General features: G+C 40.6%; 1 protein-coding gene across 3 annotated transcripts; it reads right to left on the bottom strand.

Annotated features, from left to right (window-relative positions):
- Positions 1-31,954: 31,954 nt before the first annotated feature.
- LOC126175651 (histone-lysine N-methyltransferase NSD3) lies at positions 31,955-139,686 on the bottom strand. 3 transcript variants are annotated; one of them, XM_049922545.1, is made up of 19 exons: positions 139,669-139,686; positions 138,076-138,768; positions 131,624-131,766; positions 118,720-118,826; positions 118,498-118,639; positions 103,042-103,250; positions 97,991-99,075; positions 97,202-97,432; positions 96,987-97,118; positions 92,100-92,256; positions 91,829-91,979; positions 71,243-71,377; positions 71,019-71,164; positions 69,527-69,678; positions 69,144-69,300; positions 68,585-68,801; positions 47,011-47,182; positions 38,032-38,186; positions 31,955-34,454 (listed from the first exon to the last, which is right to left on the bottom strand). In XM_049922545.1, exons 2-19 carry the CDS (start codon positions 138,722-138,724, stop codon positions 32,883-32,885), a joined length of 5,712 nt encoding a protein of 1,903 aa, XP_049778502.1. In that variant the 5' UTR covers positions 138,725-138,768; positions 139,669-139,686; the 3' UTR covers positions 31,955-32,882. The 3 variants fall into 3 exon arrangements, with proteins under 3 accessions (XP_049778502.1, XP_049778500.1, XP_049778501.1); XM_049922543.1 differs by lacking the exon at positions 139,669-139,686 and adding an exon at positions 139,088-139,466; XM_049922544.1 differs by lacking the exon at positions 139,669-139,686 and adding an exon at positions 139,262-139,466.
- Positions 139,687-144,179: the final 4,493 nt, after the last annotated feature.

Below are 144,179 nucleotides of genomic sequence, written 5' to 3'. Positions count from 1 at the left end.
AGTGAGAATTGTAGAAACGTTGAGAAGTTCACTGATTTTGTAGTTAATGTAAAATGTTTCGTATCAGATTTTGTGAAGAAGGAACTTTATTTTGAATACAATTTTCAAACTGAAGCATTTGGTCTTAGGACGTCCCCTTATCAGTACCTCATCCTCTTCCATGTCATATTTATTTGAGCCCAATGAGTATTTATTTATTTATTTTAAAGAAATCATTTTTCAATCAGTCACAAAAATATTAATGTGACAGAATCAGAAAAGTATTAAAGTTTATAACAGCTTCAATGCAGGCATCATTGCACAGTGCTGAGCCAACATCCAGTATTTTCACTGAACATTTTCATTTTCAAGGTTATTCATTTTATAACCAATCTACTGGTATTATTTGTATGAAGCTATTTGACGGCCGGAACTGCACTTCGCTGTGCCAAGATTGAATATTTTCTGTGCCTACTGTGGAGAGAACAGGATACTGAGATTAGATCCGTTGCGATTCTAGAGCTAATGAAAACTTATTTCATTGTTTATTTGCATAGGGAATTTTATCAGTTTATTGCACAGGGCCATAGAACTCAGTGCTCACAAGATTGGGTAAATTTCAGAGGGATTGATTTCATTACGCAGATTAAGTCATTTGCTCAACAACACATCAAACAGTAAATTTTTATGCCACTAACATTACGCATTTCATATTCATTAACAAACAAAAACACAAAACTTTTATAAAGAATGCAAAAACTTTTATAAATAATATTACAACCCGGGAGTTATTGGCAGTCAAGCCAGCCATCATTGGATTGGGCTGTAAAGGGCCAGTGGGACTGCATTGTTCAGAGGTGTTTGTACATTGTTGGTATGGGTGTGCTGCATAAGGTCCAGTCTGGTTTTAAGTGGTTCACAACCAGAGTAGTAGACTTACCATGGAGCAATATGTCAAGAGTGTTAGTGATTTATCTGATGACTATGAGGGCCAGAGTAAGGTGGCTGTAGTATGGGGCAGATACTGTCATTCTGGAGCATGATGTAGCTTAAGTCTGCTAGTGCATTGTAGATGAAGAATTTTGGAGAACTGTGCTGTGCTGCTGTGGAATCAATATCCTGAACGGAAGAGAATAGTTTGTTAAATAGGACTGATTCTTCTACTGCTGTTCTTGGCCAGTTGTTTTAAAAGAGAACTGACAGCCAAAACATGATATCCAGGTGTCATCAAATGCTCTTTCTGTTGTCTCTATTGCAATGTCATTGAGGGGAATGGCTTCCATCCAATGCATCATGTGGTTGATGATGGCGAGCATTTAACAATAGCTTTCAGACTTGGGAAGAGGCCCTTCCTGGTTGAGGTGAGCATGTTGAACTTGACCTTTCAGAGTCTAGAAACAATTGAGAGGTGACTGAGTGACTACCCAATTTGCTACACTTGCAAGCCACACTTTTACATGTCCAGTCTCAGCAATCCTTTTTGATGTTAGGCCATACAAACAGGTCTGTGATTAGATGTGTCGACAAGTTTATTATGGAGTGTGACAAGACTGGCATTGGTCAAATATGATCTTCCTCACTGATGTCAGCATGAGAGGCTGAAGTCAATTTCGTGAAACATCACACAATACTTGGTTAGTGGATCCATGGATGGGACAATGTTCTATGCCTAAGCAGTTTGTACAATCTTGAAGGAGGTCCATAATTTAGTGGTCTTGTGACCACATCTCTGGTAATTTGTCGTAGTCAGTATGTACGGAGAGAGCGTTTACTCTTGATAACTAGTCTACGATGACATTGTCCGCTTCGTGGCAATTTTTTTTTTTTTTTTTTTGTGGTTTTAGGGCGCACAACTTCAATGGTCATTAGCGCCCTGACTACTCTAAAAATGCACCGCGAGGCACAAGTTGACAACAACAACTAAAAGGGAAAACACAATAAAAGACAGACGGACAGGCAGAGGATTAAAAAACATCATCAAATGTCCTTAGCGAGGTTTGTCAAATTGATAAAACAAAGAACACGAGCAGCTGCTCGTGGGTCATCCGCTAAAATGGCATCGAAAGTATTAGGCAGGTTAAGATCGAGGCGCAGTGTGGTAAGATCTGGACAGGACATTAAAATGTGCCTAACCGTCAGCAAGTGCCCACATGGGCAGAACGGCGCCGGCGCAGCCGTCAGCAGATGGCGATGGCTGAACCGGCAGTGTCCAATTCTTAACCTTGCTAAAACGACCTCCTCCCGCCGAGAAGGGCGTGAGGAGGACGTCCAAGCCACGGGAAGAGGTTTTAAGGCCCGAAGCTTGTTGTCGGTAAGTGCAGCCCAATCGGCATGCCACAGCGACACGACGCGCCGACAAATGACCCTGCTAAAATCGGACGAAGGGACACAACAAGAAGCTGTCCGAGGCTGGAGGACCGCAGCCTTGGCCGCGGCATCTGCAGCTTCGTTCCCAGGGATACCGACATGGCCAGGAACCCACATAAAGCTAACCGGCGTACTGACGTCCACCAGCTGCTGGAGAGAGCGTTGGATCCAGTGTACGAAAGGGTGAACCGGGTACGGATCACTGAGGCTCTGGATGGCGCTCAGGGAATCTGAGCATATGACATAAGCAGAATGTCGGTGGCGGCAAATGTAAAGAACAGCCTGGTAGAGGGCAAAGAGCTCAGCTGTGAAGACCGAACAATGGCCATGGAGCCGGTATTGGAAACTTTGTGCCCCGACAATAAAGGAACACCCGACCCCGTCATTGGTCTTAGAGCCATCTGTATAAATGAAAGTCATGTTGATGAACTTCGAACGAAGTTCCAAAAAACGGGAGTGGTAGATCGAACCGGGGGTGACCTCTTTTGGGAGCGAGCTGAGGTCGAGGTGAACGCGGACCTGAGCCTGGAGCCAAGGTGGCGTGCGGCTCTCGCCCACTCGAAAGGTTGCAGGGAGTGAAAAATTAAGGTGTTGAAGGAGGCGACGAAAGCGAACTCCAGGGGGTAGCAAGGCAGAGACATACAACCCGTATTGAAGGTCAAGAGAGTCGTCAAAAAAGGAACGATAAGACGGATGGTCGGGCATTGACAGTAGCCGACAGGCATACCGACAAAGCAGTATATCGCGCCGGTAGGTGAGTGGCAATTCGCCAGCGTCAGCATGAAGACTCTCTACGGGACTGGTATAAAATGCTCCGATCGCAAGTCGTAAACCCCGATGTTGTATGGAGTTGAGGCGGCGTAAGATGGTTGGCCGTGCAGAGGAGTATACGAAGCTCCCATAATCCAGCTTGGAGCGGACGATCGACCGATATAGACGAAGTAGGACGGTTCGATCCGCTCCCCACGACATACCACTGAGAACACGGAGGACATTTAAAGAACGGGTACAACGGGCGGCCAAATATGACACATGTGGAGACCAGCTAAGTTTCCTGTCAAAGGTAAGGCCTAAAAATTTGGTTGTCTCCACGACTGGGAGAGCAACGGGACCGAGTCGTAAGGACGGTGGGAGAAACTCGTTGTAGCGCCAGAAGTTAATACAGACCGTCTTCTCGGCAGAAAAACGGAAGCCATTGGCGACACTCCAGGAGTAAAGACGGTCAAGAGAACGCTGAAGACAGCGCTCCAGGACACGTGTACACTGCGCGCTGCAATAGATGGTAAAATCGTCCACGAAAAGGGAGCCTGATACATCAGCTGGGAGGCAATCCATTATTGGATTGATCACGATGGCGAAGAGAGCGACGCTCAAAACTGAGCCCTGTGGCACCCCATTCTCCTGGCGAAAGGTGTCGGACAGAACAGAACCCACACGTACCCTGAACTGTCGATCCAATAAAAAGGAACAAATAAAAAGAGGGAGGCGACCGCGAAAGCCCCATGTATGCATGGTGCGGAGAATGCCCGCCCTCCAACAGGTGTCGTAAGCCTTCTCCAAATCAAAGAACACAGCCGCGGTCGGGCGCTTCCGCAAGAAGTTATTCATAATGAAGGTCGACAAGGTAACCAGATGGTCAACAGCAGAGCGGCGCCTTCGAAATCCACATTGTACATTGGTAAGTAGGCGTCGAGACTCGAGCAGCCAAACCAATCGAGAGTTAACCATTCGCTCCATCACTTTACAGACACAGCTGGTAAGCGAGATAGGTCGATAACTGGAAGGCAAGTGCTTGTCCTTCCCCGGCTTAGGAATCGGGACAACAATAGACTCGCGCCAGCATGCGGGAACATGTCCCTCAATCCAGATGCGATTGTATGTACGAAGAAGAAAACCTTTACCCGCAGGAGAAAGGTTCTTCAACATCTGAATATGAGTAGAATCAGGCCCTGGAGCGGAGGACCGTGATCGGCCAAGTGCGGTTTCGAGTTCCCGCATGGTGAATGGTGCATTATAACTTTCACAATTCGAGGAGCGGAAGTCAGGTGGCCTAGCCTCCTCTGCCTGTTTGCGGGGGAGGAAGGCAGGGTGGTAATGAGCGGAGCTCGAAACCTCTGCGAAAAAGCGGCCGAAGGCATTGGAGACAGCCTCAGGGGCCACAAGGACTTCATTCGCGACCTTCAAGCCAGAAACTGGGGAGTGGACCTTAGTGCCAGATAGCCGGCGCAGGCTACCCCAGACAACAGAAGAAGGAGTAAAACTGTTGAAGGTGCTTGTGAAAGCAGCCCAGCTGGCTTTCTTGCTTTCTTTAATAATACGACGACACTGAGCACGTAATCGTTTATAATTAATACAATTCGCCACTGTAGGGTGGCGTTTAAAGGTGCGTAAAGCACGTCGACGAGCACGTAAAGCGTCTCTACATGCTGCGGTCCACCAGGGGACCGGTACGCGACGTGGAGAAGAAGTAGGGTGAGGGATGGAATATTCAGCAGCAGCGAGAATGACTTCCGTGAGGTGTGCGACCTGACGATCGCAGCTTGTGAAGGTTTGATCCTGAAAGGTCGCCCTGGAAGAGAAGAGCCCCCAGTCTGCCTTGGAGATGGTCCAACTAGAGGAGCACGGAGAGGGAGTATGCTGCAGGAGATGGATAACACACGGGAAGTGGTCGCTCGAATATGTATCAGCAAGTGCATACCACTCAAACCGGCGTGCAAGTTGGGGAGTACAGATAGAGAGGTCTAAATGGGAATAGGTATGAGATGTGTCCGAAAGAAAAGTAGGGGCGCCAGTATTGAGGCAGACAAGATTGAGCTGGTTGAAAAGGTCAGCTAACAAGGAGCCCCTCGGGCAGGATGCTGGAGAGCCCCAAAGGGGATGGTGGGCATTGAAGTCTCCAGTTAACAAAAATGGTGCAGGTAGCTGAGCAATAAGTTGCATCATGTCTGCCCTGGTAACGGCAGATGACGATGGAGTGTAAACGGTACAAAAGGAAAACGTAAAGGTGGGGAGAGTAATGCGGATGGCAACTGCCTGCAGGCCGGTGTGCAACGTGATGGGATCGTAGTAAATATCATCCCGGACCAGCAACATAACCCCTCCATGAGCTGGGATACCTACCACAGGGGGTAGGTCAAAACGCACAGAGGTGTAGTGTGCCAAGGCAATTTGATCGCATGGGCGTAGCTTCGTTTCCTGGAGGGCTACGACGAGCGGACGATGCAAGCGGAGCAGCAACTTCAAGTCCTCTCGGTTGGAGCGAATGCTGCGAATATTCCAGTTAATAAGTGCCATTGTAAGAAAAGGAAGATGAGAGAAGGGGTCACCTCGAAGGCCGCTTAGGGCCTGGCTTCGAGCGAGCACTGCCGCCGCTATCAGTAGGCGGACAGTCATCGTCCATGGGGTCTATAGGGTCATCGGCCATCTCGGGAGGATGGCCGGGAGGGGGAGCTTCCTCCGCCGGTGAACGGCCAGATGTTCGGCTACCAGCGGTGCGGCCAGGCGAAACGGATGACGGCCTGGGGCGGCAACCGCTGGGTGGCGCAGGAGAAGAAAGGCGCCGTGGCGGAGAAGGAGAACTGTGCTTCCTATGCGCCTTTTTAGAAGGACGTTTGGTGGAAGTACCGGTCGAAGGCTGGGAGGTCGAGGGACGGAGGAAGTCTGCACGGGATGGTTCCTTCTTGAAGGCCCGTGCATCTGACTTCGTGGTCTTCGACTTAGCAGAAGCTGAGGAAGTGGCTGGTGTCTGTGGGGTGATGGGAGGAAGAGGAGACGTCGACCGCGCGATCTTAGCACTGGCCGAACGGACGACCGTGGTGCTGAAGGTCAGATCGCATGTCTGGGTTGCTACCTCCCGGGTAGTCCGAGGAGAGGCGAGGACAGTACTGTATTTCCCCGCTGGGAGCAGCGTGGGCTTCCTACTAGCCAATAGCTTGCGAGCAGCCGAGGTGGACACTTTCTCTTTGACACGAATTTCTTGGATACAGCGTTCTTCCTTATAGACAGGACAGTCGCGGGAGGATGCGGCATGGTCACCCTGACAGTTCACACAACGAGGAGACGGAGGTGGACAGTCACCCTCATGGGCATCCCTGCCACAAGTGACACATTTAGCCGCATTGGAGCAAGACTGTCGAGTGTGATTGAAACGCTGACACTGGTAGCAGCGCGTAGGTGTCGGGACATAGGGGCGAACAGAAATAACCTCGTAGCCCGCCTTGATGCGCGATGGCAGCTTAACACTATCGAAGGTCAAGAAAAGTGTCCGGGTCGGTACAAGGTTATTGTTGACCTTTTTCATGACCCTATGGACAGCCGTCACGCCCTGCTCAGCGAGGAAAGATTGAAGCTCCTCGTCAGTCAATCCGTCGAGGGAGCTACTATAGACTACACCACGAGACGAATTCAAAGTTCGGTGGGCCTCCACCCGGACAGGGAACGTGTACAAGAGTGTGGCCCGAAGCAGTTTTTGTGCTTGAAAGGCATTCTCAGTTTCTAGTAATAAGGTACCGTTACGCAACCTGGTACAAGATTTGACAGATCCGGCTATGGCATCTACGCCCTTCTGAATGACGAAAGGGTTGACAGAGGAAAAATCCTTTCCGTCCTCAGATCGAGAAACTACGAGGAACTGTGGGGCAGGCGGTAGTACTTTTGTCACTGTTGGCTGGTCACGTTTCCGTTTTTGGGTCGAAGTCGAAAGCGATGGAGTAGAATCCATTGCGGAGGAATCCCCCATGATTGCCAGCGTCTCCGATGGCGCGCTCCTTCCTTGTGGGGACCCTCTCAGAGGGCACTCCCGCCTTAGGTGAATGTTTACACCTCAGGTCACACCTCCCGAGAAACAGACGGAGGGACCAATCGGCATGGTCAGAAGGTATCAGCTCAGGCAATCACCCCTCCCCGGGCCTGGCCTTTACCAGGGGGTACGCACGTGCCTTACATGTCTACCCAGGGCGGGGACTTACGCGTTACCCCGTCACCAGCTACGCGTGCGAACGCGTGGGTCGGCCTTCAGACACGCACAGGGAGGAAGGAAGAAGAGGAAAAAGAAGAGAGAGAGGGAGAAAGAGGACAGACTGTCTCAAACGCCGAGGCGGAGACCAGAGAAGGCAAGGAGAAGAAGGCAATGAGGAAGCAAGGAGAAGAAGGCAATGAGAAGGCAAGGAGAAAAAGGCAATGAGAAGGCAAGGAGAAGTCAAGGGAAAGAGTAAGGAAGACAGTGAGGTGGAGAAGAGCAAAGAAAGGAACCAACAAAAGGAAGGAAGAAACGAGAAGTGAAAAACCAAAAAGACCACGATTATAGGTCGTGAAACCGTCCGTCTCCGGACGCAGGCGCTAACTACCCCCGTGAGGGGGATGGACTCCTTTTAGTCGCCTCTTACGACAGGCAGGAATACCTCGGGCCTATTCTAATCCCCGGACCCGCAGGGGGATTCGTGGCAATGTTCAACATCAGTTATTAATTATGCTATGTAGTGTACGTGATGAACTCTTTCAGACTAGGCTGCCAAAGGTCAGTTGTCTGTGTAAATGATGAAGGATCTGTCCACATCATCATCAGACTGGCAGACTGCCTAACATTCTGCCAATAGTTCAATAGTTCACGATCGTAAGTGAACCACTTGTGTTGAGAATATTCATTAGTTTACAAGAAGAAGGAGAAAAAGAAGAAAAAGAGTGAAGTGGCTGTTGTACCTCTGCTACTTCTTGTGACAGAACTACTCTGATGCTAAGTCACTCACATCCAACGTAATTGTCAATTGGGCATTAGGTAGGGGATGCACTCAAGTCATGGCCATTTGGGAGACAGTCTTTAATTTTGTCAAAGGTGTGTTGCATTCCACTCACTCTCAGGAGTGCCAGTCATGTTCTTGTCAGCTAGAACTCCTGTGAACAATGCCTCAATGGCAGCAGCATTAGGGAGGTGCCAACAACAGATGTTAATCACGCTGATAAAATGGCATAGTTCATGGAAATTTTGCAGTCAAGGTAGTTGTTTAATGAACTTGGTTTGTTGTGGTGCAGGGTGGGTACCAGTAGCATTGATCAGGTGGTTGAGGAATACTACTTTGGGCTGACACTTTTTGTCATTGATGATGATGATGATGATGATGATGATGATGATGATGATGATCACTGCCTGTACAAGTCCCCGATCTTTTCAGTTCCAACCTCACCACTTCCCAGATGATGATGAGGACAACACAAACACCCAGTCCCCGGGTGGAGAAAATCCCCCAACCTGGTCGTTAATAATAATGGATCTGTCAGTAAGCACATGAAGAACTTGCTTGAGATGCAGCTCATGTTCTTCCCATGATGGGGAGAAAATTAGAATGTAGTTCACATACACAGTCAAAAAGGAGCTTGAACAAGATACTATGCATAAATCATTTCGAGGTTTGTGCTGCATTTTTGAGTCCATAATAGCATGTATAGAAATTTATATAAACCAAAGGGCATTATTTGGCCATATTTTGAATGTCCTCTCCACTCATCAGTATCTACAGGTATGTCTTTCTGCAATGTAAGATGCTGAAAACTGAGATGCCCATGAGGTAGTGGGTGAAGTCTTGAATGTCTGTGATTGGGTGGCAACCAATGCCTGCGCAACCATTGAGGGGGCCTGTAGTCTCAACATGACCTAACACTACCATCTTCCTTTGGTACTAATTTGATAGGGGAAATGCATAAACTACCAGAAGTTACATATTCAAGCTTGTAATAGTTCATCAATGGCCATTTTGGCCACGCGGAACTTATCTGGCTCTAACCGTCATGGACTGTGGCAAACAGCAGGGCCTGGGGTAGTGGTAATTGTAACACTGAGTCAACGTGGAAGGAATCTGAACGGGATGCACATTACTAACTTGGGTTGTATGTGGAGGCAGCGTCATTATGCATGTTGTGATGGGAGGTATCTCTGATGTATAGCATTCTGGCCAAGTTGCTGTGTTGGAGTCGATGGGAGCAGATGGATGAGAGTGTGGCACCAGAGTAGAGACCAGGTGGCAATATGTGGTAGTGCGTTCATCCTACACTGCATTATTGGCTAATCATATGGTTTCGTTTTCAGCCCTAGGCATAACGATTAACTTTGCGCTGAAGTAATACTGTCACAGTGGTTGCAGTTGGGCCAGTGATTTGACAAAGTCGTGCAGGTATTGTTGACATTCATCGCGCAAGATGTGATACTGTGTGCCAGAGAGAGAGAGAGGGGGGGGGGGGGGGGAGGGGGGGGGGGAGGGAGAATAAGCCCACCATTGATTTTGCAATGTGTTGTGTGTAAATCTGGCAGTGGGCACAAGTGTCAAGAGGAAGTCAGCCCTGAGCATTGGTTCAGACATCTGATCTTCTATGACAAATTTATGGTACAAGAAGTGGACCCTTAGATGGAAATAAAGAAATCATTTGCCTTGTGGATCGGCCATGTGTTGCTTGTCACTCGCAGATCACGCTTTGCTTTTGCGTAATCACGTGGTGGCCAGCAGTTGGGTGCCACATTGCCAAACTGTATATGGAACCTACAGAGCCGTCTCCTTACAGGAATCAGTCCATTAGGCATGGTTGCCAGCTCTGTGTGTGTGTGTGTGTGTGTGTGTGTGTGTGTGTGTGTGTGTGTACGGACGTTTTTTGTGGCACTAACTCCTTGTCTTGCATCGGCTTAGGTCTTTCACTCATTGGTCAAATTCTTCTCTTGATAGTTGTTTCATGTCTCACATATCATCATCATCATCATCATCATCATCTACTGCTGCTTCTTCATTTTTCATACCACATTCTTCATATTCATTTCCTTTGTAATAATTATTGCCTAACATGTTCTAACATCACTAGAAAAACTTATTGGTACCTATACCACCTCTGTGAAATTCTCACCTAATCTACGATACTTACTGACTAATCACTGTTTTCCTGAGAATAATGAACTGGCCTTATATGAACTGAACGGTAATAAACTTCGATGATAATTTGGTACTCAGTTCAATGACTGTTTTGATGTGAAAGAAGTGTTCAAAAATGCAGGCGAGTTTGTAAATGAGATGAGTGTTAAATGTGAGTTTAACTTGGATATATGATAAGTAATTGAAACCCTCAGCTGCTGACAGGTGTTGTTGATATACCTCGATGGCGTCAGCTGAAAATGTGAGCCCTGACCGGGACTCGAACCCAGGATCTCCTGCTTACATGGCAGATGCTCTATCCATCTGAGCCACTGAGGACACAGATGAATAGTGTGACTGCATGGACTTATCCCTTGCACACCTCCGGTGAGACCCACATTCCCAACTGTCCACAATCTACATACGTAGATGTAAGCAGGAGATCCCGGGTTAGAGTCCCAGTCGGGGCACACATTTACAGCTGTCCCCATCAAGGTATATCAACACCATCTGACAGCAGCTGATGGTTTCAGTTAATCATCATTTCCTCTAGAGAAGCTGCCCAGTCATCAATAGTATCTGTTCTTTCGAGAACAGTTACTATCTTCATACATATAGTTAAAGGCTACCCAGCCATTGACCTTCGTCTGTGCGAATGCGCACAGGTTGCCCGAACTCTTAGGGGAATCGTCACGTTAGTGTGCACAAGTAATGAGGGGATGGGCAAATATCTATTAGGTACATTACGTATGTAGATTGTGGACAGTTGGGAATGTGGTTCTCACAGGAGGCGTGCAAGGGATAAGTTCCTGCAGTCACACTATTCATCTGTGTCCTCGGTGGCTCGGATGGATAGAGCGTCTGCCAGTCGGGGCACACATTTTCAGCTATCCCCATCGAGGTATATCAATAACACCTGTCGGCAGCTGAGGGTTTCAATTAATTGTCATTTATTCTAGAAAAGCTGCACGGTCATCAATAGTATCTGTTCTTTCGAGAACAGTTACTATCTTCATATAAACTTGAATATGTCAGCAAGACAAACTTTTAGAAAAATTTGCACTAATATTACCATTAGTTGTGCTGCTTACAGTGTGGGGTAGTGGTTAGCATCACTAGCTCGTGTGCTGAAAGCATCTAATGGAGCCCTCCCAATCCAGACAAAATAAGAGCAATCATAGACTTTTTGGTCTCCTTGGCACATTCATGAAGTGAGAAGTTCTCAGAATGTGCTCGTACTACCAGTGACTGACAAAGGAATTCTGTACCAAGGCATGTCCCTTACGAGAAGTACTGCAAAAAGACATCAAATTTTCCCGAAACAAAGTGCAAGAAAGATCTTTTCTTGTACTGAAGGAGGCACTAACATCATCTCCAGTCCTAGCACTGGATGACAAGAATGGCGAGCGAGAACTTCACACTAATACTAGCAGTTATGGAATAGATGCAGTTCTAGTATCAACTCAGGAAGGTTCTGCAAAGGTGCTGGGGTTCAGATGAGGCCCCGGAGTGGGAGGAATACCAAATACAAAAGCTGTTGACATACAGTGAACGGGTGACGTGCAACTCAACACAGGTCACTAGCCTAGTGATGGCGATGAGGAAGAGTTTGACACTTGGAACAAAGCTCTGTGGGACTCTATTCTCTTGGACTCGTGTAGAGCTAAGTGGAGCACCAACTCTAACCCGGAATTTCATAGAGAGCCATGAAAGCCCCAATCACAGAGGGTAAATAAAATGTGATACCACCAAGCAGTGTGTCGTATGGCTTATGTAGGCCAAAAGACTGCAATGAAGTGTTGGCGTTTAGAAAAAGCCTGTCTGATTGCTGAGTCCAACCGGACCTGACGGTGGTTGTGGATTGTCGCCTCTTGGAAATCACATAGTGACATTGGGTTTTTGCCTAGCTGAAGGATTGGGACAGAAATACTACAATATCTCATCATTGTGAAGAGAAGACACCTTCGAACCAAATATAGTTGATGGGCAGATGTAGTCTTTCAGGAACATTTAGGTGTTGGCTCATCTGATTATGAAATGCATCATATCATCCCTGGGGCAACATGATGAGACAAAGCAAGAGCCTCAAGCAGTTCCCAGTCAGTGTAGGTTCATTATATGATTCGTCTTCATGAGGGTAAACACAGGGAGACGTCTTCAAACTGTCATTTCTGAAGAAGTAATGTAGCTGGCTAAGAAGAGTATCATGATGATTTTGCAAAGCAGATCATAAGGTGTTCAGCAAGAGCTGACATATTGTTACAAAGACCACCCTGAAGAACAAGATCCTGAACAGTTGTCGATCCTTGGCAGCCCAGAACTCTGCTCACCCTGGGACGAAGAGGCATACGTTCCCTAGGAGGAGACATAGCACCCACGGCAGACCACCTTACTTTGCTTAATTAGATAGTGAGCCTTAGCACAAAGTCACTTAAAGGTGATGAGGTTGGTCTGCAAAGGATGTTTCTTGAAATAATGAAAGAGTCTTTGACAATCCTGAACAGCTATTGCAGTGTCTTTGGTTGACCCTGGCACCAGGGGACAGTGAAGGGGACCTGTAGCAAGGAAATAGCTGTTCCAGCAGGTGTGGTTGATCGTGCTGGAGACACCTTGCACAACCTTGTTGATGCAATCTGACAGAGGGGTGAAAGTAACAGCAGAGATGCCAGTTGGCTCTTCGAAGCACTTACTGTGGCAGTCATTCTGTCTGATGATCGCAAGAAAGTAACAGGATCAATTATCACCCAAAAATGGTCACTGTCACATAGATCATCATGTAGCGACCAATACTGTGAGGCCATGAGACGGGAGAAGATATCGTTAGCTGAAAAGGTGCCGTGGGTGGCAGGTGAGTAGGAATACTGTCATAGAGGAAAGAAGATTATAGTTGGTAAAAAGCTTGAAGAGATACTCCTCCCATAGGGGATGTACAGACCCATACAGATTACCTCTAAAGGCCACCACAGTTCCGACAGAATGCACGACAACCATGAAGTGTTGGGGAATGGTTATCAGTGAACTGGGTTCCTTGTAGAGTAATGCATATTGCAAAGGAGGAGGAAACAAGGCAGTGTAGTTCCAGCAGGTGACTGTAATATCCATTACAGTTCCACTAATTGATCACATTACGGGTTTCCACATTAGATGTGAAGCAGCCAAGAGGATTGGTCATGCCCCCAGGAAAACTGCCTGTCAGCAATGGGAGTGAAACCACATCAAGTATTGTTGGTTCAGAATTCAATGGCTTGGTGGAATTTGGGACCTCCAGGTTAATCAGTGTATCCTTGTCCCAATTCTCCTCCTCTAAAGCCTTTGGTGGCTAAGATTCTTGCCAGGGCCTATCCACAGTGAGCCAGGTGACAGATGAAGACCAGGCAGCCCTGAGACCCACAGGTTATGGTTCCTTCAACTATTGGCTGTCGTCAGGCTTCTGATCTTTAGGTTTCCGGGGAGAGGGGTCCTGAGTGAGCCTAGCATACACTGGAGGAGGAAGCTGCTCCTCCACCTGGGAGTGGGAAGTGTTTCCTGAAGACAGTGCTGTGGGAACCACCTGTGAGGGGGCAGTGGGAGAACTGGTTTGGCAAAGTTGAGGTAATAGATGTGATGGCTGTTTTAACTTCCACGTAAGTGGTTGTCATACTCATTAACAGAGTATAGGCAGTCAGTAGATTTATATTCGTATATTTTCTTCTTTCTTTAAGACTGGGAAAAGTGGTTTACATATAGGGTGGTGTTCCACGCAATTGACATAACTACCTTTGTGGTCTGACATGACTATTCACAGTTACAACATTTTGGGGTCTATTGTGCAGCCTGATGACATACGACCAGAGCACATACATTGGAAGCACCTCATGGGCAGTCGGATATGAGGTTTCATATCACATGTGCACTACGATTAACTTTTTCTGTGAGGACATTCCCTTCAAAGGCTAAGTTACAGGAGGCTGTATCTATTCCATTATATTTGAGATCTTTTTCGAAATATCAGTTAAAATTTATGCCTTGCCACTCCATATTATCCTGTAGCTCCACTTATGTTTGAAGTGTGAGTTTGGAATGAGATTCCTTGGATTATATTCAAAGTCGTGTGTTGGACATTCGCATGTCTGAAAAACTATAGATTGTGCAGCAGGCCTTGATTGACAGTGATCCATTGGGTTTTTCCTCATGACTCAACTTTTCCAAATTTATCTTCCAACACGTTCCATGAAAAATAATGGCTTTGTCGCATGAAAGTTTGTGTGTCAGTTTGAATACATACTAAATACTGGATAAATTGTTTTGCTCCTGGACATGTGGCTTGTCTCTCTTCCCAAGGGGTGACACTGGTAGGGGTTAGCAGGAGGGTTTAACTGTCCACACTGATGTTTCGATTCCCTGTCTTCAGATACAGCCAGATCAGAATGGCCATTGTTCTGGTGTAACTTAATAAGTTTCATGTGCAACATGTTTGCCCTGATGCCACTTATCCAATCAAGGGCTCTCCCCACAGGCACCACCACACTACAGCAAAGGCCATCTGGTACAATAGCTGCTGCTGGGAGTCATGATGCTCCAGGACGACAGGCATCTACTACTCAGCATACATGAGGAGCTAGCAGCTCAGGCGTCAGCAGCGTGATCCCGCGTTGTCAGCTCGACTGCAAGGGTATGTAATGACCTCAACACAATGGTTACTGCGTTGTCTTTGAAGTGCAAAGAAGAGGGTACGCAGGTATTGAGTACACAATCTTTCAACACTGCATACAGTAGTCACTATTATAATTTTTCTCCTCAGTCGATCCACACTACAGAACAATTTGGAAGGTGGGGGTCAAACACAGAAGTTGACCACATATTACTTCCACCGAAAGGTGGGGAATAAAAGAATATTCTAAGAAAGGGAGGCAGAACCTAGGGAATAGCCTTGTTGACATAGAAGACTGCAGTCATGGTAAAGGGAGCAAGAGAAGGAAGGATGGTCAGAGATGAGAGACTGCAACACTGGAACTGAAGTAGATGCTTCAGTAGCTTGGGGCCCTTGCTCACCATGCACATACTTGCAAAAGTATCATGGGCCCCCAGAATGGTCAATGGATAACAGTCTGCACTACCTTACTAAACCTGTACCGACTGTCAAAGCTAAAGAAATTACGAACTTCCTTGTAGATGACATCATAATGAAGTTCTGAGCAACCCGAGTTAAGATCTCTGACCATGGAACTATCTCCCAGATTAGAGTAATTACAGAGGTAAATTCACATTCCGATATCACCCTAGGATGATAACTGTGTACCATCCACAGATGAATGGCCTCATAGAACGCTTCAATAAGATGATGGCAGATATGATCTCAATGTACCCTGATGTCAAACAGAGAGATCTAGATACAATACTGTCCACCATGACATTCAGATACAATCCAGTAAAGCAAGACATGGTCGTGAGGCTGAAATCTACATGTGTATCTACATACATATTCTGCAAGACACTGCTGAGTAGGTGGTGGAGGGTACCCTGTACCACTACTGGTTATTTCCTTCCCTGTTCCACTCGTAAAAATAATGAGGGAAAAATGACAATCTATAAGCCTCATGGAAGAATCCTGGAGATACTAGAAGGTATCAGATAGATTATATAATGGTAAGACAGAGATTTAGGAACCAGATTTTAAATTGTAAGACATTTCTGGGGACAGATGTGGACTCTGACCACAATCTATTGGTTATGAACTGTAGATTAAAACTGAAGAAACTGCAAAAAGGTGGGAATTTAAGGAAATAGGACTTGGATAAACTGACTAAACCAGAGGTTGTACAGTTTTTCAGGGAGAGCATAAGGGAACAATTGACAGGAATGGGGGAAAGAAATACAGTAGAAGAAGAATGGGTAGCTCTGAGGGATGAAATAGTGAAGGGAGCAGAGGATCAAGTAGGTAAAAAGATGAGGGCTAGTAGAAATCCTTGGGTAACAGAAGAAATATTGAATTTAATTGATGAAAGGAGAAAATATAAAAACACAGTAAATGAAGCAGGCAAAAAGGAATACAAACGTCTCAAAAATGAGATCGACAGGAAGTGCAAAATGGCTAAGCAGAGATGGCTAGAGGACAAATGTAAGGCTTATCTCACTAGGGGTAAGGAAAAACACCATACAGGAAAATTAAAGAGACCTTTGGAGAAAAGAGAGCCACTTGTATAAAAATCAAGAGCTCAGATGGAAACCCAGTTCTAAGCAAAGAAGGGAAAGCAGAAAGGTGGAAGGAGTATATAGAGGGTCTATACAAGGGCGATGTACTTGAGGACAATATTATGGAAATGGAAGAGGATGTAGATGAAGATGAAATGCGTGAAGAGTTTGACAGAGCACTGAAAGACCTGAGTCGAAACAAAGCAGGTGTTGACAGATGTGAAAATTACCGAACTATCAGATTAAAAAGTCACAGCTGCAAAATACTAACGGGAATTCTTTACAGATGAATGGAAAAACTGGTAGAAGCCGACCTCGGGGAAGATCAGTTTGGATTCTGCAGAAATATTGGAACACGTGAGGCAAAACTGACTCTACGGCTTCTCTTAGAAAATAGATTGATGAAAGGCAAACCTACATTTCTAGCATTTGTAGACTTAGAGAAAGCTTTTGACAATGTTGACTGGAATACTCTCTTTCAAATTCTTAAGGTGGCAGGGGTAAAATACAGGGAGCAAAAAGCTATTTACAATTTGTACAGAAACCAGATGGCAGTTATAATAGTCGAGGGGCATGAAAGGGAAGCAGCGGTTGGGAAGGGAATGAGACAGGGTTGTAGCCTGTCCCCGATGTTATTCAATCTGTATATTGAGCAAGCAGTAAAGGAAACAAAAGAAAAATTCGGAGTAGGTATTAAAGTCCACAGAGAAGAAATAAAAATGTTGAGGTTCGCTGATGACAGTGTAATTCTGTCAGAAACAGCAAAGGTCTTGAAAAAGCTGTTGAATGGAATGGACAGTGTCTTGAAAGGAGGATATAAGATGAACATCAACAAAAGCAAAACGAGGATAATGGAATGTAGTCAAATTAAGTCGGGTGATGCTGAGGGAATTAGATTAGGAAATGAGACACTTAAAGTGGTAAGGAGTTTTGCTATTTAGGGAGCAAAATAACTGATGATGGTCGAAGTAGAGAGGATATAAAATGTAGACTGGCAATAGCAAGGAAAGTGTTTCTGAAGAAGAGAAATTTTTTAACATCGAGTATAGATTTAAGTGGCAGGAAGTCGTTTCTGAAAGTATTTGTATGGAGTGTAGCCATGTATGGAAGTGAAACATGGACCATAAATAGTTTGGACAAGAAGAGAATAGAAGCTTTTGAAATGTGGTGCTACAGAAGAATGCTGAAGATTAGATTGGTAGATCACACAACTAATGAGGAGGTATTGAATAGAATTGGGGAGGAGTTCGTGGCACAACTTGACAAGAAGAAGGGACCGGTTGGTAGGACATGTTCTGAGGCATCAAGGGATCACAAATTTAGCATTGGAGGGTAAAAATCATAGAGGGAGACCAAGAGATGAATACACTAAGCAGATTCAGAAGGATGTAGGTTACAGTAAGTACGGGGAGATGAAGAAGCTTGCACAGAACAGAGTAGCATGGAGAGTGGCATCAAACCATTCTCAGGACTGAAGACAACAACAACAACATAAGCCTCTGTAAAGGCCCTAATTTCCCCTCCTTTTACCTTTGTGGTCCTTATTGAGGTGTACATTGGCAGTAGTATAATATTTCTCTCTAATGCCGGTTCTCTATATTTCCGCAATAGTGCTTTGCAAAAGGAGCACCTTCTTCCCTCCATGGATTCCCATATGAGTTTATGAAGCATCTCCATCACCATGATCAGAGAAGCAAGGCACATGTGTCATAGGCACCCAGGAGGACAGTGCACCATAGGAAATGAAATGCAGCCTGGGAGACATGGTATGGATTTTTACACCTATGCGGAAAGTTGAACTATCAGAACAGTTACCAGAATCCTACTTTGGGCCATATCGTATCGATTATTACTTGTTGAACTTCATGTATGAAGTTAAGGATTACGACCCTTCATCAAGAAAACAAAAGCACAGAGATTTTGTCCGTGTCATCTGTATGAAGCCTACAAAGGGAGGTTCAAGGAAACTCAGGACCTATTCAACAGCTGCAAAGCTTTGACTGGAGGGGCTATCTTAGATACGAGGTGTGACAAAGTAATGCGACTGATTTTCTTTTCGAGATGTGGCAACCCTGCAGGCTTGCGTAGGCACAATATCTTTGTGCCTTGGTCTATAAGCTGCTTCTAGTCCAAGCAGCACATTGATGCAACTACTCAGCAGTGAGTTATGCTGTAATAAGTTAACACGTGTTTCTGTCTTTTGTCACAGAAATGGAACCGCATAATATTGTGCAACAGTATGCCATTTCTGTTTGCGTTAAATTGGGTGAAAACGCAACGACAACTTACGGTAAGCTTCAGAAAGCTTTTGGAGAGGAGGTTATGTCAAGAACTCAAGTTTTTCGTTGGCATAAAATGTTTAGTGAAGGCAGAACGAATGTTGAAGATGAAGACCGCAGTGGACGACCATCAACCTCACGGACGGATGTCAACTTGGCCAGGGTGCGTGAACTTGTACGATCTGATCGAAGATTATCCATGAAAATTATTGCAGAAGAACTGAGAAATGGTTTGTCTATAATAACTGAAGATCTTGGTACGAGAAAGATTTGTGCAAAAATGGTCCCCAAAAATCTCACATGGTAAAATGTGGCAGCCGATCTATTAGATCAAATGGAAATCAATCCAGAATTGTTGAGCTGTGTGATCACTGGTGATGAAAGTTGTTTTTTTTTTTAGTACAATCCAGAGACAAAACGCCAAAGTTCACAATGGTGCTCAAAGGGATCACCCAGACCAAAAAAACTCGAATGTCAAAGTCAAAAGTGTAATGTATGGTTGTGTGCTTCTTAGAATCCGAGGGAATTGTTCATAAAGAGTGGGTGCCTCCTGGACAAACAGTTAACCAATATTCCTACAAAGAAATTTTAGAAAGACTTCATAAAAGAACTCTTCATGTCCGTGCCAACATTGCTGATAATTTGATTCTGCATCATGATAATGCGCCATCCCATACTGCTCTGTCAGTACAGCAATTTTTAACCTCAAAACAAATTTCAGTACCACCACAGCCACCTTATTCACCAGATATTGCTCCGTGCGAATTTCTTCTATCTCCAAGAGTCAAAACGGCGGTCAAGAGACACCATTTTCAAACAACACAAGATGTCCAAAATGCTATGACGAGGGCCTTTGAGAATATTACAGAAGATGAGTTCCAGAAATGTTACCATCAATGGCAGAAGTGCTGGGAAAAGTGTGTGCAATCAGAAGGGAACTACTTTCAAGGAGACAACACTGAACTTGACTAAAACAGTAAGCAACATTTTTTTTTTTCACATCAGTCTTATTACTTTGTCACACCTCGTACTCATCACAGTGAAGAGGATATGACAACATGATCAGAATGTGAGGATCCCGCCAGCACTTGCTACACAGAGTACCTCTGACGAGATCTTAACCCAAGATGCTGCAATTGGCTGCAATGAGAATTTTTGAAACAATAGGTCGCTCTTTCTCCAAGAGAGGAAGCAATACCATGAACTGCAATGCATGCAGTGTGGCGTAGAGGGGTCATTTCATGCCAATTCAAACAATTTGAGAAAATGTTCCAGCTGATAGTCTCAGATTTGGCTGAAATTTAGCACACCAATGCTCCCAAGTGTGGAACACTCATGTACAAAATTTTAAGTTCCCCTGCCAATTAGTTCCAGAATTATGGCTTGTGAAAGAAGGTGGCGTGACCTGGAAATTGTAACCCGCATCTGGCAATCTATCTTCAGACCCAACTTCAGGTCTTAATAACTTTGGAACTATTCCGCACAGTCCAGTGAAATTTTTACAACCCAGTAACATCCACTTAGAGAACACACACCATGAATCAAAACACCAACAACATATTGCTGAGGGAAAATAAAAAATTCCAAAATGTGATTAAAAAATGTAATATGTTAAAAGGTATATATTGTTGGTGCCCTCTATGCCAAATATAATTCACTCAAAAAGGGTATAAATTTTTGTGGTAAGCTTAATGTGGCCTAAACACACACAGAACTCATCTTGCCCACATCAGTCACACAAACAGAGTTATATGCACACAAAAATTTGAAAAATTACCTGAAAAACATGGATTTTCTAAATGTGGTAGCACAAAAGGGACAAGTGATATCCAAGCTAAATTTAAAACACTGCATAAGTAGACCATAATATAATATGTGGCAAAATTTCAACCTTTTATTGCAAGGCATTTGTGTACAATAAAAGTTGACAGAGATGTATTTGGTTAAGTTTCTTTTAACACGATTTAGCAAGTAAAAGTGATGATGCAGACAGCTTGTTTCAGATAAAGCTGCAGCAATTGTTGGGAACCATTAGGCAACAGAAAATTAAACAATGGTAGTTTTCAGGGACAGAATGAGTCATTCTTAGGCAGGAACAACAAAGGAAACAAGCAACGATAACAGGTTACTCATGTTTTTAAGATTCTAGTTCAGTCTGGTCAGTACTGTTGTGGAAAGTCAGCATGGAGGGCAGAAGAGTGTACTAGTGGTGCTTTTGTTCAAATAAGTTGCAGTATTGGTAGAGCACAAGCATCTGAATATCATAAAACAACATATGGAAAAATAATGTGGCATTCGCTTTGTACTGTATGATCTGGATGAATCGGACCAAGATTTGTTGCTATGGAGATCCGGGATACACCCTGTGGGCACAGGAAGTACAGTTCCAGGAAACTTTAGCGTTTGTTATCATCAAATGAAAGTGTTTCTAGATAAGTATTCCTTCCTACAAAGAAGTTGTTTTGATCCATTTCGGATTCATAAGAAGACAGTGAAGTGTAGCCTCAGAGAAATTGATATAAAATCAGTATTGAAAGTGAATCAGTGCATGGGACTTAATATGAAACCAGAACAAAAGTTACGTTACACTGCTAAAAAATGAAGAATATTCTGATAATTTACATGACAGTGACAAAGAGTATCAGCCACCTACAACCACAGCGGATGAGCAATTAAATACTTCAGTGACTGTTCTTGGTTTATCTCCCATGAAGACACGCAAAGTTGGGAAAAGAGACAGGCCCAGCTATGGTAGAAGAAAACTACAAGAAGCTCAAATGGAATTAAAACAGAAAATGGTGGAAGAGGAAGAACTATCTGCTCCAAAGGAACAGAAATCATGCCAAAAATGCTTTGATTTGGACAAAATTGTGCACGATTTGAAAGAAAAATGTGCCATATCCACACGCCAGAAAAAAGTAGCTATTCTCACCCTTGCAACTTCCAGCTGGTCTATTGACTACACTGCAAAGGAATTCAATGTTTCTACATATATGGTAAAGGATGCTAGCAACCCAAGGAGTGCTTCCACAACTTCAGCAAGCTCAGGGTAAGCAATTGAGTTCAGAAATAAACGTACTAGTGTCAGAGTTTTATGAAAATAATGACTACAGCTGAATAATGCCTGGAAAAAGACTATGTATCGGTGAAAATGGGAAATGTATGTGTACAGATGTAAGAAAGACTGTTGCTATGCAACATATCAGAACTATATGTAGAATTCAAGGAAAAGTATCCCAATACCAAATCTTTTTTCAATTTTCGGCCAAAATGGGTTGTGCCTGTTAAGTACAAGGGGCACACACAATGTTTGTGTATGTGAGACCCATCAAAATGCTAAGCTGATGTTTGCTGCTATAAAGGATTCTGGTCTGGATTACAAAGGTGCAATGAAGCTGTTAGTGTGTGACATCAGTTCCTACCAGTGCATGATACACAGGTGTGAAAAGTGTCCTGGTGAGGCGTAGCGCCGTATAACGATCCTGACTTGGAGGCGGTTAAGTGGGAGATGTGTCTCAGAGCTGGATAGTGACAGATGGTGACGCGAGACTGGACACGCACATAGTTTATGTATCAGCTGATAGAGGACAGTATTGGATAGGGGACTGAATTAGTTTCGATTGTGTCCACTAGAGTGCACTAAAGTAATAGAATGTCTTTCATAAACTGTTCTAGCATTTTCATTAAGTGTTATTATGTCTTTTTGTGTATGTAAAATGTTATAAATGTGTTTTAGCAGTATGAATGATGCGTGAGTGTGGTTTAAGGTTAATATGAAGATAATTGTTTAACGAGTTATGTAGTAGGATTTAGTGTGGGAACATTTCGAAGAAGTATGGATGTGAACAAAGGGGATTTTTGTAGAATAGATTTGTACGAGTAAAGTAAGTTTATGGTAAAGGAAGAGTTAATTCAGGTATAAATAACCATAGTAAATAACTTTATGCATAAACAAAACTTCAGCATAATAGATAATTACGTCGGTAAAAAGTGCAGTCGTTAGGTTTACTATTTTGCGACTGGTTATTGATGAAAAGCACGGACTGACGTGGGAGAATGTTTTGCTATTGGCTTTTGAGTAAACTGACCAATGGTAACGCAATATTCTTCACGCACATTTCTCTGCTAGTAGAGAAGACTTAAAAGAGTATTCTAGAGAAGGGTGGGAGACTAGCCATGAAACAGTTCGGACGTGTGTAGTAGTAGTTGCCCAATCTAGCACTGCTTCATACATCAAAAGTGTGGTAAAGTGACGGCATAATTATTCCGATGGGTGTGTAAAAATTTCGGAATTTTTAAGTGAATTTTGTGACGAGGGAACACATATATTCTGCGTGGCATATTGAGCAGGTCGGTGGCTAAAAACTGTGACTGCATTTGGTACCGACAGACTTAATATTTGGTGAGCATTATCAATCAAAAACAATCAGTATTTTTGTAGCTATTACGTTTTCGGGAAATGCAACACCATAAACTTGCTGACGTGAGTGAAAGGGATTGTGAGTGACTGTGTTAAGACTAGCACGGGCTTGGCAGTGATACTTGTTCACCTAAAGTTTCAGAATATATTAATTAAGGACAAAATTTCCAACCTTTCATTTCGTGTGAAAACTTTCTCCCAAAACGTAGATTAGTGACTTTAATTGCAGCCTGTTCACGTCGAAGTACAGTAGGTTTCGTTCGGCTTCCCTACTGATGATCTGCTGAGACAATGTTCACAGGTAGGTGCAGGTACGTTGTAAAGGGACAGAAGGAACTGCGCCACCACACTGGCAAGGCAAATCTTGCAGAACACATGAATAACAAACTGTCTGGTGAACTCCATATGGATGACAATGAACTTATTTCTTATAAACAATGGACACACATGGATCGCACAAGTCTTGAAACCAAGCAAAGTACAGTGGAAGATTTTGTTGAAATGTGTTGTCAAAAAACGGACAAACTAACCACCCACAGCTTCACAGCAACAGCACAATGGGCTTATCTCCAGTTTTGGAAGGATAATTTGAAACGAGATGAAATTGTAGTAATACTAGACTTTACTGAAAATTATGCATTTATAGTTCTAGATGCCATCCAAGGATATCATTGGAACAACAGTCAAGCAACTCTCCAGCCATCTGTGATTTACTATAGAGGTGAATCAGGTGATGTGTCTGTCATGAACCTGTGCGTTTTTAGTGACTGTTTAATTCATGATGCCATTGCAGTTCATGCCCACATTTGCACTGTCATGGCATATGTGAAAAACAAGCTGCCTCACATACATTTTGCAAAACACTTCAGTGATGGGGCAGTTAGTCAGTACAAAAACTGTAAAAATCTCAAAAATTTATGCATGTATTAACATCATTTTCAGATTCACGCAGAATGGAATTTTTTCGCAACAAGTCATGGTAAAAATGTATTGGTGCAACCATTAAGTGCATGGCATCACGAGCTAGTCTGCAGCACCCTACAGAAGGTCACATTCTAACACCTCTTGAATTATTTACCTGGGTACAGAAAAATATCTCTGGCATACAATCATTCTATGTTTTGAAAGATGAGGTGAAATCAGTCGAAGAGTTGCTAAAAAGCAGACTAGAACACATTAAAACTGTTGCTGGCACAAGGAGCCATCATCACTTCTCTCCAGCAGACACTGACAATGTGCAGATGAGCAGACCGTCCGGTTATAAATATAGGTTCATACACAACATATGTCTTCACAGTGTGTCTGACTCAGGATTCAGAAGCAAAAGCAGCAACATTCAACCAGGTTGCTATATTATTGCTGTTTATGATGACAAATGGTACTTTGGATGTGTTGCAGAGTGCTGTGAATCAGAAGGTGATGTATTTGTAAACTTCATGACATCAGCAGGACCAGCAAGATCATTTCATTGGCCACGTTTGGCAGACAGATGTTGGATTCCTTTTGAATGCATTCTTATGACAGTTCCAGTTCCTACCACAGTGTCAGGAAGACAGTACAATTTGCCACTCAATGTACAGAGTACAGCAGCTAAAGTGTGGGAGAACTTCTGTTCGAAGCACAATCGAATGGTTTTTAGCAGTTAAGGTGCAGTAAACATTAATGATAGGTTGTGTTAATCTGTCTATATGTTGTTGCTTAGTGATTAAACAGTTGTGGGATAGGATAAGAAGAGGCAGAACAGCTTACGATATGTTTTTACAAAATTGTGATGTGGAACAATGGCCACATCACCAAATACATCTGTAAACTTCCATTGTACACAAATGTCTTGCAATAACACGCTAAAATTTTGAGATGTATATCATTATGGTCTACTTAGGCAGTGTGTGAAATTAGGCTTGGATACCACTTGTCCCTTTTGTGCTACCACACTTCGAAAATCCATGTTTTTTCAGGTAATTTTTCAAATTTTTGTATTTTCGTGTGCATATAACTCAGTTTTTGTGACTGATATGGGCATGACGAGCTCTGTGTGTGTTTAGGCCACATTAAGCTTCCCACAAAAAATTTATACCCTTTTTGAGTGAATTATATTTGGCATAGAGGGCACCAACAATAAGTACCTTTTAACATATTACATTTTTTAATCACATTTTGGAATTTATTACTCTCCCTCAGAAATACGTTGTTGGTGTTTTGATTCATGGAGTGTGTTCTCTAAATGGATGTTACTGGGTTGTAAAAATTTCACTGGACTGTGTGGAATAATTCCAAAGTTATTAGGACCTGAAGTTGGGTCTGAAGATAGATTGCCAGATGCGGGTTGCAATTTCCAGGTCACGCCACCTTCTTTCACAAGTCCTAATTCTGGAACTAATTGGCAGGGGAAACTAATACTTTCTACATGAGTGTTCCACACATGGTAGAATTAGTGCATTGAATTTCAGTCAAATCTGAGACTATGAGCTGGAGCCCCTGGTTGAACTGACATGGAATGACCCAGAGGTTAGTGTCCTGGCTGGAGTGCTGTGGGTCGCCAGTTCAAATGCGACCACCAACAATTATTTGTTTTTTAGTATTTATCATTTCTGGAGGGTTCTTGAAACATCTAATGTTTATAATGACTGTATATTCTAGAATATTCAATGTCTGAATAAATAGCAGCACACTCTACCCAGGTATCCAGGGGTTCAATTCTGTTCCGACTGTAGACTGGTGGCCGTAACAGATGTGCAGTGCTAAATGTTGTATTTCACTGGTGACCCCGCTTTAAGAACTGGATTTGAGTGTGACTACAACGTAACAACATTACTAACATTTTTAGTAATGGGAGGAATTACTAACATTTTTAGTAATGGGAAGAATGGCAAACGAAGGGCAGCAAACAAAAACTGTCAGGTAACACTTCTACGCAAGAAAAATATGCTGAAGACCATAAATAAGAATGGTAGTGGAAAATTACAGAATGCACCAATGATAAAACAAACCAAACACAGAAATATTACTAATTCTTAGTGCAATTTAAGATAAATGCATTAATCACAAATAGAAATAGCAGACAAAACACAACTGATGACTTTCAAAGTATTCTTTCAATGAAAGAAACATTAAATTGATCAGTATAAATGAGCACTATGTTACACAAGATTTTGTAATAGCCTCAAAAAAATTAAGAAATTTCAGTCTTGCCTATACCTTTTGTAGGAGTATTAGAAACCATGTACATTTCTGCACTCTAATTTAAAGAAAACCATCCAGTTATAAAGTAAAAAATGATTTTAATGTTCTAGAAAAGATTATCTGAAAACTGCCTTTCTCTCTTAGCAAAACAGAAAAAAAGTGCCACAGAATTTAACATAGCTACAAACAGTGAACCCTGCAAATCAATGGAATTTGACTAGATTGGGAAACATGTGGTTTCAGAGTCAACTTTAGAGTTATGACTAAGAAAAATGAGCATACCCAAATCTGTATAGATAATATCATCAGAAATTGTAAAAAAATTTAGAATTTCACACCATTTTGCCCTACTTATCCAATGAACAGAAATAAATGAACCTAATTTATAAAGAATATAGAGGGAAACATTCCACATCCCACAGATAATATATAAAGAACTTACACAAGAATCCTACAAAGAACACATGGCCTTTTCTGCTAATGAGCTGAAAACTTCAAATTTTAAGATGGAAATCATGCAATGAACTAAGATGTAACAAAAATCCTAATTTTTATTAGCTATGTCAAATACCAAAAAAATATTACAATGAGTATTTTGCTTCACAAAGGAGTGCATACTATTCTGAAACTTCCTGGCAGATTAAAACTGTATACCAGAACAGGACTTAAGACTGGAACCTTGCCTTTCACAAACACTGCTCTTACTGATTAAGCTACCCAGAAACGATTCACAAGCTGCCCTTACATCTTTACTTCTGCCAGTACTCTCCTACTTTCCAAATTTCACAGATGCTCTCATGAATACTCTACTGGACTAGCAAAGGCTGTCACCTGATATGCCTGGATAGCTTAGTTGCTAATGACAACATCCACAAAAAGCATGGTTTGGTTTTGATCCAGGTCTGGCACGAAGTTCAAATCTCTCAGGAATTTCAATATACAATAATATTTCTAAAATTTGTAGACAATGTAAGGAACAGCAAATGAAATTTTCACCCTGAAATTAAACAGTCCAAGGCATTATGGACTGTTATGAAATCTTAACTGTGTATTACTGTTAACAGACAAGAAAATTATAAAATTAACTTGGGGTACAAAACTACCATAACTTATGTTCAAATATTAGGAAAGTTCCCTGATTTTTTACTATTTTTATATCTAAATAGTTAGTTGATGTAAATGGTTACCTAGGAAATGTGTTCAAGTAAATTACCAAAAAAATTAATACAAAAATTCATATGAATGTCCAGTATTATTAGAAACATCAGTACAGATTTTGGAGACAGAAAACAACTGAGTAAGTCAAAGGTATTTGCAGGTAACCATAGTTGTATTTTGGATAAATAAAAAAATAAAAGAGATGTATTTTATGTGGTGTCACAAAGGCAACTGACAATGCAACTACTCTCCACTCCTTTATAAACTATAAGACATGAGATAAGGGAAACTGCTTTGCAGTGAAAATCACATCTGTGAAAGAGGAAACAAAGTGAGGTTGGTTGTAACCTCAAATATAGTCACTGAATTATTTTACTTTTTTACGTTAATGACTTACCTGTCAATGTAAATTCTCATTCATTATTATTCATAAATGATACTACAATGCAGACTGAAAGAAATCTTAAGAAGCAAATTCTACCCAATGTTAAATGCTCTAAATATGATACCTAGTTTCAGCTAAACAGCTTAAACATTGAAAATTCCAAATGTTGACTTTTTAGGTACAGCAATCATGAGGAAATGAACTTTAAATGATTCATAGAAACCATTAACTGAGGAAACAGCATATCCAACACCTAGATATGTAGAACCTGTTGTGGGCTACACATGAAAGGATTTAGAATATAAATTAAATAGTTTAGTGCTCACAATGCGTTTACTAACCATGTCTAGAAGCATTATCACAGGAGTAGTAGTGTAATATTTCTGTTTTTGAAGTGGTACTCAGAAGTCAATTTTTCCTTGAAGGAACACAAATAATATCCCAAAAATAATAATTACTATATATACATGTCATGCAAAACCTCAAGACTCATGCATTCTGGTCTTCAGCGATCAGAAGACACAACTCATTCCTTCTACGTAGATCTTTAAGCTAGTTTACTTCAGCATAAAAACGAAAATTATTTGAAGATAATGTTTCCAATAAATATGTGAAACCAGAAACAGCACCAGTTTCACAGTCTCTCCCCACAGGTAAAACTGTATACTCATATCAACAGACAATTCGTCAAGTGATTTATGTAATGCTAACTGAACTGATTATGTTTGTTAATAATAGGTGATGCTTTAGTCATAAAAATTTTATTTTCCTGTTTTAGACCAAACGTTTTGGGGCTACAACTCATTTTTCACGAACTACAATGCCACCTGCCCCTCTCCGCTTTCTTTCGCTTCAGTTTATCATCTTCATTCATCAATGAAATATTCACTGATGCTGAAGATCAACAATTCATGGCCAAATTAAGATGATATATTGAAGCTGATGTAACACCTGAAATGCATTGGACTGAGAAAGTAAAGTAAAATATTCTACTGAAAATGGTGAATTACCAACAAAAATATTTTTCACAAGAATACTCAGACTCCACAACATACACACCATGAAAATTTAAAAAAAACTGAAGGACCTAAATATCCAACCATAAAAAGTTGGGAACACTGAAAGAGATGCTAAACAGTGTCAAAATTCCTTGCAGGTAGTTCTGGATGACAATATAACATTAAATACAGAATGTAATACTCAAACTGTGTACTGTGAATCATAATGCTCATGTGTAACAAAGTTTCCAGTACAATAAGATAATTATAAATTTTGGCAGGTCTCTTCTGTCATAAATCTAACATTTTTTTTTAACTTTTTTTAAACCCTTTGAACAACTTAACTTGTGTGTATGTGTCAGTTCCATAACACTATCTGTTTCCATAAATAATTTGGTACCTTTTGCAACTTTTATTTCACCTTTTTAATGTTTTGAATAAATTTCAATTTCACTCAGGGGAGAAGCAAAGAACAAAGCCAGTGAGAGGGGAGGTTGCAGATCCCATGAATACGGTTGGTACAAACCCCTGACCCCCTCCCTTTTTTGCTAGGAACTGCTTGACATTTAACACTGTATGATTGGAAGCACTTTTGTGATGAGGCCCATTCTTTGATATCAGCAATGGAGGCAGTTCATCAAGGCAATACTGGTAAAATGTGCTACCACAAGGTACAAGTTCATGCTGAGCTACCCATTTGATGGTGAGAAAGAAATCAACATTATTTTCACAATGGTTCTCATCTGTTACGTTTTCTTAAGTCACAGTGATGAAGCACAATTCCACAGGCGTTGGTCATTTTCTGTCACGTCTACAACGTCACACCTTGCCATCTGTAATAATTTCTGGGCAATAGTTCACATTAGCTGTTCTGCAGTATTCAAAAGTGCTAAAACGCCAACAATGTCAAACAGTATATCTGAAATCATGCTGTCTGACTGAATCCATGCTTCTGCATGGATGACAGTTTATCAACTGATGCAAAACAGTGCATAACAAAGCCACCTAGCAGAACAGCCCGTCAATACCCCTGCTGCAAAGGTTTTCAATTTATTTATGGATTTAATCACCAGAAGGTAAAGGCTACATGTGGTTATGTACTCTCAAACCACAAATTCCCACCTTCAAGGAGCACAACACAGAACTGCAAAATATGTCCCAAAAGTTTTATACAACTCATTGCTTCAAATAAAATACTTTATTCCACATTAGAACTGGCTGATTTCAACCACAAAGTCATTTTTCAAATATGCAACAAAAGACAGTATGTACCTTCTATGAAGGTACTGGGCAGTTATAACTGAAGTGTAGCTATTCATGGAGGTCCAATGTGGGCTGTAACTATCATATGGCAGTATACTTGTAGATATGCTAATGTGGAACCAATATATGCTGGAAAAAAGTGTGTTCCAATTTTGGCCGCCAACAGGTGCAAATCTGGTGCTGTGCACTGTTTGTTTGATGGTATGACATCCATGCTGTCACGTGACAAGCCATAATGTGAATGAACAGTATGGATATTGCAAACACACTGTGCGCTGTTATTGAAACTGTTTTAGGTGAATGGCAGCAATTACAGTACTGAATTGAAAGAAAATCTCGGAGTGAAAGGTCTGAGGAAAGGACCGATATCATTAAATGATTTAAAGATGATGATAAAATTTGAAAACAAGGGGTGAGCTTGGTGTGGAGAGGAAGAGGAAGGCATCTTTTTCCAGTGGAAGTTATTGACGAGGTTGCTGTTGCTGCAACTGCTGTGCTGCATCAGTGCTTGTGCTCAAGCATTATCAAATGAACTGTCCATCCCATGGTCAACAGTACGGAAAGTTTTGCGGTCTATTTTACACTGGTACCTGTAAAAGATTCAGATAATGCAGCAACTGAAATCTCATGATCTGCAGGAAGATTCTGAATTTGCTCTTCAGTTTCTGACATGGTTTGGTGATAACAATGACCAAGCATTATTCAACGAAGTGACGAGGCACATTTTACACTATAGGAGGCAGCGAATACACAGAACTGGGGATGCTGTTAAAAAGAATGTTGTGCACTAACTGTATGTTACTCACTGTATGTGACTGTGTGATGTGGATTCACAAGTAACTAAATTCTCGGCCCGTTATTGTACAAAGAGAATACACGCAAAGGGCTTGGCAGGTGTACTGTGATGTCTGCTTATTACCGACAATACCTTGTACAGCATGCGATTCTTGCTTTGGAAGATTACAATTGTGTGGAAATCTCTGCTTTCATGCAAAAAAAACTGCCACTCGCCCAATTAATGATCTGCTCAATGCAACTTTCCATGAACATGTTATCTCCAACCGTTCATGTCTCCACATGATCTGAAGGCTGGTGCAACTGTTGATCAAGTCTTTTTATGGATGTAGTATCTCACTGATGTCTCCGGTGCTCTCTTACACTAACAGTGTAAGCAGTTAGTAACAATAAAATCTACATTATTCCTTTCTCTGCTGTCCGAGCACCTCTACCCACGTCCCATTCCTAATCCATTACACATGGAAACATTTCTATGTGTCTTTCTTATATTCACACTGCCAGATTTGCACCTTGTGGCCAAAATTGGAATTAATTTTTTATTTTTCCAGTGTAAATCAGTTCCACATTAGTGCATTGCATATCTACCATGTTTTGCTGCCGTATGATAATTACAGCCCACACTTGACCTACGTGAGTAGCTGCACTTTAAATATAACCGCGTGAAACATTCGTATACCCCAGAATAAACTGCCACTTCAGTGTAACAGAATCCACAATGCTCTAAACACAATAGCATGTAGGCTTCAGTTCACTAGACCCCACTGTTTCACACATTCCAGTGGTCAGGACAACATTAATACGACAACTAGTTTTACTCCCACCCAACAGGACAAACAAAATGACATCATGCAATCATTATATGGACCGAAGTATTTTATTAGGTGACCTAAGCAAGAAAACTTCTTTCAATATACAGTAAATGGTTTTCAGATTGTAGCCATAGCAGCCTGATGACGTAGAAGAAACAACAAAGCTGTACCTAGGTTGATACAATAACATTTAAATAAGACACATACGAATAACATTTTCTGACATAATTTAAATGAAATGGTAAGTCAAAGACAAAATTCGGAGTGCTAAGACATTTAATCTTGTGAAGTACCTGGCATGCCAAATGACACACCAAGCAACTGGCCAAAGGCGAATGGAACAGTAAAATATGCTGTACAGTAATATGTTCATGAAAATACATGACACATTTGATTCAGTGCGTATTAATAGAATTTACATAAATCAAGTAACATTAAGCAGAAATCATAGTTTCTAGAACAAGTATAGCACAAAGCAAAGAGAATAATAAAAAATCGTTTTCAGAAACTTTATTTCTGTATTAATATTCAGTAGTTCATTGGAATAATATTTGTATTTGATGAAATTTTTGGCTAAAATTTCATTAAACAAATTGTGCCATATATATATGTACAACAAAAAAGAATCGAGACTAAAAAGTAATCATAACATCGCACACAAATTCATAAAAACTAAAAATTAAGAAATGTCAAATGTAAATATGTGAGATGTGTGTGGATGCTTGTAAATGATTGACATGGATTTGATTACAAATGATGCTAATACAAAATATAGTCACTTTTCATAAACTAATTGCACATGCAGTGATGACAGCAGAATACGAGACCAATTTTCCAATGTCAGTTTTAGCAATGGCAGTCACACATGTTTAAAATTCATTTCACGCAATTTTTGGTATCAGCTGAAAAATTGTTGAACACAACTGGAAATCTTCACACAAGGAGGTCGAAGGTAGTAGGCAACTAACACATCTATAACACATATAAATGCAATTTTAATTTTAGGTAAAAAACACACTTCTGGAAGAGGGAGAAAAAGGGATTCTAAAAACCTCTACTACTGACAGGAATGTTATCAATATCTATTCCAATTGGTTGTCAATTCTGTTGTCAAAAACAAGCCAATAACAACTACTCACACTAATATTCTCACCCATTAGTATAAAATTCACAGAGTCAATGAGATTCAACCATGTACTGGTAATAGTAACGGTGATATGCAGGTCCTGTCTACTTTGTCTACTATTGATTTGTTTTCTAAACTACTTCGTAAAACACTAGCCTCTTCTGAAATTTCTGTTTCCATGCTGCCATCTAAATTGCTTCCAACAATTTTTGTTCCCTTTTTTGATTTAAAATGTGCTTCTCTTGACCACCTCCTTCTTTGTTCCGCAGAACTGCAAGATTTTAACTGGAACCTTGTTGCTCCCTGCAATGGCTTTCTCAATTTTGGGGTTTTCTGGGCAGGAACATCCTCAAAATCATCATAAAACCGATTTGGTATCCTGCCACGCTTTTTGGACGGGTGCTCATCACATTTATCAGGAGATACATCATTAGCAGTTACCCTAATGCCATTCTTTTTAGCAGTATTTGTCTTGGCATTGCTGGATGTTTTACTGTCATCGGATCGAGGGCTAATCAATTCTGCTGTTTCATCTTCATTAGCAATATTAGGTGATCTAACTGTTCCACTGCCTGGTAATTTCTTCCTTGCAAGATTTTTTTTTTGGTCTGCTGTTGAACCTGTTTCCACAACTTTACCTGCTAAATGACTCGTCCCATTTTCAGCTGGATGGCTCTCCTTATCCTTTGCTCGCTGGCCACTTAAAGTTTCCTTTGGCTTCAAACTTTTATTCCTTGAGTCTGTTGCTTGTAAACTAATAGGAGATTGCTTTCCTTTTGCAGTTTCTTTCGATAACTTCGTAATCCCTTCACACTGCTGCTCGAGATCTGCACTGCGTATGGTAGTCAACGACACTTCTGATTCAACTGCACTTTCTGAAGCATTTAGTTTTTTTGAATCACTAGTTATTTCAGGTTTTAACAAAAACTTATCTATTGGTCCTTCCCCTGCAACATGTTTTCTTGGTCTGCCCCTTTTTCGAGGAACTGAAACTTGTTGAATAACCGTTGTATTGTTTGTGGTATGCGCACTTTTCTGAGACACATCAGACACTCCCAGATCATTTACATTTGGTGTATTAGCTAAACTATCACTTCCTTTAGTTTGTTCCAACACCTGTTTGGAAGAACTTTTCTTACCATCACTCTCAGAAAACACTTCAGTCTCATCACCTGATGAACCAATGCCACTTTGCCGAGTTTCCTTCTGGTTTCTTTCACTTTTATTATTGTTGCTTGTCTTCCTTGTACCAACTTGCTTGTTTAAAAAGGATGTTGAATTTTTAGTATCAATATTATTTACACCTAACAAGTTCTGTGCATTGTTGCTGTTCACTCCAATGACACTGCTTGCTGAAGCCTCACTGTGTATACCACTTTTTAAACTATCTTTTTCCACATCACTTTGAATGTTCCCAGCACACGACGAAGTACTCTGCAATTCATGCCTTTTTACTGACTGCTGTTTGTCAACAAAACTACTCTCAGCATTTCGGTTCTTCTTGGGGTCTTCAGCTGATTTTTCACTGTTACTGGTTTGTTTCATTACTTTATTCAATGGTGACTTCTGATTAAGTTTTCCTGATGAGCTTGCTGCAGTTTTATCAACTGACTTTGATTTGGAGCTGCTACCCTGAAATCAAGCACAGGAAATGTTTAAAACATAATTAAGAGGCATATTTCAACCAATATTAATATAATTTTTATGACTGACATGTGGCAGAAATGTGGTATTCACTAAAGGTGGCCAGTTCCGAATTATCAAAAATCTATTTTTTCAGTTGCTTCAGATAACAAATGTCGATTTGAAATATAGCAGTCCCTTCCAAATTGTTGAAAAGGACAATGAAAAGAAAAACACAGGGATATTTCTTATCTTTAAATGTCATGAACGGACCCTCACTTTTTCTGTGTTACCTTTCCGTGCGTGCATAAAACTTTGACCTCTGTAACGTGAAATTTTTCTTTAAATTTGTCTACATAATGCTTTAGACAAAGTAAAATCAAGCAATCACAACATTTCGAAATGAAGTTGCAGATAACGGACAAATTTATGAGGAGGCTAACTAACTTCTCTAAGTTTCGAGTTGTGCTATTCTTTTAAAAGGACGGGCACAAATAGTTACCCTAAAACTTTTTGGGAAGTTGTTTGTATTATCTCCCGATATTTCACCCTTTATTCTGAGCTCTCCCTGAAGAAGACTCCACGATTAGGATCAAAACTTCAGGAAAAAATAACAGAAGAAACAATGACGCAACATCAGTAATCAAAGTTTTGTAGGAATTGGTAATAGATACAAAACACGCAACTAGTCAGTGACTTCATTCTACAGTATCTCATGCATGATAAAAAAATAAGCAAACTAGTTTCAATAATTTGTATAATTATTTTGTATCCGTAATTATTTTCTGTTTATGACAATTTTGTTATTCTCTATTTTTGATTTATGATAATTTGAATCTTCCCTATTTTAAATTATGAACAGTATAGGACTATCAGCATTAAATTTCTCTTCACTTGATACAGACAATCTGACTCCTAACTAATTCAATAAGGAGACTGGCCACTATGACAGCTCTCCTCTGCTAAGTGAAGCAGAAAGCATATTAGACGACACTTATATGTATGGAAATGATGGGCTAGCAACTTATACTTCAGCACCATCATTTTGTATGTGTGTTCCTTTACTTTGGTCAAAATAAAAATATAGACTGTCTTCAGAAACACACATGCACTGTGAACAATGAAAAAGAGAAAAAATCAGATTTGAAGAATACTAAAGAAGACTGTAAAATGCTGAGAGATTTCCTTCCAGTACATTCAAATAATGCTATGCACTGGAACAGCATGCATGCACTGTGGTAATATTTGAATATTTAAGCAAGTGAAGACAAAAACTGAACCAAAAGTGAAAATAGATTACTAAAATGTAGACTTTCACGGCCGGAAATATCATGTCCATTAAAATTATCTGGGCTGTTATGCTGTAGTCGGTTGATGAATTTTGTCTCAATTCCCAACGTTTCATCTCCGACTGCGGAAGACATCTTCAAGGGAGTCCGTAGGTCGATGGAAGGTCCAACACACCCATTGGCTCGCTACTGACTGCCGCTAAATTCCGTGTCCGCGCGATCCCGTGCCACGGCGTGATGTCACGTGTTTTGAAAACGTCAGTGCAATTGGTCACTGTCCGTCGCCGTCGATCGCCGTAGCCATCACCCAGTAGTGGACGGGTGGTACACATCTTCTTTAACACCGACATCCATATGCCGTTTAATTTCACGCCCTCCTCCTTTCAGTTGAAATTATTTGGGTGTTTAGCGATTGCGATTGCCTCCCTGTAGAGCCTTTCGTAGTATCCGCTTGTGGCCGCTAGTACTTGCGTCTCCTCGAAACGAATATTGTGGTTCCCTGGCTGGAAAGCATGCTCCGCAACAGCTGATTGTTCCGTTTCTCCTCTTCTACAATTTCCTTGTGCTCTTCCAAACGTTTAGAAACAGTTCTTTTAGTGGTACCCACATAAACATCACCACAGCTGCATGGGATCCTATACACTCCAGCTTTTTCCAAAGGTTTGCAAGCGTCCTTGGCAGGCTTAAGGTATTCCTGTATCTTCCTGGTGGGCTTGTAAATTATGGTAATATTCCGCTTCATCAAGATCCTCCCTATTCTTTCCGTTACATTTTTAAGCCCACCAGGAAGATACAGAAATACCTTAAGCCTGCCAAGGACGTTCGCATACCTTTGGAAAAAGCTGGAGTGTATAGGATCCCATGCAGCTGTGGTGATGTTTATGTGGGTACCACTAAAAGAACTGTTTCTAAACGTTTGGAAGAGCACAAGGGAAATTGTAGAAGAGGAGAAATGGAACTATCAGCTGTTGCGGAGCATGCTTTCCAGCCAGGGAACCACAATATTCGTTTCGAGGAGACGAAAGTACTAGCGACCACAAGCGGATACTACGAAAGGCTCTACAGGGAGGCAATCGCAATCGCTAAACACCCAAATAATTTCAACCGAAAGGAGGAGGGCGTGAAATTAAACGGTATATGGATGCCGGTGTTAAAGAAGATGTGTACCACCCGTCCACTACTCGGTGATGGCAACGGCGATCGACGGACAGTGGCCAATTGCACTGACTTTTTCAAAACACGTGACGTCACGCTGCGGCGCGGGAGCGCGCGGACACGGAATTTAGCGGCAGTCAGTAGCAAGCCAGTGGGTGTGTTGGACCTTCCATTGACCTACGGACTCCCTTGAAGATGTCTCCCGCAGTCTGAGACGAAACGTTGGGAATTGAGACAAAATTCATCAACCGACCACGGCATAACAGCTCAGATAATTTTAATGGACATGAAGGTAGATTACCGGTATACTTTCCGGTAAATTCATTTTTTTCTTTATGTTTTTGAGCAGTGGAGTTTCCTGCTTTCCACAACACACAATAAGAGTTTTCCTTTTTTAACAGTCTGATTTTTGCGCAAAAAATTAAGCACACAGATTGGCAAACATGACAGGAGAAAATAATTACCACTGTTCACTACATTTTTTAATTAAAGAGTGTAAGATGGTCACATATGTAAGAAAACCAAATAAACATGCCATATAGTAATATAGTTACATGAATAATTCAGTAATGTGAAGTATTCATTATTACAAGTTTTGAAATCAGCCAATAACAACAACTTATAGTGAAACTTCCTGGCAGATTAAAACTGTGTGCCAGACCATGACTCGAGCTACCACCGGTGGTAGAGCACTTGCCCACAAAAGGCAAAGGTCCAGAGTTCGAGTCTCAGTCCAGCACACAGTTTTAATCTGCCAGGAAGTTTCATATCAGCGCACACTCCGTTGCAGAGTGAAAATCTCATTCTGAACAACTTATAGTAGTATCATTTTACAACTACATCAATTTTTGAGCACTATATGAGATAAATTAGATGTTTTAATGGATCAGCACTACTAGCAATTATGTCTAGAAGAAAGAGTGGAAATACTGTACAAATTTCAAAACATATGGGCGACTACCACCAATTTCAAATTATAAAACTTGCAAGACAAATTTTCTTTCACATGACTAAATACAACCCCCCCCCCCCCCCTCCCTCCCAACTATATTACAACATTACAAGCTTCTTACAAAAGCAATTGTGTTATTCTTGTACCCTGTCAATGATCTTCACATATACAACAACAATATAGTTATTACCTTATCATGATAAGGACAAAGGTAGCCTCGCTTCCCATCAGGTCGAATTCTCCCCTTAGCATGCTGTATACAAAACGAGTTTGTACACATGTTGCATTTCTGGACAGTTCGTTTGTTGCAGATGTTGCAGTAATGCCAAGGACACACCCATTTCTCTGAAACAGTACATATTAGTTTGCATATCTCAAATGGCTTAAGCATTCTTTACATACAAAAAAGTACCACACACATCCTTTTACTTGTTCATAAATCATGCAAGTCCAGTGGGGTGATAAAGAGGTTGTCATGTGATGCTCTGTAGCACAAAAGGTGCAACAAAAATTGAATTTTACTACTTTACCAATCCAAAGAGACTTACATTTTTCTTGTTAGTGAAGAGCCATCAAGATGGAAATAGTGACCCAAGAAAATATGTAGGTACAATATATTTAGAACAGAGAGATCAGTGCTTTGTTCACTATGATAGTTTAAGGATATGGCGATAAGAGGCAACACCTTGTCTCACTAAGCTTCCAACACATAAAGAGGCAACAAATGCCATTCACCTACTTGAAACCATCTGTATGCTTGAACACAATCAGCTGGCTTAGTTCACAGGTAGGGTCTATCAAAGATTCATAAGGGAGTGGTCCACTTCAACCTGGCAGCAACATGGGTAGTCTGACATACTACCCTGTGAAATGACTGCTATTGGTGTGAGCTCTCTGAGAGTAATAAACTCTTGAGGATTTTGTGTGTTACCATTCAATTTGGTACTTTGACCACCTTTGGTATTTAGAAAGATTTTGCAGATTGTCAAAAGATGTGTCCTTCCACAAGAAAACCTTCAGAAACAATAACTGACTAAACAAAAAACAGCTTCTTGTGAAATTGCACAAAGTAACATGTGGAGCTGGTGAGACTGTGTATCAGTTGATTTGCAGAAGTTACTGCAACAATAAAAGCTAGAGATTGCTGTTATGAATATTTCTTTTATGGTTGCCTAAATTTTGTACACTATTTGCGGCTATAATGTTGTGAAAAGGGGTGGTGGTGGTGGAAAAGCACATGCTAAGGATTAATGAGCAGCTCATGGAACCCTCGCAAAGAATTTGATGATATGTGACAAGCTTACACCAAAGGGGAGATCATAAACACACAAAGTGCTGGAAACAGTTAATTCAGCCACTTAAAGTAACAAAACACAATACTATTCTTTGTTCCTGTTACGCAAAGAAAACTGCCACACATCAATCCTGTGCTAAGTCTATGTGCAGTGAACACCAAATCAAACAACACCATCGTTCCTAACAGCAGGAAGTCAAATCATGGTGTTTCTTTTAACAAATAACATAATTTGTACTGAATAAAATAAAAGTTTGCTGTATTAAAATACATGCATTATCATTGAAGTAATTTCTACATAATTCTACTTAACACCACACAGATGTGGCAAATGTTGATTCCTGTAACGACCAAAATGACTTCTGGCTGTGAGGAAAAGCACATTAATGCAGAGAGAGTATGGACGCAGCCAATATTGACACTGGTTAGGGCCTGTGGAGAGAGAGAGAGAGAGAGAGAGAGAGAGAGAGAGAGAGAGAGAGAGAGAGAGAGAAAAAACTGTGATTGTCTTGTGCTACTTGGAAACAGAATGCAGTACTGAGTACACCAAGACTCCCTCCTTCTCAGACTCATTACCAAACAGGCTCCTCACATATGTGTAATAGATAATTCAGTTAAGATAGACATTAGATATCATCTCAGTGAGACAGGGGATTTGGGGCTGGGTGTGCTTAAATAATGTTTACTGATGACTACAAATAATGAAGCAACAAGAGATGTAAAAACACTATTTTGTGCCTTTGAATGCAGCAGCCCATCTGATTATGTTTGCCATCTTTCAACAGAACATGCTATTATAAAGACATCAGAGATGAGAACTATTGCTTTGAGCCTTTTCTCAGTTAGTGCTTGTGCATTACATGTTCCACTACAGCTCACACATCATCCTGATGGAATCTTCCACCCATGAACACCACTGCTAGGTGACGAGTAAGACCCTTTGCAAAATAATGCACTGTGAGACACGAATGTCTTAGTAACATCCTAAAACAATTTACATGAGTAATGAATCAATGCAGTTCAGAAAATGTCACAAAGTAAACATTAACTCTAGGTATTATATCGAAACACAAAAGTACAAAAAGAAATTCTGAATCAAGTGTTCAAGGGATGCACTTCTTATTATCATCATCATCATCATCATCATTATCATCATCGAACACAACAATAATAATCATCAAACACAACAATAATAATCATCTTTCCTTGGAACCCTCTTGATTGTCTTCCCATACTACAGACAGTTTGGTGCAACGTTTAATGAGTTGTTGTTCTTGTCTGGCATGTTCCATGTGCATGAGTTGTTCTTGTACAGCATGTTGCATGCACTACATCAAAGGCTATGAGGTACTCTATTGTTGGCCTAAATACGAACCAAAGCAAACACTACTGTACGACACTCATCTTCTAAGGCGTCTCAATATCGTAAAGTGATAACTGGAATGCAGATAGACCCTCATTCCCCTATTAGCACTGTCTGTGGGGAAAGAGAGCACGATGATTATTTATGGAGATAACTCACCCGCTCAGTTTTAAAATATGTCTCTCTTCTGATAAGAGGATCTGTACAACTCAGTCCCAGACAGGTTACAGCAGTGCAACAAAACACAGTACAATATGTGCATCAAAATCCACCTTTGTATGATGGACCTGGGAGCTGCAAGACAATATCAGTGAACCACCTCATCTTGGGTGCAAGGAGCTCAAAGTATAAGGAACATACTGTCTCCCTATTAAGCAGTTATAAGGGGGAGAGGTGAAACATGATACATGCTATGTTATCAAAAGTATCCGGACACACAAAGTTTTTCATTTTAGGTGTATTGTGCTGCCACCTACTGCCAGGTACTCCATATCAGCAACCTCAGTAGTCATTAGACATCTTGAGAGAGCAGAATCACTGTATCAGTACTGGTTCCTACTCATACCAAAACACCCGCCTTAAAAATTTCCAGCCCTGCAAGTGGGGCATCATAATCTGGAAACAATACTTGGGCCACTGAGATAAAATGATTATCTAAACTAGTTATATGGACATTATCTGTTACCTTTACTTTCAGTGTGACCATCAGACCTGAGACCACACGACCATTTCCTGAACATCAAAGATGATGTGACTGACTTCCTCAATTGTTCCTAATTACGAGGTGCATTCAAGTTCTAAGGCCTCCATTTTTTTTTTTCTAATTAACTACTCACCCGAAATTGATGAAACTGGCGTTACTTCTCGACGTAATCGCCCTGCAGACGTACACATTTTTCACAACGCTGACGCCATGATTCCATGGCAGCTGCGAAGGCTTCTTTAGGAGTCTGTTTTAACCACTGGAAAATCGCTGAGGCAATAGCAGCACGGCTGGTGAATGTGCAGCCACGGAGACTGTCTTTCATTGTTGGAAAAAGCCAAAAGTCACTAGGAGCCAGGTCAGGTGAGTAGGGAGCATGAGGAATCACTTCAAAGTTGTTATCACGAAGAAACTGTTGCGTAACATTAGCTCGATGTGCGTTTTCTTGGTGAAACAGCACACGTGCAGCCCTTCCCGGACGTTTTTGTTGCAGTGCAGGAAGGAATTTGTTCTTCAAAACATTTTCGTAGGATGCACCTGTTACCGTAGTGCCCTTTGGAACGCAATGGGTAAGGATTACGCCCTCACTGTCCCAGAACATGGACACCACCATTTTTTCAGCACTGGCAGTTACCCGAAATTTTTTTGGTGGCGGTGAATCTTTGTGCTTCCATTGAGCTGACTGGCGCTTTGTTTCTGGATTGAAAAATGGCATCCACGTCTCATCCATTGTCACAACCGGCGAAAAGAAAGTCCCATTCATGCTGTCGTTGCACGTCAACATTGCTTGGCAACATGCCATACGGTCAGCCATGTGGTCGTCCGTCAGCATTCGTGGCACCCATCTGGATGACACTTTTCGCATTTTCAGGTCGTCATGCAGGATTGTGTGCACAGAACCCACAGAAATGCCAAGTCTGGAGGCGATCTGTTCAACAGTCATTCGGCGATCCCCCAAAACAATTCTCTCCACTTTCTCAATCATGTCGTCAGACCGGCTTGTGCGAGTCCGAGGTTGTTTCGGTTTGTTGTCACACGGTGTTCTGCCTTCGTTAAACTGTCGCACCCACGAACGCACTTTCGACACATCCGTAACTCCATCACCACGTCTCCTTCAACTGTCGATGAATTTCAATTGGTTTCACACCACGCAAATTCAGAAAACGAATGATTGCACGCTGTTCAAGTAAGGAAAACGTCGCCATTTTAATTATTTAAAACAGTTCTCATTCTCGCCACTGGTGGTAAAATTCCATCTGCCGTACGGTGCTGCCATCTCTGGGACGTATTGACAATGAACGCGGCCTCATTTTAAAACAATGCACATGTTTCTATCTCTTTCCACTCTGGGGAAAAAAAAATCGGAGGCCTTAGAACTTAAATGCACCTCATAGTATAACACTTTGTGCAGCAAGGAGACAGTAAAATTAGCCCAGCAACTCCTATTACATTTTTCCTCTGTTCAGCAGGCCACTTAGTCTCCTCAGCTAACCAAGTTCCATGAAACCTGTGTGAGGAGAGGGGGAGCCCAAGTCCATGTACATTTGCACATTTACTCAAGTTCCTGCAGGTCCTGAGTCAACTTACTTGTGTTTTTAGCAGTTTATTAAACATATGCAAGTCAATAAACAATTTGTTTGGGGAGACAGTCATTTTACAGATACAGTTTAGTCCATCGGTACCACTGTGTCAGTCACATCTGTGGAGGAGTTAGAGACCGATGCAATGTCGCATTTCTTTCGACAGGCAAATGCTTAAGGCACACAGCACGCTCATATTGGACGGAGCAGTAGGGGCAAGACGGAAGGGGGGGGGGGGGGGGCATGTGGCCACAGTTGTAACACGCGCTGTTGCTGCTATGGCTGTAGCCGATGCTGACCCGTGCAATGCCGAGTAGGCAGTTGTACTGATGCTACAGCTTCCCCATCATCCTGATCAGCTGCACTGTGCCCAACAGGGTTTGACTGAGCAAGTTCTGATACCTCCCCCACACACCAATGTGATCGCCTTGGCCTGTGTACTTCAAACGACTGTGCTTTATTGAGCACATCTGTAACCGTCGGATTCTCATACTGAAGTGTTTTTTGTGGACTTCCCTATCCCGGGCTAGACAAATAATAACACTGTGCACAACGTTATCAGCGTAAGACTTTTGATGGGTGCTGTAACAAATTTACAATGGTGGCTCAACCCATGTAATTCTGCAGTCCAGGCTTTTTAAAAATCACTTGGGCCTTTCTGACAATGGGTAAAATTCTACATGCATTGCAATGACATGCATTCTGTTGCAGTAAGAGGTCGAGAGACACTTGCACACACCATCAAACAATAAGCTGTTCAGGTCTTGGAAAGGCACAAGTTGGCACAAATGAGTGGTGAAAGCCAGAGAAAAAATAAAGCCCTACACAGGTGTGCATCACCCACGCAAAAAATCTGGAAATGCTGGTGTAACCGTTACTTGTAGGAGTCCCAATCTTCAGCGGATCCATCATATACCCGAAAGGGCAATGGTTGCATTGACGGGAGATTAGCCTCCCGTGAACATGAAGATGCCACTTGACAGAGCTGCTGCTGTTCTGTGAAAGCTTTCTGCTGGACAGTGATAAGCTGAGTATTTCTTTCATCGAGATGTTTGTCAGGTGACTTAGCACTGGCATTAACACATGGAGAAAATGTAACCCTCACTTGTTGCCAAGTTTGCTATAGCTAGATCAAACAAGATTTGTGGAACACAGTACTTTACAGAATAACACATAAGATACAGTGTAGTACAGGTTGTGTGTAGCTCTGAACACATCGACTAGACAACAGTAACACAGGTTACAGAAATAGGCCAAGCACTTGTTTGTGATTGCTTAAATAACACTGTTTCTTTGGCGGCTCACTAGAGCCCACCTGGGATCTGACCAAGGTGGCCTCTGTACGTAGATCTGTGAAGTGCAGGAACGTGCAATCTCTGAAACTGCATGCATCACGAGTGAAGCTACATGACAATCACATTTTTTTCTATTTTTATTATTTTTGATCTGTACAAGCTTGAGGCGTTCTGAACAAGCCGTATGAGTATCATTCCTGTGAGTTGTGTTCATGTGCTTCCATATCACATTTTAAAGACTTCCAAAGTTGATAAATTATTACCGGCTGCATAGTAGGAGCATCCATGACAAAAAGGTCTCATGTATTATAGCTACAGTATTTAGTACTGTGACAGCATATAGAGGTCATGGAAAAGTCATCTCCAAAACTTCACAGTGGAACAAAAACTGCTTGGTAGAGATACAATTGTAGTACAGAGAACTGTTACTTTTAATAAGACAATTGCTCCTATCAAAATGACAGTTCATCTAACGACCACAGTGGCAATGAAAGCAATGTGACAAGAACTGCATAAAGGGTAAAACATTGTGAAACTGCTATTTCCAAACCTCCTGTAGCCAGGCGCACGTTAGGATAAGTAAGTGGCCCACTGATCAATGGAAAAATGTAACTTGAGTTGTTGGACTAACTTTACTCTCTCCTTGTTGCACATAATGTCTTACTTATTATGAACAGTTGAGGAAGTCAGTCGCATCATCATGGATGTTCAGCAAACAGATTGGGCAGTTGCGCAATTTCAGGTCTGATTATTACACTGACAGTAAAGATAACACCCACGTAACTAGTTTTGATAACCATTTTAGCTCAGTGGCCCAGGTATTGTTTCCTGATTATGATGCACCACTATTGCTCAGCCCTTGCATGTGCTTTTGCATGAAAATTTACCTTTTTCTGGTCCCCAGCTTGTGACCAAGTGTTTGCTTTGCTTAATTCTAAGCTTCAATCTGCCTCATGTCTAGCCAGTTTTCAGCTGAGTCAGCATTTTGTATTGGCTACTGAAGCCTCTCAGCACTTTCTTGGTGCAGTGTTGGTGCACAAATATGATGACGGATCTGAATGACTCACGGCTTATGCTTCTAAGACTAACTCCCGCTCAGCAGCAGTATTCTCAGAGTCAAAAGGAGGCTTAGCAATTGTGTTCACCCTCAAGAATTTGCACACATTCTTGTATGGTTCTACATTCCACATAATCATGGATCAAAAGCCTTTGGTTGTTCTTTTTAACCCTTTGGCTTCCATGCAGGACAAGGCAGTGCATAATTTGCAGCAGTGGGTTCTCTTCCTGTCCTGTTATCATTATCAGATCCAATACCAGCCCACAGTGCAAGATGCTAACACCGATAACTTACCTTACCTTCTGACTGAACCAGACCTGGTGTTCGATCAGGACGAGTTGCTTTGTTTCTCTATAGATACTGGGAAACAGCACATGGTCGACAGTTTTCCCATCGCTAATGCCGCCATAGCATAGGCTGTCACCATAGATCTGGGACTAAGTCGGGTGCTCTCTTTGTGCAGCACTGTTGGCCAGAAAAACCCTCGGTCCCTGCTTCTGACCCCTTGTGTAATTACTTTTCCTTCCAGCTATGCCTTTCTGTGTTTGATGGGGTTCTTTTGTTAGCTACAGAGGACACTGCTCCCCGGGTTGCGATTCCCACTACTTTACGCCATAATGTACTATTGTTTCTGCATGTTTGCCACTGGAAGACCTCTTGCACCAAAGCTTTGGCTCACTGGCATGTATATTGGTCGGGTATAGATGAAGACATTATACGGCTTCTTACCACTTGCACTCACTGTGTTCAGTAACAAGCAGCCCAATGGGCACCAGTTTCTCCCTGGCTGACGCCGCAGCTCCTGTGGAAATGTCTAAATATAAATTATGATGGGTCCTTCCAAATAAGTACTAGCTCATTTTAGTGGATGACTATTCCAAGTTTCCCTATGTGGTGTGTTGTTTGTCCATGTCCGCAGCAGCCACATTTTGCCTCTGTCTCATAAGATTTTTGCAACTGAAGGACTTCCATATACCGTGGTTACTGATAACGGTCCCCAGTTTGTTTCTCGAGAATTTGCAACTTCTTGGCAGGCTGATGGTGTTTACCATCTCACAACTCTCTCTGTTTCATCCTCAATCTAATGGTGAGGTCGAACACATGGTTCGGACGTCTCAAACTCAGATGCAGAAGTATGTATTGAACAGGTCCCCAAAAACTGCTTTTTTACCTTTTCACTCCAGTGAAGGACAAGAGCCTGCCAGAGTTGGTACATGAACACCAACCATGGAGCCTCCTTCACCTGCTGCATACAATGCTGCCCGCCACACGCTGCAGCAGCCACAATCGTCGGGCAATGAAGTGGATGTCCGTGCCGTCACTAGTGTTTTCCGTGGCTCATAATCTCAGTTCCTTGTGAAATCAGTGCTTTTTTTCAACTGTACCTTTTTCCTGTACTGTGCATTTTTTTGTGTGCATGTAGTTTTCTCACCCCCTAGAAGGGAGGAGTGGTGTACCTTCACACATGACACATACAATTTCAGAGATCATGTGTCCATACAGTTCCCAGACCTGCTTACAGAGGCGACCTGGGTTGTTCCCCTGGAGCACCCTGGTGAGCCACCAAAAAATAATATCATTTAAGCAATCAAAATCAGTATCCAGCCTATTTCTGTGACCTGTGTTACTGTTGTCCAGTCAATGTATTCAGTGCTATGCACAACATGTACTTCACTGTATCTTATGTGTTGCTCTATAAAGTGTTATGTTCCATAAATCATGTTTGTTCTTGCTATAGCAGATTAACAGACAAGACATTATGTTCAACAATTTCATTGTTTTAAAAACAATCCCAACCACAATTGAGAATGTACGTATTAACATTCATTCCTGGCATTAACTACAAAAGTAATGGAGTTATTTAACTTCATACTTACTGTTATGAGGGTGAGAAAGACTGACACAGTCTTTGTGGTATGCCTTTGGACAGGTCTTGTGTTCACATACAATGAGGTCTCCAGCATCACCACAACTGAAGCAGATCTTTTCACCCCTCACTCGTTTCTCATCTGCTTTGGTTGGCCGAGGCCTCTGCTCTTCTTCTGTAGGCTGCAATTATGTAAATAATATGCATTATTATTGCAGGCTAAATCAAAATCGTATGTCTCACCATTATTCAAAAGAAGTGTCACTAAATTTTTATATTTATATATTTATTATTTACATTCATTCAAAGATTACCAAAATCAGTGTAATGTGATAACAATGATGTATCTCCTCCACAAAGATACTGTAAATGTAACAATAACAACACTGACTCTATTGCAGCATCAGTCTCAGGCAAGCCATCACAGTTTGCCAAAGGATGACTACTGTGGGTTTAAAAGGACATTGTGGTTGTTAAGTCCCTTGGTGCCCTGCAAATTCATATACAACCACATTGAATGAAAAAGAATTGTCAGCTCCAAGGTATGTGATTTTGTCATCGAGGTTGACAATTTGGGTGACAGCAACTAAAGTCAGATGGTTACAAGTGAGATAAAACCCAGGTAGCTAAGAACTATAGCCGGTCACTGAAGTATAATGCAAGAAGAGTCATCATAGTCAGTACTACTAAAATGGGGAGAGAAAATAAAGACTGTACAAACTAGTTGCCCAGTAACTTAAACCGTTAGGTAAATAAAACACATACTTAAAAATTTAAAAATGCATGACAGTGCAGAAGTAGAAAGTAGCTGGAGGCTACTGAGAGCACATCTATGGTGAGAGGACAGCCACCACGAAATTCAGAAGTTTGGCACTAAAATAAAGCTGACATAGCATTCTGCAAAACAGCATTCCACAGTAACAGTGAACTAGATAATAACATGTTGTAGCACAATCATGCACTTCTGTGGCCAACTACATGTCACAACACAACTGCCTGGAGCAAGTATAAATGCTTTCCATTCGGCCATTAGCAGCACTTGTACTTCTGACTAATGCCAGCATTTTAACATTCTCCAGGTCAGTCACCGGTCAACTGTTTGGTCAAGCAGATGCAGATACAGCTGCATCGAGCAGCAGCATCGGACTGGCCCCACTGAGTCGAGGTCATCTCCCAGATGCCTTAGCCCGACACCCCAGCCAGCCTCTGGGGGTCCTGGGTTCTATGTGGAACATCTGCGTGTCTTTGCCAGCCACTTGCGGCTGCCTGCAGTATAAACAATTCCGGCCACAAGCTTGCGAGCTGCTGAGCTGACTCCAGTCTAGCATCTGCTCAAGGCGATGCACGCCACTGTTATACTGCTGCATCATTCTGTTGCCTAAGCCTACCCACATGCTGCCTACTTGCCACAGCAGGCTCCTAGAAGCAGTGATACACTTCCTGTATGTACCCGATGATTACTAAAGGATGTTGTACACACATCAAAAAAAGTTTTGCATCACCCTGGTTCCCAGAGCTCCTGAAGATACATGTTGACTGTGGATATTGTATCACAGACACAGTCCCTTTGACTGTTCAGAGATGTCACTAAACCTGCCCAAAGATGTAAACAACCATGCATGAGCAGCACCTATTACATGGAGGTGGTCCGACAGCCGATCAGTTCCAGTCATTCCACCAGGAAGGAGGTACATGGCTCGTGTTGTCTGTAGTTCAACCATGCCTAGACAGTCAATACCGCAGTTCGTTTGTGTCCGCATTGTTACTTTGTGCCAGGAAGGGCTCTCAATAAAGGAAGTGTCAAGGCATCTCAGAGTGAACCAAAGTGATGTTGTTTGAACATTGATGAGATACAGAGAGAGACAGGAACTGTCGAGGACAAGCCTCGATCAGGCTGCCCAAGGGCTACTACTGCTGCGGATGACTGCTACCTATAGATTATGGCTCGGAGAAACACTAACAGCAATGTTGAATAATGCTTTTCGTGCAGTCACAGGACGTCGTGTTACGACTCCAACTGTCACAATAGGCTGCTTGGTGCGCAACTTCATTCCCGACGTCCATGGGAAGGCCCATCTTTGCAACCACAACACCACGCAGTGCAGTACACATAGGCCCAACAACATGCCAAATGGACTGCTCAGTATTGGCATCACATTCTCTTCACCAACGAGTGTCGCATATGCCCTCAACCAGACAATTGCCGGAGACGTGTTTGGAGGCAACCCGGACAGGCTGAATGCCTTAGACACACTGTCCAGCGAGTGCTCCAAGGTGGAGGTTCCCTGCTGTTTTGGGGTGGCATTATGTGGGGCCGACGTATGCCGCTGGTGGTCATGGAAGGCACTGTAATGGCTGTACGACATGTGAATGCTATCCTCCGTCCGATAGTGCAACCATATCGGTGAAGCATTAGTCTTCATGGATGACAATTCGCACTACCATTGTGCACGTCTTGCAAATGAAGTAGAGCCTCACGCAACTGAAACCTTACTGCGAGCAGCAGCACCGGCGCATGATGGCACTGGCGACTGGGTGGGGGTAAAGAGGCCAAGGTGGGGAGGGGGAGGAATGGTATGGTGGGGGTGGCGGACAGTGAAGTGCTACAGGTTATACGGAGGGCAGGGGAGATGTGGGGAGGGGGGTGGGGCGAAGTAGCGGTAAAGGAGAGAGATAAAAAGACTGGATGTGGTGGTGGTGGTGGTGGTGGTGGTGGTGGTGGAAGAGGAGGAATGATGGCTGTGTAGTACTGAATGGGAACAGGGAAGGGGCCAGATGGGTGAGGACAGTGTAAACAAAGGGTGAGGCCAGGAGGGTTAGGGAATGTAAAATGTATTCCAGGGAAAGTCCCCACATGTGCAATTCAGAAAAGCTGGTGTTGGTGGGAAGGATCCATATGGCACAGGCTCTGAATCAGTCATTGAAATGAAGGATATCATGTTTGGCAGCTTTTTCAGCAACAGGGCAGCCCACTTGTTTCTTGGCCACAGTTTGTCGGTGTCCATTCATGTGGACAGACAGCTTGTTGTTTCTCATGCCTACATAGAATGCAGCACAGTGGTTGCAGCCTAGGTTGTAGACCACATGACTGGTTTTACAGGTAGCTCTGCCTCTGATGGGAAAGGTAATGTTAGTGACTGGACTGGAGTGGGTTGTGGTGGGACGCTGTATGGACCTAGATTCAAGACCTGTCCCACACATCCTCCCACCACCATCTACTCCAGTCTCGTCACTAACATCACCTACCCCATCAAAGACAGGGCTACCTGTAGAACCAGTCATGTGGTCTACAAGCTAAGCTGCAACCACTGTGCTGCATTCTATGTAGGCACGACAAACAACAAGCTATCAGTCCGCATGAATGGCCACCGACAAAATGTGGCCAAGAAACAAGTCGACCACCCCGTTGCTGAACAGGCTGCCGAACATAATATCCTTCTTTTCAATGACTGCTTTGCATCCTGGGCCATATGGATCCTTCCCACCTACACCAGCTTTTCTGAACTGTGCAAGTAGGAACTTTCCCTGCAATACATCCTATGTTCCCAATAGCCCCCCTGGCCTCAACATTCATTAGTCATGTCCTCACCCATTCAGCCCCTTCCCTGCTCCCATTCCAGCACCACACAGCCGTCATTCCACCACCACACCGTGTCTTTTTGCCTCCTTTCCCACTGCTCCCCCCCCCCCCCTCCCCACATCACCTCTGCCCTCTGTCTAATCTGTAGCACTTTACTGTCCGCAACCCCCACCCAGTCGAGACTCCCATCATGCACTGGTGCTGCTTTAATCGTGAAAGTCTTCTGCGACTCGGCATCTCCGCTATATGGCAAGTAGCAACTTTCCTTCTCATAATATTGTTGCATTCCACCCTGGATTTTCCATTGTTTGATTTCAGTCTACAAATGAGATTGCTTCCAAATCACTTGTGCAATCAGTTCTAGGGTACTGCTCAAGTGTGTGGGACCCGTACCAAATAGGACTAACAGGGGATACTGAATGTATATACACACAGAAGGGCAGGACACAGGACGAATGGTCACAGGTTTGTTTAAACCATGGGAGTGTGTCACAGAGATACTGAAGGAACTGAAATGGCAGACACTTAAAGGCGGATGTAAACTATCCCGAGAAAGTCTATTAACAAAGGTTCAAGAACCAGCTTTAAAAGATTTCTCAAGGAATGTACTATAATCCCCTATGTATCACTCACATTGTGAAGGTAAGATTAGAATAATTACTGCATGCAAAGAGGCATTCAAACAGTCATTCTTCCCATGCTCTAGATGTGAACGGAACAGGAAGAAAGCCTAATAACTGGTACAATGGGACGTACCCTCTGCCATGCACCTCACGGTGGTTTGCAGCGTACATATGTAGATGTAGAAACCCTAGTAGAAATCCTTGGACACCACATAACATTTTGAATCTGATGAAAGGAGAAAATATCAAAAAGCAGAAAATGAAGCACACAAACGAGAATACAGATGTTTAAAAAAGAAGATTGACAGAATGTGCAAAATGTCTAAGCAAGCCTTTAGAAGCATATATAACTAGAGGAAAGATAGATACCACCTGTATGAAAATTACAGAAAATTGGAGAAAAGAGAAGCAGCTGTATGAATATCATGAGCTCAGATGGAAAATCGGTACAAAGCACAGAAGGGAAATCTCGAAGGTGGAAGGAATATACAGGGTGTCCCTCCTAACAGTCATCAAGCGCATTTTTCTCTTGTGTTTCATTGTTTTGTCATTTTGTTTTTGGAATGTATATCCCAAACAACTATTGCTGATCACATCTTTCACCTGATGGCCAGTGTCTAAAGAAAAATGTTGGTTTGTTTCCTGTTAACACACAAAATTTCATTCGATAGATCGATCCCAAATTAGTCCCATGCAATGTGTGTTAAAAGGGACAGTAAAACCTTAAGAATACCCATAATCCAGCAACAGCAGCTCCGCCCTGTCCTGCGCTAACTGCTACTCCCATACAGAAGCACTGCTCAGTATTTTACAATCCCTGTTAATAGACATCGATAAAACAGATACCGTTATAACATTAGACTAATATGGGAGCACTCTATTGAATGGGCACATAAAATTCTGCTTTAAAAATAATTTTGTTTGTAACTGGAAACAAAATAATTTTGTTTGTAACTGGAAACAAAATAATTTTGTTTGTAACTGGAAACAAAATAATTTTGTTTGTAACTGGAAACAAAATAATTTTGTTTGTCACTGGAAACAAAATAATTTTGTTTGTAACTGGAAACAAAATAATTTTGTTTGTAACTGGAAACAAATCTATGTTTTCAGTCAACTCTGGACGTCACCTGAAAGCCATCATGCGCTTGGGCTGACACAAAACTGCAAATATCTGGCTGAACATAAGAAAAAATGAATACGAGTCAATACAAGATCTATTAACTTGTAGGCAATATTATAGAAAAGGATGAGGATTGTAGATGAAGACGAGATGCGAGATACAATACTGTGAGAAGAATTCGACAGAGTACTGAATGACTTTAAGTCGGAACTACTGATATCCTAGGGAGAGCCAGCCATGACATAAGTATCACATCTGAAGTGCAAGATGTATGAGACTGAGGAAATACCCTCAGACTTCAAAAATACTTAATAACTCCAATTACAAAGAAATATGATGCCAACAGCTGTAAATATTAGTCAACTATCAGTTAAAAGCCATGGTTGCAAAATACAGACAAAAACTGGTAGAAGTCACCCTCAATGAAGCTCAGTTTGGGTTCCACAGAAACTGAGGAACATGTAAAGCAATATCGTCTCTGTAAGTTAGCTTAGAAGATAGTTACAAAAAGGCCAACCTATGTTTATAGCATCTGTAGACTCAGAGAAAGTTTTAGACATGTTGACTGGACTACTCTTTCAAATTTTGGAGGCATTAGGGGTAAAAAAAGGGAGGGGGAACAAAAGGCTGCATACAAATTGTATAGCAATCTGATGGCAGTTATGAGAGTGGATAGGCATAAAACAGTGCTGAGAAGGGAGTGAGAGAGAATTTTAGCATATCCCATGTTATTCAATCTACACATTGAGCAAAATTAAAGAAAACCAAGAAGGAGAAGGAATTAAAGCTCAGGGAGAAGAAATAAAAACCCTAGTGTTTGTTGATGACACTGTAATAATAATACTATCAAAGACAGCAAAGAACTTAGAAAATCAGTTGAACAGAATTTATAGTGTCTTGGAAATAGGTTGCAAGATGAACATCAACAAAAGCTATCAGAGAATACAATGCATATTTTGATCTAAAAATAACTAATTACAGGCAGATGTGCAATACACAACCCACTACTCTGTTACAGAATGTGCCACGTCAGAATAATGTAAGAATGCTTTGTACAGTTCAAGTCAAACGCTGCAGTTAAAAATCTCAGGAACTAATGTAGGTTCAAACCCAAGATCCTCTGGTCAGCATTCCAGAATGCAACCATATAGCCACCACCTGATAATGAAAAACTGCCTTGCAAATGCATAGTCGTCTTCTTCACCAATGTGTGTGCAGTTGGCATAGCAATTTAAGAACTTTATTGGTAGTTAGGATTTTAATATGAAGTTACTGCTATTCCAGCTTATGAGAAAATTTTTGTAAGTGTTCAATTGTTATTGGCTGCTGCTGAATTCTGTGTACTTAATCTTTTCACTGTAAACTTTTCTTATTTCCCTTCTTATGCTTCCATTAAGTGTCTGTAAAACACCTTAAACCAATCACATTAATTAAAGTCATGTCCAAAAATTGTTATGGAATCAGTCATTATCTTGCACTCATTAACTACATTGATGATAATCTTATAGATCTAAAATAGTTAGAGCTTCAGAAGTGTGCAAGTGATGTATTCAAATATTTGCTTAAAATTTTTGGGTCAATAACTTCTTTTACTACCTTTTAACCCATATTTTATCATAACACAAGCACTGTTTTGTAATGCCACTAGGTTGTGAACTGACAATTGCAGCTGAACTTTACTTAATCTGCAAACTTTTGCTGGTCAAAGATGATTCTGCTTCATGCCGACAAACTACAATTAACATTTATACCATGGGGATTTAAGGTTGGTCTGACGTCATTTTCTTTGTTGACACTTTTACAGTGGAGCCAAGCCTTGGACTCCAATGCGACAATGTTAACGCAGGGGTCAACTGTGTTATACAATCAGCCATAAAAATAGGAGATGGATTTTACTATTTGGGGAACAACATAAATGACAAAGCCCAAAGTAAACTAGACGTAAAATAGAGACTGACAATGGCAAGAAAAGCATTTCTGAAGGGAGTTGTCTGGGGCACAGCTCTGTATGGAGATGAAACCTGAATGACAAGCAGTTCAGAAATGAAGATAACAGAAGCATGTGAAATGCAGTTCTACAGAAAAATGCTGGAGACTAAGTGGGTACATTGCATAACTAATGAGGGGGTACTGAAAAGCTTTGGGGAGAAAAGACATTTGTAGCATAACTTGATTAAAAGAAGGGATAAGTTGATGGGACAGGTTCAGAGACATCAGTTTAGTACAAGAAGGAAGTGATGGGTAAAAATTGTACAGGGAGTCCAAGAGATAATCACAGTGGAGATGAAGAGGCTTGCACGAAGTAGAATAGTATGGAGAACAGCATAAAACAACAAAAACAACAACCATCACCAACACCAACACTGACACCATCACATGCTTGGCTGTGAACTGAGTCAGGAAGCACACAAAGAAAAAAATCTCGTTTCCTACACCTCAAATCAGTTGAAGAGAGCAGAAAAGAACTACTCAGCAACAGAGAAAGGGAAGCTGATTCTCATACACAGTATTATTTAATTTCGATGTTTTACATTATGAGTAGGTTCCACCACTGCTTAATGGCAGAAAGCACAAGCAGCTAATGAAGATTGTACATTATTTGCAACTCAACAACAATTTATTGTCTATGACAATGTGTTAGGTAAGTAAATAAAACTCGGCCCTCATATTGTGGTCCCATCTACACTGCAAAATTAAATATTAAAGCAGGTTTGTGATCACATATTAGCAGAGCATGGAGAGCACAAAACACCAAATTATACGCAGCTGAACAATACTGATAGCGGACACGTAAGCAGGTCATAGCACAATTCGTAAAAAACTAAGTACCATGTGTGCAACAAGCTGAATTAACGTTCAAATTTCAGGCTTGCAGCTGGTTGTCAGTTCATTGCATGACATTTTAAAATTCATACCAAGGTGAATAAATTCATCAGTGTATTTCACGACAGAGATTACTGGAAGCTGTAAACTGTTGGAGGTTATCAAGTTGGACAACTTAGGTCCTTTTGGGTGAACGCCGGTAGGAAATCTTCGTGTGTTAATGATAAACCATTTTTCACACTATGTAGAAAGACAGCCATTACAAATCAGGAAGCACAGGGGCATACGCCATGATTACTAATCGATTATTAAAGTTCAGTACTCCAGAAACCTCTATTACGACCCAATGCAAGAACTTCATGTCGAAACTAATGAAGCACGGAATTTGTAAATTAAAACAAGCGTATTACACTCACTAGTACGTGGAAGAATGGAACAAGTTCACGGGAATGATATGAAGGGTCTCAAGTCACTTTGGGAACTGCCTTCATAATGACTGGGATATGCTGTTACCTTACATTGTTGTGGTTTACAATTTGAAGATTCGTAAGAGTCTATGACTATAGAAAGTAGTGTATGTATGGAAGATGCTTCTAAAATTTGAGATATGACACCCATAGTGGTGAGGGGGGAAAAAAAAAAAAACACCAACAACACCAGTGCATCAGTGCAGAGTTTTGTTAAGACCTTAAGGATGATATGGTGTCAAGTGCATAAAAGTGAATACCAAGGCCCTAGAATGACAGAAGCACATGTTACATAGGAAGACAAGTTACCTAAATACCATGTAGGGCAGTGGATAATGTTGACAAGCCCCAACAGCCCAAGGGGAAATATTAAAAAAAGAATGCTCATTATCAAGGCCCATAAAAAGTGGTCAAGATGACATTGCTGGTAAATATGAAATTACAACTCTCAACCCTTTCAGAGTATGCTGTAGGCATCCATCTCAAAAAGGGCAGAGGAGGTAAGAAAGGAAAAGTGGCATGACAAAGTGAACAAACCGCTCCAGCAGTCGATAATACTTACTTTGCCAGGTGTGTTAAGATCTAGAGTTAGGCCAGGAGGGGGAGAGAGAGAGAGAGAGAGAGAGAGAGAGAGAGAGAGAGAGAGAGAGAGAGAGAGAGAGGGTGGGGGGTGAAAAATTGAAATATTTGAAAGAGACAATAACTATGTTATGAGGACGAAAGAAAATTGAATGAATGTAAGGCAGGTATCATAATAGCCCAGTCAGTGGCATTATCATTTATTAAGTGAAAAAGAGCACACTAGGATACTCTTGCTTTGTGTTACAGCTGTTCTGTACTGCCAGTGTAGCTAATTCTTGGAACACTGGAAGAGGGGGTCAACACAAGAAATATACGCCTGACAGACGGATGGGAGGGGGGGGGGGGGCAATAAATGCCAACAGAATAATGTAGAGAAATGACATTCTGGGACTACATTTGTCTTGGTAACAAACGTAGGTGGTTAATGTTACAAGATCACAGGTTAATGTAGGTGCGAGATTAGCCACAGCAAATGTGAAAAGCTGGTACATTAATACATGGTGCAACCACCAGAATGTTGAATGCAAGCATGAAGATGTACATGTGTTGTGTTCTATAGATGCCAGATATCAGTTAGTGGAACAGTGTACCACGTCTGTTGCACTTGGTTGGTCAATACAGGGACGGTTAATGCTGTTTGTGGATGATGCTGGAGTTGTCCTCCGATGAAATCCCATATGTGCTCCACTGGAGACAGATCTGGTGAATGAGCAGGCCAAGGCAACATGTCGACACTCTGCAGAGCATGTTGGGTTGCACAACGGTACGGGGGCAAGCATTTTGCTGTCGGAAAATACCTCCTAGAATGCTGTTCATGAGTAGCAGTACAACAGGTCAGAACCACACTTACGAACAAATCTGCAGTCAGGGTAGGTGGGATAGCCACGGAAGTGCTCCTGCTACCCAGATCATAACTCAGGTGTAGGTCCAGTGTGTCTAGCATGCACACAGTTTGGTAACAGGCCCTCACCTCCCTCCTCCTAACCAAAACAAGGCCATCACTGGCACTGAGGCAGAACAGCTTTCATCAGAAAAAACAAAAGACCTCCAACCTGACCTCCAATAAGCTCTCGCTTGACAACACTGAAGTTGCAAATGGTGGTGTTTTCAGGTTAGAAGAATGCACACTACAGAACATCTGGCTTGGAGCTGTGCTTGAAATAACCAGTTTATAACAGTTTGTCGTGTCACTGTGGTGTCAAGCGCTGCTGATATTGCTGCTACAGATACAGTACAATGCGCAAGAGCCAAATGCAAAATACAACGGTCTTCCCTCTCGGTAGTGCCACATGGCCGTCCAGAGTCTGGCCTTCTAGTGACTGTACATTCTCGTGACCACCACAGGCAGCTTGTGTACAGTGGCTAAATACCTGACAAGTCTTTCTGCAGAATCACAGAAGCAACATCCAGCTTCTCATAGCCCTATTACACGAACTCATGCAAACTCAGAGAGGTGTTGATAATTTCGCCTTAAAGACATTCTTGACTAACATCAACTCCCTACGTCCAGTCTCAAAGGTAACCAACGCCCAAAAATGTTACAGAATGTATTTAAAACAAATCTTATTTGCCTCATCATAGTGGTGCTACTAGCACCACTTTTATGCGACTGACGTGAAATCTGAACAGATATCATCTTTCAGATGTACAAACACGCCTATCTCAGCTCCTGCTCGGTACTGCCTTTTTTTTCTGTGGGCGTATTTTAGATGCAGACTGTTGACACAAGGCCTATTCCATGTATTTCAGTGTAATTATGCATGTTTTACATTTATATGAAACACTAGAAAAGAAAGTAACCTACAGCTGGCATGTAGTGTAGCACTGGAGAGAGAGAGAGAGAGAGAGAGAGAGAGAGAGAGAGAGAGAGAGAGAGATGTAGTTGAATGGTTTTGGTGGGCAGTGATTTTTGCTCATGTTCCTTCCAGGGTGGGGCAGAAAGAAAGCAGTGATCTGTGCTCTGTTATTAAGATGACAGCAGAAGAGCTGCACCAATGTGGAGGGAGCAGGTATGATATTTCCCTGCCAGGTGGTCAAAATTCTCATGGGGACATGTGAGATATGACTATTTCTTGTGGATTGGTTGGTTTAAAAGGGGGGGAAAGGGATCAAACTGCGAAGTCATCGGTCCCTTGTTCCCAGTAGAACACTTACCCAAGGGAAAGAAGAAAACAAAGAAGACATATGGCGCAATAGCAAGAGACAGGAAGAACAACAGAAGGACAACAAACACTACAATGGACAAAACAGGACAAGAAAACCACAGACACACGCAAGAAACAGAGAGAGGAGATTAAAAACAAGAAAGCAGATTACCATGGCTGGCTGACCATGAGAATAAAAAAGGAGAAGACAGCAACTCTGCAAAACATTAAAACCTATATCCTAAAAGTCCTAGGGTGGAGGACACAGAGGGGCAAAGGACACACACTAAAACTCAGATCAAATGATAAAACCCACACTCACAAATAAAACGTAAAACTAAAGCTGCTGTTGAGGCATTGTTGGAAAGTTGAAAAGATGAAAGTCCACCACAGAGCACCTAAAAGTGGGCAATCCAGCAAGAGGTGGATGACCGTCATTTGGGAGCCACAGCGACACTGAGGTGGGTCCTCGTGACGGAGGAGGTAACCATGTGTGAGCCACGTATGGCCAATGCAGAGCCGACAAAGGACAACTGATTATCAGCGACAAGCCTGCAGGAAGACTTCCACACATTCGCAGTCTCCTTAATGACATGCAGTTTGTTGTGCATACTGTTATGACACACCGTCTCCCAGAGCCGAAAACCCTGGCGGCATAAGACAGAATGCATGCCAGTTTCAGAGATGCCCATCTCCAGGAGCGGTTTCCGGGTAGCCTGATTGGCCGGCCTGTCAGCAAGTTCATTGCCTTGGATTCTGACATGTCCTGGGGTCCACACAAACGCCACTGAACGACTGGACCATTCCAGGGCAGATATGGACTCCTTCATGTTCACTACCAAAGGATGCAATGGTAGCACTGGTCGATAGCTTGTAAGCTGCTCATGGAGTAAGAACAGAGAAGAAACGACTCACCAGAACAGGAACGGATGTACTGAAGTGCATTGCTCTGCAATGAATACACTGCAGCCAGCGGGCAAGGAATGTTATTCAATATGGCTGTTGTGGGCATAGGCAAAGCCAACATTACCATCAGCCATCAAGCTATCGGTGTAAACAACTTCAGAGCCCCAGAACACATCAAGAATCGAGAGGAAGTGACAGTGGAGAGTGGCGGGGTTAACAGAGTCCTTAGGGCTATGCAGAAAGTCCAGATGAAGCTGTGGCCGAGATGTACACCATGGAGGTGTACGTGAATGGACTTCGAATAGAGGTGGTAGAGGGAAGGACTCCAGTTCGGAGAGAAGGGATTGCACGCAAACCACAATCTTGAGCCTAACCTGGCCTGTCGATGCGGGAGATGAACTGCTGCGGGTGGGAAAAGGAAACGGTAATTCGGATTCTCAAGATAACTAGAAATGTGTGCAACACAAATGGTGAGCAGTTATGCACATCGCATCCGAAATGGAGGAACTCTGGCCTCCACCAAGGCACTGGTCACTGGACTCGTTCTATAAGTTCCCATTGCTAGGTGAATGCCATAGCGGTGCACTGGGTCGAGTACATGCAACGCTGAGGGCACCATAAACCAGACTCCCATAGTCAAGGCGGGACTGAACAAGGGCTCTGTAGAGCTGCAGCAGCATAGAGTGACCTGCACCCCAGATGGTGTTGCTCAGGCATGGGAGGGCATTGAGGTGCTGCCAACACATCTACTTAAGCTAACAAAGGTGAGGTAGCCAAGTCAATATGGTGCCAGAACACAATCCTAAGAATCGATACATCTCCATTACAGTGAGTGGATCGTCATTAAGATAACATTCTGATTCTGGATGAACAGCATGATGTCAACAGAAGTGCACGACATACGACTTCGTGGCTGAAAACTGGAAGCCATAAGCTAGAGCCCATGACTGCACCTTGCCACTCAGCAACACCAATACTGGAGGAGCAATATGAAATGCAGAAGTCATCCGCATACAGAGAAGGGGGACCAACGGCCCTACAGCTGCTGCTAGGCCATTAATGGCCACTAACAATAGAGAAACAATTAATGCGGAGCCCTGCGGAACACCATTCTCCTGAATACGTGGGAACTATGGGAGGCACCAACTTGGACACGGGACGTACGGAGTGACAGGAAGTTTTGGATAAAAATTGAGAGCGGGTCCCGGAGGCCCCACTCATACAATATAGCAGGGATATCATGTTGAAAGTTCGTGTCTTACACTTTACGCAAGTCAAAAAAGACGGTAACCACATGTTTGTGTCTGGAAAAGGCTGTTTGGATGGCAGGCTTGAGGGACACAAGATTATCAGCGGTAGAGCGACACTGTTGGAAGCCATCCCGACATGGAGCCCGTACGCCACATGACTCCAGGACCCAACCCAAATGCCGACACACCATAGGTTCCAGCAGCTTACAGAGAATGTTGGTGAGGCTGATGGGCCGATAGCTATCCACATCAAGCAGATTTTTACCAGGTTTCAGTACTGGAATGATAGTGCCCTCCCACCATTGCGATGGAAAGACGCCATCACACCAGATCCGGTTGTAGATGACAAGGAGATGTTGCTTGTAGTCAGATGAGAGATCTTGAAAAATCTGACTGCAGATCCGATCCGGTCAAGGAGCTGTATCGGGGCAATGTGCAAGGGCGCTGAGGAGCTCCCACTCTGTAAAGGACGCGTTATATGGTTCACTGTGGCGTGTAGTGAACAACAGGACTTGCCTTTCCATCCGTTTGAGGGTGTGAAAGGATGGGGGTAGTTCTCTGATGCAGAGGCTTGAGCATAGTGCTCAGCAATCTCATCTGTGTAAGTAGATAGCACGCCGCTGATGTTAATGCCACAGACACCTGTTGGGGTCTGGTACCCAAAAGGACATCTGATCTTCGTCCGGACTTGGGAAGGTGAAGTATGGCACCCAATGGTCGACACATACCTCTCCCAAAACTCCTGTTTCTGTCATTTTATGAGCAGGTGGACGTGAGCACGGTGCCGCTTAAAGGCTATTAGGTGCTCTATGGAAGGGTGCCACTTATGTCACTGTAGAGCTTGCCGACGCTCTTTAATTGCTTCATTGACGTCCTTTGACCACCAAGGGACTGTCTTTCGCCGGGGGCACCCTAAAGAATGAGGGACCGCATATTCTGCCACAGAAACGATTGTTTTAGTGACCTGCTCAATCACAATATCGATGGCACCATGTGGGGGAGATTCAACGGTGACAGCTGATGTGAAGGCTACCCAGTCTGCCTTGTTTAAAGCCCATCTGGGTAGGTGTCTGTGGGCATGACACCGGGGGAGTGACAGGAAGATGGGGAAGTGGTCACTACCACACAGGTTGTTATGTGCTGCCCAGTGGATAGATTGGAGAAGTCCTCGGCTGCAAATTGATAAATCAATGGCCAAGTAACTACCATGAGCCACACTGAAATGTGTGGCAGCCCCAGTATTTAAGAGGTAGAGGTCAAGTTGGGACAGTAAATTTTTGACACCTCTGCCACGGCCAGTAAGCGTGGTGCTACACCACAAGGGGTTATGGGTGTTAAAATCTCCCAAAAGAGGAAACGTTTAGGGAGTTGATCAATCACTGCAGCCAATGCGTTCAGGGGTACTGCACCATCTGAAGGGAAATATACATTGCAGACAGTTATTTCCTGCGTCGTCCATATCCTGACAGCCACAGCTTCAAGAGGGGTTTGAAGGGGCCCAGGTTCCTACATATCGAGTTCAGGACATACACGCAAACTCCACCTGACACACTATTATATTCGCCACAGTTCCTGTAATATCCCCTGTAGCTGTGAAGGGCAGGGGACCACATTGCCAGAAACCAGGTTTCCTGGAGGGCCATGCAGAAAGCAGGTGTAATGCTTAACAGTTGACGTAGCTCAGCCAGGTGGTGGAAAAAAACGAAACAATTCCACTGGAGGAAGAAGTGATTGTGAGACGGGGATGTTATGAAACCTCAATGAGGCAGTCTACACTTCAGGGCCACCTGCTGCCACTGACATATTTCCTGAACATTATCCATTGTGTCTCAGGGTCTGGCAAGATCTAGGTCCTCAGCAGACACCAGAATCTTCACCTCATCTTCAGGCAGAGAGCTTGTAGACAGCAGCAGTGTGGGTGCCACTGCAATTCCCATGGTTTTCGGGGTCTTCTTTCTGGATTTCTCTTGCTGACCCTTGGGTTTCTCTGGCTTAGAGAGCTTCACTGATTCCGTTCCAAGGGCGGAAGATGATCGTTTAGCCCTACGACCAGCTGATTTTGGACACTTCAGCCAATGGCGGGTGTCATCTTTTCCACTAGCAGACACCTGGGAAGGGAGGGGCCCCTTCCTAGTGAAAGGGGCTGAAGAAAACATACGCTTCTCTGGCTGAGAAGTGGGGACTAGTGTCTCCAATGGTTTGGGGGGGGGGGGGGGGCAGTGCTCCCGAGGTAGGTTGTAGGAGCAACAACAGGGAGGGAAGTGCCCCCCGTCATCAAGGGGGCAAGTGTAGTCTTCCAGCTCACAGCCGACTGGAACCCATGAAACTGATGGGGCTACAACTGTTCTCGTAGCAGCGGCATAAAGGGAGGTCATAGCCACAGGATGTAGGTGCTCTAATTTTCTCTTAGCCTCAGTGTAGGTCAGTCAGTCCAGGGTCTTGTATCCCGTGATTTTCCTTTCCCACTGTAAAATCCTGCAGCCTGGTGAGTATGGGGAATGATGCTCTCCGCAGTTGACACAGATGGGAGGTGGGGCACATGGAGTATTGGGATGGGATGGACATCCGCAATATCAACATGTGATGCTGTTAGTACAGCGGGAAGCCATTTGGCCAAACATCGAGCACTTAAAGCACTGCATTGGGGGAGGGCTATATGGCTTGACATCACAGCGGTAGACATCACCTTGACCTTCTCGGGTAATGTGTCAGCCTTGGAGGCCAAGATGAAGGCAACATTGGCAACCTGATTATCCCTCGGACCCCAAAGGCCACGCCAGATGAAAGGAACTCCTCGTCATTCTAAGTTGGTGTGCAGCTCATTGTCAGACTGCAAAAGAAGGTCCCTGTGGAATATAATACTCTGGACCATATTTAAGCTCTTATGAGGCGTGATGGTAATGGAAACATCCCCCAGCTTATCAGAAGCAAGTAATGCTCATGACTGGGCAGAGGATGCCGTTTTATCAAGACTGACCCTGACCGCATTTTGGACAAGCCCTCCACCTCCCCAAACTTGTCCTCTGAATGCTCTACAAAAAACTGATGCTTCAGTGAGACAAAGGAGTCCCCATCAGGATCATACTGCCTTGCATTGGATCACCAACAAGTGATGACAAGGTACACTTCATTGCGCGTCATCCACCCTGATTCCATCCACTCCGACCAGGGGCCCTTCCCACGGGTGCCACCCAGTCACAGCAAAGGCCACCTGGCAGGACGGCCATTGCCGGGCATCCCGATGCCCCAGGGTGACGGACATCTACTCCTTGGCATACATGGGGAGTTAACAGCGCAGGCATCAGCAGAGCGATCCCTGTGTAGTTAGGGGCTACAATCAACAGGGTATATGGCGGCCCCACCACAACGGTCTCGCTACCATACTGGATATGAGGTGCAAAGCATTCCATGGTCATTGTCGGTGCAGAAAACGACATTGCATAGTGGGTGGAGGAAAATGCACCCAGGAAGGTGTCCTCACCCAAGAGATTGCGGATAAGCGGGACTGCAATGCCACGACGAGAAAGTGGGCTAAAGATCTCAATGCACGATGGACTCTTATGCGCCATGTAAGGCACCCTTCTCCAATTGGCTCGCTCTTCGGGAAAATTTTGAAATATGGAGGTCAAACCCTACAGGGGACAGTCACACAAAGGCCAAAAGGTGTGAGACTCCTTTTAGTCACCCCTTAGAACAGGCGGGAATACCTCGGGCCTATTCTAACCCCCAGGCCCGCACGGGGGTATTTCTCGTGGAACAGATGTGGGAGGATGCAAACTACATATCCTTACAGCCTACCCACTTATTTTCATACAGTAGGTCCTCACTGGCTGTGTTTATTGTATGACTCGATCCTAGTGATCACTGTCTTTTGTGAGCAAGGAAGCTCAAGGGGAACAGAACTATCTAAATTACCAAACAATGGGGTATTGTTCAATGGGACTCTGTGTGACATCTCGAGACAGACTTTTCGGCTTCCTGCGACAAGAGGCTACGACCCTCAATCTAATGTGTCCTCTGCTGCATCTACCTGACAATCCTTTTTAACTGAAAGGAGGGAGGGCAGGGGAGGGACAGGGTGGCACGGAAGACAATAAAAAACCTGAATAATACAACTGATACCACTAAGCTTGTTCCTCTTTGAAAGTTCATAGCTGCACTGAATGGGCGCGTCAGTGCAGAACTGGTGTCCCAGACCATGTAACAATACCATGTTATTTTAGTAGCTCACATGTTCAGCAACATGCCTGACATTCTCCAAAAGGGGGATGAAATGTTGTTGTGCAGGGTATATACATGGTCAAGAAAACAAAATCCTGTATTTTCCCAGTTAAAAATACACTTCTTTCCCCAGGTGAAAAAACACTTTTTCTATGGTGAAAATTCACTATAACCAGGGTGAAAGTACATTTTTTTCCATGTTGAGTGACAATATACTTTCTCTTGGTGCTATAAAACTTAAAAATCCTTGAGTGATAATGATTTTATACAGCGGCATAGAGCTTCTCACCACTTTAGGGGAGAGGGGGCATTTTGGAAAGATCTTTTATGCATGGCAACATGTACACTGCATATCTTTGTATTAGGGAAATATAAACATGAATTCCATCAAATACAGCACGGTAACCTCTGAAGCACTGAAATCGAGATTTCAATCCATTTTTATCAGCCAGTCACAGCTCATGCCACATGATTTGCCAGCCAATGGCAGCAGATATTTAGAGCATAGGACATGTGATGTAGTCAGCCACTACCAACATCGCTGTTGAGTAGCATGAACACACGAACAAGAGAAGTTAATGGTTTAAATTACTATACATACAGTATAGCTACAAGAAAAGCTAACCTTTCACATGTAACGTTGGTTGTCAAAAATTTCTATCTGTTTTTTCAGTGGGTGTGGTTAGGCAGGATCCTAATAGCACAGCTTAAACTGTAGAAGCTGAATATTTCTGACAAGCACAATTATAAATTTCACTGCCATACATCGAACATTTAGTGGGTTACCTAGCTGAATAAATGTTCTGTCAAGCACTTCACTTCAACTTATCCACAGAAAACCCAATTATGTGTGAAACTGCTCAAGAATTCACCTGGCACAGTTCTAAAAGTATAATTATACTTCACGCCATCATTATCGCATAATTTGTAACCTATGAAAGAACTACAATAAATATGAAAACTAACCTTGAAGCTTGACCTCTTTTATCGCGTAATATCCTTTAAGGTACAGCAGACACAAATGTGCCAGCAACTTTTAAATAATGGCATAAATGGCTGGTCTTCTGGGCCCAAAATTTTTTTAAATGGCTGGTCCTTAAAGTGTTCAGTTTAGAACAAGATTCAAATGCTTCGTGATTTGAGAAATTTGTTGTACATTCTCACACTTAACACAATTCATCTTACCTAAAAGAATATTTACTTTGACTGTTTCTCACACCACCACTACACTTCTCAAACCACCATTTGCAGTGTTTCCCTGCGACCTATTATAAATGTAAACAGACTTTGTTTTAAACCTTTTAACATAGTTTGCTATCGGCAGATACTTGTGTGTACACTTTTGTTTAGTTGCTGCAAATGGTGCATTCTCTTTGCAACTAAAGTTTTTTTTTGGTCTCTTGTTTTGTTTTATTGCTGCAGTATTAGGCTGCAGTAGCACACTACAGTAAATTTTTTTGTTAGATATCAGTTCTTATCAGTCAAAACTACAAAAATTTAACTGAAAACTAAAATAATGAAAAATGCTCAGAATTCTAAAAAATTTCCGGGTTTTCCTGTATGAAAAAATTTCCAGGTTTATCTCTGATTTCCTGTCTGTCCTGGAGCGTATAGATACTGTGGTGTCAGAATCTCATAAGCCATCACAATTACCAAAGGGGTATGCAGGCTAGCCTCGTACAAAATTCAGGCATAGCATTCTGGAATGTAGTACTCCACAGTAGCAGTGGACTGGATTACTACATGTTTTAGCACAATGCTGAGCTTCTTTGGGCAACTACACGACTGGAAGCAGACTCTTGTCACAACACCCCCAGCTGGTGCGAATATAAATGCTTTCCTTCCACCCATTAGCAACACTTGTACTAGGACTTTGACTTCCAACTTCTACTAGTTCCATGACAATATTCCATAAACTGCAAGCCACCGTACAGTCCATGGCGGAGAGTACCACCACTAGCCATTTCCTTTCCTGTTTCACATGCAAACAGAGCATGGGAAAAACAACTGTCTACAAGCCTTTATATGAGCCATAATTCCTTTGTGGTCTTTACATGAAATGTATGTCAGGGGAAGTAGGATCATTCTGCAGTCAGCCTCAAATGTCAGTTCTTGAAATTTCCTCGACAGTGCCTCATGAAAAGATCATCATCTTTCCACCTGGGATTCCCATTTGATTTCACGAAGCATCTCTGTGATACTTCCATAATGACTGAACCTACCAGTAACAAATGTAGCAGCATGCCTCTGACCTACTTCGATTTCTTTCTTCAATCTGATCTAGTGGGAATCCCAAACAATCTAGTAGTACTAGAGAATGGTTTGCACCAGCATTCTATATGCCATTTCTCTTATAGATGAGCTACGCTGTCCCAAAATTCTTCCAATGAAATGAAGTCTACCCCTTGTCTTCCCTACTACCTTACATGCTCATTCCACTTCATATCGCTTTACATATTTAACTGATGTTACTGTGTCAAGCATCATTCCTAATCCTGTATTCAAATGTTACAAGATCTTTTTCTGTACTCATCGACATTAATTAATATTTTTCTTCATTTAGAACAAGCTGTCATTCATCCATGTGTCATTGGTCAAATGTTTGGTCAAGCTGATATAGCCGTATTGAGCAGCATTATCACCTAGGCGAAGCTGCTGGTCTACAAACTATCACAATTTCAAACTGGTACCATTGAGGTGAAGCCATCCCCTAACACTCCAGCCAATCTGAGATTATATTTTGAGTTTGACATGGAGCATTTGCATGCCCTTGCCAGCCACCTACAAATGAACTAGTTCAGCCATAAGCTAACAGGTTACTGAGCTGAGTCCACATCGTTAACATCACCAGCCATTGTTACATCATGGCAGCACTCCATCACCTCGGCACTCCCATACAGCTCCTGCTAGCTATGGCTGGCTCTTTGATCAATCTTTGACCTCCTGTATGGAAGCAATCATTAATAAAGAATATTGTCATTGAGTAAGCATTCTTGACTCTGTGCTTGCCGTGGTACTGAAAATATCTCATCCCACAGATCCTGCACATGCCATTCTGGAGCAAAAATGGCCATCCTGCAAGTACTGGTGTCTGTGTTGATTCCGCATTTCCAATACCATTACAGCTTCTCATTTAATGATAAGTGCAAGTACGGACAATATAACCTTCTATGAACAGCTTTAATTCATCTGTTTTTTAATTATAAGCATTTATGGACTATTTGCTTCCCCACAGCACAACAGTTGAATGAGGCTACCATTTGCTTTGTTGGCATGTAGACCTTAGAAACTGTTTCAGTCGTATTGGGTGACACAGAAAGTTGCCTCACATCGTGAAGTAGGTAATGAGTTTTGATGTGCTTGGACGAAACAGTATACTGCATACTGGTCTGAAAGACATGTTCTGTCCACTTATTTCGTAGGCATCTATCGACTATTGCAAAATTAATAGTGTCGCACATAATGTATTTGTAAATTATGAAAAGAAATTTGTCAGACAATAGATCTTTGCGCTGTAAAGAAACAAGCATTAATGTTCCTGAATGAATTCAAATGGATTAAAAGTGATCTCAATATGATCATTCCACCTCTCACCATGTGTACGTGAGAGAGTACTTTAGCACTTCCACAGGAAATCATGTTTTCCGTAACTTGAACTGGCAGTGTCATTTTGGTGACAATACTTTTTTTTTGTGCACATACTGCTCTGTGAAACAGCAGCAATTAAGGCCCCTTTCTCAGGACCAGTCTGTTAGCTACAAATACTAAATGACATTTCACATCATTTCATGGTGTTATTAGTAACAAAGGAAAAATAGAATACTTTATTGAACAATAAAGACATAATTTAGTTTTTTTTCCTCACCTTGTTATTATTGGCCTTAACACCAATGAAACCACTGCAGTTTGGTGCTCTGCACATACAGGGTTTCCTGTCTGTGCCAATTGACTCCAGATTATAATTAAATGTTAATTCCGTATTTGCAGGAATATCTTGCAAAGCAAAAAGACCCACTCTTGTATCGCCATTTACTGTCCATTTTTGAGTTTCACAATTTGGCTGACAGGAATGATTCATGAACCTATAAAACACATATTTAACAGATAAAATATTTTTGCATTCAATACAAAATAGATAGTGAGAGGTATGGGGAAATAAGGAAATGGATTGCATTAATAGGCAAACCATTAACACCGAGTCAGTTGACAGACTACTGTATTCATACATCAAATATGGTCAGCAAATACATTACTTCTACAGTACACTGCTGAAGGCTCCGCAGTGTGTTTTACTATTATTATTATTATTATTATTATTATTATTATTATTAAAGGAAGGATGATATGTGAGTTAATGAGTTCTTTTAAAAAATTGGTCATATTTACATCTATTGTACATGTTATTGTGTGAATATAGTACTAACCGCGCAACATTCCCTTTGGGTCCAGCATCCAAGAGCCTATCTTTGTCTATAATAAGGAAGTAAAAGTTCTCATCTTTTTCTTCATGTTTGCGTTGGATTCGTCGACGATATTCTTCCTCATTTATCATTTCACCGACATATTCAATAACAAACTGTCCTGGAAACGGTAAACACACACGAGCATTAATTTATGAGGAAATAATTTGTGCTTAAACAGTACAATTTGGATTCTGAAATATTTTGAAATTTTTTTACTATCATCCCAAGTATCCCTCGGAAATCAGGTTACAACCACATTACATTATCAGTTAGCAGAAACGAGTTTAAGAACTAGTCATATTTCTTATGGATGTTATGTTAAACAAAAGACACTTTTCACTGACCCTTTTTGAGATCTGTCAATGTTTTGAGGCCCCAACCACGATCTTCAGTGAGATATGGTTGCAGTTCAGGGTATTCTCTCTTCTCAAAACACTGATTGCCACAACGATCACCAGCTCTGCACACCAATGGTGAACACTCAACGAGTAGTATCCTATGCACAAACACAAAATTGTAGTATAATACTCCAACTCCTGACAGCTGATATCATCACACAATCCAAGAAATGGACACTGAGAACCTCTCCTCGAGTAACATGTCACATGCAAATATAATAGTTCCAAAGTAGTCATAAATTTAATTTACAACAGTGACAGGCTTCGCCTGCCAACAAATGGCCCAACAAAAAATGAGCACATACTGGAGAAAGAAAATATACAACTTCCAAAAGAGGGTCAAAAGTAATGTGCATCTGGATTAAAGGCATTATGGGCAATGCAACGGCAGACTGGCTGCTGGCACGTAATCAGGCTGTGAAATGGTCACGATGATTCCGAGCTCAGAGATTCAGAAGCACTGATAGTGCTGTCAGCACAGCTCTGCCATAGTACACCAGGGTCTCCAGGGTCTGGCAAGCTAGTGTACCACAGGTGGGGTAGTGTGAGGTCTTATTCAGACATTTGAGTTCCTGGAACATCAGTACCGTGGCCAGAGTGAAAGAATAGCTCATCAGTTATCAGGCGGTACTCAGTGGACTTTTACTTTTGGTGATTTTCATCTTGTAATTTCTTTTTAAGACACTATCTATTCCATCCAATTAATCTTCCAAGTCCTTTGCAGTCTATGACAGAATTACGTCATCAGCAAAGAATCAAAAATTTCACTAATCTTTGAATTTTAAATCCCTTTCCAAATTTCTCACTGGTTTCCTTCACAGCTTGCTCAATGTACTGACCGAATAACCTTGGAGATATTCTACAAAGCTGTCTTACTCTCCTCAACTAAAGCTCCAATAAGGTCTATTGCTCTATTATATGCCATCTATATGTGACGAGACTAACATGAGAGATGAAGTGTTAGCAAAAGAAAGGATGCAAAAATCACAAGTTTATTTCTTGAAGGCTGAGTAACAACTATGTTGAGAAATTTTAACTTCCATGTGCTTTGCAAGAGATGATGTGCATCTCACAAAAACCTAAGAAACTCCAACATATGGCTTATGGAGTGGGTACTATGAACATTCGTCAGCTTACTAGGCATCACTGACTGTGAAGCTAAAATTAGACAAACAGCAGCTCATATCAAGTAATCCTACTTTTTATGGTCAGCTATGAATGAAGAAAGATGAAACCTTAATATATTTTTCAGTTAAATATATCCCTCTTCCTACACTTTACAGTGATTCACAGGGTACTAATGTAGACACCACTACCTTACTTGTTCTGAAGGAAAGGCTCCCAGCGTAGCAACAGCATCAAGGTCTTTTTTATACAATGAATGTACCAAATGTTTTGATTAAAATTTGGCTCTACCACTGTAGCCATGAGTACTCACCTGTTAAGACAATCACTATCTGGACCACATGGATTCTCAGATTTAGGATCACAATCACAAGGTGTCATGTTTGATACATCACCTTCCATATGCCGCACATTACCAACTGGTTTATTGGTTTTGATGCGAATATATGATGGTGGTTTCTAAAATTAAAAACAATCTGTTAGCATGTAAGATAGGAACAAGTGATTATCTTAATCTTACTAAGCACAGCTACTCACAATGGATGGTCTGACTTTAGCATCACGAGCCTCTTTTATTTCCACATATCTTTTAAGAGCATCTCTTGCTTCTTCCAGTGCTTTGAAAAAGGTTGTGTCTGTTTTGGTTTTGTTTACAGATGAGTGTACATCATCCTGGAAAACACACACAAATAAACCGACTTCAAGACTGAGTGACAAACAGAGACAACTTTTAATTGGATTACACAGTACACACAAAGCAGGAGGCTTATGCCTGTGAAACTAACGTTAAGTATTTTCCCAGTGATTTCCATTTGTTTATACAAAAATATAACACACGTAGCAAAAACAAGAAGAAAAGTGTGAACAAATATGATTGATGGATCTCAACAAATCACCCCTAGTGAATAATTTCTTTTAATAAAGTATAGTTCGACTGTTATTTTATATTTTACCTATTAGCAGTTAATTTCTTTGATGGTTGCAATACTTCACTTTGCTTATGTTTATGCCAGTGGGCACAATAACATCTTTGCTAAATCAATGAAACAGTGGCAAAAGGTGTTTTTCTCAAAAGCGAAGAAAATATTACAGCAATAAATTCCACAATTCAAAATACTTCATCCTACGAAATTCACCTTTATTTACTTATTTATTTTTACAAATTATTAATGCTGCTAATGGCATTAGTAAGAAGTGATATTACTCTTGTTTTAAAATTTGTCATTTGTTATTACCTAAACAGCAACAGCTCTTAAGTTGATCAAGTAATTTGTCTACAGTGAGCATTTACAGAAACGGCGATGTGAAAAAAATAATGGCAATTTCACACAGAAATTTTTGTTGAATGTGTTTTGTAAAGGTTTAACTCTGCAACAACCATCTCAGGGACTTTAATCATTTCATTCAACCTTTAGTAATTAATCACCTTGATAAAAGCAATATCTTTAAAAAAATCTCTTTACTATCACTACATAAAAACTGTTGTCATGAAGTCAATTGTTGTGGTGTGCCTTGCACATATTATAATTGTAAATGTTTTAACTCTAACATTATGTTCCACTTAAGTTTCCCCATTACACTGCAGTGTACACTGTTGATACATGTCACACATTAGCACAGATTTTGGCATTATTACACGAAACTGCTAGATAATACTGACAAAATTCAAGACGAAGTTACCTTCAAGGAACCTGAAAATTTTATTCCAGGTTTTTCTCCTGCTAAAGCACAAACTACTCTCTAAAATCTTTTAGTGTAGATATTAAAAAGAACTTCCAACCCTTGTACCTTAATATGTTCTGAAATTAAAACAGAATCAACAAAGCAAATTAAAAGTTACTTCTTTAGTGTTCAGGTAAATATTTTAAGAACCACAAGGCTGCCCCGATGTGAATGCTGTTCTCAGGGATGGGATGAGTTTGTTGCCGTTTCCAAGTGGCTGAAAATCATTAACTGCTGACGAGTCAATGGAAGCTGCTTAGAACGGGTGTGTTAGGCTAACTACTGAGAGTCATGTACTAGGAAATTGCTATCCTCTCCTCTGGATGAACTGCAAGATTTATCACCTCTCACCCACATGACTTATTTGTGTATCATCGGTAGATCTAGGGGCCATACACAGGGGAGAACGGATCAGGGCCAATTTGGGCCATTATGCCCATCCCTTAACCAACAAATTTCTTCTACTTAAATTGAAACTGATCCAGTGAGACATGCTTCACCTGTTGGAAAAGTTGATGTGACCCTTGATGCTGGAAAGCAAGAACAAAAGGGTAGGGAGGTCGATTAACCAAGATACAGCTGTTGTCCTTCAGGGGGGATTTTTGCAGAAGCGCCTTTAACTTCTTTTACTACTTTCTTTATTATACCTTCCAACAGAAGACAACAGTATATGCTGTTTAAAACAACATTTGGCTCCCACAGTAGAATCAGCATAATTCTGAGTGTATGAGAACTTTGCTTGCTGAAAATGGATAATCTGCCTGACCATCTAGTTGATGGGTAAATATAACTTCCTTCTCTACGTATGTATTACAGAAATAGCTATTCACATATTCTCTCAGAATGTCATATTGATCTAGTAAAGAGTAATATGGGTATTTGCATACCCAATATAACCTCAATGACTGCCTCTTCAAGCACATTCTTCTAGAAGTACATTAGTTTTAAGCATACAAAAATCAAATATATTGTTTTCTGCCTTTCTGTGTTTTGCCGTAACATAATTACACATGTGAAGATAAAACATTTTGTACAGCATGGGGAAAAGCTGTTTATTCAAGCCAAACCTATAAGATACAGTATTAAGTTCTGGTGTGGAGGGCCAAGTAAACGATATTTGACATGGCTTGAACCATACCAGGATGCTAGTACATTACCAGAAAAATATATATATTTCCACAAAAATATGCTGACAATGGCCTTGGTTACAGAGCAGTCATGGCATTTGTCAATCATCTGGAAAAGCTACCTTGCAGATTGTATTTATTTACTTCATTTCATCTACTATGTGGATTGCATCTAAGAAATATTCAGGTCAAAGGTACAATAAGAGCCCACAGAATTATTACAGGTTGTGATCTACAGAAGGGGAGGGGGGGGGGGGGGAGATACAGAGACAGTGACATTAGACTTCAGGTCTGAAAGTTCAGCCAATATGTTAGTGGCTTCATCAAATGGTGACAGCATGGTGACACAGTCAACAAACTTCGATGCTATGAAAGTTGTCCAGTAATGTGACATTCACATCAGCAGAAAATATGGACAGCAATTCAACCACCAAGAGTCATTTACCACTACAAGTTTATGGGTGAAACTGGTAGAGCTGAGCAAAATATTTCACTCTATAGAGTACCTATCAGGGGTAAGAAACGGTACTACACATTTTGTCAATGTGATCGAGCACACCTAATGACACTTATGGTGGTAAATTGGACCACAAAGCATTTTGTCGAATTGTCACTGCAATTCTGGAATTAAACTGGCTTGTTGCTATGCAAAGAGAATGAGCATTTAAATCACAAATGGATTTTAGACACTATAAACTGAAACATTACGTCACATATTTGCCACTAGATCCTGTTTCAAAAAATATGTTAGAAAAACATCTGCAAGACAGTGTAATGTACCTTGTTTCATACTCGTCCATACAAAAATAATAAATTAGTGACATTGTATTAAGCGCATTTGTATATACGACTGAGGTCCTTCCAGAAGGATGGGAAATTTTTCAAAAACTATGGAAATAAAAAATGTAAAACAACTGTATAAATACAATTTTTACAATGATTATGTGATAATTAAAGTTTTATTAAAATGGAAACAAAAAATAATTTAGCGTTATCTGGGTTTATTAATGGAGGTTGAGAGTTGGTCCCCAGAGGTTCCCACTAAATGGGCCATATTGGCACTAAACATCAGAGCCTGCTAAATAGAAGGTTGTGTGCTGCATGCACACAAGGGTTTTTAGCTTAGGCGATCCTCCAGCCAATCCTGATAATAACTATTGCCTGAGCCACCAAAGTACTAACATAAGATTGCCCCCCCCCCTCTCCCTACCCCCCCCCTCCCCTCCAATGGAACTGTAAAAATTCTAGTGCTCAACTGACAAGCAATTTGCAAAAAAGTCAGTTCAAAGCAGTCCTAGAGAACAGTAGAGATCAGATTATACTATGTACACAAATCTGGCTAAATCCTGAAATCTAAATCAGTGGGTTTTATGGAGTAAATCTACGCGCATATTGAAAAGTTAGACCAATGGGAAAAGTAGATGGTGTATTTGTCACAGTAAACACAAGATGCAAATCCATTAAGATAGAAACTGAAGCTGCATGCTAGATGGATTGGGGAAAACTTAGTATTAAGGGTGCGGTCTTCCTCATAAACCACCAGACTCACCCTTTGATCTAACCAAAAACTTTTGAGAGAATGATAGTTCACTAGCACAGGGTGTATATGTGAACAAGGAAAAAAAAATTCCCAAATTTTTCTCAGATTTCTCGGCTAAAAATACACTTTCATGAGTGAAAATACACTATACCCCCTGTGAAACCACATTTTTTTTTCCATATTAAATAACAATATGTCATTGGACACCTGATTTAGTCAACCAATACCAACATCATTGTTAATTAGTGTGAACAAACAAATTGGAAAAAGAAAATCTAAGCTTTCACATATAATTTCTTACTGTTGCTGTATCAGGATTCGATTATATGATCCAACTGAAATGTTACATTCTTATGCAATCTCTCTGACAGTCAGTCTTTGATTGGCACACACAATTTCATCAACATTCCTGAAATGAGCATTGACGGTAGATTGCGAAGGGTGAACGAGGGTCATCTTTAACCTTCTGTTGTGCGCGGCTGTTCAAATTGACACACTTCAATATTTGCTGTAAATTATTTGTCAAAAATTGGCAGCACTGGCACCTTCTAGCTAGTAGCTTCCCTTCTCCGAATGCTTTCCATTGTGTGGTTCAGTATTAATGCGACTGCTCTGTTGTTGAGATATTTGCTGATTGCTCAGTTGGATACACCGCGCCCATTCCTGTTACATTTCAACAGGTAATTTCTTTGGTTATCAACATAACGTAGTAAGTAGTAGAAAGCCAATTTAGAATGTAAAATGCACTTATATTCTCTTTGGAGCATTTAGTCGTCTTTTACAGTTGTCCGAATATCAAGTATCAAATTTATACATTGCATCCGATTGCGTTTTTTATAGGAATTTTATATTTTAGGTGGGATATACTTCATGATGGAAGGCTACATTAAGACATATAACCTCCTCGACCTACATCATGTTGCAAAAATCCAAAAGATGCTATTCAAAGAGGATAATAATGAATTCCAAGAGGATTTTGAAGACGAAGTGGACACGGATGGTGATGACAAAGTTGAAGTGCAGTCTGAAGATTCAGAAAGAGGAACGAGATAGTGAAGATGACGAGGAAGTACTTGAGGAAAAAAGGCCATTACTATATTGGAAGGGACAAAGAGACAAAATGTAGTAAAGTTCCACCATCACAGAGAGTACGATTTAAGGCTCTCAATATAATTTGAAAGTTACCTGGACCTATAGTTGTGGCAAAAGCAGCGATAACACCTTTGGAATACTGTAATTGCCTCATAGATGACGAAATTCTGTGTATTATAGTTTCGCGTACAAAACAGTATATTGAGAGCGTCAAAGCTTCATTCCAGTGTGAGAGAGGCGTAAAACAAATAGACATTATTGAACTGAAAGCCTTCATCGGTATCTTATTTGTAGATGGAGTAAACAACAGTAACAGACAAAGCTTAGAGGATCTGTGGGGAACTGACAGGGATGGCATTGAGAAATTTCGCCTTATAATGAACATAAAACATTTCAAATTCATTACGTGGTGTCTTAGATTTGACAATCTTTCAACTCGCGATGAAAGGAGATGATCAGACAACAGTGATTTGGGAAATATTTTCTATATTTGTACAGAACTGCCAGAAATCCCCGTGGAGAAAACGTTACAGTACATGAAAACTGGAAGGATTCTGTGGAGGTGCAGTTTTTGTCAATATATAACTAGCAAACCAAACAAATATGGGACAAACATATAAACTCTTATGGATTCCCAAGTATTTTACCTGTGTAATTTGAAAATATGTGTTGGGTTGCAACCACAAGAATTATGTCACTTAAGCAATAAACCTTCCTATGTTGTTCTGCAACTAGGTGACTATATTTATCATTCAGGTCGAAATGTGACTGCAGACAACTGGTTTACTAGTATTGGCATAATAGAAGAGTTATGAAGGAAAAATCTTTCTTTTGTTGGAACTATGAAGAAAAACAAGCACGAGATTCTTCTGTAGTTTGCTACGTAAAGGAAGAGCTGCCAACAGTCCCCGTTTTGGCTTCAAGAAAGGATGCATTCTAGTTTCCTATGATCCTAGAAAGGGGAAGTGTGTAATCCTAACATCAGGTATGCATGAGGATAATTCAACAGATGCTGACACTGGAGATACAATCGCCATTGATTGTAACATTTCATAATAGCACCAAAGATGGAGCCGACACTATGGATAAGTTGACCTCTTCGTACAATGTTGCAAGAAACGTGTGGTCCATGGTTATACTTTTGCAGTGATCAATATGAGCGGAATCAATGCACAAGTAATCTATTGTGGCAACAATGAGAATTGTATCAGAAGGAAAGGATTCCTGAAACAACTATCTCATACATTAGTTCTACCTCATTTGGTTCGAAGTAGTTTGGACACCACAGGGGCTCACAGGGATCTTCAGCTGAGGCTACAACATTATAGGCCAATGTGTGAAGATGAAGCAGAAGACAAAAGCAGAAAAAACAACTGCAAGCAAGAGGAAAAGGTGTAATACCTGCCCAGAAAGAAAAGACTGACAAAATATTGTTGCAAAATGTGTCAAAAGCCCATCTTTTTTATGCACATTGAACCTTCTTGTTCTGACTGTGGTAAAATTCCTCATATACTACTGCAGTCCAAAATTGACAATGATACAACTGAATAAGTAATGTTACCATTGTTACTGTGCTATAACGTCATCTTTGCTATTTGTCATTTATAATGAATTTAAACAGTAAAATTTAATAAAGAAGCAAGTGGAGAAATCTGAATGAATAATATTTCTATTGCGGTTGTGCTCTTATGTCTTCTTCATCTTTATTTAAAGATATTTTTAATTTATTGTGTGTTTTGTTAAAGGAATTTAATAAATAATCATGTGAATAAGCAGTATGATCAATTTGATACACTGCGCCTGACCTCTTTGTGAAAAACACTGCGCTCGACAGAAAGTTAGCTTCCGTACAGCCATTTTTAAACTGTGTGAACCATTTGTAACACTGAGCATGGCTTAAGTACTCATCGCTATAGGCTTTCTGCATCACTTGTGTGTGTCTGTACAGCTTTTCTTAAGTTTCATGCAAGATTCAATGCTGACACACTGCTCTTCTAATTCTACCATCCAGAAATTTGCAAACAGTGTAACACAACATTCTACTCAATACAACACTGACCAATAGCTAACAGACATAAAACAATGAAACTTCTGCCAGTTTTACATTAAACACACGCATGTGCAAGGATGCCAACTGCATCTCACTCCAACACACCAATGGCAAGAAATTACAAATGTTCTGGAATTTTTTGAACAGATTTCGTACAATGGGCAGTTAAAAGAAGCAGGAAGATTTACATGTTTAGTAAGTTAGACAAAGACACAGTTGTGTTTTATGTCAGAGAAGACCTAAAACCAGCCAGAAGCAGGTAGAGGAATTGTGGCTCTAAAGGATGGTTGTCCAAGCACAGGATAGCAAAGTATCTAGTATAAGAGTTCATTTATGGGAACACCCTGCATAGTATACATTGCTGGAAAGGCTATGGCTGCTGCAAAAAGGTAAAAAACATAACATAGGCTTATAGATAGAGATGCTGAATGAAATCCGGCTGTAAAAAAAAAAAAAAAAAGGTGAAGCGTTCAGTGACTACAGTAACAAAATCTTATTGAAAGATCTCTCACCCAAACCAAATACATTCTGGTCACATGCAAAAGCCATTAGTCTGCACTAAAGTCACTGTCCAGACACTCATAAATGACACAGGAACTTAAATTGAGGGAAGGGAAGCAAATGCAGAACTAAGTTTCCTTTAGAAAGGAACATACAGTTGTTTTCAAAAGTTCCATACAAAGGATGATATGGAAGTACCACACTTGTTCAATTGTTGCACAACTGCAAAGATTAATGGTCTACGAGGGGCATCTGAAAAGTCCGTGCAAAGTACGAGAGATGGCGCCACCAGTGCGTATCGAGGTCATGTTTAGTTAGTAGCATCTTTGGAAAGAACGCACACCATGCGGACACCAAGTTTCAGCTACATTGGTCTATTTCTTGGTGTTTGGCATTCGTGTGAATCAAGGAAGTTGAGTGATTCTCAAAAAATGGACGAAGAAGAATTTTGTGTGGTGACTAACCATTACTTTACGAAAGGCAAAACGCCCCAGGAGACTAAAGAGAAGCTTGATAAACATTATGGTGCCTCTGCACCTCCGATTAGAACAGTTTATAAGTGGTTTCAAAATTTTTGGAGTGGCCATATGGGCACAAGTGATGCTGAACTTTCTGGATGCCCTGCGGAGGTTACAACTCCAGAAATCATTGATAAAATCCATGATATGGTGATGGGTGACAGAAGAGTTAAGGTGCGTGAGATTGCTAGTGCTGTGGGCATCTCGAATGAATGGGTACATAATATTTTGCATAAACATTTGGACATGAGAAAGCTATCCGCAAGATGGGTTCTGCAACTGCTCACGCTTGACCAGAAACGGAATCATGCGAAGTGTTGCAAGGATGGTATGCAGCTGTTCATGAAGAATCTGCAGGACTTTAAGCGTCGTTTTGTCACTGTGGATGAAACATGGATATATTACTATACTCCCAAGACCAAATAACAATCTAAACAATGGGTTACCAAGGGAGAACCTGCACCAAAAAAGGTGAAGACCATTCCTTCAGCTGGAACGGTTATGGTGAGTCTTTTGGGATTCGCAAGGGATAATCCTCATCGACTATCTGGAAAAGGGTAAAACTATTACAGGTGCATATTACTCATCGTTATTGGACAGCGATTGGACCACTAAAGTTCTTTTCCATAACAACAATGCACCAGCAAACACTTCAGCACTTGTGGTCGCAAAATTAATGGAAATAGGATTCCATCTCTTTTCCTATTCTCCAGACTTGGCTCCCTCCGACTACTATTTGTTCCCCAATTTGAAGAAATGGCCATCGGGACAAAGATTTTATTCAATCCAGGAGGTGATTGCAGCAACTAATAGCTGTTTTGCAAACTTGGACAATTTCTATTAATCGGAAGGGATCAACAAATTAGAACCGTGTTGGACGAAGTGTATAAGTGTAAAAGGAGACTATGTCGAAAAATAAAAAAGGTTTACCCCAAACAAGTAAGTAGTTTTATTTTGCAGGGACTTTTCAAACGCCCCTTGTAGACAATCAGCACAATTGGCACTGAGAAACAACTAAAATTAGACAAGGCTACAACGTGTGATGGAATCCCTATCAGATTCTATGCAGAATTTGCAGAGCTCCCATTGTAACAATTCTATAAGGCCGATCCCTCAAATAGAACAATATGCCTGGTGATGTGAGGAAAGCACAGGCCACATCGGAACATGAAATGCAATGATTGCATAAGCTGTTGGTTTGGGTTGTTTTGGGGGAGGAGACCAGACAGCGAGGTCATCGGTCTCATCAGATTAGGAAAGTAAGTCGGCCATGCCCAGGAACCATCCCGGCATTTGCCTGGAGCAATTTAGGGAAATCACGGAAAACCTAAATCAGGATGGCCGGACACAGGATTGAACTGTAGCCCTCCCGAACGTGAGTCCAGTGTGCTAGCCAATGTGCCACCTCACTCGGAGCATAGGCCGTGTAGGATAAGTCAGATCTAGGTACTTTGGTAGGATACTGGGAAAATAGTCAGTCTATAAAGAAAAATGCTTACAAATCACTTGTGTGGCCCATCCTATAATAACCCTAATATATGTGTGTGTGTTTGTTCTAGGGCGCAAAATCAACTAAAGTCATAAGCACCCATGTCATAACCTTAGATCATCAAGAAGTAAAAGAGCTTAAAATATGTTGAGCCCAATCGACAGAAGGAAAGTGAGCTAAGAACAAGGACTCATGAAGAAAGGTCCACAAAATACTCTGTAGACACAGCGAAGGTCCTGCACTAAAGATTAAATGTCCTTCGCCATATCACTACGACAGATGAAAAGTAAAACACAGTTACCAGCCCGCATGTCATTCACTAAAATGGCTGATAATTCAGATAGCAAACTTAAGTGGTTAAAAAAGGGCATTGCATCAGGAAATGGCGAATTGTCAAAGGTTAACGACAATGAGCATAAGGTCGTGGGGAATCACCACTTAACAAATAGCAATAGCAAAAACGACAGGGCCCAATACACAACCTAGCTAACATGATCTCACAGCGAGAGGGCTGAGAGATGGTCAGCCATTCTGCTGGGAGATGTTTAATTCCACACAGCTTGTTCCTATGAAGGGAAGACCAGTGGTGGTACTGAGGTGACACTACCTGCTGACAGACAGCAACACAGAGACCATCAGAGGGAATGGAAGAACTAGCGGGCCGAGGTAGGAGGACTGCAGCCTTAGCAGCAGTGTCAGCAGCCTCATTTCCCGTCAGACTGACGTGACCAGGAACCCACACGAACACTGCAGTAGCTCCCTGAAGAGTCAGCAAATGGAAGTTTTCTTGCACCCGTTGCACTAACAGATGGACTGTGTACAGCACACAGAGGCTCTGAAGGGCACTGAGAGGATCTGAGCACATGACAAAATTAAAAAGCTTGTGTCACCGGATGTACTGGATGGTCTGATACAGGGCAAAGAGCTCTGCTGTGAATATTTAGCAGTATTCTGGAAGCCAATACCGAAAATGGTCGGTACCAATGAGGAAAGCACACCCAACACCACGGTCGGCCTTAGAGCCACCAGTGTATACGAAGGTGCTGTCAGTAAAAGCTGGTGAGAAGGTCAAGAAACTAACTGCGATTGATCAAATCCAGAGTAGTTTCATTATGAAGCAAATTAAGTCCAAAATGAACATGTGACACACACACACACACACAAAAGGCCTTTACAAATGTCTGCTTGTGTCTGTATATGTGCGGATGGATATATGTGTGTGTGCGCGAGTGTACACCAGTCCTTTTTTCCCCCTAAGGTAAGTCTTTCCGCTCCCGGGATTGGAATGACTCCTTACCCTCTCCCTTAAAAACCCACATCCTTTCATCTTTCCCTCTCCTTCCCTCTTTCCTGACGAAGCAAACGTTGGTTGCGAAAGCTTGAAATTTTTTGTGTGTGTTTGTGTATTTTTTTATTGTGCCTATATACCAGCACTTTCCCGTTTGGTAAGTCATGGAATCTTTGTTTTTTTAATATATTTTCCCATGTGGAATGTGACTTACCAAATGAAAGTGCTGGCAGGTCGACAGACACACAAACGAACACAAACACACACACAAAATTCAAGCTTTCGCAACAAACTGTTGCCTCATCAGGAAAGAGGGAAGGAGAGGGAAAGGCGAAAGGATGTGGGTTTTAAGGGAGAGGGTAAGGAGTCAGACACTTGTGTCTGTATATGTGTGGATGGATATGTGTGCGTGTGTGTGTGCGCGCGCGCGCGAGAGAGAGAGTGTATACCCGTCCTTTTTTCCCCCTAAGGTAAGTCTTTCCGCTCCCGGGACTGGAATGACTCCTTACCCTCTCCCTTAAAACCCACATCCTTTCGTCTTTCCCTCTCCTTCCCTCTTTCCTGATGAGGCAACAGTTTGTTGCGAAAGCTTGAATTTTGTGTGTATGTTTGTGTGTCTGTCGACCTGCCAGCACTTTCATCTGGTAAGTCACATCATCTTTGTTTTTAGGTATATTTTTCCTTCGTGGAATGTTTCCTTCTATTATATATATATATATTAACCGCCCCTGGTGTAAAACCTGTCCCATGCACCCTCCCACCACCACCACCTACTCCAGTCCTGTAACCCGGAAGGTGTACACAATCAAAGGCACAGCCACGTGTGAAAGCACCCACGTGATCTACCAACTGTCCTGCCTACACTGTGATGCATTCTATGTGGGAATGACCAGCAACAAACTGTCCATTCGCATGAATGGACACAGGCAGACAGTGTTTGTTGGTAATGAGGATCACCCTGTGGCTAAACATGCCTTGGTGCGCGGCCAGCACATCTTGGCGCAGCGTTACACCGTCCGGGTTATCTGGATACTTCCCACTAACACCAACCTATCCGAACTCCGGAGATGGGAACTTGCTCTTCAATATATCCTCTCTTCCCGTTATCCACCAGGCCTCAATCTCCGCTAATTTCAAGCTGCCGCCACTCATACCTCACCTGTCATTCAACAACATCTTTGCCTCTGCACTTCTGCCTCGACTGACATCTCTGCCCAAACTCTTTGTCTTTAAATATGTCTGCTTGTGTCTGTATATGTGTGGATGGATATGTGTGTGTGTGTGTGTGTGTGTGTGTGTGTGTGTGTGTGTGTGTGTGTGTGTGTATATACCCGTCCCTTTTTCCCCCTAAGGTACCGTATTTACTCAAATCTAAGCCGCACTCGAATCTAAGCCGCATCTGAAAAATGAGACTCGAAATCAAGGAAAAAAATTTTCCCGAATCTAAGCCGCACCTGAAGTTTGAGACTCGAAATTCAAGGGGAGAGAAAAGTTTTAGGCCACACCTCCAAATCGAAACAAAGTTGGTCCATTGTAATATGAGACAAAATTTAGGTCGAATAAATGACGATACAGCTACAGTAGTTTGGTTCGAGTCGTAAGCTTAGCAGTTAAGCTGCACTAGGTAGCCATTGCTATGCGTCAGTCGCCCCGTCCGTATTTATACGGGTACCCTTCCTTTTTCACGTGCTTCGTCTGGTTTGAATTGATTGCTTATTTTTCTTTGATCTGATAAGTGCCGTTCTCTTTATTACAGGTGTTAAGTCACTCTAAGCTGAAAATGCGTTACTGTACTGTCATGCATTGTTTGTCGCATTCTGATAATGAGTGTTTACGACCTGTCACCGTTCGCGGCATGGCTTGCTTTTGTGCGCGCTACCGCCGCTTACAATTTAAAAAAAAAAGAGAGAGGAATCGTCTCATTATCGAAACAATGGCAAGAGACTGCTATTTGTTGTTACTTACACTGCTGCTTTATTTGGTAATGATCAACAAGAACCAAATAATAAGCTGCGTATGATAGAAGAAGTTCTGAACGAGAGTTTAGCGAAAATTTTTCTCCGTTTCAAAATCTTTGCAGACGCCTCTTTAGTACATTATATTCTGCACAGAAATTAGTCATCTTAGATTTAAAAATCTAGTCAATTGCCGTGCTTCAATTCTGACTGTATCACTATTAGGCGTAAGAATAATACGAATATAAACATTACATGATATGTATATTCTTCCGCGTTTGTTGTTGTCTCACTCTAGTTTCGTAGTTTATTAGGCAGACAGGACTTAAATGCGATAGCAGCAAATACAAAAGAATGCATGGCAAAATGTTTATATTCGTATTATTCTTATGGTGAAGAAAATACTGCGTGTGATTCACAATTCATAAAAGTTCCTATTAGCAACCATCTCTTCTGACAGGTAGGAAAAAATTCAGAACGTAGAGTTGGCCATATTGACAAACATCCCTAACAGTCTTGGCAGTCGGATTTTCGTAGTACATTGAAAGGCTGCTTCATTCGAAGATGAACAATACGGAATTTGTATTTACTTAGTTGGATAATGTACGAAAATGCAGTTGTTCGAAACTCGGGGCGGAGAAAAAAGCTCGTCTTCCACCTTTTTTTAAATTTTTTTACTGATGCAGAGGTTTTGGCGCCAGTATTTATCTTTGTGCCTGCAAAGCATGCCCGTGTAGCGCTACACATATTCGAAGGCAGAAGTTAGTTGTGGCGGCACCTACCAACATTTTTTAGAACTTCCACTTACTTTGCACTCGATTCTAAGCTGCAGGCGGTTTTTTGGATTACAGAAACCGGAAAAAAAGTGCGGCTTAGATTCGAGTAAATACGGTAAGTCTTTCCGCTCCCGGGACTGGAATGACTCCTTACCCTCTCCCTTAAAACCCACATCCTTTCGTCTTTCCCTCTTTCCTGATGAGGCAAGTTTGTTGCGAAAGCTTGAATTTTGTGTGTATGTTTGTGTTCGTTTGTGTGTCTGTCGACCTGCCAGCACTTTCATCTGGTAAGTCAATTCATCTTTGTTTTTAGGTATATTTTTCCTTCGTGGAATGTTTCCTCCTATTATAACCATATATATATATATATATATATATAATAGAGGGAAACATTCCACGTGGGAAAAATATATTTAAAAAGAAAGATGATGAGACTTACCAAACAAAAGCGCTGGCAGGTCGATAGACACACAAACAAACACAAACATACACACAAAAATCTAGCTTTCGCAACCAACGGTTGCCTCGTCAGGAAAGAGGGAAGGAGAAGGAAAGACAAAAGGATATGGGTTTTAAGGGAGAGGGTAAGGAGTCATTCCAATCCCGGGAGCGGAAAGACTTACCTTAGGGGGAAAAAAGGACAGGTATACACTCGCACACACACACATATCCATCCGCATATACACAGACACAAGCAGACATTTGTAAAGGCAAAGAGTTTGGGCCTTTACAAACGTCTGCTTGTGTCTGTGTATATGCGGATGGATATGTGTGTGCAAGTGTATACCTGTCCTTTTTTCCCCCTAAGGTAAGTCTTTCCGCTCCCGGGATTGGAATGACTCCTTACCCTCTCCCTTAAAACCCATATCCTTTTGTCTTTCCTTCTCCTTCCCTCTTTCCTGACGAGGCAACCGTTGGTTACGAAAGCTAGATTTTTGTGTGTATGTTTGTGTTTGTTTGTGTGTCTATCAACCTGCCAGCGCTTTTGTTTGGTAAGTCTCATCATCTAAATGTGCCACTGGCCAAATGGATTCCACAAGGGTGGACTGTATTAAGATGGACAGACATGCCGATGAATAAACAAAACACACAAAGTCTAGTTTTGAATGGACAAGGGATTGGTACAAATGGAGGATGGTGGTCCAATCCGCTCCCCAGGAAGTTCCACTTACAACACACAGGATACTGAGCAACTGGGTACAGCATAAGACACCTGGGAGGATTGAGAAAGCTTTCTATCACGCATGAGCCCAGGAATTTCATAGATCAAGCAAACTGAAGAGCAACAGGTCCAACACGTTAAGATGGTGCAAGAAACTGATTGCGCCACCAGAAACTCATAAAAACTGTTTTTTCAGTCGAAAAGTGAAAGCCATTGTCAATATTCCACAAGTAAAGATGATCGAGACATCGTTGAAAACGCCGCTCAAGAAGACAAGTCTGTGGAGAACTGTAATAGATCACAAAGTCGTCAATGAAAAGGGAGGCGGAGATGAATGGCGGTAGACAGGTCATAATATGGTTAATGACTATAGCAAAGAGAATGATGCTCAGGATGGAGCACTGAGGCACCTCATTCTGCTGGATGAGGGTGTCCGACAAGGCTGAACCTGTACATATCTTGAAAACTCAGTCTTTTACAAATTCACGAAGGAAATGAGGCAGGCAGTCTCAGAAGCCCTACATGTATAGAGTACAGAGGATACCAGCCGTCCAGCAGGTGTTGAAGGCTATCTTCAAATCAAAAAACATGGCCACAGTCTGTTATTTCCGCACAAAACCATTCACGAAGTGGCTTACAAAGTGACGAGGAGCCACCATACCAACTGGCCATGAATCATATACTCCATCACCTTGCAAACACACCTTGTGACAGAAATTGGGCGGTAGCAAGAAGCAAGCTGTTTATCCTTACTGGGCTTTGGTATGGGTATGACAGTGGCTTCAAGCCAGCATCTGCAAACCGTGCCATCTGCCCAAACGTGATAGTATGCATGAAGGAGAAAATGCTTGCCCGAGTGAGAAAGGTTCTGCAACACCTGAATGTGAATATCGTCTGGCCCTGGGGCAGAAGATTGGGGATCAGGTGAGAGCATGATCTAGCTCCCTCACAGTAAAGGTGGCATTGTAGCATTCACGATTCTGAGAGGAGAAGGACAACACCCGAGCCACCTCCACTTGTTTCTGAGGGAGGGAGACAGGTGATAATGAGTGGAGTTCGAAATCTCTGCAAAATAGCAGTCCAACATGTTGGAGATAGCTACAGAGTCCACAATGACATCACCTGCTACAGTCAGGCCGGAAATCGGGGAATGGACCTTGGTCCCAGGTCAGAGGTTGCTCTCATATGACGTAAGAGGGATTGGAACTGTTAAAAGAACTAGTAAATGAAATCCAACTAGCTTTTTTGCTATAATGAAGAATGCAACAAGACTGTGCACACAAATGTTTGTAACAAATACAGTTCGCCATTGTTGATGACAGTTCATGCGGAGAGTAGGTTTCTGTGCACAAATTGTGTCACGGCAAGCCTCAGTCACCAGGGGACCTGGACACCGTGCAGTAAACATGAAGTGCAAGGTATGGAACATTCTGTGGCAGTAAGGATAACATTCATAAGGTACTCTGCCTGGTCTTCATAACTGAAATGTTCGTCGAAGGTCACCAGGGAGGAATAAAGCCTCCAGTCAGCCCTAGAAACCTGCCACTTGAGGTTACATGTAGTTGTGGTAGGAGTCAGCAAACACACGGAAAATGGTTTCTTGAGTGCATGTCAGAGAGAACGGACTACTCGAGATGACGGGTAAGCTGGGCAGTGCAGAATGAGAGGTCCAAATGGGAACAGGCGTGCGTGGAGTCTGAAAGGAACACGAGTGCTCCAGTGTTAAACCAAATGAGGTCAAGCTGACTGAGGTCAACCAAGAGGGCACCTCTCTGACAGGTTCTGGAAGAGCCCCAAAGGGGATGGCGTGCATTGAAGTCACCGAGCAGCAAAAAAGGGGTGAGGGAGTTGATCAATCAGCTGAAGGAAGTCTGCCCTGGTGACATCGAATTACAGAGCGATGTAGATGTTGAAAAGAGAAAAGCTGAAGCGAGGAAGGATAATGTGGACTGCAACAGCTTGCAGCCAAGTGTTCAGTGAGATGGTTTGGCTATGATCATCATCCCGGATGAGCAGCATTACTCCTCCATGAGATGGAGTGCCGTCTTAGGGGGGACGGTCAAAGCAGACCAGACAGAAATGCGAGAGGTCGAAGTGGTTGCGACGTCACAATTTTGTTCCTTGGAGGCAGAGAACAAGTGGACGCTGGAGAAGAGTCATAACAGAGATTGTAGAGGAGAGAACAAATGAAGCGTAGTCACCTAGGCGGCTGCAGAGTGCCATCCTTCGAAGACTTATTGGTACACGGCGCAGAGGCTGAAAGGTCCTGCTGCATAAGATCTACAGAGGCGTTGGCATTCTCACTGGGTCAGCCTGCGGATTCCAGGGCAGAAAAGCAGTAGGTGTTAAGCACTGGCGTAATGGAGGTCAACCAAATGAAATTATCACATGGCAACGCAATTAAGGAGGCTCTCCGAGTCAGGGAAGGAGAAGGCCATTTGCCTTTGATTTCTTAGAGCCTTTGTGGTTGGCAGATGAAGACTCAGATGTTTGCTGGCTGGAGGGACATAAGAAGTCTTCACAGGAGTATTCCTTTATCTTTTCAGCCTGTTTGTTGTGTAGCAGGTGATTTTGTCGCTGGAGTAGAAGATTTGGTGACTTCTTGTACAGCTGGAGAAGGGGACAGGGATGCTACCGTGATAATGGGCAATTTTACAACTGCAGTGCTGAATTTGAGGTCGCAAGTCTGTGTGGCCATGACCTATGTGGAGCGAGGCATGGCAAGTACAGTACTGTAAGTGCCAGGTGGTAAAACACAGGACTTTCAACTAGCCAACAACTTTTGAGCAATAGGATACAGTACTTTTTCCTTTACCCATTCATCGAGATATGGAAAACGGCATTGTGGGCCGGGAGTCCGCCACTCGGGGAAGTTCAGCCCGCAAGGGCAAGTACTTACTGCATTTGATGCCACATTGGGCGACTTGTGTGTCGGAGATGGGGATGAAATGATGATGAGGACAACACAACACCCAGTCCCTGAGCGGAGAAAATCTCCTGCCCCAGCTGGGAATCGAACCCAGGCCCCTTGGCATGGCATTCCACCATGGAATGACACAGCGGAGAGAAGGCGGCAGGCAATCGCCCTTGTGAGCATCCCTACAAGTAACACATTTGATCATGTTTCAACAGGACATGAGAGTGTGACTGTAACGCTGAAACTGGTAGAAAAGCATTGTGTTTGGAATGTACGCCAGACCGTGATGACTTCATAGCCTGCTTTGAAATTTGATGGAAGCACTACTCTATCAAACATGAGAAAAAGTGTGTGTGTTGACACTAAGGTTGCCTAAACCTTTTGCACTACTCAATGAACTGGAGTGACACCCAGATCAGAGAACTAAATTTTGATTTCTCCCAGGTTCAGAACACTGAGCAAGCTAGTGTAAACAACACCACATGAAAAACTCAGCATTTGATGGGCTTGACACAAACAGGATAGCCATGGAGGAGCAAAGCTGCAAGCAATTGTTGAGCTCTAGCATCACAATCAGTCTCCTATAGCAAAGTTTCATTATATAAACTAGAGCAGTATTTCACAGGACCTGCAAATGCGTCAACATCTTTCTGAATAATAAAAGGATTAACAGTAGTAAAGGACTGACCTCCTTCCATATGTGATACCATGAGGAACCGAGGCACCGCTGGGAAATTCTTTGAATCTTTACCCTCATTCCATTTATGTTAACGTTTAGTAGATGGAGACTGACATGGTGATCGGGTCATTGCCAGAAAATCCCCCATGACTGCAAACATCTCTGATGGTGGGCTCCTTCCAACTGGTGGAGAGCGGGGGGCAGGGGGGCTTTTACGGGGCTCACCTGCCTTAGGCATTTGTTCACATCTCACACCTCCCGAACTCCTGACAGAGGGACCAATTGACAATTTGGGGAGGTAACAGCTCAGGCAATCACCCCTCCGTGGGCCTAGCCTGTACCAGGGGGTTAAGTGTGAACCCTATCTGTTGACCCTGTGGTTGGAAATTGCACATTACCCAGTCACATTAAATGTCAAACACGTGGGCCATCCTTCACACTGGAAGGAATAAGAAGAAAAAGATGAACCTAAAATGCCAAAGCGGAAGAAGGGTAGGAGATGGAGAACAAGGAAAGAAAGAAAAAGAGAGTTGAACGATTGTTCTGGTGTCAGGCTACTATATCTTCAGAACACATTCCCAAAAATATCCCCGACATGTTCCCCAAGCGACAGGAAAAAGAACAGCTGGAGAATGGACATAGGTGGCGCAAAGTATGGGGACCTTTGGTAGCCAAGCACAAACCCACAAAAGAGTGGTGAGCCCAGGAGAGGGATGGGGGGGGGGGGGGGGGGGGGGGGCTCGCATGTTTCACATATACTCTAGACTAACAGAGGATACTGAATGTGTACTATACATAGTCACAGCCCTGTCTGAAGTGCAGAAGTGTGTCGTGGAAATGAAAATGACTGCCAATTCTCAAAGCACTTCTACAAAAATAACCGAATTCTACTTTGGTTGCACTGAACATGTCAAACCCATTATTTTAGACGTTCAAAGAAAAGTTAATGCTAAATGGTATGCTACAATTTGCTTGTCCCAAGCTTCAACATGGAAAAAAGTTGTTATTCTTCGTCATGACAATACTCCTGTCACACACAACATGACAAGGAATTGATTATTTGATGCAGAAAAACATTACTGCAATGTCTTGTTGTCTGTATTCACCTGTTTACAGCTTAACCACTTTTTGTTATCTTATGTTAAACAAAAGATGTGTTGTCATTTTCATCATCTTAAAAAGCTGTGGATTTCTTCCAAAATAATTCTTCAAGTACCAGAATTTGTTTGAAAGTAGGTAAAAGTGTATAAATTTGGAACATTAATATTTTGAGAATCTGTACTAAAAAAAATGTTTGTCTGGAAATAAGAACACTTCCATCAAGTTCATTTCTCGTGAAATAACTGGTTTCTCTTTGTAACAACTTAAAAGGTAGTTTTCATGTAAGAAAAGCAGACTGTTAATGGGAGTATGTGGAGGTGAAATTTTACTGAATTAAAAACCACTTCTAGCTTACAGGCATATCACAAAACTCTGCAGGAACAGCTTATCTACCAGCACCAGAAGAAAACAGGCACGAAAGTTGAGAGACATCCATACTGCAAAAATTAACCCATTTCCATTACAATTTGCTTACCATCACAGCTGACCATCTGATCACTCCAAAACAAAGCTCGCAACCCAAGTCACTTGCTAATCATCAGACTTTTTTTGTTTGGTATAAATGTTCACATCACAGTGCTCAAGAATAATATATAAAACAATAAAATCAGTTACATGCTTTTATAAACTAAACAGTTATTCATGTATTGCGAATACCTATTCACATATTATTCCAGGTATCATTTTGGAAATACATATTATTCCAGGTATCATTTTGGAAATTTTTAGTTTTTTTAAGTTTCCGGTAATGGCCTGAACTCAGTCACAATATTTTCGCAGAATTCATGACTACATTACAGTAATCATTAATTACTATGAAACGGTATGCAAGGCACATAGCAAGGAGCTCACACTACAAACCAGTGGCGTCTTTCATATTTATTGATACTATGTCATGACTAGACTCTTTTCTTTATCATACTTAAAGTTACGCAAACAATAGAAACTCCAGGTAGGAAAATAAACATCATTTTTATGGTAAGTAGCAATGCGTCTTCTCCTACAAAAAAGCAATAGCAATCTGTCTTTTTCTACACTGTTATTACTTAAATTAAGCTTTTACGATCAACCTATTTCATAACTTCTTCGACACCTCTTCACAAATTTATTTAATCTAGATGATGTAGACAGACATTTTGTCTTTATGTCCAGATTAAGTTCATTAATGCGTTTGGAGTTTTGTGTTCCGACAACGCAAATACTTACACCATCCTGATATAAAAAGACACGACCTCTGTTCACCCAGAAATGATCATTTGATCCAAAGAATTTCACACAGAATTCACCATAAGTGTGAGGTATTTTGTTCACATTTTCAGGAACTTCACTTGGGAACAGAATCCTTGCTGGCCACCACCTGAAATGTAAACATGACCTAGTAATGACGGTTTCACTTAAATACACAAGACTTATTTAAATTAAGGCAGTATACTCGCCACAAGAATGATCTGAGTAGTAATTATAAGATGAAGTATACCTGTAATGACCTAGTTTCACCCACACAATTTCTCCAAACAATGGATATCTTCCAGTTTCACAATCCTCACATATGAAACTGCCTTCTGGGGGTGATATTCGCAAACAGTCTGCGTGAAATGAAGTTGGACATAAATCACAGCAAATTAGGGACCCACCTGAAAAGATGTGAAATAATGTAATTTATTAAAAATTATGCCATATGTTAAGGAACACATTCACAAATCTGAAACAAAAAAAATGAACATATACTACGCTGAGGAGTTTTATTTATTTAAGTAAGTCAACACTTGATTTCAGTAACAACGGTACAGAAAATAAGTCATCTGTACATATATTTTAATAAAAAAATGTAGTTGCTCATTTGTTCAATACCGCAGAATACAAATTTTTACAACAGGAATACATTAAGTGATCATGAACCATTTCGGTGTGTGTCAGTATCCAAATTCAAATGTCCAGAATTTGATCTTCAGTTAGTTCATTTTTTTCTATCATTTATTGCTCAATAGTGATTTGTTAACATGAAAAATTCTGAATTCCACCATGATTGGAAATTCATATTACGCTGTAGGTCTCTCTCTAACCAACTGTGTAAATCACTTCAAATGTCACAGTAATCCAACGGTACACCATATCCCACAGTCCATGCCTAATAACACACTGTGGTTTCCAAACCACCTTTCAGATTGACAGCTTTACCTTACTTTCAACTACTACTGTTTTGAGAAGTGTCACAGGAAACACTAGTGAATTTCAGTTCTCATAATTACAAAATTTATGAATCAATAACACATCCAAATGCATGCAACAAATATATTGTGATTGGGTGTGTAGAAATAAATCAAAGGCTTAACCTGAAAATACTGCTCACCCAAACTAGCACACCTGTCACAACTGCGCTGCCAGTTACACAAGAAAATACCATGAAATAAAACAATAATGCAGGAGTTAAGTTCTCATATGACATACAAAGTTGCAGGTTTGAGTCAGTAGTCTGTAAATTTGTGCTGTGTGTTATTGATGCCCAACAATACTTAGCAATGCTATTGTTGACTTGTAGCTAATCTGCCAAAAGTAACACACGTTTATGGTAAAATACTTGGGGCATTCCCTTGTACCAGTGAGAATGACTGCTCCTACATGGCTGATGTCCAAATCATTATAATGCACTGCAGTGACAAACTAGAATGCTATTCTAAACTGCAGAGAACGAGCACTAGTGAGAAATATGGGTGGGGGAAGGAGACGAATAGTGTATAACATGCATTAGACATCAATAAAGGGATTACCAAACCCAATAGAATCACTGTATGTGATACTTCTAGCCAGAAAAATACACTCACTGACAAAATAATACATGCACTGAAAATACTTCAGGAGTCGTAAATTGAAAATATCCACAGTCCACATGTCTTTGATTCATCTGCATTCTATCGACTTTTTAGCTGATTGAATGGTTATTATACAGGCTTTTATGACAAAAGTAATGTGCCTACACACTCTTCACAATTACTCTTTTTGATAACTCTGTTCTCCTCTATTTCCCTATTTCCAAATGTTGGAAACACCCTGCTCCTGTCAAAAGTCCCCCCTCCCTGCCATGTGTGATACTTTCCCAGCATCAACATAAAAAATGACATTATTTCCACTCTCCGTAAAGAATACACTAAGTTGCAGAGAGGCACAATTACAAGACACTTGCATGTAGCTTTCGGCCACAGTCTTAGTCAGTCAGTCAGTCAGTCAGTCACACACACACACACACACACACACACACACACACAAAAGCAAGCAAACAGACGAACCTCATGCACACAACTGCCAACTCAAGCATCTCAGGCTGGAATGCAATATCATGTGGGATGCAAGCAACAGTTTGGAGAGGGTGGGGAAGGGGAAGTAGTGTACAGGTAGAGAGAGACAAATGCTGTCTGGTAGAGTGTGCAGGGACTAAACTCCAACAGGCACAGTGTCAGGCAGCTGTGGGGCAGGGAGGTGAGGAAAAAAGGAACAAAAAATTAAAAGAGCTGGGCAAAATGGGCAGATGCATTGGCAGAGGGCTGCAAATAAACAGGGGGGAAGACAAGAATGGGGAAGACATGACAGGACATAGGGGGGTGGAAACTGTTGGGTGGAGGGTATGGGGACTGTATGTTACTGGAGGTTGAGGCCAGGATAATTGCGGAATCAGAGAATGTGTTGTAAGGATATCTCCCACCTGCGCAGTTCAGAAAAGTTGGTGGTGGAGGGAAGGATCCAGATGGCTCAGGTAGTAAAGCAGCCATTGAAATCTGACATGTCATATTCAGCTGCTTGTTGTACCATGGGGTGATCTACTTTGCTCTTGGGTGCAGTTTGGCAGTGGTTATTCATCCGAGCAGACAGGTGGTTGGTAGTCACACCAATATAAAAAGCTGTGCAATGATGGCAGCAGAGCTGGTAAATGGCATGGCAGCTTTCACAGGTGGCCCGGCCCCTGATGGGGTACGATAAACCTGTGACAGGACTGGAATAAGAAGTGCTGGGTGGGTAGATTGGGCAGATTTTGCACCTGAGTCTTCCACAGGGATATCATCCTTGTGGCAGGGGGGTGGGATTGGGAGTGGCACAAGGATGTACTAGGATGTTGTGGAGTTTGAGTAGACAATGGAACATCATTTTAGAAGGGGTGGGAAGTACCTCAGGTAGGATGTCCCTAATATCAGGGCACAATGATAGGTAATCAAAGCCCTGTGAAGGATATGGTGCAGTTGTTCCAATCCGGGGTGGTACTGGATGACAAAGGGGACACTCCTTTGTGACTGGTTTTTGGGGATGGTGGGAGGATTGGAGTTGTGAGGGAAAATGGCATGGGAGATCTGTTGGCGGACTAGGTCTGGGGGATAGTGCCTGTCTGTGAAGGCACTGCTGAGACCCTCAGCATACTGAGCTAGGGAGTTTTTGTCACTGCAGATACACCTTCTCCAGATAGCCAGGCAATATGGGAGGGATTTTTTGGTATGAAAGGAATGACAGCTGTCAAAATGCAGATATTGTTGGCGGGTTTAATGTGGACAGAGGTGTGGCTGGAGCCATCAGAGAGGAGGAGGTCAACATCTAGGAAGATGGCACACAGGGTTGAGGAGGACCATCTGAAGCAGATGAGAGAGAAGGTGGTGAGGTTGTGAAGGAACGAAGATAGGGTGTCTTGGCCCTGGGTCCAGATCATGAGGATATCATCAATGAATCTGAACCACACTAGGGGCTTGGTGGTTTGGGAGGCTAGGAAGGTCTCTTTTTGATTGCCCATAAAAAGGTTGGCATAGGAAGGTGCCTTGCAGGTGTCCATGGGTGTGCCGCGGATTTTTTTATACACCATCCCTTCAAATGAGAAGTAGCATCCCATATGACCTTGCATTCCAGTCCGAGATTCTGGAGTTTGTGGTCCTGAGCGTGAAGTGTGCTTGCTTGTGTGAATCTCTTTACTGACTAAGGCTATGGCCGAAAGATACATGCGAGTGTCTTTTAATCATGCCTGTCTGCAAACAAGAAGTGTCTTCTTTATGGTAAGTAGCAATCTATCTTTTCCTATGGTGTTCCACTCTGCACTGCAGTCATACATTTCATTACCACTAAATAGAGTTAAAATTTCTTCTGACAGCCAAAGCAATGACAGCTGCACACAAATCATTGCTAAACACAACTATACAGCAGTAGCAACCAAGGACATTAACAACTGTCCTTCAACTGATCTTGCTATCTTTAGAAAATACAAGCAGTTACTGATGTCTCTTGGTGTCCTCTTTCCTCTTGACTTCTTATGCTTGAGTCTACCTGGCCTCTGCGTAAATCTGGTCCTGTTTACAATTCCCGCCTATTAGGAAGATAATTTAGTGTAGTTGATATGCAATTAAAATGTTCCAGATAATTTCAAATTTCATATCAATGCACTTTACACCATGTATTGATGGAATATTTTTTTAAGACAAAATAGCTCTGTAACATCAATAATTTTAAGTCATTTTGACTGGATCAAGCAGAAAATGAGGCAATTATCATTCAGCTTTGGATTACTTCATTCAGCATTTCACAAACAAAAAATTTATCAAATTATATAAGCTTCCATATATTAATTCATGTATTCATGTTGACCTTTTCCTTTCAAGAGATCAATATAGGAGAAAGTTAAACTGTTTCTTTGCTTACCTAGCATAATCTTACAGTAACATGGAATGGTGGAATACTTATGACAACTGGCTTAGGATTGCTTGTGTCATGTTTCAGATGAGTACAAGTCTCAAAATACTGTTCATAATTTGCATGACACGTTACCTATGAGTTAGGTAAACTTCCGTCCTTTCCCCGGATACATTTACACAGGTTACGGAGTTTCACGGCATGTTATGCCCAGCAGCAAATGAAAAGAACACTTTTTGTTTAGATTAGTTAGTACAGGAACCTTATGAAAAGGAGGACAAAATATGATTCAATTCCAGAACTCGCAAAGTGCTGGCCAGTGCCAAAACACTTTGTCTGATAAAAGATTCCTTAATGCTTCAATAAATGCTATTTGTGAATCTAATTATAACTTTGGATCACATTAAATGCCACACTGGTTGTTGATACTTCACTTAAGAATTTTTACACATGCCAACAACTCTGCAAGATTATTACTATTTTACAACAATTTTAATATGGCAGTTTTACAATCACATGCAAAAATACAACAATCTGACCTTGTGGCATTATGAACTGATTTTGCAGGTTTTCAGATACTTGCAGTAATCGTAATAGAACAATGCACAATTTCAATTAGTGGTACACATCACATTGTTGCTTTACAACTGATACACCTATTGAACTTCGCAACTTTTTTTGTTTGTTTCCTTACGTCATTATTACTTACCCATTGAACAAAGGAAGCACCATGCGGTGTTAAAATGAGGAATTTTTACACCTTTGAGTGGCTGGTAATGACGGGCACACAATATCTGGGTAGCTGACAAAACCTCAGATCCAGCAGGCACACAATAATCACCTGAGGGGAAAAAAAGCACTTCATTCAGTTAATGTGGAAAAGTAATGCAAAACTGATCCAAAAAATCAATGTCAATCACAAACCTGCATGGTAAGCTGTTGGGCACCGAATACAGCGAACCATTACCTCATTCGTGTAACGTCCAACAGCGTTACGAGGATCATCAGAAACACAAGTGTGACATTTATGCTGTGGACAGACGAGATTAACAGATCCGTTGGGACCTTTGTTTTTATTTTTCCTTGATATGCCATTTGTTGTAGCTTGTGGCCACAATTTCAAGCATTCTGTATGGTAAATTTTGTTACAATGTGCTGTAACAGAAGTTACTGGGTGTAAATATTGCAGAATAGTTTACACATTCACAGTTAATTATGACAACTGAAGAGATAACAGCATTACTAGAAATATTACAATTTTTCAACAGACAACACAATACGCTTACAAGCTGGACAAAAGAGCCACTGCAGCTTTGAAATGAACCGATTCTTTTTCTGAACAAGATTACGTGAACGCAGAAGAGTATGTTTTGTCACAAATGCTTTCAGTTCTACCACATCTATTTTCTTACACTGCAATTTTATAATTCCCTTGTACATAACAAGTCACATTACCTTCATGAAATCACATCACTCACCCTCAAAACCAAGTAGTTCTGAGTAATTTTTTTTAAATATGAAGCAGCTGCTTTGCAAAACAAGTACACAAAAGAGATTCAATATTTTTGAAGAGCAAATTGTAAATTGGAGAGCCAACAGATGTTAACTCACACTTACCTTTCCATACAAAGAACACATGCAAATTGTAAAGACAGCAATGTGACTGGAGAATTTAAACATGTTATTAGGTACTAAATAAGAAGTGACACTTACCTACAGAACAATACTGTATCTCTGATTCTTGTTGTTCACTCCCACAAACAAAACATTTTGGTTTAACTCCTTTCACACATTCATGACAAATGAAGTTCATCATAGCTTCTGCTTCCTTCTCAGCAACATTTTTCTCACTAGTGTTATCTCCCTCTTCATTGCCATTAGATTCTTCACTACTATCCCCATTGGGTGTTTTCGATTTCTTTTTTCCATTTCCTTCAAGACTTTCCGAAGTTGCATGTGAGTCAAATGCTTTACTTACTTTAGAGTTCCCACTTGTACTGGTATGAGATTTTTGAGGCTGTTTTGTGTTACTACCCTTTCCTTTTTTGGGTTCTGCAGCTGTGAAATTGTCATCAGTACTGTCTCCAGCAATAGTATGTTCCACTGCACTACCAGTAACAGAATCGGCCTTCTCAACTTCTTCTTTCTCAACTTCTTTTTTAATCTCATTTACTTCTAACAACTCAGAATTATTATCATCTTTAGCGGTGGTTTCTTCTAAGTTATCAAACTTTGTTTCCACATCAGTGTCTTCATTTTCTACAATTTCTATTTTAATAGTAATATTAGTTTTCAAACTGTCATTGGTAGCTCCATTGGTAGTCAGTCTGCTATTTCCAAACTGTGATGTACCTTCATTCTCTTTGTCACTCTTACTGTGTTCATCCACATTATCTGAAGATGTTTCTTTAATGGGAATAACTGTCTCAATGGGTTCAGTTTTGATTTTGATAGCTAGTTTCCTTGGGCGGCCCTTTTTCTTCTTCTTAAAAAATCTCTTTTTATCATCTTCAAGTGTAATACCATCAGCTAGGGCCTGTGCTCTACTTAGCTCAATTGCAACACATTCTGGGTGATAGTAATTCCCACAAATGCCACGACATTTGAAGGCATTCCCTGATTTGAGGCACAACAAACATGCTTTGTCCCGACGTACACCACGGAAAAGGCATCCCCCAGTTGTGCGTGCAACATCTGTCTCTGGACCTGCGGAACCACTCTCTGGAGTGCTTTCACGAGAACTTTGAACTGACTGTTCAGAGGAATCCGTTTTCCCAGAGTCAGCACTGCTTTCAGACCTGAAAAAATAACAATTTCAGTGTACAATAATCAATAACAATCAAAACTACAATAAAAATATTCAAATTAATGAAACATAATTTATCTTGGAAAGTAATATCTCGAGTAGAAGTGAAAGACCAACGGGCCAGTTGCTGAAACAAGGATGGATACTCACTTGAAGCATTCACAATCAGTAAATTCAACTGAAATCTTTAGCTTTTGAATGTTAAAAATTTCTTTACAAGGATAGTGATTTGTCTGTTTGAGCACATATACATGTACAATTCACTTTCTTACAATTTTAATAAGTGTGTGGGACAAAAAACGTTATTTATATGTAGATGATATTCAGCGTATATAGAGGTATTTGTTTCATTTTTTATTTGTAGCAAATAATGAAAGTAGATTATTAATTCATTACAATTAAAGCAGTGTTTTGTACCTATTTAGAAATGTTGAGAAGCGAAGCTGCAGTAATCAAGGACTGTAATAAAGAAAGGTGAATAAGTCTGACTTGGACAAATGTTATACGTTTTTTCTGAAAATTCAAAAAGAAGAGACTTACTGAAAAGCACATCCACATTATTTTAATTCCGACTCAACGATATCCAGAATTTACACCACTTTTACAGGACGGACATGCTGAAGACTGAATCTGCAAGAAGTTAGCAAATTCAGACTACACTGTCATGCATGGGAGCATTACAGTACAATGATTAAGGCCGGGAAACTGTACCACTTAAAAATAATTTTGCCATCATTTCAGGTTTTATAATAAAACTGAAGACTGGTTTAAAAATTTTCTTTCTACCGTGAATTGACAGAATATTTAAAAGTGGTACCGAAGCACTGTGATTCAGTGGTGCATGAGTTTCATGTACTTAATAGTGATGAAACATCAACAATCAGTAGAAGTCTGATTAATGCATCCAGAAGTTGTCAAATGCTTCACTGTTTGAACATTAAACAATTTTAAAATCATTAATATTGCATTTGTGAAGTACAAAAGAGCGAGTTTTCATTGCAACATAAACAAACAATACATCTCCAAGACATTCAATAGCGAGAACAAAAAGTAAGAACCATTGTTCCGCAATATTTACCAATAACTAGTAAATAAGAAGAAGACTTTCTGGAAATTTAATTTAATTTTGAATAGTATTTAGCAATGAAGAATAAAAAGTTGAAAGTCGATAATACATACACTATAGAAGTGACAGGTGTGCAACTTGTTTTCCAGGGAGAACCCAGACAGGGCAGTGGGTGTCCTCAACTGCCTAGCAGTGATTCGCACTCAGTAATTGCAGTCAGCAGCTCCACACATTTGGGGAATTTGGCATAATGGGCCTTCAGTGATGATCAAGCACACGTAGTCTTAACAGATAGGCAGCAGATGCGCCCTTTATGAACTAATTGGTATTCAATTTATCAAAACCCAATGTGTTCTGCTCAAATAAGGTAATACTCATCATACAGTGCATTTTCAATTCCAATTCACACAGTGACCTTGTAAGGTGAATTCCAATTTATATAGTGATCTTCATTGATTTTTGAATGATTATGATACAAAATATTTACTATTACAAGGTATACAACTTTGCTTTTGCCATTTTTTCCTCAACATTTGAGGCTTTAATGAAACAAATTGGTTACACGTCTCATTCAAAGCATTTTCCAACGCTGGCCACTACTTTTTCGTGTCTTTCACGCAGGGTACAAATCCCACATCAAAAAAATTGTTCATCTTTCGAAACGATCCACGAATCGATCCAATTTGTGACTACTTCATGAGATCAGAAGTGCTGGTCAGCCAGGCCATGCGCCTTGATCTAAACAGGTGATAGTCAGAGGGAGCAATGTATGGAGAACAGAAGGGGAATATTTCACCTTTCCACAATTACATAATACACGCAAATTCAGCAAAATATGCATCCCTGAGAGACTGATGATATCGTTTCTTAGTTGAACTCATCACGAAAACACTAAATCACACACAAATTCGTCACATAGTTGCATGAATACCAGAACCACAACAAACACTGCATAAAACCATGCATAAACAAAGCCTTCCCGCTAACTTGCAGTTGGAGCACAACACGTAAACACTAAATCTGACACCAATTCGTCACACAATTGCATGAATACCAGAACATACAGCATACACCACATAAAAGCAAGTATAAACAAAGCTTTCCCACTAACATGCAGTCAAAGCATGAAGAGTACGCAGCAATAATCTGCAAGATGTGATTGTCGATAGAACATTTGATCAACTTTTGCCAGCAGTGTTTCAAACACAGAGTTAATGACAAAAGCACAGTGATATTCTGCAAGAAGGGATTATCGATAATATCAGTCAACTTTCAGTCAAATTTCAAATACTTGCATCTCAGAATAGCAGCTATAATTGAAAGTCAAAACTGAAACGCAATATGAAAGCACAGGGTGGAAACAAGCCCAGGAGTTGAAAAACCGGGAAAAAAAAATGTTCATCTGGAGAACTGGAAGGGAAGAAGACACAAGAAAAGTGGAAATGAAACATTACAACTGACCAGACAAAATGTAGGGTAAAGGCAGGGAGAATCTGGCCAATGTGAAGGCAAGGTCAAGGCCTCCATAACCAACACCTATGCACACTGAGACACTCAAATTCCAAATGAAAAATCAAGGATTTATACCCGAGACGACAAACCACTTTTGCAAAGAAAACCAAGGACAAGCGTAACCATGCGAGGGTCACCTGCTAACTCTCAAGACAAGGAAGCTGGAAGTGCGAAGGGCCAAAAGGCAGGGGGAGATCCGAAAAATATGGATCACCATGAGGAGAACCCTGCAACTACAAGGGGCGAGCAGCTCATTGCACAGTAAAAATCCGTAGGTCAACCTAATATGGCCAATATGACGACGGCAGAGGGTAGTAGATTCCAGCCGAGAGAGGCAGAAGGAAGAACACCACATGGTTGGAGTCTCCTTGATGGTGCAAAGTTTATTACAAAGAGGGGTAGCCTCCCAATAACTGGCCCACGATTGAGCAAAAAGGGATTTGATGTAAAGCCACAAATCCATTCTCAGAGGTGTCGCATAGAATGGTCAGCAAGTTCATTACCCAGAATACCAAAGTGGCCAGGAACCCAAAGGAAATCAACCAAACAAGCAGCATCACCAAGATCAGCAAGAAGGTCAGGGTTGGCAGAGACTGAGGGGTGGCGGGAGAAACAACGAGCGATAGCCTGAAAGCCACTCATTCAGTCTGTACATAACAAAACTTGGGTGAATGAGGACCATTTAAAGGAGCAAAGGGCCTCATAAATTGCCATCAATTCTGCAGTACACACTCCATACATGGCGCGCAAGGGATAGTGCCCCATACCAACAGAAGGCTTGAAGGCATATCCCACATGACTGGCAGATGTAGAGCCATTGGTGTAAAAAACGATGGCATCCTGAAACTGCCTTACCCTTAACTTCCTATCTGTTTTACTTCATGGATATATCAGAAGAAAATTTATTTGAGGAAACTAATAAATTATGAGACAGAACTATTCGTTAGTACTTACCTATGATTAATATGTATTAATGCCAAAAGACACACATAAAATTAAAAGTGACATCACTATCCTAGCTTTCGGAACTGTTAGTTCCTTGCCTGGTGAACAGAGGAGGACAGGTTGGGGATGACTGAAAAGGACAGGTGGGTCACTTAGACCCCAGGATGAGAGGGACTCACTTGTGAAGAGGATGTAGGTAGGAAAGTAGGCATGGCATGGCATTACATAGCAACACACACACACACACACACACACACACACACACACACACACACACACACACACACACACACAATGAAAGAAAGAGAAAGAGAAAGAGCAAGAGAGAGAGAGAGAGAGAGAGCGCGCTTAAACATTCACACCATGGCTTAGAAGCAGGTTTTTTTCCAGTAACAAAGTCTCTAGAAATAGGATTGCTTTATGACTTGAACTTACTTTGTTTTTGTGCTTTTCTTCACACTTTTCGGCTTTTTTTCTGTGATCTGCTTCAATTCACCAGATTCTGCATTTTTGTCATCAGCTGAAGATTCTTCAGATCTGTCATTCACTGGGAAGTTTTTCACTGAATCCGGAACTGTACTGAGACTGCTATTTGTGTCAGACGTATCATCAGATGTACTGTCCGGTGTCTTTTCTAATTTTATCTGTTGAATATAGAAAGCAGTTTTAAATCATCGTACATGTTTTGATAAACAAACTGAGTATGAAAACTCTCTCAAAGAAATAAATATTAAACTGCTGCAGCGCATGTAAAAGAAATGAAGACAGGGAGTCATTTGTAGCTGCCATTGCAATGGGTTAAAAAACTAGATTCCTACTGAACTAGCTCCAACTCATAAAATGGACAGTTAAATATTCATTACTGTAGGAACTTTTATATTGTACAACATACCAGAAAACAAAGTAGTATTGACACATACGCTACTCTTACACTGCCAAACATCGACTGGAAAATGCTACAACCAGGAAATTACAATAACATAAAAACAGTAATATTAGATGTCTTGTATGGTTGAGATGGACATAAGCGCAAAGAGAGGGTGAGCGGGTGGGTGTGGGTGTGAGGGAGAAAGGTACTTTAGAATGTAAGATGAAAGGCATGGAGGACTCCAAGGTACATTGAACATAGCATGTTTCCCATCATCTATCTTTAACAACAACATTAACAGCTTTCTAACTTAACATCTAAATAATCTCTCTTCCTATACATTGCCAAAATAAAGCACTAAAAAGGTAAGAATGATTTCATCTATGCTCCTGGCCATTAAAACTGCAACACCAAGAAAGTGACATGCAGAACACATCAAATTGGCATGAAAATAGCTTGTGGTCTTGAGGTAGCTTTCTCACTTCCTGCGCGTGGGGTCCCGGGTTCGATTCGCAGTGGGGTCAGGGATTTTCCCTGCCTCCAGATAACTGGGTGGTGTTGTGTTGTCTTCATCATCATCATCATAAAACATGTAAAATATGTACAAGAGCCATTAGGGAATGATAAGAGTGGGCGACCAAGAACAAAGTGCTTGGATAAAAAAGGACGTAAGGGATGTAGTCTTTCAACACTACTGTTCAATTTGCACATCAAAGAAGCAATGATGGAAATAAAAGATAGGTTCAGCAGAGGAATTAAAATTCAAGGTGAAAGAACATCAATGATGCAATTTGCTGATGGCATTGCTATTGTTAGTGAAACGGAAGTGACAAAGAATTACATGATCTGCTGAATGGAATGAACAGTCTCATAAGTACAGAATATGGATAGAGAGTAAATCGAAGAAAGACAAAAGTAATGAGAAGCAGCAGAAATGAGAGCAGCAAGAAACTTATCAGGATTGATGATCACGAAATAGATGAAGTTAAGGAATTCTACAAGTAGATAGCAAAATAACCAGTGATGAACAGAGCAAGAACATCAAAAGCAGACTAGCACTGGCAAAAAGGGCATTCCTGGCACAAGAAGTCTATTGGTATCAAACATAGGCCTTAATTTGAGGAAGAAATTTCTGAGAATGTATGTCTGGAGCACAGCATTGTATGGTAGTGATACAGGGACAATGCGAAAACTGGAACAGAAGAGAATAAAAGCATTTGAGATGTGGTGCTACACACAAATGTTGAAAATTAAGTGGACTGATAAGCTAAGGAATGAGGAAAAACAAAAACAGTAGAGAAAGCCAGAGATTGGAATACACTCCGCAAACAACTGAGGTCATAGGTTGCAAGTGCTACTCTGAGATGAAGAGATTGGGACAGGAGTGGAATTTGTGGCAGGCCACATCAAACCAATCAAAAGACCGTTGATAAATAAAATAAATAAATAAAACACACTTGTGATATGCAAGTGATTACACACACACACACACACACACACACACACACACACACACACACACACACACACAAAGTAGCACCACACCGACTTCTTGGAAATGTCACTGTTCTGCGTATAGTATCACAATGGACATACAGGTATTTGTGTGTGGAGGCTCTTGAGGAGCGAAAGTTTCCAGATCACATTCATCGTCATATGGGGTCAGCACCTGAAGTGGTAGGACAAGGGTGCCGTAGGATACACAATTCAGTCACCCCTGGTAATCTGGACAGCAGCTGTTACATTTCTGATGTGTCAAGGTTAGTAGCTGTGCCCTATCTCCAACTTCTCTTCCAACAAGATAACACAAAATCATGTGTTGCCCACATCGAGCTGACCCAAATCAATACAAAAGTGTTAGGCTCTTGTCTTGGCAAGCTTATAGACTGTTGTCTTGGTCAGTACATTTCTTAGTCATGTAACACCCATTGAAAACATTTGGTCATCACTTGCCAAGAGATGGGCACACCTCTACTTGGCAGTTATACACAGATGAACCGTCACAGTATGGAATGACCTACCCATATCTGTCATCCAAGCTCACTTCATCTATGCCCAGTTGGGTTACAGCCACTAAATATCACACTTTTTATGAACACAAATCATCTATAAAATTTATAATGTATTCTTCCAGCTATACAGTAAGTAAAATTTTGTTATTCTCTATTCTGCCTAATGTTTCAGTTGTAAAGGTCACCACTGTATTTCCACCAGTGTGTAAATTCCATTTGGTCTACATTTGTATGTAGTTTTAGATTGTCCCAATATTTCTTTCTATTACTTCAACTGTAGCTCATAATGGAAATGAGGCAGTATGAATGACAGACTTAAATGTCACTTCTACATCAACACTCATGCGCATAAATTAAGGATAATGCCAATACATGGTGAAACAACGCTCTGGTGGGCGGTTTGCAGGTATAATCACCTCGGGCTATGACCATGCAGTGCATTTGACCTGCGGTCGTCGCACGGTGGCACTGGCAGCAGTCCACATACACAGAGGTATGTTGGTGCGTGTCAGAGCACAGTGCAGCTACCAAGTGTGTAGACATTTGCAGACGTGCTAATGGTGACTGTGTGTTGAAAATGGCTCAAAGAACATATATTGATGACAATATGAGGGATAGAATACTAGGGCGACTGGAGGCTGGTCAAACACAGCAGGTCGTAGCACGGGCCCTCCGTGTGCCACAAAGCATGATCTCAAGATTATGGCAACGATTCCAGCAGACAGGAAACTTGTCCAGGCACTACAGTGTGGGACATCCACAGTGTAAAACACTACAAGAAGACCGATATCTCACAATCAGTGACCGCAGACGGCCCGGAGTACTGCAGGTAGCCTTGCTCGGGACCTTACCACATCCACTGGAACAGTTGTCTCCAGACATACAGTCTGCAGGCGACTGAACAGACATGTTTTATTCGCCTCGAGACCTGCAAGGTGCATTCCACTGACCCCTGGTCACAGGAGAGCTCATAAAGCCTGGTGTCAAGAACACAGTATGTGGTCATTGGAGCAGTGGTCCCTGGTTACGTTCACGGACGAGTCCAGGTGTAATCTGAACAGTGATTATCGCTGGGTTTTCATCTGGCATGAACCAGGAACTTGATACCAACCCCTTAACGTCCTTGAAAGGAACCTATATGGAGGTCGTGGTTTGATGGTATTGGGTGGTATTATGATTGGTGCATGTACACCCCCGCATGTCTTTGACAGGGGAACTGTAACAAGTCAAGTGTATCAGGACGTCATTTTGCACCAGTATGTCCGCCCTTTCAGGGGTGCAGTGGGTCCCACCTTCCTCCTGATGGATGATAACGCATGGCCCCATTCAGCTGCCATCGTGGAGGAGTACCTCGAAACAGAAGATATCAGGCAAATGGAGCTGCCTGCCTGTTCTCCAGACCTAAACCCCATCATGCACGTCTGGGATGCTCTCGATCGACGTATCGCTGCATGTCTTCAAACCCCTAGGACACTTCAGGAGTTCAGACAGGTACTGGTGCAAGAATGGGAGGCTACACCCCAGCAGCTGCTAGACAACCTGATCCAGAGTATGCCAACCCCTCTGTGCAGCCTGTGTACATGTGCATGGTGATAATATCCCATATTGATGTCGGGGTACATGCACAGGAAACAGTCGCGTTTTGTAGCACATGTGTTTTGGGACAGTTTTCTCAACTTATCACCAATACCGTGGACTTACAGATCTGTGTTGCGTGTGTTCCCTATGTGCTTACGCTATTAGTGCCAGTTTTGTGTAATGCCACGTTGTGTGGCACCACATTCTGCAATTATTCTTAATTTATGAGCATGAGTGTATATCTACATGTATACTCTGCAAATCACTGTGAGGTGCATGGTAGAGGGTACGCCCCACTGTACAGGTTATTCAGATTTCTTCCTGATCCATTCACGTATGGAGCATGTGAAGAATGACTGAAAGCCTCTACGGCTGCAGTTATTATTGTAATCTTATCTTCATGACCCCTTTGTGAGCGATACATAGGGGGTTGTAGCATATTCTTAGGGTAACCATTTACAGCCAGTTCTTGCAACTTTGACAACAGATTTTCTTGGGATGGTTTACGCCTATCTTCAAGAGTATTCCAGTTCAGTTTCTTCAGTATCTCTGTGACACTTTCCCATGGATTAAACAAACCTTTGACTATTTGTGCTGCCCTCCTCTGTGTACATTCAATATCCTGTTAGCCCTGTCTGATACAATCCCACACACTTGGGCAATATTTGAGAATTGGTTGCACTAATGATTTGTAAGCAATCTCCTTTGTAGACTGATTGCTTCCCCAATATTCTACCAATAAACCGAAGTCTACCACCAACTTTATCCACATTAACCTGTGTCATAATTCCATTTCATATCCCTACAGTGTTACACCCAGATATTTGTACGAGTTGACCAATTCCAACAGTGACTCATTATTATAGTCATCGGATACTATGTTTTTTCGTTTTGTGTAGTGCATAATTTTACATTTCTGAACGTGTAGAGCAAGTTTCCAATGGCTGCACCACATTGAAATCTAATAAAGATCTGACTAAATACTTATGCAGCTTCTTTCAGATAGGACTTCATTATAGGTAACTGCATCATTGGCCAAAAGCCCAATTTTACTACTAATATTGTTTGCAAGGTCATTAATACACAACATGAACAGCAAGGATCTCAACACAGAGATAATAATAATATCAATAATAATAATATAATATTATTATTATTATTATTATTATTATTATTATTATTATTATTTCTTTCTTTTGTCAGACGTTATGTCTGGTCAAAAATTGAAAGTTACGCGGACCTTGATCAAGCGTGACTTCCTTTTAACTATACGGTATACGTTATATTGCATTTAGGAACTTTCGGGTAATTGAACATGTATCAATAATTACGGATTTCTGTAGTTGTATACATAACTTTGGATGTAGCTGTATTGCATTGATGTACAAGTGGATATTGTGTGGTATGACTCCTGTAGTTGATAGTATAATTGGGATAATGTCAACTTTATCCTGATGCCACATGTCCTTGACTTCCTCAGCCAGTTGGATGTATTTTTCAATTTTTTCTCCTGTTTTCTTCTGTATATTTGTTGTATTGGATATGGATATTTCGATTAGTTGTGTTAATTTCTTCTTTTTATTGGTGAGTATGATGTCAGGTTTATTAAGTGGTGGTGTTTTATCGGTTGTAATGGTTCTGTTCCAGTATAATTTGTATTCATCATTCTCCAGTACATTTTGTGGTGCATACTTGTATGTGGGAACGTGTTGTTTTATTAGTTTATGTTGTATGGCAAGCTGTTGATGTATTATTTCTGCTAAATTGTCATGTCTTCTGGGGTATTCTGTATTTGCTAGTATTGTACATCCGCTTGTGATGTGATCTACTGTTTCTATTTGTTGTTTGCAAAGTCTGCATTTATCTGTTGTGGTATTGGGATCTTTAATAATATGCTTGCTGTAATATCTGGTGTTTATTGTTTGATCCTGTATTGCAATCATGAATCCTTCCGTCTCACTGTATATATTGCCTTTTCTTAGCCATGTGTTGGATGCGTCTTGATCTATGTGTGGCTGTGTTAAATGATACGGGTGCTTGCCATGTAGTGTTTTCTTTTTCCAATTTACTTTCTTTGTATCTGTTGATGTTATGTGATCTAAAGGGTTGTAGAAGTGGTTATGAAATTGCAATGGTGTAGCTGATGTATTTATATGAGTGATTGCCCTGTGTATCCTGCTAGTTTCTGCTCGTTCTAGAAAGAATTTTCTTAAATTGTCTACCTGTCCATAATGTAGGTTTTTTATATCTATAAATCCCCTTCCACCTTCCTTTCTGCTTAATGTGAATTTTTCTGTTGCTGAATGTATGTGATGTGATCGTGTAAGTGTACTGAGTGCTTCTAGGTCTGTGTCACTCCATTTCACTACTCCAAATGAGTAGGTCAATACTGGTATAGCATAAGTATTTATAGCTTTTGTCTTGTTTCTTGCTGTCAATTCTGTTTTCAGTATTTTTGTTAGTCTTTGTCTATATTTTTCTTTTAGTTCTTCTTTAATATTTGTATTATCTATTCCTATTTTTTGTCTGTATCCTAGGTATTTATAGGCATCTGTTTTTTCCATCGCTTCTATGCAGTCGCTGTGGTTATCCTATATGTAATCTTCTTGTTTAGTGTGTTTGCCCTTGACTATGCTATTTTTCTTACATTTGTCTGTTCCAAAAGCCATATTTATATCATTGCTGAATACTTCTGTTATCTTTAGTAATTGGTTGAGTTGTTGATTTGTTGCTGCCAGTAGTTTTAGATCATCCATGTATAGCAAATGTGTGATTTTGTGTGGGTATGTTCCAGTAATATTGTATCCATAATTTGTATTATTTAGCATGTTGGATAGTGGGTTCAGAGCAAGACAGAACCAGAAAGGACTTAATGAGTCTCCTTGGTATATTCCACGCTTAATCTGTATTGGCTGTGATGTGATGTTATCTGAATTTGTTTGGATATTAAGTGTGGTTTTCCAATTTTTCATTACTGTGTTTAGAAACTGTATCAATTTAGGATCTACTTTGTATATTTCCAATATCTGTAGTAACCATGAGTGGGGTACACTATCAAAGGCTTTTTGGTAATCAATGTATGCGTAGTGTAGGGACGTTTGTTTAGTTTTCGCTTGATATGTCACCTCTGTATCTATTATCAGTTGCTCTTTACATCCTCGTGCTCCTTTGCAGCAGTCTTTTTGTTCTTCATTTATAATTTTGTTCTGTGTTGTATGTGTCATTAATTTCTGTGTGATGACTGAAGTTAATATTTTGTATATTGTTGGTAGGCGTGTTATGGGGTGATATTTAGCTGGGTTTGCTGTGTCTGCTTGATCTTTAGGTTTCAGATGGGTTATTCCATGTGCAAGTGTATCAGGGAATGTGTATGGGTCTGCAATGTAACTGTTAAATAATTTAGTTAGATGTGAATGTGTTGAGGTGAACTTCTTTAGCCAGTAATTTGCTATTTTATCATTTCCAGGGGCTTTCCAATTGTGTGTAGAATTAATTGCTCGGGTGACTTCATGTTGCAAAATTATCACTTCAGGCATTTGTGGTATCATCTTGTATGTGTCTGTTTCTGCTTGTATCCACCGTGCATGCCTGTTATGTTGTACCGGGTTTGACCATATGCTGCTCCAGAAGTGTTCCATGTCTGTTATGTTTGGTGGATTGTCTATTTTAATGTGTGTGTTATCCATTGTTTGGTAAAATCTCTTTTGGTTTGTGTTGAATGTTTGGTTTTGTTTCCTTCTATTTTCACTTTTTTTGTATCTTCTAAGTCGTTTGGCCAATGCTTGCAATTTCTGCTTTTTTTCATCTAATTGCTCTATTGCTTCTTGTTGTGAGATTTTACCTAACCTTTTTCGTTTTTTGTCTGATATTTCATTTCTTATAAATTGTGTTAGCTGTCCGATGTCTTTTCTCAGTTTTTCTATTCTGATCTGTAACCTGTGTTGCCATGCTGGTTTTGTGGGTTTCTTCTGTGTGTTGGTTTGTTCTGATCTCTGCCTAGTGTGTATATTTAGTGTAGTGAGTGCTCCTATATAAACCAGTAGTTGTAACTCTTCCATAGTTGTGTTTTCATTTATTTTGTTGTGTATGATTGTGTTGATAGTTTTTATTGTTGTTTCGACTTTTGGGTTATTTGGCGGTCTATGCAGGAATGGTCTAATGTCTGTATTTGTGTCTTTGTATTCTATATAAGTCAGCTGAAATTTCTCTTCTATATCTATTACATGTCTCTCTTCGTGTTCTATTTGTGCTTGTTCTGGTGGCTGTCTTAATATTTCGTTTTCCTCTGATTGTTTAATTGATGCGTGTTGGTCTTTGTTTGTTTGCCCTGGGATGTTTGAGTCCATTACTGTGTTTTCTTCTTCTTCTGATTGCACATTATTTTGTTCCAGTATTTGTTGTACTTGTTGTTTGATGTTTTCTAATTCTGACTGGGGTATCCTGTTATTTTTGATTATTACACGGATCTGATCAGCTAGTCGTTGTTCTGTTAAAAATTTTAATTCCGGGTATCTGGTAATAAATGTTGTGTATACTTGTGATCTGTATCCATTTGTGTTGGTTCCTAGGTTTGTTGCTTGGTAATAACAGAACATGAGGTGTCGATTGACTTCATCTGACCATCTCATCCTCTGTCTTTGTTTTCCTTCTAGGGTGGTTGCAGGAAGCATATCCTGCAAAACACCTCTATTTGGATTTAAATCATTTTCCAGTTGGCTAGCAGTGTCGTTACCATTGTGGGCGGGCATAGGGTTCAAGCGTCGTCCCCGACCATGACGGCGCTTGTCCGAGGCTTCTTTAGTTCTGTCCTGAACCAAGTAATCACACTAAAAGGGGGGGTTAGCCCTATTAGTGGTTTGTTCTTTTCGTCGCCTTTTACGACTGGCAGAACATACCGGAGGCCTATTCTTTTCCCGGGCCTCCACGGGGGTTATTATTATTATTATTATTATTATTATTATTATTATTATTATTATTATTATTATTATTATTTTGTATGGTTCAATGATGAGGTGCAAGCCTTTCAATTGGATGCCACTTCAGCAACTTGCCTGTCCCCCTATCCTACCTTAGTTATCCGACTGGGTTATGAGGACCTACACTTTGACATGAAATACGAACCATGTGCTGTCGCTAGAGAATCTTCACATTACTGAGAGATGGATGTTATGTTAAAAAGCAGACTGAAAGAACCCATGGTCTGATAGGGATTCGATCCCGTTACCTTTCAGTTTCCGGGCACTCACTTTATTCGGGTCTGGTGGTCTAGCACTAATCGATGGCTGTGACATATTAATTATATGAAGTATGTCCAGACAATAAGAGCTTAATGCATGAGATTTTGTTTGTTTTATGGCATTTAACACATTCCTCAAGTGCATGTGACCTTCACAATTGACTTGTCCCCTCCTGTCAACAAGAATCTACCCTACTAGTAGCAGCCATAGCTTGGTGATCAGTTATATCAAAAAAAATTATGTCTTGTTAGAATGAAATGTATTGTCCACAACACCAATCAGCTGTCAAATATTGTTTCGAGTTGTTTAAAAATATTGTGATACTTACAATTAGGTACTAAAAATGCAGCACTTAAACAGTCTCTATGGAAGGTAGATTTATGCTGCATATTAAGTTAGATTAACAGAAATATTTCACTAGGCATCTGAACAAAAATACTCATTTTTGAAGTGTACTACTTGAATTATCCATTACATGGTTGAATTTTGATGCATCCTGTAATAATGTACTATCAACTAACAGACAATGTTAATCAAGCTAAATAATATTTAAAGATCATAATCTAAAATGAAAAATAGAATTACAGTAATTAATGTCTGATGAAGAGTGAATTTTTGCAGCAAATATCACAAACAACAAATTAGTATCGAGTAGCAATGTTGTAAAAACTGAATTATTTATTACTAACGCAAGCTGAATTAGTCTAAAGTTATGCTGAGGCAATTCTACACTCTCTTTTACATTAACTCTGGCATTGGGTTATCTCCCACCTTAAATCATAATCGCTCTGGCCACATGAGCAAAATTTTCATTTTGGAAGGAACCAATGACTGACACTGTATACAATGTTTAGCAGTTTGGGTCGTTCTACTGAGTATGTCCACATGGTTCATTTATTGGTTGGGTTATAAAATTATTCCAACGTATTTTCCTGTCCCTATTCCAGTCTGTATTGATCATTAACTAAGTCTTTAAATATTTTTGAAATAATTACATTAATGAAAAAATTATCTTAGAAGAAAGATTAAGGAAAGGCAAACCTATGTTTCTAGCATTTGTAGACTTAGAGAAAGCTTTTGATAATGTTGACTGGAATACTCTCTTTCAAATTCTAAAGGTGGCAGGGGTAAAATACAGGGAGCGAAAGGCTATTTACAACTTGTACAGAAACCAGATGGCAGTTATAAGAGTCGAGGAACATGAAAGGGAAGCAGTGATTGGGAAGGGAGTAAGACAGGGTTGTAGCCTCTCCCCGATGTTATTCAATCTGTATACTGAGCAAGCAGTAAAGGAAACAAAAGAAAAATTTGGAGTAGGTATTAAAATCCATGGAGACGAAATAAAAACCTTGAGGTTCGCCGATGACATTGTAATTCTGTCAGAGACAGCAAAGGACTTGGAAGAGCAGTTGAACGGAATGGATGCTGTCTTGAAGGGAGGATATAAGATGAACATCAACAAAAGCAAAACGAGGATAATGGAATGTAGTCGAATTAAGTCGGGTAATGCTGAGGGAATTAGATTAGGAAATGAGGCACTTAAAGTAGTAAAGGAGTTTTGCTATTTGGGGAGCAAAATAACTGATGATGGTCGAAGTAGAGAGGATATAAAATGTAGGCTGGCAATGGCAAGGAAAGCGTTTCTGAAGAAGAGAAATTTATTAACATCGAGTATAGATTTAAGTGTCAGGAAGTCATTTCTGAAAGTATTTGTATGGAGTGTAGCCATGTATGGAAGTGAAACATGGACAGTAAATAGTTTGGACAAGAAGAGAATAGAAGCTTTCGAAATGTGGTGCTACAGAAGAATGCTGAAGATTAGATGGGTAGATCACATAACTAATGAGGAAGTACTGAATAGGATTGGGGAGAAGAGAAGTTTGTGGCACAACTTGACCAGAAGAAGGGATCGGTTGGTAGGACATGTTCTGAGGCATCAAGGGATCACCAATTTAGTACTGGAGGGCAGCGTGGAGGGTAAAAATCGTAGGGGGAGACCAAGAGATGAATACACTAAGCAGATTCAGAAGGATGTAGGTTGCAGTAGGTACTGGGAGATGAAGAAGCTTGCACAGGATAGAGTAGCATGGAGAGCTGCATCAGGCCGGTCTCAGGACTGAAGACCACAACAACAACAACAACAACAACAATGAAAAAATTCAATTTTTCTGTTATAAAGTTGAAAATATTACTGGAAAGTCAATTACTTTAGCACATTAACACTCGAAGAACTTTTTAATATTTCTCCTATAACAAGTCACTGTACAGTCATCAAAAGAAATTTACATTTTGTTGCAACCAAATCTAAAGACCGCAAACGTTTTACAGTTCAATTGACTAGTTAGGTGAGGTGATTTTAAAACAGTGTGGAACCGTCCATTCCTTAAACTGTGTTTGTCAAAGTCATAAAGATCTCTATAAATCATAGTAAAATAAGATATATTTTTGGTTTAATAACATAAGAAATTTGGAGCCACAAAGGAAACTTGGCAGGTGAACAAAACAGTATTTCAGGAAATACTGTGAACCCCTAGTTGCTCATGTACCTAGACGACTGCGTTTTCTAGAGCAAGGGATGAAACAACTGCTGGGAGATTGAAAAGGCAGCCAGGAAATATTTAATAGCCAGATTTCAAGTTTAACAATATCTTAAAGATACTTTGAAAGGCTAAGGGACAAGATACTGTGAATCTGTTCCTATATGGGATCAGTGTCATAGCTTGTTACTGTTTTCTAGCACCTATACAGATTCTTCCTATTTTTTTTTTTTTTAGTGCAGTCAAGAGAGAGTGTAACACCCTCCTCATTAAGCTACGTGTTTGAACACAAGGGCTGTTCTGATACTTGGAAGTAATAAAACACTTCCACAGTATGAATTAGTTTACTTTGTGAAGAATGTTTCCAACAACAGAAGTAACAAAGATGTGCAAAGCAGAAAACACACACACACACACACACACACACACACACACACACACACACACACACACACACACACACACACACAGAGAGAGAGAGAGAGAGAGAGAGAGAGAGAGAGAGAGAGAGAGAGAGAGAGAGAGAGAGTGCAACTGACTGCACTGGCTATGTGGCAACATTTAGCTTGGAAATATGCCAATGTCACTCTAGTTGCAGTTTTCTTGGTTATGTTATCAAAATATTTCAGGGCATTTTCCTCTCTACAACTTCCGAAGTTTCATAATAGATGGAAGAGTACCAACAAAACTCAAAGAAACAATTGTGAATTGGAAAGCGAAAAGGGGACCACTTGTCAGAGAAGTACAATTTTCAGTATAAGCAAAAACTTTCAATAATGTCTGAAACATTTATTTTTGTTTTTTATACATTGTAGAAATTTACTTCATTCTGCACATACTCATATCTACTTTAAAGTTGTTTGAATCCACCAGAAGTCAATAATATCATTAAAAGCAATCAATGTCAGTCTTCTGAAAAAGAAACACTTATTGTTATGGAGAAATAGAACTGGCCCGACAAGAAGGCCCTTTTCTAAATCTTACAGTTGTGTATGCACTGCTTCACAAAACACTACCTCCTAAATATTATTGGCATTTTAAGGAGCTGAGCAGCTTTGTATGAAAGAAGAATGTTTTATGAATATAATAACACCAAATAAGACAAGCGGTCCGTTTTTATACGAGACTTATAGATGCCTACAGATGTTACCAATTTGCAGTTGGAGGCCCTAAAATGGTAGCTGACAGCTGGGATGACTGCAGCAACAAGAACCTACACTTAGAACACATGTTAACACAACTGCTGCTGCAAGAAATCGGGAAGGTGAAGTTGCTATGAATACATATGGCAGGCCAAATGTCTTTAAGAACGGTACTTCTAACATAACCAAGCATATCCAATTTGAGTTTATCACCAGCTACAAATGTAGAGTACACTACAAAATGGAAATTGATGGAAATCAGCTTGTGCACCACATCTTGCCTCAAGAAAATGGATGTGTTGGGTTTCCCAATGCTGTAATTTCACAGTAAGGACAACAAAACAAAGAGATTATCTTTTTGAAAACATCAGAACTATTAAAAGAGGAATAAAAAGGTGTTCTGTGTCCTTAATCAAAACCAGAACCTCCAGACAGTGATAATGAGGATCCTGAGGAAGAAGCTTACCAGCCAGATATTCCAGAACCAACAAAAAGGAGGTGAAAATGCTGTTTGTGGGCAATCTCCGAACCTTCAGACGCAAGAATATTAGAAATGGAAAATCAAATCCACTAGTGACTATAAAACATAATATCTCAAAAATCTGTTCCTTGGGATTTTGTGAATTCAAAATTTTTGATTGCAATATATATGCAGAATGTGTTTCTTAAATCTGTCAAATTAAACAGTGGTAACAAACTGAAACATTACTAAACATTACCTCAAACCATCTATTTTCCATTGGCAACATTCAACCGGCCAAAATTCAAATTAAGAGTTTATATATATATAATAGAGGGAAACATTCCACGTGGGAAAAATATATCTAAAAAGAAAGATGATGAAACTTACCAAACAAAAGCGCTGGCAGGTCGATAGACACACAAACAAACACTAACATACACACAAAATTCTAGCTTTCGCAACCAATGGTTGCCTCGTCAGGAAAGAGGGAAGGAGAGGGAAAGACAAAAGGATTTGGGTTTTAAGGGAGAGGGTAAGGAGTCATTCCAATCCCGGGAGCGGAAAGACTTACCTTAGGGGGAAAAAAGGACAGGTATACACTCGCGCGCACACACACACACACACACACATATCCATCCTCATATACACAGACACAAGCAGACATTTGTAAAGGCAAACTCTTTGCCTTTACAAATGTCTGCTTGTGTCTGTGTATATGAGGATGGATATGTGTGTGTGTGCGAGTGTATACCTGTCCTTTTTTCCCCCCTAAGGTAAGTCTTTCCGCTCCCGGGATTGGAATGACTCCTTACCCTCTCCCTTAAAACCCAAATCCTTTTGTCTTTCCCTCTCCTTCCCTCTTTCCTGACGAGGCAACCATTGGTTGCGAAAGCTAGAATTTTGTGTGTATGTTTGTGTGTCTATCGACCTGCCAGCGCTTTTGTTTGGTAAGTTTCATCATCTTTCTTTTATATATATATATATATATATATATATATATATATATATATAAAAAATAGAGGGAAACATTCCACGTGGGAAAAATATATTTAAAAAGAAAGATGATGAGACTTACCAAACAAAAGCGCTGGCAGGTCGATAGACACACAAACAAACAAACAAACAAACACAAACATATTTTGTTTGTTTGTGTGTCTATCGACCTGCCAGTGCTTTTGTTTGGTAAGTCTCATCATCTTTCTTTTTATATATATATATATATATATATATATATATATATATATATATATATATATATAATAGAGGGAAACATTCCACGTGGGAAAAATATATTTGAAAAGAAAGATGATGAGACTTACCAAACAAAAGCGCTGGCAGGTCGATAGACACACTAACAAACACAAACATACACACAAGAATCTAGCTTTCGCAACCAACGGTTGCCTCGTCAGGAAAGAGGGAAGGAGAAGGAAAGACAAAAGGATATGGGTTTTAAGGGAGAGGGTAAGGAGTCATTCCAATCCCGGGAGCGGAAAGACTTACCTTAGGGGGAAAAAAGGACAGGTATACACTCGCACACACACACATATCCATCCGCATATACACAGACACAAGCAGACATTTCAATGACAAATGTCTGCTTGTGTCTGTGTATATGCGGATGGATATGTGTGTGTGTGCGAGTGTATACCTGTCCTTTTTTCCCCCTAAGGTAAGTCTTTCCGCTCCCGGGATTGGAATGACTCCTTACCCTCTCCCTTAAAACCCATATCCTTTTGTCTTTCCTTCTCCTTCCCTCTTTCCTGACGAGGCAACCGTTGGTTGCGAAAGCTAGATTCTTGTGTGTATGTTTGTGTTTGTTAGTGTGTCTATCGACCTGCCAGCGCTTTTGTTTGGTAAGTCTCATCATCTTTCTTTTCAAATATATATATATATATATATATATATATATATAGAGAGAGAGAGAGAGAGAGAGAGAGAGAGAGAGAGAGAGAATAGGTCAGTTTTCGCTTTCTGTCTCACAATTGCAGTGAATCAATGACTTGCATGTGCTAAATATTTTTCAAATAAATGACAATCATTACACAACTGACCTTCTTTACAGGTTTTCTCAAGTCTTCTTGAACGCTTAGCTTTCTCTTCTGCTGCTTTGTATATGCTGGCGAGAAATTCTCTCTGTCTTTTGTTTTCTGTGGCGGTGGGTAATTTTTAGCAAACGTTTCTTGTCTTTCCTCTCTACAAACACATAATTAAATTACGTTAAGTGCAGCAAAGTAATACTATACATTACTACAGAATTATTAATCACAACAAACCTTGTCATATCAATCATCTCATTTGCCTCCTCTGCTGCAGACAAAAATTTTGCTCTTTGGGATCGTTTCACATGAAATGCAGACATCATTTTTGGATTCTTTCGTATCTGCAACAAGAAAAATGCATAAATATCACTATTGCTAAAAGATACTACCACAGTAACAACAATAAAGAGACCAAGTACCGTATCATACTGTCCAGTAAGTCTCCCATGAACCTGGTTTCTGGGCGACTTTTCTGCAACCCTTCCTAATTCCTAAACCTCACCAGTCATTTTACTTCATCCCTCTTCCTTCCCCTTCTGTCAGGAGGAGGAGCTAATGGCTCCTAAAGTTCACAAATTTCCTTAACTTTTTTGACGCGTTTTCTTGTGCCACTGCTTGCTGAGAAAATTTCTTATCCATCCAATTATATTATCAAAAATTGATTATTTTCATTGCTATAGTAACTGTGTAACAATGACTGTAATGTTACAGATGACAGTGTTACTAAGCATGGCTACTGGACACAGTTTTCTTGCACCAAGACGATTCTGCCCAGAACATGAATCAAGAATAGCTACCTTGGAAGTAGATCCCTCAATCTAGTGAAGCAAATTAGTTAATGAAGGCAAGTCTCCCAGCCCAGATTTTATACCAATTAAGTTTCTTTCGGAGGACACAGAAGAATTTTTAGCAATAGTGTACTCTTGTTCACTCAAGGAGAGGTCCGTACCTGAAGAAGAAAAGTTGCACACAATATACCAATACAAGAAAGGAAATATGAGGCTGTGTCGTGAAGTATTGTCTCTAAATTTTTATGTGAAAACTCTTACAACTTTTAAAATACAATGAACAGTATTAACACTCTACATCTTTATTATTCTTGTCTACATATTAATTTCCCAAAATAGTCGCTCTGACGACTAACACATTTTTCCAAACAAGAGACCATTTTGTTGGTACTGTCACTGTACAATGTGTGACTTAGTTGACGGAACCACAACCTCACCTTTGCTTGCACCACTTCATCACTATCAAAGTGAAGTCCTCAATGGCATTACTTCAGTTTTGGGAACAGATGAAACTCAGATGGGACTAAGTCAGAATTGTAAGAGGAGGATCAATAATAGTGAAACCAAAGCGTCCATTTCTTGCAGATGTCACAGTGCTCTTGTGTGGTCTGGTATCGTCATGCAGATGGAAAGGATGCTCTGTGTGTGGACGAACTCTTTGAATTTGAAACTCAATTACAACACGCCGTTTCCCAAGCACCAACACAATTACATCCCATGCTGCTGTGTTTCATGCTACAATTCAGAGTCCTCTAGCACTAAAGGGCTGCATAAAGACGTAGAATGTTAATAACATCCATTTTATTTAAAATTCTCTTAACAGTTTTCACATTGAAAATTTGGAGGCATTACTGTTCAGCATGTCCTCATAGAAATAATCTGTTGAATTATAGACCCATGTCATTGACACAGATTTGTAATAAGATGACACAATTTACTATATTCCGACAACAAGAAATACCTCAAAGAAAATTATCTACTGACATATAACTAGCATGTTACTGAAAATATCTTACTTGTGAAACGCTACTGGCTTCTCATTCACACAAAGTAATGAGTGCTGTCAACAGGGAATCTCAAGTTAATTCCACTTTCCTAGATTTCCAGAAGGCTTTTGACACCACTCCTTACAAGCATCTCCTATTAAAACTGCATGCCAAAAGAGGTTTGTTCCATTTGTCCTACAAGATGATTAGTGATTTCCCATGAATGGTCATACTTCATGTTACGTCCAATCGATGGAAGGAAAGAGAGCTAAAACCACGGACTTCCCCTCGGAGAAAGGTCCAAAAAATACACCACAGAGACTGCAGAGGTCACAAATCAAAGATTAAATGTCCTTCGCCATATTGATACAACAGACAAAAAATAAACGTGGTCGACAGCCCGCACATCATTCACTGAAACAGCCAATAGCTCTGACAACAAACAAACACTCAAAACAAGGGCGTTCAGTCAGGAAATGGCAAATCTTCAAAGGTTGATGACAATGAACACAAAGTGGTGGGGGATTACCACTAAACAATGGCCAAAAAAAAACAGTCCTAAATATGCAACCTAGCTAAAATGATCTCACGACGAGATAAGGTCAGCCAAGCCACTAGGAGAAGTTTAATTCCCCAGAGTTTGTTCCCTGAAGGGAAGACCAGTAGCGATGCCAATGACACCACCTGCCAATAGATGGCACCGTGAAGATCATCCAAACAAATGGAAGAGCTAACAGGCTGAGATAGGAGATTATTTACAGATGGTGCTGTCATTTCCTATCGACTAAATTCATCATAAGATCAAAACAATTTAGACAAGATATCTGCACGGTATGAAAACTGACACCTGCCCTGAGCAATGAGCAGTGTCAAGTTCTCCATACGAGTACTAGAAAATGCTAAATATCTAGTGATTACAATTAAGAACAATTTAAATTAGAACCGTCATATAGAAAGTGTTGTGAAAAAGGTGAACTAATGACTGTGTTTTATTTGCAGAACACAAAGGATGCATCCAATCTACCAGAGAGACTGCCTACACTGGGGTTGACAGGCGATATCAAAGAAGATCTAAGAGCAGCAGCTCGCTTTGTAATACCACAAAACAAGGGAGACAGTGTAACTGATACGATAAGTGAGTTGCGGTGACAAATACTGAGACAAATATGTTTATCACTGCAGCAAGATCTTTTCACAAAATGACAATAACCGACTTTCTTCCCCAAATGTAAAAACATTTTGTTGACTCACACCTACACTGTCAGAAATGATGATCATGATAAAATAAACGAAATCAGAGCTCAAAGGAAAATATGGAGATCTTAATTTTTCCTATGTGCTGTTTGAGCATGGAATATCTGAGAAAGTCTGAAAGTGGTTCTAAAACTAGTTTCTCAAACTCTTGTGTGAAGTGCACAGTGATGATGGGCATGTACACAAGAGACAAGGCTTTGTTGTATGAATCTATTTGAGCTTTCTCGAATCAGTATCTAAAACTTTAAGCCTTTTAGAAAGGATTGCAACAACTGTTGAGAAAGTGACAACATAAACCCCAGGTACAAAGCTGCCATAATACACTGTACACTTCAATAACTTTGTTACTGGAGTTACAACGAGTGAAGTGGTGGAGCAAGACATCACCAAACACAGCTGTTTCTCAGCCTACACGTACATGCTATGTTGCCTGTTTTGCAGGCACAGGCAGAAGTGCCTTGTCAGGTGCTGCATAGGGTAGGAGGGAAGGGGATGGGAGGTGAGGTGATCGTGGTATTGTACAATTGTACACATTGCCATCCCTATAGTTGCTGTAGTCACCACCACCACTTTCTCTACTACCAAGAACGATTGTGATTACAGCCCACAAGTACTTTCTTCTTCTTCTTCTTCTTCTTCTTTTTTTTCCAGGCACAACTATCAATCGTATGAGCAAGTGGCACATTGGGTACAAGCCAGTAACTTTGCTCCCTAGTACTGACATCTGTGAATCAACAACGAATTTTAATCTAAGTATACAAACTAGTGATGTCATAGGCCACTGTCAAACAACACATCCACATGGTTTGTTTAAACAACGATGCTTCATATATTGCTATCTCAAGCCTACTCTTTTGAAGGTCTTCCCCATTTCATCTGATGACATTGCAACAGCAACCATTAAATGATTCATCCACCTATCATGTAGACAAGAGTTAAGGTAGGTATTGACAAAAGACAAGCAATTAATAAGAACTTAATTTGCACAATGTATCACCAGTAAACTATCACTATACTGCTTGTATTGCACTGTATTAAACCGGGGACCTAGAAACGACAGAGAGGCTTCATCCCGCCATAACCCTCAGTGGTTCACCATCTCACAAGAGGCCACAGCAGTCCACCCACCCCACCGCCACCCCATACCGAACCCAGGGTTATTGTGCGGTTCAGCACCCAGTGGACTGGGAGGACACCATGTTTCTTTCTCAACATGCTCCATTTGGATTCCATGTTTCCATTAAATATAACAGTAAAAATTCCCAGCATCATGGTAAGCGAAGGAGATAGGCAAGGTGCATCTAATGGGGTCAAGTGTAGGATTTGTCCAAATGATGTTTGTTGATGAGTGTTGAGGTCGCCATGCACAAATGCACATTTCAGTCGAAGGCACCAATATTTCAGGTAAACAGTCCTGCGGCATTCAGTGGAGAGCTGGGCCAGTCATGATGTAGTTTGGCATCATGTTCAGATGTGTGACACCAATCATCACTACTGAATGCATGGTTATGCTGCAGGCTACCCTGCTTGCACATAGTCCGCACAGCTCGATGATAGTGAAACCAGCCTCCTGTTATCATCACATTTACCCTGCAACATTGCTGCTTGAACACTACCACTTGCCAGTTGAGGATATAAAGCTGGTTTGTGTTAAGAGCAGGAACCATTGCCGGCCATCCTGAAATTTGAGCTGTGGTGTGTGTGTGTGTGTGTGTGTGTGTGTGTGTGGTAGCACTATTTCACTAAAAAATATCAGTTTTATCCAGAAAGACATCATAACAGAACTCAACATACGAAAGATTTGGGACAGGGATTAGACATAAATAAAACTGACAAAATATTACCTCACAGGAAATATGAATTATCATTACTCCATCCTGGATCATCCCTTGTTTAGAATAAGGAAGGTTCATTGTGATGACCTTAAAACAATGTCTGTAACTGTCTGAAAAAGTGCTCCAGATAATTTCTGAGCTGTTGAAAGAACTGATGGAAGTATCCGTAGTGTAAATGTTTTGCATTCAAACGCGCATTCCATACCACTTCCTCTTTCTCCTCACCAAGAACCGTAATTTTTGTCATATGTAAATATTACAATGTGCAAACAATGTGCTGTGCTTGTTCACTGCACAGAGCTGATGATGAAAATTCATCTCCATTTCACATTAGAGGTAGCCAAATGGAAGATACTACGTGGCAGTCAATGAACAGCTATTGGCTAAATAAATCTTAATGTCTTTTCTTCACATTTTGCTTCTGCTGTTTATTGATGTTCCTATTACACACAGGCAAACAAAAGCTGTTCAGTGACACCTATGGAGTATTTTGGTACAATATATACAACGTCTCTGACAGCTCTTTGCAGAGTAACAGTGTAATTATGATTGATTCGGTTTATTACCGCAATCACCCCTGATTCTGTGAAAATACCTTTACTAAAGTGGAGATACCTGTAATAACCGATTACAAAAATTTACACTACACAACACTGAATGATGCAACCACCCTCAAATGAAACTACTGTGATGTGGCTCCCACCACTGCTGGAACAGTTCAGTATAGCGTTATCGTGCAACTCTTCCTTGCTTTCAGTGACCCAATACATGAGGCACATATCAGCCAACTCTTTATCAGTAAACTTATCCATCCAGATCTTGACAGAGTGCTCAATTTTAAAGAGCATTTTCTAAGAACTCTCACCAAGATGACACAAAGAAACATATTGTAGAAACTTTGTGGTACGATGTGGGTTTCATTTGCTCCAATGCTAAGAACTTCTTGACTGGTGTTTCCTGTGGCAGAATACTGTACTGCAGTCTGGATCAACAGCCCGTACACTACACTTGCTGACTCACAGCTCAACCTTATGTGCATCATCACAGGAACAATCAGACACTCCAACTTTCTGATTGCCTTTTCTCAGTCATACAGCTCCCTCATTTTTGCGGCAAGGATATGCTCTCAAATGGGAGATTACATAAATAACTGGCAATCCCGTCTCCCTGTACATGTCATTCCTGCACTCAATAAAAACAGACCTCACTCTAGTCAACCAGCTCTACAAGATCAATTTTTTTAAGATTGTGTATCACATTTGTACTCTTTATATTGACATGTTATTAATGATTCTGTCTGAAATACAAATCTTGGTTGTGGTAATAACACGATATGAATCACTCATGAGAGGATGGCTCTTTCCTCATTCTCTGCTTTAGCTGTTTACAGACATTTCTGTTGTTGGTACACACAGCACTAGAAACACCAAGATATGGGAAAAGCAGAAAATGAAGACACAAATTTAAATTATTTACTCTACGACTGAAGTTGTCTTTGTAAACCAAGTGTTTTTGTTTGAAGATTCATTTCATTACACTCTAGCACCTGGTATATTAAAACTGTTAAGTTAAGCGTATAATATTTCCACCGAGATAAAAAAAAATCATCAGTACATCACTGACTATACAAATCAACTGCTCCTCCATCATAGCTTTCCATGACTCTTCGTGATAGGTGCTAGCAAATTAACTTCATGGTTCGAATGTGGATGGCCCCTCTTAAAAAGTTTTACTTTTTATCCCTTATGAATCCTGTAACTGGTGTAAGATGATGCAGAGAGCACAGTTTTCATTTTACACCACTGGAAATAATGTGCTCAGCTAACCACGCGAACTACTACAGCGCAAATACTCCAAGCAAAAAGCGAGATGGCCGTGAGGGCTGAGAGGTGTCAGCAGTGAGGCTGCAGTGTGTGGGAACCCTAACTTTAGGGCTGTACAATATTGGGAGAGGAGTTTCCTAACTATTGTTTAACTCTACAGTGTTGGGTTCCTTTTCAAGACATGGGTACATGACGTCTACCTTGTCAGGGTGTATACGTGGACAAGGAAAAAAAATTCCCAGATTTTTCCCGGATTTCCCGGTTAAAAATACACTTTCTCCCAGGTGACAGTATATTTTCCCTTATCAATCCTATGAATGGTTATGGTTTTATACACGGGCGTACAATTTCCCGGCACTTCAGAAAACGAAACTCAGGAAAAAAGATACGTTTTGGAAATATCTTTGATGTGCAGCAACATGTACGCTGTGTATTTTCGTATTACGAAAGTATACATTGGAATTCCACCAAACACAGCATGTTACTTTCCGAATAATTGAAATCGGGATTTCGATGCGATTTTGTAAGCCATTCGTAGCTCATGTCACGTGATCTCGCCAGCTGATGGCAGTGGATATTCAGAGCATAGGACACGCGATGTAGTCAGCCAACAGCAACATCACTGTTAAGTAGCACGAACACATAAACAGGGAAAGTTAATAGTTTAAATTAATATACATAGTGTTGCTACAAGAAAAGAAAAGCTTTCACATATAATATTGGTCTCAAGCTGCTAGAGAAGCTCAGCTTTCGCATATACTGTTGATCTTTTTTGCGTGTGTTACACTTTTAGATATATCACAAAAATGTGCCAGTAAAATTTTTAATAATGACATAAATTTCTGATCTTCAGGGTTCGAAATTCTTCTAATGGCTCATCATCAAAGAGTTGATTTTTAAATGAGAGTCCAATGCTCTGTTATTTAATAAATTCATGGTACATTGTTGCACACAGTTCAACTTATGTAAAAGGATATTTACTCTGAAATTAACGCTTTTCAAACCACCATTCGCAATATTTTCCCACGACCTGTTAGAAATAGGTTTGTTTCAGCATTTGCCAGAGTGTGCAGATAACAGGTGACACCGCTCTTGGGTGGCTATCATGACGTAGGAAGCCCTTATGTACGTACGTGTAAAACTGAAAGATCATACACTATGTCATAAAAGAAACAAGACATCAGAGGATACTGCCAGAGCATTGGAATTTCGTGACCCATAATACAATGTGCACATTTAAAGTGCATACGTAAAGGGCACATTTGTATGTCCAGATTCCCAATGAAGTAGACCTCGACCTGATATTAAGCTTTTCAGTGTGGTTTTCGGGATGTAAATTTTCTTGGAGCACCAGTACAGTACTATATCATGTTTGGTTCTTTATTATGGCATAATGCCATACATGCTAGAAAAAGAAAATGTGCACTTGAAATGCAGTGAACAGTTGAAACTATCCAGTAGTGTGGAATTAAACATTTCGTTTCAAATACATTGACTGTCTCTGCGGAAAAGGTTAACAAAAGTCATATTTCTTTAACAAACAGACAAAAATAACTTCATTGTTCCGCAAGGCAATTAATGCTTGACTGTGAGAAAGGTGGAAATAAAATAAAATCTGAAACTAATGACATATTTCAGCCTTCCGTAATTATGTGAATGTTTTAATTCACGTGAGAGCTCCCGGCCACAGATATCCATTTTGTTTTCATTTGACGTGAGAGTAAATGAAGGGGAAACAGCAAAATCACTAAAGGCACACACGGGTCACATGGACACTACCCACTATAACTCAGACTGCTCTGCGCATCAGCCCCGGATCTAAGACATTTGCGAACTGGGTCAATGCAAAAAAAAAAAAAAAAAAAAAAAAAAAAAAAAAAAAAAAAAAAATTGAATTTTCAAAATATGTTCATCTGGTAGTGCACATCTTTCTGAAAAGTCTGAAACATAAAACATATGTATTCGAGGAAATGTAAGACATATTATTTGGTCTTAAATATGCCAAAGTGCAGTGCCACGACTCTTCACAAAGCATTTTTCTACCACACGTCCAAACCATATTCAGGAGAGTGGAAACTGAAATGTCCTGTGGTGGCTCTCCTCCTCCCAGTCGGCCGGTTTGACAGCCTGCTCATCTTTATGAAAATCTCACAATTAATAGCGGATGGGATTCTTTGTAATCAAGAGAACAAGAACTCTACAGAAAATCTAAACTCTTTATTGCCTATTAGTTAATAACTTGCTGTTTTGTGTGACATAAAATTAAATATGGGATGTATAAAACCAACACTGACAAGAATTAAGCAAGAAATTACACATTTCTTCAAACCTTAGCCCCAAGCATTTTTTTCTCTCTTATCTTGCTACAGCTTTACATGGCGTGCTTTCCTTTCTGCGAAAGAATCTATTACCTCATCAAAGTTCGTCAAACGTTTTGCTACATGAAAAATCAAAATGTCATTATCTAATACTGAAAAAGCTGTTAATACAAATAATACCCAAGACTGGTGTGGTTTCTCAATCTGATTACGTCTCTTTTGTCACTGTCTGCTAGATAAAACAAAATAGGCCTTTCTAATATGGCAGCAATTTTGTAACACACCAAATAAACCAGACTGTTTTGGCACAAATGACCATTTTTATAACACGACAGAATAAAATCCACTAAGTACCAATATCAAATGCCTATTAGGCCTACTACAAGCAAAATGCTTTATGTTAGGAAATAGTTTCACATTTCATTCATACGAACCAGCTTCTCAAACATGAGATCGAAAAGTAGTATTACGAAATTTTTATATAAATTTGGAATCGTCTTATTCTTGCATAATTTGTGTGATGTCCCCATTTCTTCTCCTTCCTCGTTCTAACAAACAATCTTGTCATCACAAATTCTGTAGCTATTGCTGCCACTGTCAAATTTGTTCGCCGATTAACTTCACTAACCCTGCCAGAATCACAGGTTTAATTATCCCACGATTATTTTCTCGTTAGGCATTATTGTGTGTTCGAACAACACGTTTTCCACATTACTTCCAGAATAGAACTCACGCGGCTGCTAGCCGGGGGCTGTACTACTGATCCTTACTAGTGTAGTGATCTGGCCAGATCCTTACTAGTGTAGTGATCTGGCCAAAAATTTTCTGTCAACATTTCATTTTCTTGGATAGTACATAATCTTTCTCACCTTTTATTCCTGTCAGTCGTTTATTTCATTTTGGTAGTCTGAATCTATGGATTTCGATAGTAATTATAACAATGCTGATCATTCGCAAACCCAATCAACCACATAATCAGACAGCGATTGGCATTCATCCGTTCGGCTTTACTCCCTCAGCTCGTATAGCCCCGTCCCCTTTTGTCTGCGTAAAGTTTATTTCTAGATGCGACAAGGATTCTCCCGACAGAGACGTCCCGTGCACTATGCATGCATTCATAACTCAACTTATGATTCATTCAGAAATCAACCTAAAATGTGTGTTATGAAGCACTGCATAGTCCTCCTGAAGCCTTTGACACATTTTCAATTGGCAGATTCTTGCATGAGCACTGTGTGTCATTGTTGTATATGTCGCATTTCCTTTGCAATTTACGTTATTTTCGTTTTTTCTCTCGTTTATGTTGCATTGTTGAAGTATTATTCTGCAGTAGCGGGATACAGTAATATCCCTTGTTAGAGTGTCGGTTCTTACCAGTCAAAATTACAAAAATCTACCTGAAAACTGAAACAAAAAAAAATTCCCGGAATTCTAAAAATATCCCGGGTTTTTCCCGGATGAAAAAATTCTTTGGTTTTTCCCGGATCTCCCGGGTCGTATACACCCTGCTTGTGAACAAGAGACAGGAATCAACCAAATGGAATGGGCTGGTGTATCTGCTTACATGAACCTGATTTAGCATGCTTGGGAAAAGCTGAAATTTGTGGTGCATCATGGCAGGAATCCTCCTCTCATCCTGGACAACCTCCAGAAGGCCACCACAAAGAGTGGGACAGGCTCAAGGAGCAATGTCTTTACCACCTTGCAGCAGCATGCTAAGGGCAACCAAAGCATGTTACAATACATGTAATGGAACACACAGTATTGAATGTTATCCAGCAGCTTTGGATTTCGCAAATGTGCAAAAATGTGCACTTTCACCCAGACTTCCTTTGCCTTTATCATTGTTTAGGTTCTATTTATTATGCACACAGTATACTGTGGCAGTCAGCCGCGACCACAAACAAATGAGAACTTAAGACTGCCTGAGGCACAAGGAGCGGTGCGGGGCAATAAGCCCTGCCTCCCTCTTGAAGGGCTGCCATCCTTCGTCTGCATTCTGTGCTTCCACAGATGCAGAACTGACAAAACGGTTCCTTTTGTTGTTGTGAGAGGCACATTTGAATCCCTTTATGTACCAGGATTAGTCTCTTCATTCATTAAATAGAAGAAAAAACAAACAAGCAATCCACAACAGAAAGCAAATTGGAGCACACAAAGCATTTGGTAGTGGCTACAGCACAACTGCTTGCTGCGCTTGGCAGGGGTAGTTCAGGCCTGACCTCTAACAGTATCTTACGCGACAACAGTTCAAAACACTCCCCACCTAAAACTGCCACAATACAGTGTCCGCATAATAACAGTGAACTTGTGTTTTTGTTAATTTCACGAGTCTTTCCATTCCATACTCCCCTTTAAATAATGGAAACTCCAGATAGGAATATCAACAATACAGGAAAAAACAGATTGCTACTTACTGTAAAGAAGACACATTAAACTGTGCCTGCACAATTAAGAGACACTTACGTAAAGCTTTTAGCAACAGCCTTCATCAGCAAAACAGGAACACGCCCAATTCATGAATACAACCACGCACCTCACGCATACATGACCTCCAACTCCAGCATCTCAGGACAGAACTGCAGTCACGTGTGCATAAGGTGTGCTTGCTTAGTGTACGAATGGTGTACGTTTTTCTTTTGCTGGTGAAGGCTGTGGCCGAAAGCTTTATAAAGTGTCTTTTAATAGTGCCTTTCTACAACGTAATATGTCTTTTTTGATGGTAAGAATACTCCTCTTCCGTCTAAGCCCACATATTGCTCCGGGATATGTATGTGTTGCAAAACATTTTTGATGCAATTTATTTAACACTCTGCTAAAGAATGACTAATTACATACTTTATGCTAACTGATATTTTAAATAAGTTTCTTTAACACAGTTTTGAATTAAGCCATGGGGAAAGGAGAATTTCTCAGTCAAATAATTTTTAACACAGGATGAAGTTCATTCACTGCAACTGAGGGCCAGAAATGTGGCAAAGAACAAACAACTTCATGATGTTTTGCAGTATACACAAAATAGTACACGGAAATATAAAAATCATGTTATAATATGATTTACAAGACAGAACAGCAACACTATGGTACAATGCCAATGACATTTCGGATGTTTTAAGAGTGAAAAAGTTAACGGGGAGGGAGGGGGGGGGGGATGTGATGATTAATGGGAATGGGGTTGAGGTGAGGGGGGGGATGTGAGGGGGGGGGGAATGTGAGGGGGGGGAAGTGAGGGGGGGATGTGAGGGTAAATGGAAGCATCCGATTCCACCCATCAGCTTTGTCCCATGGCGTAAGGGTGTTATGGTGTGTGATGTCATTAAGGTGCAGAGTTTATGAGTTGGTTGTGTTTGTAGACGACGTCTTGTTGTGTTTGATGGATCTCTCTCTCTCTCTCTCTCTCTCTCTCTCTCTCTCTCTCTCTCTCTCTCTCTCACACACTCACACACACACACACACACACACACACACACACCGCGTGTTTTTGCTTTTGTTTTTCGTAGGTGTTGGTTTTTTCATATCAATAGCTATGGTTGACCTATATAGGTCAAGGGAAATGACCTATTCTATTTTTTGTAGTTTTATGTATAGGTATTGGTGTTTTTGTATCGTCAGCTGTGATCAAGGGCAAAGTCTGATTCCAATTTCCGTAGTTTTTGCTGTAGGCATTGGTATTTTGGTATCATCAACTGTGATTGATCAACATAGGTCAAGGAAAGTGTCTTATTCCTGTAGATTTTGTAATTATCTTTATTTTAGGAGGGAGATGTTATTGTCTTATTTATACGTATATTTGTGTTTATTGCTGTGTGTATGCAGTAACATCACTGGCGCCATATTGGAGATGCTTAGAATAGCCATTTCCGACATATTGATGACATCATGTGTCAAAGCAGTATGGGTGGAATCGGACACTTCCATAATCCACATATACCATAATATACTGTCCATATTAAACAGCAAAGGCAAACATGAACATCAGTCAGTACTTCCATTTATATGTAAAACAATACTAACTGTAATGGTTGCAGATAGCTAAACTCTATGTAATAGAATTTTGTTACAGGTGTTGCAGTGTTGCTTCATTTCTTTTCTACCCTTAATTAACTAAACAATATATTATTATAATGGACTCACCTCAGCCAATTCTTCATTATTAGCCTCCACAAATGTAAATGAGCTGTAGGGCACAACAGATGAGTATGGCAGCCAGCTATGTCTTCCCTGGTCTTTGAAAAACTGAACATGCAAATGTGGCTGAGACAGCACACGTCCAATGGCTGAAAAGTTGATTAATTATAATACAAAGGACAACAACTTACATACAAAATGAATGAATGACACTTATACAAACATGCAGTTATTCAATGTCTGGCTAAAATGCTTATTACTGTTTTAACATACAAACCTGCGCAAATGTGTACACACTTTGTAAGTCTGACCTGACATGGGAAAAACATTACAAATAAATTAACTTTGTGCAATTTTTTCCTTAGTAAAGCATTCAACCAACACTAGCACTATCCAATCTGGTAGTCTCGAGATCCATGATCAACATCACAAAATACACAGCCTGACAAAAAATTACCTTTAAGAAGTGAACTTCAAGTACAATCAATAGAAAAACACAAAAATAGATTACAACACTTATAACTTCTATTAAAATAACTTAACTTCCTGGCGGAAAGATTCTGTTTCTGGAAGTTGGATATGAAAGGCGGTTGTCAAGAAATTTGTTTGTTCCAGCAAACAGTACTTGGGATTTGCACCTTCTAAAGTTAAGTATTGGTCAGCATTTCTGTCCCTTATGTGAACAGTTTTCTGAATTCAATTTTCCTTTTTATACATGGTGTATTTGAAGAGGTCTCAGCATATGCACAACAAATTGGAGGAGATTGGGGGAGTATTTGTAGAGGTCTCAGCACATGCACAACAAATTGGAGGAGAGGGGGGATTGGTTACTTTGCCTTTAGCAAATCAATTGATATGGAGCGATTCTTGGGAACAGACCGCACATTCTGCATGTGAGAATTTCACAAAAATTATGATTTAGCAACTGTAGGTTGGAGGAAATTTTGCAGTGATCGTGGATTGCATAATGTGAATGAGAAATTAATAAAAACATTTGAGGAGACTGGTTCAGCCCTGGCCAAACCGAAATCCAAGTGATCAAGGCCCTAGTGAACAGGCAACTCTGTGGAGTGTGTAACTCAATCTGTTTGTGATGATCCTAACATCTCCATTCGTAAGCAGGAGAGTTCTTTCTGTATGCACAAATCATCATTGCACCGAATTCTGCAGAAAGACCTTACACTGCACCATTACAAAATCCAACTGACGCAAGAATTAAAGCCTCAGGACGCCAGACAGAGGCTGCAGTTCATTAATGATGTAACTGAGTGCCCTTGATTTAACAACATCTTGTTCTCTGACACTCTCATTTTCATCTGAATAGTCACACATCAACAAGCAAAATTGCCACTACTCAAAGGCAGCGAATCCTACACAGAAGCATGAGAAACGCCTTCATTCACCGAAAGTTAATGTATGGACTGCAGTGTCGGCTTGAGGAACAGCAGCTTTGCACTTTCTCGATGACGAAAGCAGTTGTGCAGTTACAGTGAATTTGCAACATTACATGACAATGTTGAAAGGCTTTTTGGTGCCTGAATTGCACAACTTTCTTGGTTATAGCCAAAGAACATGGTTTCAGCAAGACTGAGCAACAGCACACTTGTCCAACGCATCTATACTGCGAGTTCGTGAAATTTTTCCTGGCAAATTGATCTCCAGGAGTGAAAAAGTGGCAACCATGCAGTCCAGATTTGAGCCCTATAGATTTTTTCCTATGGGGATATGTCAAATCTATAATGTATTTCAATAATCCGACCTCTGGAGCAACTGAAAGAAAATATCCACAGCAATCTGGCAGCCGTGCCAGTGTCTACATGCTGAGTCCCCATGCAAAATTTTGTTCACGATTTAAATGAGTACCGTAGGCATGCTGGATTGCACTTAAATGACACTGTTTTTAAGAAGTACATTCCTAAACTGTATTTTGCAATAATATATAAAAATTTCATGATAGACTTCAACCTCTATTTTATTCTGAGACACAAAACACAAGCTTTCTATTGGGACATCCTGTATGACTCTGAGATCTATTACTGTTTTACATTTGTTACTGGACATTTCAGATGCTCACAAGCTGTCTTGAATATACAGGGTGTCCGAAAAGTCTTTCCCTGATTACATAAATTGATAACTCAGGCTAGATGTAAGATACAAATATGAAACTTGTGTCTAATTGTTTACAGCTATCAAGGTTTTTTTTCTGTTTTAGGTTCACATTACGTAAGTAGTGGATGAGGTGCAGTGCCCAAGAAGCCATGTTAACCAATCAGGAGAAGGCACAGAGTGTCCTGTGGTACCGTGAGACACAATCACCAACCACAGTACAGAGACACTTCCAGACAACATTTGGAAGGAATCCACCTGATGTCAAGAGCATTAAAGCCTGGTATGAGAAGTTCAAGAACACAGGATCAGTTGCTGACCTTCCGAGGTCTGGTCGACCGAGAACCTCAGCAGACAGGGTGGAAGCTGTAAGGCAGTCTTTTCTGCTAAGTCCGAAGAAATCAGTGCGCAGGGCCTCATGTGAATTACAGATGCCAAAAAGCTCTATCCATGACATTTTACACAAACGTTTATTGATTCGTGCATACAAAGTGCAAATCATTCAGGCCTTGTTGCCCAATGACAGACAGTACACGTCGATATGACTTTGCGGTCAAAATGCTATTACGTATTGAGGACGATGATGGTTATCTCAGATGAATTGCCTTTTCCGACGAAGCGACCTTTTTTGTCAGTGGTATAGTGAATCGCCATAATGTGCGCATTTGGGGTTAACAACCCCCTGGTGAGGTCATGGAGTGCACCAGCGGCAGTCCAAAGGTGAATGTTTGGTGCGCGCTATTGCACAATCTAATTATCGGGCCATTCTTCTTCGCTGAGGCTACCATCACATCTGCAGTGTATCTGGACATGTTGCAACTGTATGCTGTTCCTCAGCTGCTTCAGTATCGCCCCGATGTCTTGTTTCAGCAAGACGGTGAACTGCCTCATTGGGGTTTGGACGTCCGTGCTTATCTCGATATGACCTTTCCTGGGCGATGGATTGGTTGTGATGGGCCAACGGTTTGGCCTCCACGCTCTCTTGACATAACCCCATTAGACTTCTTTTTATGGGGTTATGTCAAGGACAAGGTCTACCGAACATGTGTACCAGATCTTGAAAACCTGCGGCAACGGATAACCACAGTCGTTGAATCGATCCCTCCAGTGCTGTTGGCTAATGTGTGGACGGAAATTTAATATCGCCTATGTGTGCTCATGCGGAAGTTTACTGATGTGTGAAAAAAACTTTGATAGTTTGTAAACAATTAGACACCAGTTTCATATTTGTATCTCACTTCTAGCCTGAGTTATCAATGATATCCCAGACAGTATAAGGCATGAAGAAAAAGTTCTTTTTTACTGATTACACCAACATCATAGTCACAGATAAAACACCAATCTCCTATTAGAGAAAGCAAATGAAACAAAGGATGTTCAGACATATAATAAACTAACAAAGAAAACCAAGAAAATAGTATGCAATTCAGAACGAAGAAGGGAAAATAATTTTCTCACATTAAATGTAGATGATAAGTCTACAAAATGTGAAACAAACACGTGGTTTTTATGGATGAATACTGACTGTCTATTAACTTGGAATTACTACAGAAAGATGTTGGCAAAAAGAATTTCATCAGCATGTTTCACTCCTTGGGTTCTCTCATCAGTTTGTAACAGCCAATTTCATGTGAGATGTAATGCCTAATATCCCTACAGACACTCATTTCTTTGCTATGGGATTCTTTTCTGGGAATCAAAGGCACTACAGAAAATGGCTGTAAAATAATTATAACTAGAAGTAGTAGATGGGTTCATCGCAATGAACAGTTAAAAAAAATTAAAAAACTGGGTATTCTTACTGCGCCATGAGAATACATCTACCAATCTGTTACCCATATCAGGTAAAACAATAGATCTTATTTTACTAATATCCCATACTTTAATCACGGAACACAAGATAGTTTAGACTTACGTTTACCAAGGAAAAACAAACACCTAACTTTATAAACAACATTTTCTATCTAATAATAGATGTTAACATAAATTGCCCAAAGAGATGAATTATATTATTAACATGAATCTGCTTAAAAATTCATCTAATGCCTCGATAAGTAATGCATACTTCACAATCAAAGACAGAAAACTGAGAACAGGAGATAACAACAAAAGCGAAACTACAACACCCTGCTACATTACAATGCAAGTTCACTATGTAATGCTTCTACAAGAAAAGCAAATGCCAAATACATAGTGTATGATAGTAATGTCTTTTTATTCTCTCGAGTTCAACATCTCTCTCATTATGGGAGGATGCATACTCAGGTTTTCATATGGACTGAGGGGAGGACATGAAGATGTTCATGAAGCGTAGCAGTATGTTTATGGACCTGGGGCCAGTTTTATGAACTGACTGGAGTTAACGCAAGGGGCATAGCAGTGTGTTCAAGGTTCAGGAGTTAACAGTGGATGTCCTCAATATGTACAGCAATGAAGAGCAAAACTGTGTATAATATAACTTATCTAGACCAAACTGTGTGTGTGTATACATCAAGGAACACAGTATAATACTGACAACCGAATGAGGCAGTCGTTGCTAAAGAAAGTGACCTCATATTCAAGAAGGAGTTTGCTTTGTCCAGCCGTTCTTATACATGTATGTTATAAATATATATTATGCATGGGTGTAAATTTTAGAGCCATTTATTTTCATTGTATTTTGACAAATTCTGTATTATTGAATGGTGATTACTGGATTAATAAATAAACTGGATTCTAATAATGGGTTGCAAGTAATCTTACCCCAGTCGAATGAAGTTTAGCTGTGAAAACTATAATTAATAGTAGACACCATAGTTTGCCAGTTATTTAACAGATTTCTACATCTAATACAAACATGAATACATAGGGTACTGTCAAATAATCACCAATATGGTGTTGGAAAACCATTTCAAATAGCCACCTACATAACGCTCCAAGTGAAACTCCAACTAGGACACTGGACTCTCATCTGGGAGGAATTTGGTTCAAAATCCCATATGGTTCAATGAATCCCATCATCCACATCCTTTTTTCTGTAAGTTCTGTTAATACATTATGGTGAAAAAGGGTCATTTCCTTTAAACAGGATATGGCTGTATTCTTGACCAAATAAAGTTTATGCCCCACTACTAATGACCTTATTCATGGGGCATAAAATGGTAAAATCTTTATGGCAGCGACGGATTAGTGTGCTGACGTCAGCAACGACCAGCCATGAAATAAAAAATTAATGTTATTCCTGCTCTATGGTTGACACATTATTGTTTGTATTCTTGTCCACTTAGTAAATTAATTATCCTCATAAAGTGAACATTTCATAACAAAATGTTTGTGTTAATATGAACATAACATAATTGCGAGCATTCAACAGTTGTTGCCATCATCAGGAAACTACAAGGACACTGCCATAATAAACATTTAAAACACAAAATATTAACCTCCTTTGCTTTTTTTTCCGAGTAAATAAACAGTTCAGTTTTCATGGTATAGGCCTACTTAATTTAAATAAATCTGGAGGATAAATTATTGTGTAAGCTGAGAAACACGTTAAGACAGGAGACTAGAATGTAGTTAAGAATCACCTGCAAAGTCAACTCTGCAGCGGAACACTAACACAGCCTCAGCTGCCATTCAAATACACTGTTTAGTATGCAATGGGTGGCTGGAAAGCATAAATAAACAACAAAAGATACATCACAATTTTAGATCATGAGGAAAACAATAGAAATAAGCTTTCAATGAATCAGAGTAAAACTCTTTATCCACATTTGCAACAAAAAAAAAAAAAAAAAAAAAATGGTGTTCACATTTTTTTTTTGATTCAGAGTGTACGACAATAATCTATTTGTTAGATTACAGATGAAACCAGTAGAAAGATGAGCACCTGATTACTACCCACAAACCATGGCAATTAACTACTTCTTAATAGTACTTTTTATAATGAGGTAAACTTTGTACACAATATGTGTAGCTGTAAGTTTTACTTTGGAATTTGCTATTTTTAGGTGAAAAAGTTTTGATTTAACTTGCAGTATATCATTTACATCAGTGAAAAGAAAATGTGGTGGTGTTGTTGATCTGATTTTTTTAAAGCACAGATGAAACAAGTAAGTCATACATTATTATCACTACACTGCCAACCCCATTAAAAAATTGGATACTGAACAAATAATGCTAAATAACTACAAATTTGAACATAAATGCTAACAAATTATCATACAAGTGACTGCTAAAACAACACTACTTATAGTAGTTCCTTGATAACTAGGTTAAAACAGAAATTAGAGATTTAAACCATACTCTTGTTACAATCTGCAGCCCAGTTAACTGCAATTAACTGACAGAATCAAACTGCAACTGAAGCACCTTACCTTTATTTTTTGTGAAGCCTTGCAACTCCCTGTCCAAAGTAATAAGTGCTGGCCAGAAAGGGTAACCATACACACGGGCCCATACTAAGTCACCAGCTTCCCAGCTAGGTGGTTCACATCCTAACTGACCCACAGGTTTTATCACATATTCCTTTACCACAAACTCAACCTTTTCACTATTTGGCAGCTCCTGATCTACCTGTTGATCTGCAGTGTTCTCTGAAATATTGTTACTTCCTCTCCTTTCTGCATCTGGGCTTGAAAAAGGTGAAACACTGGGGCCCCTTAGTGCCTCTTGAAGCTGTCTAGCTTTCTGTCTTGCGCTTAAAGCAGCATTTCGGTTCGTAGCACTTGTATTTGCATTGTTTGGGCTTCGTTTCGGACTTTGGCCAAACATTGCACCTACTTTCCTGTCAGTCATTAAAAAATCGTCGGATATTTTTGGTTTATGTGCACGACCGTAGCGGCTTTTGCTACGTGGAGTTGTTATTTCGGTGTTGCTAGCGTTAAGGGACTGCACTTCATTATTAACCTCACTGTCTGGTTCTTGTGTTAAATCTTTTTCGTCATTCTCTGCTTCCAAAATATTTTTGTCCATTTTGTTCCTTTCTCCCAAAAGTATTGTGGTGTCGTCAGAACTTACTTCCATGGGATAAATATTGTTTTATAAAGTGATTAATTCTGCAACAAACTCTGAAAAAAAGGGGTACGTTAGTTTCAATACAATTACTTCATACAGCGCCCCAACAACATTTTCATGTCAAACCACAACAATAAATTTATCTAAAACAACTCCCATCAGTCACATTTTGCTGTAGGTACTACGTAAACACAGTAAAACATAAAGGTTAAGAACATAAATGTGGTACTGCACTACATCATTTAGCAATGTAAACACCCTCAGTCATGTATTGGAACGGCGTTGCGTGCTGCAGTATATGTATTCATGCCATTTATAACAGTTTAGCTTTGATATTATACGTACATAATGGGACAAATTCATTAAACTTACCTAAGCATGTAAGAACTACCGTAAATATAACTGAACCCCTATCTTTTGCGGGCATCGTAGTTGCCACCATCCAACAGCACACCCAATCAGAAATACAAAGCACTACACTATGATGGATAAACTAATATTCGTAACAAGTATTATATACTAGGCAGAAGCTGTGAGAACGCTTACTTCTGTCGCAAATCTATACAGTTAGACTCCTCACCACTAGCAACAACCCTGTTCACGTACACAGCTTCTTCTGGTGTCCATTGCTTTCCCGCGAAATTTTGATGCAATTTTATTGGTGAGTTTGAAAGTGATTTCTGCTGCGTACGCCGGTATTATATGTTGATGTTTAAATAGTGCTAATATTTTGCTAAATATCAGCCGGCGCACAGAACAGACGCCTTCATATACCTAAGTAGTTACAATGTACGTATTTGGAATAAAACAATTTCAGATGGTTGCCACCAGCGAACTGCAACAAACATCACTCTTCAGCTGAAACTACTAATTAGTTATGTGACACTAATAAATTTTATCGAATTCTACACCTAAAATGTTCAGAAAGTGAGACATATTTTAATTTTGTTTACCTTCACTTTTACTGCAGTCAGAAATACATATAACTGATGCAAGGTAGATGGCTTCAGTGAAGAGACAAAATTTGTTGTGAGCAACTGCATTACCTGAAAATAAACTTTTCACTCCTTATTAACATCAAGAAATGGCATCTAATCGCGCGACACAACTGATTTCATACAAATAATGCGTCTTGTTACTGCCAATCAATGCACACATATTTAAATTTGTGCAGAATTGATGTACTGGTTGAACAAGAATTCAGAAGATAAAATAACCATCTGTTGTCTGTTTCTTTTTATCATTCTCGTTACTACTAGGAAAATAGCGTAAAATGTGAAGAAAATGATAGTAATTTATAGATACTGATGCCTGATCTTTAATCCAGCTTTAGTGAATATGTTGCAAAGCTTTGTCTAATTTGGTGACATTAAGTTTTTATGGGAAGACGAAAACAATTTAGTTTTTTATGGAAAGACGATAACAATTTCCCGGTATTGCAAATTTTCTCCTGGTTAGGAAAGTGAATATTTCATTTATCAAACGTAACAGCGATGGCAGATAAAATGTGGAGAGTATGTCTATTGAACTCTCATGAGAGACTGGCCTCTAACGCAGCAGTCCGAAACTCATGAGGTAATCCTATCCGCTCGCCGCAACTTATGATGGTAGGAGCTAGTGCATTTAATGTGCATGTATATATGGGTATTATACTGGCCGCAAATGAGAGGTGCCCGATATTGTAAAACAGGAGAGAATTCCATTATTGGAATATTCATAGCCAGACTCTTAAAGAAAATGTGTTACAGTTGGGCAAGAGTTTTGGCAAATAGAGCGAATGAGACTTTTCGTTGTTCATTACTGGACGGCAAGAATCTTACAATTTACAACGCCCTGTTTCTTCCACAAACTTCGAAACCTAACCTATAAGGAAAATTTAGAAGTTCACATGCAGGATTGATCTAGGAGCTTCCCAAACTGGCAATACTCTTACATCTTTTTGATAGTGTGCTACTGCGCTTGCAGTTAGTTGTACCTAAAAGAAGCAGCTATCCAGCTGTTATCAACGTATTCATTCAGTAAATGTTAATTAATGATATTGGTTTTTTGTCCATTTGATTTAACAAATGCATTACTTTTCGATGGGGTATAATCTGTTACATAAAACGTTCGCAGTTAACATAAACATTTCATATTCTTTTATCTTTTCATAAAAACATGCTTGTTTTATCTTTCGTATGATGAAATTTATCATCAACAGTTCCTGATGAACATAAGCAGAATATGCTATTTTCAGTACCTCAGCTATACAGGCAGTGGTAACTCCGTATGAAGCATGTAAGACCCCCCTGCCTTAGCTTTGACTGGAATTAGAGAGGAGGAGGAGGAGGAGGATGAGATTAGTGTTTAACGTCCTGTCGACAACGAGGTCATTAGAGACAGATCTTGAGTTAGAAATTTTATTTATTCATTTAATTCATCCCAATTATAGATTTTTGGATACAGTATAAAAACTGTCAATGAATGTGTGCACAAACACGATGTGACACACACAAACTTACTCTTACACACAGTACAGAAAATCTGACAGAAAATTTTCATTAAATAAATGACTTTTTGGTTTACTGTAAAATAGAAATACTTATGTCATTTGGGTAATAAAAGTCATTTTGCAAGATAATCTTTGAATGCTGATACTGCCATCACAGTCTGAGTTTAGAAGTTTTTGTTGTTGTGCACAGTACATATTATTGCAGAGTTTTCCCCTAAACTATTTAAAATTGTTTGATATTTGAAGATAAGTTTCCATAATTATTTTTCTTTCAGCTCAGTCTGAGAACAGTTTTATACCCCTCAAAGCTTTGCTTACTGCATTGATGATTTACAGCAAAGTTCAGCATCGCCATTTTCTTACACAACCTTAAAGAATACTTTATCTTATTTGTTAGTTCACAACAAATGTTTCCCAAACAATGTTTTTTATGTAAATGGGGTAACATAAGCCACCTATAAAATCGTGGAATTGTGACTAAACACAAGTTTCCTTGATTTTTAAAGAAGTCTACTGTTAACTTAAATGAAGAAACCATCAAGAACAAATTGTAGATGGGGTTTAAAGGACCAGAGATTGTGCCTCTGCATTGGCAGCATATTCAGTAGAGGCTTCCAAGTAGTAAATTGGAAGAAGATCAAAATTTTTATTCTTGCATTATCAGGCTTCAGTCATTTGAATATTTTCTTCAAGAGAGCAGAAAAATAGAGACACAACCTATAAGAACACAGAAGAAAAGGGATCTGAATATTCTAGCTGAAAGAAGTATTGAAGCACTTGGGAAGCCCAAGACTTCAGCTTTGAGCCTGAACCAAGATCTTTGAGAAAGGAAAGAAAAAAATGCCAGTAATTTAAATGCAAGTGATGATGATGGGGAGTTCCCAGTTCAAGACTCTATTTGGATCTAATTGTAAGTTATTCTTCTGATGCTGAGTTCAACATAGGAACTAATCCAGAAGAAATACCTATGGTGCCAAAGAAAATAATAGTGCAAATATATTATGTTAAACCTGATGTCTGTACTGTTGTAACAATTATCTTTGATGAAAACACTAAACAAGAAGCATCAGAAATGTTCTACACTATTGTAAGAAAAAAAATAAACTTTTAGGAAGAAAGCATAAGAGCAATTTTTTTGGGAAGGTTCCAAATTACTGTGAAACAGTTTTGTGTTCCCAATAATGGATTATAAGATGATTACCCATTGTCAGTGCCATGAAGCCTATAAAAGTTTGTGCGGGACATTAAAGAATCCCTTTTGAATTTAAAGAGTAGGCTTTCACAAGCCAACATTCTAACAAAAATCTTGAGCTTCCTAACTATCAAACTTGATATGAAAAGTATAAAACTGAGAACTATAAGGACTTAAAGCACATTATCATCGATTTTGAGGCCTTAGATATATGGATGCTTCTGACACCTGTTGACCTTATGGGATCCAGCTTTATTTATACCTGTAGCCCTGCACTGTGTATATGATCATTCGTAAAAAGTTGTCTCACTGATTTCTCAGATATTCATTTCCATATGGGCCAAAAGAACAAAGTATAACTTTGTTGCTCTGCACTGTTCAATTGTTATCTAGGGTACAAAACATAATTTAGTGTCTGTATCATGTATGTAGTGGTAATAGTTCATAAACAGAGCTGTATCAGCAGTTTTATCTGAACCTCAATCCTCAGAATAACAAGGACATGAAATGTTGGTAGGTGCCTTTAGTATCTGTCCTTTATGTTCTGATTTAGTTTCACATAAATTACAAACTTTGCAACTGTGAAAAGACTCTATTGTCACTAGCCTACATATAGAGATTTTGTGAATTAACATTAATGATAAATATAATCTTAAATTAATATTTTATAACAAAAAGTGGGTACATTATTGTTTCACAGTAAGTATAGGATCTTGAGGTTGGGTAACAAACAATTCAGACTTTTGTAACTGTTTGTTTGTCCATAAATTTGATCTTCACAAACATCTATTTTTCTCAAAACTTTATTATCGTTTTGTGGGCCCTAATAGTTCTCATTGCCTCAGTTGTTTTCAATTTTTTTCATCATAATTTGTGTTTCAAGCAATTGGTATATTTGGTTTAGCACAGTGTACAATAATTTGTTATCCTAATCTGAGCTAACTTGAACAAAACATTGAATTCTAACCACTGGTCTTTATTACCCCATATCAGCAGATAACTATATCCAACATATTTCCAGTTTATACTTTCTGTCATACATGTTGTGAACATTTTGTTGTATCTAAATATAAAGTAGAATTTCAATTAAATCAGTTGCTCTCTAAAGTAAATAGTTTTTGAACATTAATTATTTAAAGGTGTATATGGCTTAAGTAGCCCCATTTTATTGTACCAATAGAATAACTTGCACTCTTTGTGGTATCAGATTTTACGTTATCTTGTTTGACGTCTGTTGTACCTCTCATGTTATAAAAATTCTGCTACTGGATAGAAGTAGTGAATTAATAAAAATGGCTTTAGGACTTTGCAGAAACATTAGAATGGTGAAATAATGTATACATTTTGAGGAAGACTGTTGTCAATCTGTATCACACAGTTTTTGTTGGTTGTTTTAAAAGCTGATATCCTTACTGAGTGGACATAGAACCTTTCTCTTTGGTGTGTATCTTATTTATGGATATTAAAATTTTTACATATGTCTTTTAAATAGTTTCTAACATGTTTATAGTATTTAGATGCAAGGGAGCGGGAATGTTGACACCCTTTGAAAAAGGGGCTTACAATACTCTGTTTACCAAGCATCTCGCATTACTCGTACAGCTCTTTTCCTAATTAATAAGCAGACTGAACTATCTGGTGTATCACTTTAGAATATAGTTTTGTGCAGCAGGATGCTGTGACATTGGGCATAGTACACAAGGCTAGATCTAACAGAAAGTAAATGTAGACTCTAACATATCTTAATTAGGTTTCCCTTTATTTTGCTAATACGTGTATGC

This window comes from Schistocerca cancellata, chromosome 3, assembly GCF_023864275.1.
Source record: "Schistocerca cancellata isolate TAMUIC-IGC-003103 chromosome 3, iqSchCanc2.1, whole genome shotgun sequence".
NCBI lineage: Eukaryota > Metazoa > Arthropoda > Insecta > Orthoptera > Acrididae > Schistocerca > Schistocerca cancellata.
Note: the sequence above shows the minus strand (reverse complement) of the source record. Positions and strands in the feature narration are given on the sequence as shown.

Bases quoted from the DNA above. Each gene is read 5' to 3' on its own strand.
- LOC126175651 (XM_049922545.1), bottom strand. From the start codon at position 138,724: ATGGAAGTAAGTTCTGACGACACCACAATACTTTTGGGAGAAAGGAAC. The intron at 69,679-71,018 runs GTGAGTACTCAT...GTTTGTGCATAG, and splicing joins GATAGTGATTGTCTTAACAG to GATACTACTCGTTGAGTGTT. The intron at 69,301-69,526 runs GTCAGTGAAAAG...TACCGTTTCCAG, and splicing joins ATTGACAGATCTCAAAAAGG to GACAGTTTGTTATTGAATAT.